The sequence below is a fragment of the Epithele typhae genome, assembly GCF_022376455.1.
Source record: "Epithele typhae strain CBS 203.58 chromosome Unknown BXZ73scaffold_61, whole genome shotgun sequence".
Classification (NCBI taxonomy): Eukaryota; Fungi; Basidiomycota; class Agaricomycetes; order Polyporales; family Epitheliaceae; genus Epithele; species Epithele typhae.
In genome coordinates this window covers 14,606-147,289 of record NW_025954252.1, presented here as the reverse complement: position 1 = coordinate 147,289, position 132,684 = coordinate 14,606, and the positions used below count along the sequence as shown (strand labels likewise).

General features: G+C 59.0%; 34 protein-coding genes and 3 non-coding genes across 37 annotated transcripts; 25 read left to right on the top strand and 12 right to left on the bottom strand.

Moving 5' to 3' along the window:
- Positions 1–233: 233 nt before the first annotated feature.
- On the bottom strand, positions 234–4,305 carry BXZ73DRAFT_92165 (ATP-citrate synthase; the record flags this gene model as incomplete). Its single annotated transcript, XM_048026265.1, has 8 exons — positions 234–652; positions 708–898; positions 950–1,744; positions 1,797–2,739; positions 2,792–3,053; positions 3,107–3,637; positions 3,922–4,232; positions 4,293–4,305. The coding sequence occupies 8 exons, from the start codon at positions 4,303–4,305 to the stop codon at positions 234–236; spliced, it is 3,465 nt and encodes a 1,154-aa protein (XP_047874030.1).
- Positions 4,306–5,215: 910 nt separating this feature from the next.
- BXZ73DRAFT_t172 lies at positions 5,216–5,294 on the top strand. The gene has a single exon. It is a non-coding gene; the product is annotated as a tRNA-Gln (tRNA).
- Positions 5,295–7,767: 2,473 nt separating this feature from the next.
- BXZ73DRAFT_52761 (NAD(P)-binding protein) lies at positions 7,768–8,984 on the top strand (the record flags this gene model as incomplete). The annotated part of the gene is made up of 4 exons (XM_048020868.1): positions 7,768–7,968; positions 8,047–8,564; positions 8,620–8,735; positions 8,794–8,984. The coding sequence occupies 4 exons, from the start codon at positions 7,768–7,770 to the stop codon at positions 8,982–8,984; spliced, it is 1,026 nt and encodes a 341-aa protein (XP_047874029.1).
- A 4,963-nt stretch (positions 8,985–13,947) lies between these two features.
- BXZ73DRAFT_52794 (uncharacterized protein) lies at positions 13,948–18,836 on the top strand (the record flags this gene model as incomplete). Its single annotated transcript, XM_048020873.1, has 7 exons — positions 13,948–14,185; positions 15,253–15,293; positions 15,855–16,444; positions 16,506–16,621; positions 16,677–17,241; positions 17,297–18,186; positions 18,247–18,836. 7 exons carry the CDS (start codon positions 13,948–13,950, stop codon positions 18,834–18,836), a joined length of 3,030 nt encoding a protein of 1,009 aa, XP_047874028.1.
- Positions 18,837–19,734: 898 nt separating this feature from the next.
- BXZ73DRAFT_105132 (uncharacterized protein) lies at positions 19,735–20,594 on the top strand (the record flags this gene model as incomplete). The annotated part of the gene is made up of 5 exons (XM_048016148.1): positions 19,735–19,860; positions 20,137–20,252; positions 20,311–20,374; positions 20,425–20,431; positions 20,509–20,594. The coding sequence occupies 5 exons, from the start codon at positions 19,735–19,737 to the stop codon at positions 20,592–20,594; spliced, it is 399 nt and encodes a 132-aa protein (XP_047874027.1).
- A 377-nt stretch (positions 20,595–20,971) lies between these two features.
- On the top strand, positions 20,972–22,292 carry BXZ73DRAFT_92162 (uncharacterized protein; the record flags this gene model as incomplete). The annotated part of the gene is made up of 3 exons (XM_048026264.1): positions 20,972–21,575; positions 21,629–22,166; positions 22,229–22,292. 3 exons carry the CDS (start codon positions 20,972–20,974, stop codon positions 22,290–22,292), a joined length of 1,206 nt encoding a protein of 401 aa, XP_047874026.1.
- A 1,779-nt stretch (positions 22,293–24,071) lies between these two features.
- BXZ73DRAFT_52777 (uncharacterized protein) lies at positions 24,072–24,532 on the top strand (the record flags this gene model as incomplete). The annotated part of the gene is made up of 2 exons (XM_048020870.1): positions 24,072–24,224; positions 24,278–24,532. Coding segments are annotated over 2 exons (408 nt in total), but the record flags the coding sequence as incomplete, so codon positions are not given.
- A 606-nt stretch (positions 24,533–25,138) lies between these two features.
- Positions 25,139–26,305, top strand: BXZ73DRAFT_52820 (uncharacterized protein; the record flags this gene model as incomplete). The annotated part of the gene is made up of 1 exon (XM_048020879.1): positions 25,139–26,305. A coding segment is annotated over one exon (1,167 nt), but the record flags the coding sequence as incomplete, so codon positions are not given.
- Positions 26,306–27,613: 1,308 nt separating this feature from the next.
- On the bottom strand, positions 27,614–28,312 carry BXZ73DRAFT_105129 (uncharacterized protein; the record flags this gene model as incomplete). The annotated part of the gene is made up of 1 exon (XM_048016147.1): positions 27,614–28,312. One exon carries the CDS (start codon positions 28,310–28,312, stop codon positions 27,614–27,616), a length of 699 nt encoding a protein of 232 aa, XP_047874023.1.
- Positions 28,313–31,710: 3,398 nt separating this feature from the next.
- Positions 31,711–32,517, top strand: BXZ73DRAFT_22463 (uncharacterized protein; the record flags this gene model as incomplete). Its single annotated transcript, XM_048017650.1, has 3 exons — positions 31,711–32,184; positions 32,214–32,236; positions 32,289–32,517. Coding segments are annotated over 3 exons (726 nt in total), but the record flags the coding sequence as incomplete, so codon positions are not given.
- A 16,277-nt stretch (positions 32,518–48,794) lies between these two features.
- BXZ73DRAFT_105126 (uncharacterized protein) lies at positions 48,795–50,483 on the top strand (the record flags this gene model as incomplete). The annotated part of the gene is made up of 11 exons (XM_048016146.1): positions 48,795–48,817; positions 48,871–48,963; positions 49,022–49,046; positions 49,096–49,177; positions 49,400–49,413; positions 49,471–49,579; positions 49,638–49,780; positions 49,830–49,887; positions 49,945–50,012; positions 50,070–50,258; positions 50,316–50,483. The coding sequence occupies 11 exons, from the start codon at positions 48,795–48,797 to the stop codon at positions 50,481–50,483; spliced, it is 972 nt and encodes a 323-aa protein (XP_047874021.1).
- A 1,582-nt stretch (positions 50,484–52,065) lies between these two features.
- On the top strand, positions 52,066–53,222 carry BXZ73DRAFT_52769 (uncharacterized protein; the record flags this gene model as incomplete). Its single annotated transcript, XM_048020869.1, has 3 exons — positions 52,066–52,277; positions 52,372–52,805; positions 52,981–53,222. 3 exons carry the CDS (start codon positions 52,066–52,068, stop codon positions 53,220–53,222), a joined length of 888 nt encoding a protein of 295 aa, XP_047874020.1.
- Positions 53,223–55,177: 1,955 nt separating this feature from the next.
- BXZ73DRAFT_80503 (uncharacterized protein) lies at positions 55,178–56,720 on the top strand (the record flags this gene model as incomplete). Its single annotated transcript, XM_048023298.1, has 4 exons — positions 55,178–55,229; positions 55,283–55,927; positions 55,990–56,518; positions 56,576–56,720. The coding sequence occupies 4 exons, from the start codon at positions 55,178–55,180 to the stop codon at positions 56,718–56,720; spliced, it is 1,371 nt and encodes a 456-aa protein (XP_047874019.1).
- A 1,642-nt stretch (positions 56,721–58,362) lies between these two features.
- On the top strand, positions 58,363–60,552 carry BXZ73DRAFT_92160 (glucose-6-phosphate isomerase; the record flags this gene model as incomplete). The annotated part of the gene is made up of 5 exons (XM_048026263.1): positions 58,363–58,384; positions 58,740–59,852; positions 59,911–60,297; positions 60,346–60,437; positions 60,508–60,552. The coding sequence occupies 5 exons, from the start codon at positions 58,363–58,365 to the stop codon at positions 60,550–60,552; spliced, it is 1,659 nt and encodes a 552-aa protein (XP_047874018.1).
- A 661-nt stretch (positions 60,553–61,213) lies between these two features.
- BXZ73DRAFT_105122 (copper amine oxidase) lies at positions 61,214–64,231 on the top strand (the record flags this gene model as incomplete). Its single annotated transcript, XM_048016145.1, has 13 exons — positions 61,214–61,306; positions 61,372–61,681; positions 61,871–61,899; positions 61,948–62,046; positions 62,103–62,150; positions 62,206–62,707; positions 62,741–62,969; positions 63,026–63,036; positions 63,091–63,128; positions 63,184–63,249; positions 63,304–63,363; positions 63,482–63,574; positions 63,629–64,231. The coding sequence occupies 13 exons, from the start codon at positions 61,214–61,216 to the stop codon at positions 64,229–64,231; spliced, it is 2,181 nt and encodes a 726-aa protein (XP_047874017.1).
- Positions 64,232–64,917: 686 nt separating this feature from the next.
- Positions 64,918–68,079, bottom strand: BXZ73DRAFT_105121 (uncharacterized protein; the record flags this gene model as incomplete). The annotated part of the gene is made up of 8 exons (XM_048016144.1): positions 64,918–65,240; positions 65,295–65,887; positions 66,467–66,550; positions 66,620–67,112; positions 67,176–67,327; positions 67,360–67,871; positions 67,942–67,977; positions 68,032–68,079. The coding sequence occupies 8 exons, from the start codon at positions 68,077–68,079 to the stop codon at positions 64,918–64,920; spliced, it is 2,241 nt and encodes a 746-aa protein (XP_047874016.1).
- Positions 68,080–69,018: 939 nt separating this feature from the next.
- On the top strand, positions 69,019–69,904 carry BXZ73DRAFT_92159 (ubiquitin-related domain-containing protein; the record flags this gene model as incomplete). Its single annotated transcript, XM_048026262.1, has 3 exons — positions 69,019–69,433; positions 69,571–69,657; positions 69,711–69,904. The coding sequence occupies 3 exons, from the start codon at positions 69,019–69,021 to the stop codon at positions 69,902–69,904; spliced, it is 696 nt and encodes a 231-aa protein (XP_047874015.1).
- Positions 69,905–70,666: 762 nt separating this feature from the next.
- On the bottom strand, positions 70,667–70,745 carry BXZ73DRAFT_t170. The gene has a single exon. It is a non-coding gene; the product is annotated as a tRNA-Gln (tRNA).
- Positions 70,746–72,064: 1,319 nt separating this feature from the next.
- On the bottom strand, positions 72,065–73,261 carry BXZ73DRAFT_105119 (translation initiation factor 3, RNA-binding subunit; the record flags this gene model as incomplete). Its single annotated transcript, XM_048016143.1, has 7 exons — positions 72,065–72,084; positions 72,133–72,525; positions 72,578–72,728; positions 72,779–72,949; positions 73,007–73,095; positions 73,150–73,190; positions 73,248–73,261. 7 exons carry the CDS (start codon positions 73,259–73,261, stop codon positions 72,065–72,067), a joined length of 879 nt encoding a protein of 292 aa, XP_047874014.1.
- Positions 73,262–73,455: 194 nt separating this feature from the next.
- On the top strand, positions 73,456–76,423 carry BXZ73DRAFT_105118 (Golgi complex component 7-domain-containing protein; the record flags this gene model as incomplete). The annotated part of the gene is made up of 3 exons (XM_048016142.1): positions 73,456–73,472; positions 73,533–75,484; positions 75,561–76,423. The coding sequence occupies 3 exons, from the start codon at positions 73,456–73,458 to the stop codon at positions 76,421–76,423; spliced, it is 2,832 nt and encodes a 943-aa protein (XP_047874013.1).
- Positions 76,424–77,151: 728 nt separating this feature from the next.
- BXZ73DRAFT_92156 (1,4-benzoquinone reductase) lies at positions 77,152–77,958 on the bottom strand (the record flags this gene model as incomplete). The annotated part of the gene is made up of 4 exons (XM_048026261.1): positions 77,152–77,279; positions 77,457–77,571; positions 77,601–77,881; positions 77,937–77,958. The coding sequence occupies 4 exons, from the start codon at positions 77,956–77,958 to the stop codon at positions 77,152–77,154; spliced, it is 546 nt and encodes a 181-aa protein (XP_047874012.1).
- A 1,097-nt stretch (positions 77,959–79,055) lies between these two features.
- Positions 79,056–79,899, bottom strand: BXZ73DRAFT_52754 (uncharacterized protein; the record flags this gene model as incomplete). Its single annotated transcript, XM_048020867.1, has 2 exons — positions 79,056–79,207; positions 79,269–79,899. The coding sequence occupies 2 exons, from the start codon at positions 79,897–79,899 to the stop codon at positions 79,056–79,058; spliced, it is 783 nt and encodes a 260-aa protein (XP_047874011.1).
- An 875-nt stretch (positions 79,900–80,774) lies between these two features.
- On the bottom strand, positions 80,775–80,856 carry BXZ73DRAFT_t169. Its single transcript has one exon. It is a non-coding gene; the product is annotated as a tRNA-His (tRNA).
- Positions 80,857–81,135: 279 nt separating this feature from the next.
- Positions 81,136–83,103, top strand: BXZ73DRAFT_92155 (amino acid transporter; the record flags this gene model as incomplete). The annotated part of the gene is made up of 12 exons (XM_048026260.1): positions 81,136–81,140; positions 81,222–81,363; positions 81,438–81,513; positions 81,578–81,685; positions 81,744–81,826; positions 81,875–82,046; positions 82,070–82,155; positions 82,210–82,235; positions 82,292–82,340; positions 82,389–82,549; positions 82,603–82,993; positions 83,050–83,103. 12 exons carry the CDS (start codon positions 81,136–81,138, stop codon positions 83,101–83,103), a joined length of 1,353 nt encoding a protein of 450 aa, XP_047874010.1.
- A 643-nt stretch (positions 83,104–83,746) lies between these two features.
- Positions 83,747–85,189, top strand: BXZ73DRAFT_105115 (uncharacterized protein; the record flags this gene model as incomplete). The annotated part of the gene is made up of 14 exons (XM_048016141.1): positions 83,747–83,821; positions 83,884–83,893; positions 83,956–83,975; positions 84,031–84,063; positions 84,132–84,228; positions 84,285–84,310; positions 84,369–84,399; positions 84,473–84,490; positions 84,544–84,629; positions 84,687–84,732; positions 84,786–84,884; positions 84,935–84,976; positions 85,028–85,090; positions 85,143–85,189. 14 exons carry the CDS (start codon positions 83,747–83,749, stop codon positions 85,187–85,189), a joined length of 693 nt encoding a protein of 230 aa, XP_047874009.1.
- Positions 85,190–86,211: 1,022 nt separating this feature from the next.
- Positions 86,212–86,693, top strand: BXZ73DRAFT_52806 (uncharacterized protein; the record flags this gene model as incomplete). Its single annotated transcript, XM_048020877.1, has 4 exons — positions 86,212–86,286; positions 86,341–86,391; positions 86,459–86,549; positions 86,611–86,693. 4 exons carry the CDS (start codon positions 86,212–86,214, stop codon positions 86,691–86,693), a joined length of 300 nt encoding a protein of 99 aa, XP_047874008.1.
- Positions 86,694–87,734: 1,041 nt separating this feature from the next.
- Positions 87,735–89,223, top strand: BXZ73DRAFT_92153 (pyridoxal phosphate-dependent transferase; the record flags this gene model as incomplete). Its single annotated transcript, XM_048026259.1, is given in 5 exon segments — positions 87,735–87,939; positions 88,020–88,115; positions 88,135–88,316; positions 88,373–88,594; positions 88,618–89,223. The coding sequence occupies 5 exon segments, from the start codon at positions 87,735–87,737 to the stop codon at positions 89,221–89,223; spliced, it is 1,311 nt and encodes a 436-aa protein (XP_047874007.1).
- Positions 89,224–90,355: 1,132 nt separating this feature from the next.
- On the top strand, positions 90,356–94,793 carry BXZ73DRAFT_105112 (uncharacterized protein; the record flags this gene model as incomplete). Its single annotated transcript, XM_048016140.1, has 33 exons — positions 90,356–90,403; positions 90,472–90,481; positions 90,535–90,554; positions 90,601–90,642; positions 90,693–90,789; positions 90,842–90,867; positions 90,921–90,951; positions 91,002–91,034; positions 91,086–91,171; positions 91,227–91,272; positions 91,329–91,427; positions 91,480–91,524; positions 91,585–91,632; positions 91,689–91,715; positions 91,768–91,808; positions 91,857–91,882; positions 91,944–91,953; positions 92,002–92,143; positions 93,026–93,051; positions 93,116–93,125; positions 93,179–93,198; positions 93,253–93,285; positions 93,355–93,451; positions 93,511–93,536; positions 93,590–93,620; positions 93,679–93,711; positions 93,771–93,856; positions 93,919–93,964; positions 94,170–94,214; positions 94,269–94,343; positions 94,402–94,442; positions 94,504–94,529; positions 94,589–94,793. The coding sequence occupies 33 exons, from the start codon at positions 90,356–90,358 to the stop codon at positions 94,791–94,793; spliced, it is 1,677 nt and encodes a 558-aa protein (XP_047874006.1).
- A 3,272-nt stretch (positions 94,794–98,065) lies between these two features.
- On the top strand, positions 98,066–99,144 carry BXZ73DRAFT_52815 (uncharacterized protein; the record flags this gene model as incomplete). Its single annotated transcript, XM_048020878.1, has 4 exons — positions 98,066–98,329; positions 98,381–98,563; positions 98,619–98,809; positions 98,859–99,144. The coding sequence occupies 4 exons, from the start codon at positions 98,066–98,068 to the stop codon at positions 99,142–99,144; spliced, it is 924 nt and encodes a 307-aa protein (XP_047874005.1).
- Positions 99,145–104,216: 5,072 nt separating this feature from the next.
- On the top strand, positions 104,217–106,451 carry BXZ73DRAFT_105110 (APC amino acid permease; the record flags this gene model as incomplete). The annotated part of the gene is made up of 12 exons (XM_048016139.1): positions 104,217–104,380; positions 104,433–104,487; positions 104,543–104,690; positions 104,772–104,895; positions 104,950–105,051; positions 105,104–105,195; positions 105,248–105,310; positions 105,363–105,553; positions 105,603–105,667; positions 105,726–105,747; positions 105,815–106,117; positions 106,179–106,451. The coding sequence occupies 12 exons, from the start codon at positions 104,217–104,219 to the stop codon at positions 106,449–106,451; spliced, it is 1,602 nt and encodes a 533-aa protein (XP_047874004.1).
- A 1,015-nt stretch (positions 106,452–107,466) lies between these two features.
- Positions 107,467–109,613, top strand: BXZ73DRAFT_80490 (APC amino acid permease; the record flags this gene model as incomplete). Its single annotated transcript, XM_048023297.1, has 13 exons — positions 107,467–107,666; positions 107,724–107,778; positions 107,831–107,978; positions 108,035–108,158; positions 108,213–108,314; positions 108,375–108,466; positions 108,511–108,579; positions 108,631–108,738; positions 108,791–108,873; positions 108,930–108,994; positions 109,053–109,074; positions 109,154–109,429; positions 109,482–109,613. 13 exons carry the CDS (start codon positions 107,467–107,469, stop codon positions 109,611–109,613), a joined length of 1,476 nt encoding a protein of 491 aa, XP_047874003.1.
- Positions 109,614–112,180: 2,567 nt separating this feature from the next.
- On the bottom strand, positions 112,181–114,158 carry BXZ73DRAFT_105108 (ammonium transporter; the record flags this gene model as incomplete). Its single annotated transcript, XM_048016138.1, has 10 exons — positions 112,181–112,198; positions 112,279–112,569; positions 112,676–112,758; positions 112,797–112,913; positions 112,972–113,460; positions 113,516–113,647; positions 113,706–113,755; positions 113,808–113,821; positions 113,871–114,073; positions 114,134–114,158. 10 exons carry the CDS (start codon positions 114,156–114,158, stop codon positions 112,181–112,183), a joined length of 1,422 nt encoding a protein of 473 aa, XP_047874002.1.
- Positions 114,159–117,528: 3,370 nt separating this feature from the next.
- Positions 117,529–118,821, bottom strand: BXZ73DRAFT_105107 (uncharacterized protein; the record flags this gene model as incomplete). The annotated part of the gene is made up of 4 exons (XM_048016137.1): positions 117,529–117,787; positions 118,260–118,423; positions 118,683–118,714; positions 118,782–118,821. The coding sequence occupies 4 exons, from the start codon at positions 118,819–118,821 to the stop codon at positions 117,529–117,531; spliced, it is 495 nt and encodes a 164-aa protein (XP_047874001.1).
- Positions 118,822–119,347: 526 nt separating this feature from the next.
- BXZ73DRAFT_80488 (uncharacterized protein) lies at positions 119,348–121,342 on the top strand (the record flags this gene model as incomplete). Its single annotated transcript, XM_048023296.1, has 3 exons — positions 119,348–119,512; positions 119,566–120,755; positions 120,784–121,342. The coding sequence occupies 3 exons, from the start codon at positions 119,348–119,350 to the stop codon at positions 121,340–121,342; spliced, it is 1,914 nt and encodes a 637-aa protein (XP_047874000.1).
- A 1,491-nt stretch (positions 121,343–122,833) lies between these two features.
- Positions 122,834–123,095, bottom strand: BXZ73DRAFT_105105 (uncharacterized protein; the record flags this gene model as incomplete). Its single annotated transcript, XM_048016136.1, has 3 exons — positions 122,834–122,862; positions 122,920–123,016; positions 123,072–123,095. The coding sequence occupies 3 exons, from the start codon at positions 123,093–123,095 to the stop codon at positions 122,834–122,836; spliced, it is 150 nt and encodes a 49-aa protein (XP_047873999.1).
- A 164-nt stretch (positions 123,096–123,259) lies between these two features.
- Positions 123,260–125,209, top strand: BXZ73DRAFT_80487 (uncharacterized protein; the record flags this gene model as incomplete). Its single annotated transcript, XM_048023295.1, has 7 exons — positions 123,260–123,371; positions 123,721–123,907; positions 123,946–123,967; positions 124,104–124,536; positions 124,595–124,643; positions 124,728–124,796; positions 125,041–125,209. The coding sequence occupies 7 exons, from the start codon at positions 123,260–123,262 to the stop codon at positions 125,207–125,209; spliced, it is 1,041 nt and encodes a 346-aa protein (XP_047873998.1).
- Positions 125,210–126,130: 921 nt separating this feature from the next.
- Positions 126,131–128,771, bottom strand: BXZ73DRAFT_105103 (uncharacterized protein; the record flags this gene model as incomplete). Its single annotated transcript, XM_048016135.1, has 14 exons — positions 126,131–126,971; positions 127,025–127,062; positions 127,121–127,129; positions 127,198–127,256; positions 127,416–127,517; positions 127,626–127,669; positions 127,788–127,824; positions 127,885–127,924; positions 128,006–128,103; positions 128,157–128,249; positions 128,318–128,360; positions 128,422–128,516; positions 128,582–128,616; positions 128,734–128,771. 14 exons carry the CDS (start codon positions 128,769–128,771, stop codon positions 126,131–126,133), a joined length of 1,572 nt encoding a protein of 523 aa, XP_047873997.1.
- Between the last annotated feature and the right edge of the window lie 3,913 nt (positions 128,772–132,684).

Genomic DNA, 132,684 nt, shown 5'->3' with positions numbered 1-132,684 from the left:
CAAGGTCCACCGCGATCAGAAGGCTCGCTCATTACATATGGCGCATGAGATCTTCTACCTCTGAAGACATACAACACTAAACGGATATATTCAGAGGTCAGGGAATCTATTGTTCTTATTATAATGGCACAAGTACAGTGAGACGCGTGAGTATGTTGTTGGTGCAATTGGTAAGGTCGTCACGAAATCCGAATATCGTTGCAAGGTTCCCTCAATCCGAAGAGCAAACCCGCTCATGCCATTTTGCCGAGCACGCGCGGCTGCGCGACGTCCGCCATGTTGATGAAGATGTCGTCGGCGGGGTGACGGTAAAGAGGGGCGCGGAGACGCTTCTGGTCCAAGTGGTGGCCGATGAAGCCGATGCTGCGACCAAGAACGAATAGACCGTTGAGTGTGCCGATCTTGATGTACTCATCCGCCTCATCTTGGGTGAAGGCTCCACTGTCACGGAGGAGGTCGACGAAGCAAACGGCAATGCAGCCGTCGACGTTAAGGATGAGGGTGTCCTTCTTCGACGTCGTGACCTTCTCGACCGCGAGGGCGTAGTCGAGGAGGGAGTGGCTAGGGAAGTTCTTGCGTACATACTCCTTGACCAGCTCGACGCGGAGATCAGGGTTATTGACGCTCTTAATCTTGTGGCCAATGCCGGAGACTACGGATACGCGTCATTGGAGAGTACTCGTGTTAGCAACAAGGCGGCGACTTACTGAGCTTGTTCTGCTTCCTGCACGTATCGACGAATTCGCGAGGAGTGAGACCAGTGTCGCGAGCGTTCGAGAACATCGATGCCGCCTCGTCAAGCGCACCACCAAAACGGGAGCCAATGGTGAGAAGACCCGATGCGAGAGAGGAGATGAGGTCTTTGCCCGCACGAGTGGCAACGATGGTGTTCATCGCACTGTAAAAGACATCAGCACCGTATAATGGGTCCACCGATCTAAGAACATACCCAGATACAGCGGGGCCATGGTCAGCCGTGAGCATGAGCACCATCTCGATGAACTTGGTGGCCCAAGGCGGGAGGCGACGCTTGAACCAGAGCAAGCTGACGACACCTCCGACACCGATGTCCTCCTTGAAGACGTCGGAGATGCGCATGCCAGCGTACAGAAGCTCCTGACCACGCTCGTCGGAGATCGTAGAGATAAAGGCGGCAGGCTTGCGGATAAGACCGAGCTCCTGCGCCCACTTGTAGTCCATCGGGATGACGGGAGGCTCGCGCTCAGGCTGAGGCTTGATGGTGCCGACGGAGACGAGACGCTCGTACGTCGCCTTGAGAACCTCGGGCAGCTCCTCGAAGGTCTCGGGCACAATGAAGCCTGCGGCACGCATCGCCGAGTTCTTTGCGTCCGCAGTCTCCATGTCGGAGTTCGCCATCGAGCCGGCGTGACCGAACTGCACCTCGGTGGCGAACATCTTCGCGCAAGTACCGATGGCCCAGGCGACGATGGGCTTCTTGATGACGCCCTTCTTCACGGCCTCGATGACGCGGTACTCTTCGATACCACCGACTTCGCCGAGAAGAACAAGCATCTTGCACTCGGGATCTTGCTCGTAGCGCAGGAGATGGTCGATGAAGGTCGACCCGGGGTAGCGGTCGCCGCCAATGGCGATACCCTCGTACGTGCCGTTGGTACTGATGGAGAGCATGTTGTTGAGTTCGTTCGACATACCGCCAGACTTGGAAACGTAACCGACAGAGCCCGCACGGTAGAGCTTCGACGCGATGATGTTGTCCATCATGCTATGAAGGCGTCAGTCAAGGAGCTCGACCGCGACGTGAGGTTGATACATACCCGCCGGAGTTTCCAATACGGAAGCAGCCAGGCTTGATACCGCCGACGGTGGCAGGGCCAATGATGAGGACACCCTTGTTCTGAGCAATGTCCAGGATCTCGCGTGCGTGCCTCTCAGGGACACCCTCGGCAATGAGGGCGATGCTCTTGATCTGAGAGAACTCGAAGATCTCCAGCGTGCTAGAGTAGACACTACGAGAGGAAGCGAAGTTGACGACGACGTCCACCTCAGGGTGCTTCTTGACGGCCTCCGCGACACTGGTGTAGACGGGAAGGAGGGTTTCCTTCGTTCCCCAGTAGAACTTCTGGATATGGTGGCCGCCGAAGGGGTAGATCATGGCAGCAACACTTGGGGTTTCGCGGCCGCACGAGTAGTCGAAGTCGAGCATGCCTTGGATAGCACGAGGCTGGAGGCCATACACGAAGGAGCGAGTCTGCGCATCGAAGGGGCGATACGCAGGGCGAGCATGAGGAGAGGTCTTCGTGTCGAAGGACACAATCTGGTCCTGAGGCTGAGTACGCTCGCCATCGGCGTGGATAGTGCCAACAGTAGCCTCGGGCTCGATGTCCTTTGCAGAGGGGGCCTTGGGGGAGGGCGGGCTGACGGGAGTCGCGGCGATGGAGTGAAGGCTGGTCTGCTTGCTGGCAACGCCCAGAGCGAGGGGAACGATAGCAGTAATATGGGTGTCCGGGCCATAGACCTTGATTGGGACACCGAGCGACTCTCCTAGAAGACGCATCGCCTTGAGGCCCTCCTGGTAGTTAGGACCACCGCGACGGACGTAAATCTTGACTTGGTGGGTAATCAGGGGGTTCTTGTACTCCTTCAGCGCGCGGATGATGCCCTTGAAAGTCGCCGCGACGTTGGTGAAGTTGGCGATACCACCACCAATGATGAGAATCTTGCCGTCGGAGCGAGGAGAGCCACGGGTCATGAGGTCAACTACGCATATACGTTAGCTAAGAAGATTAGGTCGCACGAAAATGACACGTACGGATAGTCTTCGCGTACTCGTAAGTCTGGCCCTCTGACGGAGCACCAGAGTACTCGCCGTAGTTGGCAAGCTCGTGCGCGAAACCGTGCGCGGCGATGGCATCTGAGTATACGACTGAAGCACCACCACCAGCAACCATCGTCCAGATGCGACCTTCGGCGTTGAGGACAGTGAGCTTCAGAGAGGCACCGGTAGAGGCATCGAGCTTCTGAATGTATGCTTCCTCCTTGGTTAAATCACGACCGAAGGGTGCTGGCCAGACCTAACGCGTATATGAATGAGCGCCGTGCACGGGACTATACCAAGAGAACATACCATAGGGGGGCCACGGTCGGCCGACACCGATTTTCCCTTCGTCGTCGTTGCCTGCGAGCCAGATTCATAGACGGACAGATCACGAGCGATGGCCCACTTGGGACCACAGATGGACTCCGCGGTCTGGTCAAGCTTGGCAGCCATGTCGAGGTAGTGGATAGTGGGCTGGCCTCCGTTGACGCCATCGAGAACAACGAGAGGGTTGATCTCGAGGTAAGCGAAGTGAAGGTCGACGTACACCGAGTAGAGGCGGATGAGAAAATCGACAAGAGTCTCCTTCTTCGCGGCGGGAACGTGCTTGAGGAGGGTGTCGGCAATGGTTTGGCGGGATGGGAATGAAGCGTTGACGGGGAGCTCGAGCTTCAGGGCCTTGGCATCGACATCGCCGATGTCTACACCACCCTCGTGCGTGAAGAGAATGTAGTCACCCTCGCGGGCGGAGTTGATACAGACGTAGTACTCGGCATCAGAGGGATGAGGAAGGAAAGGTTCGACGATGAAGTTGTTGAGCGTGCCGGTCACAGACTCGACCTGGGACAGTAGCAGTCAGTATGACGTTAATGAATCAATAGCAGGTTTAGGAAGATGAACGGAACGTGGTGCCACACCGTCACGTGGAAGCGCGAACGCGTTCTCGCTTGAGAGAACGACGCGTACCGCGACGCGTCGCGGAACACGAGGTATAGTGACAGCACGTATGCATTGAATAAGGACGGGGCGCCAGCGAGGTGTGGGTTGCTCGCGGTATCGATCGCGAAGGCCGCGATGAAGAGATAGAGCGCCCTAGGTCGAGAAGTCAAACAAGACGCGCTCACCTTTTGCGGCTTGCCTGCCCGCTCCTGAATCCACAACTTCGCTTCTTCCCAGCTCTTGTTCAGCGCAAGAAGACCGGCCTTGCCACGACGCTTGATGAGCTGATCGGGCTTGGCAACGAGCTTAGTGGTGAACACCCAGCTAGGGATCTGGGTGTCGGCCGTGATAGCGTTCGTCTCGGGATCCCAAGAGACTTGCGCAACCTTGGGCGAGGGGTAGACAAACTTGGTCGCGACTTGCGCGGAGGCGTCGACCGGGGCGGCACGCTCCAACCAGTACGCGAGGACGAGTTTCGCGTCGTATTCACGGATGGCTGATGCGCGCATACATTAGCGCGCAGGCTCGGCAAAGAAATGATAGCATATGCACAGACCTTTCGAAGACATTTTGGAAGGATATGCGGAGGGAGGGAGAGGAGGAGAAGGAGGAGGAGGATGAGGAGGGGAGAAGGATAGGGAGGAGCACAACAGCGCAAGGCCCCCAACGCGCCGCAAGGGTATTTAAGGGCGCGAGGAGGGTTAGCCGGCCTCGACCTGAGGGTCGCCTCACTTTCTAAAAAATCGAAGTGGGGGCATGCTCAGATCGCCTGCCATATGTGGCATGTTCCTCGCGTTATCCCCCAAGTTTCGCACGACTTCTGGGCCCATCTTGCCATTCTCATTGGCCGTACTCGATGCCTACTGCTCGTACGACAGACACTCCTGCGACCATCTTCAGTTGTTTCAGCCCAATGACGACCGCTCAGGCAGCTCTGTGTTGTCCGGTCTCGCCATTGCTCGTCCTCCACGACAGTCGGTCAGGTCGAGCGTCTGCTCGCGCTCATCGATATCACTCGTGCCAGACACATGTCGAAGTAGACGATTCGAAGCCTGTCGCGCGCGGGGCCGGATCCACGCACGGGTCCATGTAGCCGGTCTTCAGAACCCCTACTCTTCGACACGCAGCATGCGCATGTATACCCTCTGATCGCCTCATGCAATGCACATACACCACGACCGAAAGTATGTTCCTTTGGGTAGCCGCAATTTGCCCGCCACGGCACTATCATGCGCATCAGTTCATATCCACCTCTACAGCGCACTGTCTGCGCGCATATATACCGCGTTCACGTCCCTGATATCAATGTCCTCGATCCGGCATCCAAATCGTCCCAATGCTCGTCCGTCGCCTCTCCGGCTCCGGGGCATGGAGGACGCGGGTAGCCGCTATCATAGGCGCGATCATCCGGCTGCACATAGAGCTTATGAAACATGACCGCAAGAAATACACAATTACATAACAAGCCACATGGACTAAGGCGCTATAGTGTAGTGGTTATCACTTGGGATTCTGAACACATCTTCCCAAAACCCAGGTTCGAGCCCTGGTAGCGCCTGCGTTGTCTTTTTCTACTCTTTACAGCATATTGTTGGGAATCGTTGTCGACATTGAACGTTGACGTTCACGCGTTCACGTCGGATGTTCCGAGTCCACACCTCGTCCACTCCCGGCTTCGCCGGCTATCGCGATATCGTCCTATGCTTCAGGCGCTCAGCGTCCTCATCGTCCGAGTACGCCGCGCGTTCTCGCAACGCGCTCATCTATTCGTTCACTCCACTCTCTCTTTGTCTTCGCGCGCCGTTATAAGGCGTCTAGCATTACAAGACTTCATCAAAGACTTAAACCAAACTTAATCCCACAGAGCCACGAGACCCACTTCTGTCCGCAATGTAACTAACGATATGACACCGCTACGCAACTTAAGATACGAGATTCAGTCGACGCGGTCGCTTATATAACTAAGTGACCAGAGCCGTGTTACATAGCGTAGACTACTTGTAAATCTCTCTCTCCCTTCTCACTGCGTCCCACGGCGCGCGATGTATCCTCGACGCGAGGTTCTGGCAACTTGCAAGTGGGGCTACCATCGCCGGCATCAGTGACCGCCTGTTCGGGCACGAGCTTCAATACTCCGAGATTGGTGCTCAGACAAGTTAGCCGGCTCGACAAGCAGCCGTTGGGAGCGTGCAGCCGCGAAAGCTCATTCCGGAGCGCGACACAACGCGGTGAGGGTGTGCTAAGATGCTGAGGTCAGTACACCCTGACGGTCGGATGATGGGCCAGGTCGCAGGTAAAGAGAATTGTGCTGTTTTGTCACTGCAACAGACGCAAGACGCATAGCGAGCATGGCGTTCCAAATCTCAGGCTCAATCGCATTATGTATATCCGAGCTTGGAGCGCCCGTAGTCATCCCAACTCGCTGTCGACGCGAATTGGTGTGTGCATCACTATCTGAGTTGTGAGGCCCATACTCGAAGCTGGATTTTCTATGGGGGCCATATGATCATCTGGCAAGGCCGCCGGGCATATTCGCGCCAGCTTCAACCGTCGAGATTTCACAAACAATGGGGCTGAACAAGTTTGTGAGCCCGCTGAAGATTCAAAAAACTCACCAAGGCAGGGTGAAATGGTGGGACGGCACATTCAAAACGCATTTGAGTGCCACTGTCGTTCACTCCAATTAGCAGCGACCGCCACTCTCGCGGTTTGGCCGTGGTCCTCTCTTCCTTGACAAGTCGACGGCTTTGTTCTGACCCGTAGCTATATTTGGTGGGACTGCGTGGAGCAAGACTTGAAACTTGCCAAATGCACTCGCCCCCCTCCGAGAGTGACGAAGAAGTCAAGAGTGATCGCTACCATCGAACCGCGGTCTGTCCTCCATGAGGTGAACAAGCTGAAGCCCTGACTCGACAGAAGATTAATATGAGAAGATCGTTAGGAGTAGTAAGATGGAAGACAACGCACGGACGATCATGGTGCAACGCATCCTCCACCACTTCAAGCCGGAAATCAAGACGTAATTGCACAGTATGAGGCAATTAATAGCCGTGCCAACTCGTACACGATTTTCACTGCACCGCTGCGTGGACACTGGAGGCTCGCCGCTTACTGGTGAAAGTGGAAAACCGTCATTTGCCCAGTCCCCAAGCCGGGGTCCTATATGATGCCATTCTTACCCGCCGTTTGCAGCCACAGGGAAGTGTGTGCTGTACCATGTTGCACGTATCCTGAGAAGTCCGCACAGTGCAATAAGCGCTAAACAATGAGAAGCGCCCAAAAAGCACCCACAACTAGCGCAGAAATGTGCCAGAACTTGTATGGAAAGGCTTTGAGCTTCAGCGCGTAAACAGTAGAACAATGAAAACACCCGAGTCATAAATGATACACATACACGCCCAAGCTCTTTCGAGTCATCCGAATGTCGAATATGTTGTGAATGCGCGTTCCCAAAGAGAGAGAAAACCCTATGATTGGTTTGGAAGTGCTGATTCAGCGGGCGCACTACGCATCCGATCGGAGAGAGAAAGGTGCGAAGAGTCATGGTCTGGAAGAAGCAGAGGGCGTGGGACCGTGGGAAGCAAGAGCACCGATCGGGGCGCCAACAGACGTTGGTGGGCCGCGGCGGCTTGCGGCGAGGGTGACTATCGCCAGAGGCACTCCGAGTTCGTCCTCGCTAAGCTGCGCCTCAGTCTGTAGGATGACGCCGAGTTCTCTACTTCCCTTGAAGGCCTGAAGCTTGAAGGCCTGAGACCCCGACATGCTCTGCTCTTCTCGTGCTCACAACTGGCGACGATGCAGCAGTACATTGCTTGATTGAGTCCCACATTCGACGAGGACGACTTTGACGGGGCGTTATATTATTATCCGCAGGTTCTCAACGCTCTCGATATCTGCGATCTCCTTACTTACTCATCTAGCACGGGACGCTCTGTGGGTGAGATTCCTCCAATTACGCCTCTCCACTGACTATATAAGACAGTGGTCGCCCCTCCTGGTCACTCGCCATCCCATTCTCATACTCACTCAACATGCCCTCCCTCAACTCAGGAAAGGTGCTTGTTACAGGCGCAAACGGCTACATCGCGGTGTGGATCGTGAAAACCATGCTCGAAGCTGGTTTTTCTGTCCGCGGCACCGTCCGTTCGGCGAGCAAGGCTGACCACCTCCGCAATCTCTTCAAGTCCTTTGGAGACAAGTTCGAGGTTGTCGTCGTGCCAGACATTACCAACGTGAGTTTTCCGTCCCTACCCTCCTGCATTCTCCCCGCGTGTAGTCAAGAGTCGGATGCTCATATGCTTCACTCGCAGGCCGAGTCCTTCACCGAGTACGTCAAGGATGTAGACGCGATCGCCCACACTGCATCTCCCTTCCACATGAACGCCATTGAGCCTGACGAGCTCATCATCCCCGCCGTCGAGGGCACGCTCTCCGTCCTCAAGGCCGCCGAGGCGCACGGCCCGTCCGTCAAGCGCGTTATCGTGCTCTCATCGACCGCCGCGGTCCTCGGTCCGTACTCGGGGACTCCGCTCGACGAGTCGCACTGGAACCAGGACTCCATCGACGAGGTCAAGGCGAAGGGCCGCGACGCCGCCAACCACATGAAGTACCGGGCGAGCAAGACGCTTGCGGAGCGCGCTGCTTGGGAGTGGTACGAAGAGCGCAAGAGCAAGCTCGGTTGGGACCTCGTCGCGCTGAACCCGCCGTTTGTCTTTGGGCCGTTCCTGCACGAGGTAGCTTCGCCCGAGCAGCTCAACACGTCCGCGCACGACTGGTACTTCAACATCGTCAAGGGGAAGCTGAGCCCGGACGGATATGTCAACGGAGGGTACGTTCGCGCTCTTCCCCCGAGAAATCCTGTCCTCATCGTTTTTCGTTCGCAGCGCTTGCTGGGTGGATGTCCGTGACATCGCGACGGCGCACGCGCTCGCGCTCAAGACGGAGGCGGCGGCTGGGCGGTTCATCGTCGCTGCGGGTGCTTTCAAGTGGCAGGACTTCGGTGAGTCACTACTAGTGTAGCAGGTTGTCGTTCCCCTTTTTCATTCGCGCTATTTCAGCTACTCCCGCGCATGCAATCGACGCCAAAGTGCCCGAAGGTAATCCCTCCGCATACGACCCGTCAACAGTCCAGCACGGGGTTGTATACAACAGTACCAAGAGCAAATCTGTACTCGGACTCAAATACCACACGGTTGAGGAGACGACGAAGGACACCCTCCAGGATTTCGAAATTCGGGGGTGGTTGTAGGATTCACGTGTCCTCCACTGTATCGCCTGTACGTTTTCCGCTAAAATAAGAATGCCAAATCGTATGCATTACTCGGCGTGCGAGCAGCTGTTTCCCGAGCAAATAACCGAAAGAATCACGCTTTAACGAATCAAGGACCGCTCGTACTGCATATCGTCATGTCCTGCAGGTCTCCCGTCGCTTCGGTCTCAAAATTTCAATTCAGTGAATGTCTTCAGTTCACTCCCATTTCACCGGCTTCGTGACTTACCAATCCCGTCTCAGCATGCTTCTTGAACATAATCAAGAACAGTACTCGCTGTACCGTACGTCACTGTCGAACAACACTACACCGTTGGCCCACAGTGATTATTTCCGATCTGCACGACCTGAACACCATCCGCGAAGTGCTTGAGGACACGCCAGTACCCTTCTCGGTGCCGGCCCTCCTCCCGTATCTTGCCACCCTTCATTTTGACCTCCCTCTTCTGCGAAGCTAGATTGCCAGCTTTCGCCACTACACCGCGGTGAAACATTTATTGTCGAGTTGAAGTACGGAGTCTCCTCCTCTGTGCACTTGTTTCGGCTGCTCCATGCGTTTCTCATCCTTCACGAAGTTCACCCTGTACTTAGGTTCAGCGCCAAAACGCCCGCAAGCCGACGTAGATTTCATATCAACACCAGACTATTGTATATTCACACTCACGAAGGCAAAATTTCGAAATTGTTGAACCACGCAAATCAATCTCGTTGTTCAGATCGGCAACTCGCCGAACTCCCATTCGAATTGGACCCTCGACCGACTGCTTGGAATCTCTGGGATCTGTCTTCCGGGGCTTACCGTCTGCGCCCTCCCGTTGGGCCAGAGACCGCCCACGAGTCCATCAGCGACACCGAGCCGCTTCACGCCGGCGCCGCCTTTCGACGGAACGACAAAGATGACAGTGCCGAGATACCGTACCCAACCTACTCCTCCACCACCAGACTCTTAGTCGAATTTGCAGAGTTGGAGGACGGAACACGGGAGCATTCGGAAAAGGATTCCGTGTGGAAGCCCCTGTCGGCGGGCGGACGCCACGCCTTGTGAAGCATACCGGGCGCCCTCGGGAGCTCGTTCTGCATCGCAGACACGGGCCTCGAGATGCCCCAGACAGATTCGGCGTTTGTGTGGATCGGTGGTTCCACCCCGACATCAAGCGTGCCCGTATGCGCCTGACTGAGGACGACGAATCTCGGTGAGGTACTTGGTACATACTAGAGCCTGACGGATGGTCGCATGATGTACCGCCTGCGTGAGCCCAAAAGGAGCAGCACTAATATCTATTCCGCCTACGAGATGCGTAAGTTGGAGAGGCGCGCTCGCTCAATTGTTGGTGCTTAACAGCGATGAGACATCGACTAAGTAGCGCCGTCGCCCTACATGGGCCCTGCGCAAACTTGGACAAGGGCACCGTTCCAAAGATCGCGCATGACGGGGGTTATGAGAAACCGAGCAATCGTTAGAATCATGCCACAAAACACTTACCATCTGCCATCCAAGGGCCCGCCCACTGTACCTTTCGAGCTCTCGCGGAGCTGCCCAGCGCCCACTCGGCCGAGCCGCCCTAGCGCGGCGGGCCTCGCCTCCAGTTGTCATCGAGCACCATGCACGTCGGGGCGGGGCGTGGTCGTGGCATGCGCGACAGCAAACGCTACAGCGATGATGATGTCCAGTGCTAAGAAGATTCCAAATGTCTAGGAGCAGAACGACGTCGATAGATATGAGCAGTGCACGGTAGTGATGGGCGTCAAAGGATGCGTGCGTGGTAAGACGGAGAGACGATCGAATCGATATCTGTGGGGAAGTCGGGTGGTCAGCTCGAGCGCTGCGGCTCACATTGTCCGCAGGGGATGGTGGGAGCGACTGAGCGGGGAGGCAGTCAGGAGGCGTGCGCGGGACACCGGGCGGGAAGATGATGGCCTGGCTGGCGATCATGTAGGACGTCGTCATAACCGGCGTGCCTCAGTACGCCTGCGCCCGGCCGTCCGCCCGCTCGCTGCCCTGGCTGTCCTCCGCGCAGCACGGCAGGTGCGGTGGAGTGCCTGGGAAGAGCGGCGGGCGCGCAGAGGGTAGGGAACTAGAGCGGGAAGGGGACGGGACGGGGCGTCGGAGGGGCGAGAGGAGGAAGATCTACGATCTAGATCTGGTGAGCGGGGGATGAGACGAGACAAGCGGCGTGGTGTCCTCTTCCAACGCCCTGCGCACCCCTGCGCGTGTAAATACGGCCCTCCGCCCGTCCCCCGCCCCCGCGACCGCGACGAGGGCGGCGATGAGAGCGAGCTCGGCGGCAGCGAGGTGGCCCCTGCGCACGGGCGCTGGATGGGTGCGCGTGACTGTGTGAGTTTTGGGCCCTCTACCCTGGCGACAACCGCCGCCTCCCGCAGAGTGCGCGCAACCACCCGCGATACTGGGCTCGAGCGGACTCGGACGCACACAGGCCGCCAGCTCCTCCCCGGCGAACACTACGGATCCGCCCCTCCGCCTCCGACCCCCCGCCCGCGTCCCGGCCGCTCTTCTTTCCGGCCCCGCCTTCGCCCGATTTGTCCCCCCGACGTGTGCTCCTTCGAGCCCATCCCCCGCCCATCCACCGTCCCGATTCCACAGCCCGTGAGTGCTACGCCTTCCCCGCACTCACACGTGCCCCGTCCCCTCCCCATTTCCTCCATCCCTCCCTCCTCCGTCCCACTCCCGCCCGCTGACATGCCCCTCTCCTCAGGCGCCCTCTCCCGCCAACCCCCTTCGGAGTAACGTGATCCCCGAGCCTTTCAACGTGAGTTTCCATCCCTTCCTCCCTTCTCCCCCAGCTGGCCTATCCCTCTGTCCCCTCTCCCGTCCATTTTTCTCGCCTTCGTCGTGGTTCGCCGTCGCCGGCGCGACATTCTGGCGCGCTCCTTGGCTTACGTGGACATCGTCCTCGGCCAAGGCGCGCGTGTTTGCCCCACCCTTCACCTTCCGTCGCGCTCAGAGACTCGAGTTTGGTGTCCCGGGCATTAGGAGGGTTTGCAGGTCCGTGACAAACGGTTTCGCGTCTTTCATGCATCGCAAGTGGGGAGGGTGCGGTGGAGTTCGCGCATACAGTCGCACTTCCTCCGGTTTCCGTTCTCATCTCGCGCGCACCGTCTCTTCCATCGCCATGCCTTCGCGTCGCGGGGCGCATGCAGTTACCGTTTGGTGCGAATGTTCGGCGCGGCCCCAGCATTCTCGCGAAGACGCGTTTATTCGCGTCGAGACGTCGCGCTGGGTACCAACGCTTCTTCTCGGTGCTTGTGCCTAGAGTACGGACGAAAGGCTTCAATCCAGTCTCTGGGTTAGTGGTCGTGTCTTCTGTGCGCAGCCGACGGGGACTCCTTCCGCGCATTCGACCAGGACATCACCCATTCTCTCTCAATGTCCTCGTTGACCCGGTGTGCGCACAGTGTCTCTCTGCGCTATTGTCCACCCACATTACTTCGCGCTGTCGGGACAAACACTGATGTCTCACGCAGTCCTTACTCTTCGTCTTCAGGCGCGTTCCAAAGCTTCGTTGGAATCTCTGGTTCCCTAGGCGTGGCGCAAGGTACGTGACATCCGTTTTCGAGTGTTGGTTGCTGGGGCTCCAACCGCGGACAGAGAGCGTATAAGGGATGTGCATTCTTCCCCGTCGATTCTTTGTCTTTTTGGGGGCGCATCGCCTTCCCTGGCATGTCCACGATTGCAGTTTTGCACGACCGTTTGGAACGGACCCATTGGTGTCGCAGACATACTTTGATGCGACGAGTCGTCGCGTTCGTCTCTCTGCTATCCAATTCTGCCATTTTCCAGTTGATTCTCACCTGTTCGCAATTAGAACTAACCTCCCTGAGTAGACACTCACCGCTACGAAACGCAATCCGCGGAACTCCCACATCGTGAGTTTTGGTCCCTGTCATCCTGCGTTGTTCGTTCCTCCGTTCCTTCTGGCCCATTTCCTCATGCTGGCCACCACCGCCCAAGACCCCCCAAGGCTGCTCGGATAGTGCTTTAGACTAAGGTGCATGCATTGCATGGGCTGGAGTCACTTGCCCAGGTCTTGAGCTGAGGTTGCTGGTTTATGGCCTTCGTGCGCACCTCATTTATGCGTCGCATGGGTAGACATTGCGATAGCAGGGAGGATCCTAGTCTCCCTATGATCCTTTCCGGTGTCGCGTCCCTCGTATTGGCATGCCTTCGCTCCTCGTGGATGCATATGGTTACGTTTTGTGCCTCTGCGTCGGACGGTCTTATCACCTTCTCGGGGACGTTTTTGTTCCTGTCGAGTTGTCGCGCTCGGTGCACTCCTTTTCTATGTTGCTTTTGTGCTTCTATGCTTTAAGCTGACTTCCCTGTGTAGGAGTTCGCGTTTGACGAAGTCGCGACGTGCAGCAAACGGACGATTTATCTTGATTTCTCGACACTTACCGTGAGTTCTGTTTTTTATTTCATTCGCGGTTTGTCCCCCTTCCGGTTCGCTCTCGAGGACGATCGGCTCAGCCAATGCGACCCCAACTGTGTTGCTTTGTTCGCGGGGAATCTTTCTTCGGTCGAGGGGCGCGCGTTTATCCCGTTCTTCAACTTGCGGTTTGAATACGCCGTGGTGGAGTTCGGTGCTTCCTTCTCGTGCTGTGTCATTCATCCCATTGACCGCTACTTCATCGCCGTGATCAGGGCTGACTTTCTCTTGCAGAGACCCGTGCTTGACACCGTTACGACGCGCAACCAACGCACGACCCTCGCGTCCTCGCGCGTGGTTCCACCAACATGAACAATCCACAAGGGGACCTTTCCCAGGGCATCAACCCCGCTTTCCTCTCGGGTAGCGGCTTCAACAACTTTTCGCAAAGCTCGAACGGCACTCCTCAACCCGGTCTTACGCCCTCTCAGATCCAGCACATGCAAGCAATGCGCGGCATGAGCGCAGGCCAAGGAGGCATGAGCATGAACCCAGCGATGTTCCAGCAAGGCGGCGGCTCCCAAGGCCAAGGCATGGGCATGGGTAACGGTATGGGTGGAGCCATGGGAGGTGGCATGGGCGGAGGTATGAACCCGGCCGCGCTCATGAATGGGATGGGCGGTTTGGGCGGAGGCATGGGTGGCGGTATGGGCGGCATGAACGGCCGGATGGCGCAGTACCAGCAGATGCAAGCGCAAGCGCGAGCCCAGCAGATGAACATGATGGGCGGTGGCGGTGGCGGCGGGATGAACATGGGTATGAACCCCCTGCTCCTCCAGCAGCAGCAGCAGCAGCAGCAGATGAACATGGGTGGCATGGGAGGCGGGATGAACGGGATGGGTGGGATGAACCCCGGCGCACTCGGTGGAGGCCTGGGTGGCATGGGAGGCATGGGAGGCATGGGCGGGATGAATGTGATGAACATGACAGGTACGGGTGGCATGAACATGAGCATGAGCATGGGTGCGTTTCTGCGTCTTCGACTTTCATTGCTGACCGCCAATCCTCTGTACCCTTGCGCGCAGGTGGCGCGTCTTCAATGGGCTCCCCGACAAGCTCCTCCGCATCCCTCCCGAACGTATCCAACCACAGCATGTCGCAGCAGTCGCCGTCGACACCGAGCTCGGTGGGCGGTATGGGCATGGGTCATAACTTCGGCAACCTCAACCCGGCCCAGATGAAGGCGCTTCAAGCCCAACGGATGATGCAGCAGCAACAACAACAGCAGCAGCAGCAGCAAGGGATGGGCGGTGGAATGCAGGGGATGAACAACATGCAGGGGATGGGGATGAACATGGGCGGCATGGGCGGCATGAACCCGGTGCAACTCCAACAGATGCAAATGCTTCAGCAACAGCAGCAGCAACAGCAACAGCAGCAGCAGCAGCAGCAGCAGCAGCAGCAGCAGCAGCAGCAGCAACAACAACAACAGCAACAGCAACAGCAACAGCAACACCAGCACCAACAACAGCAGCAGCAAGCTCAACAGGGCATGCAGCGCCCGCCCTCGTCCGCCTCGTATGGCGGCCACCACCGGATGTCGAGCCAGCTCCAATCGTCACCCACACCGGGGTCTACTGGTGGCCCACACGCGCCTCAGCCTCAAGTCGGCGCGATGGGGCCTCCTACGTCCATTCCTCCTCGTCCCCCTACCGCTTCCTCGCACCACGGGATGCACCCACAGATGCAACAACCGTTGCAGCAGCAGCATGGCTTCCCTCACGGCGGCCCATTCCCTAGCCAGAGTCCGCGTCCTGGTGCGTCTGGCTCCCGTCCCGGCACTGCACAGGGCCAAGTGCAAGGACAAGGAGGCGGACCCGACGGACCAGCGCAGCCGATGCCAGTCATGCATGGGTCTATGCCCCCCAACGCGTCCGGACCATTCCAACGCCCTGGCACCAGCCAGTCGATGGGCGGAGGCGATCAGCAGTCGAAGCTCCCCAGCCGACCTCCGACCGCCACTGGTCACGGACCCCCTCAGACCCCTCGTCAACAGGCCCAGCAAATTCCCCAGCAGCAGCAACAAGCACGTCCTTCGCCGACGCAGCAGGGTTACCCGCCCATCGCCCCCGCCCCAGTCCAGCCCGGAACTCCGCAAGCCCCCAGCTCGCCCTTCGCCGCGCCCAAGCGGAGGACGTCCGCGACTCCCGTCCCGAAGCCCCCCACTCCTGTCGGCGGCATGCCCGCGCCCCCACAGATGCATCGCACCGTGAGCCAGCCGACGCCCAACTCGCTGGCGGGCGGCATGATGGCCCCTCCCGCGGTCCCTGGAGGTGCGAACGTGGGAATGCGCCCCGGACAGTCCCTAAGCCAGCTCAATGTCGGCACCAGCAATTTCGCGATGGGCACACAGAGCCCTGCCGTCCCTCGGAGCCCGGCAATGAGCGACCTCGCGAGGCCCCAGACGCCACCGCGCCAGGCGTCGCTGCCGCCTTCCGCAACCGCCGCCTCTCCTGTCGTCTCGGGAACCGTACCCGGCATGATTGCAGGCACTCCAGTCAAGGCCTCTAGCATTCCCCCATCGTCGACGACCGCCGTCAAGACGAGCTCGTCCCCCGCTCCACCGGCCTCGACGACCACCGCGCCGACGCCACAAGTGCAGACGAAGATCGTGCCTCAGCTGAACCCGCTGCCCGCGAACGTCACTCTGGAGCCGAAGGTGACGCGGGTGTCGGTCGTGCCGCTCGCAGACTCGGACGCGGTGATCCCGCCGCTCGAGGCGGACGAGATCACGCGGGTCCAGGCGTGGATGGCGATCGACAAGGAGTACGAGGGGCGGCACAAGGCCATGCAGGCGCGCATGACGGAGGAGATGCGGCGCACCGTGGGTGTCCCGCGCGCGTGGTGGGAGAAGGACTTCACGATGCAGGGTGGACTCGCGCCCGACGAGATGAGGAGGAGGCGGGACAAGTGGGTGCTTACGGGCCTGAAGAGCCACAAGGAGAAGGAGATTAAAGACCGGAAGAAGATGGGGAAGCGGGAGGGGCTTAGGCTGTGAGTCCTTTCGTCTCGCGTCAGTCTCGAGAGCGAAGGTGCTTACGTGTCGTCCCGACAGGCCGAGGAGGATACCAGACGAAGACGCGCAGCGGCCCGAGCAGCTCGTTCCCATTAGGCTCGAGTTCGACGTCGAACACCATAAGATGCGAGATACGTTCGTGTGGAACCTGAACGGTGAGCTGCCCTTGGCCCGATTTCCTCGCGAACGCACCCTGATCGGTCGTTGCAGACCCCATCGTGACCCCAGAGGTCTTTGCGCAGTCCGTGGTTGACGACTACGGGCTCAACTCGGGGTACCACGCGACGATCACCAAGTCTATCCAGGAGCAGCTGAGCGACTACAAGGCGCACTCGACCACGTTTGGCGAGGACGGCTCGATGCTCGACCTCGACGGCGAGCAGGAAGTGCTCAACGGCCAGATCGCAGGGGACGACGCCGCTTGGTGGCAAGCGTGGCGCAAGCGTGTGCGCTCCAAAGCGATATATCGGCTGCCCGACCCGCCCGCAGAGCCGGCGCGGACACGGAAGAGGCGCAAGGTCGTGAAGGAGGAGGTCGCTGAGCGCCCGGACGCGCTTGCCGCTCCTGGCGGGGAGGTGCCGATGGCGGTGGACGACTTCGAGGAGGACGAGAACTTGATGAACGAGGAGATGCGCATCCTCGTCAAAGTCGATATCATCGTCGGCTCGTACAAGCTCGAAGACCAGTTCGAGTGGGACCTCGAGAATGCGGACCCGACCCCAGAACAGTTCGCGGAGATCTACTGCACGGATCTTGGTTTGAGCGGCGAGTTCAAGTGAGCAGGCTCTGTCGTGAACGCAGGCCGGTCATCTGACTTTTTGTCTCAACAGGACGGCTATTGCACACTCAATACGCGAACAAGTGCAAATATACCAGAAGTCGCTATTCCTTGTCGGTCACCCCTCGGACGGTACTGCGGTCCAAGACGACGACCTCCGGATGTCCCTTCTCCCCTCGCTCACCTCCGGGGCGCGCTCGATGGAACAAGTCAGCGCGTTCACGCCCCAGCTCAACTACCTCTCCGAGTCGGAGCTCGAGAAGAACGAGAAGGACCGCGAGAAGGAGCTCGCGCGCCGGAAGCGCAAGACTACTCGCGGTCGCCGCGGCGTCGCCCTCCCCGACCGCGAGCCGCCGAAGACTTACCGCACACCCGCGATCGGTTTCCCCGAGATCTCGCCCGCTGCGCTCGCGCTGGCCGCCGCCGTCGCCGCACCCACCTCCCGCCGTGCCGCCGCCGCCGCCGCGCAGCTCACCATCGCGAATATGGTCGCGTCAGAGAACGGGACGGCAATGCCGCTGCCGCAGACGCTTCCTACAGCGCCAGTGGCGCCAGTGGCCCCGAGCGCGTCCAAGGAGAAGAAACCGCGCGGGTTGTTCAAGGCACCCTCGTACCCGCAGTCGGCGCTGCGTCCACGCGCTGGCGTCAAGGCGCCGATCGCGTCGACCGCGGCGGACGTGTCGACTCTGCCGCCCCCGCTGGAGAACGACCTTCCGGCGCCGAGCAGCAGCGGTTTCGACAGGCAGGGGTCGAAGGTGGTGCTCACGGCGAAGCGCGCAAAGGAGCTAGAGCGCGAGGCGAAGGAGAAGGAATACGCGGACGGACAGCATGCGAACATGATCGATGGCGTGTGGCACTGTTCGAACTGTGGTTGCCCGGAGAGCATCGCAGTCGGGCGGCGCAAGGGTCCTCTGGGAGACAAGTCGCAGTGTGGTACTTGTGGTGAGTATATGCGGGTTGAATGTGGTGGATGAGGATATGGAGCTGACGACTCACTTGCAGGCAAGTACTGGCACAGGCATCGTCGCCCGCGTCCAGTCACGTACAACTCCAGCCTCGAGCACCACCAGGGCATCATTCGAGCCGAGGAACAGTCGAAGTCAGCGGCGAAACGGAAGCGCCCTCAGGCGAGCGTGGTGGAGAAGGAGACCGTCACGGCAGACGACGACGCAGAGATGGACACGCCCGGGCCGTCGAAGCCCAAGTCACTCGCGGAGACTCCATCCGCAGGGGCAGACCATGGCGACATGCATCTGGACCGCGCAGTGTCCCCGGTTTCCACCGCGTCAAGCACGTCCGAGTCCCCGCTTGCGCATCGCGTCAAGATGAATGGCGGCGGCGGGCCGCACTCCAAGTCGGCCCCGCCGCCTCTGCCCGAGAACGCGATGGAGTTGGATCCGCCACCTCCCCCACAATCGCCGCCGCGCTCGGCCCCGCCCATCGTGCAGAACACCCCGGTAGGCCTCAATACCACTCGTCCCCCACATGAACAGCAGACTGACGACACTCCCCTCCCTGCCCGCGCCCCTGCAGATGGCGACGCCTCAATGGCTGACGGACTCGATCACGGGGATGAAGGCCAGGTACCCTGACGACGTCTTTGAGGCTGTCATCCGCAAGAACACGAACAGCGGGGTCTACGAGTTCCGGGTCAAGTGTTCGGACTGCCCTGGCAAAGTGCGTTATGCTTGTCGTTGTTCCGGCTCTACGCTGACATGTGCGCGAACCCACTCCAGCACTACACCCCCGGACCCGGAGAATCACTCCAGAACTTCGAGGTCCATCTCAAAAACCGCCAGCACCGGTCCAAGGTCAACGCGCGCCTGCACCCGCTCACGGACGCGCAAGCTTAGAGTTATTGAACCCCCTCGTCTCGAACGTCGTCAGATTGCTATCAGGACTGTGAATGCCATGTTGTGCTTGTGACTCGCTATTTACTACGCCCCATTTCCTGTTTGTATTGTACGCCTCTTACTATGTCTCTCCTCTCTCAGATATCAACTACGTAGCCGCCTGGCAATTCATCGGAATGTTTTATCGTTGCACGTTTGAACGAGGCAGATGGCGGGAGTCCTGACAGAACTTGGGAGGGTCACCCGTTGGATCATTAGACGCCGTCGGTCTGCAGGGTCTCGGGCTCGCGTGCGTCTCACAACCGTCGGCTGCGCGCTTTCTTGTCCCGTTCACCGCTCAACAGAAGCAAACAACCTCACAGCTTCCGCTCTCGTACAGACCGCTGCAACGATGGATCAGTACTACGGCTTGAACGACTCCCACATCCGACACGGACGACTTTGACGGGACTCTCTTTGTCGTCCGCAACCCTCAACGCTCCGAACTTCCTTGCCGTACGGCTCTCCACCAACTATATAAGACGGTGGTCATCCCTCCTGGTCACTCTCCATCCCATAATCATACCCCTCCATCAACCCAGGCAAAGCACCCGTGACAGGCGCAAACGGCTACATTGTGATGTGGATCGTGAAAACCATGCTCGAAGCTGGTTTTTCTGTCCGCGGCACCGTCCGTTCGGCGAGCAAGGCCGACCACTTCCGCAATCTCTTCAAGTCCCTTGGAGGAAAGTTCGAGGTCGTCGTCGTTCCAGATATTACCAACGTGAGTTTCCTGTCTCTGCCCTCCTGCGTTCTCCCCGCGCGTAGTCAAGAGCCAGATGCTCAGCCTCATATGCTTCACTCGCAGGTCGAATCTTTTGAGTAGCTCGAGGATGTTGCGATTGCCCGCACTGCCTCCACCTCCAAGTGAACGCCGTCGAGCCCGACGAACTCATCATGCCCGCCGTCCAAGGCACACTCTCCGTCCTCGGCCCGTCGTGTCTCGACCGCCGCGGTCCTCTGTCCGTAATCAGGGACTCCGCTCGAAGAGTGGAACCAGGACTCCATCGACGAGGCCAGCCACACGAAGGACCGTTCGAGCAAGACGCTTGCCTGGGAGTGGTACGAAGGGTGCAAGTGCAAGCTCGGTTGGGAACTCGTCGCGCTGAACCCGCCGTTCATCTTTCCTGCATGGGGTGCCTTCGCCCGAGCGGCTCAACACGTCCGCGCACAGCTGGTACTCGAACATCGCCAAGGAAAAGCTGAGCCCGGACGGATGCATCAATATTCAATGGAGGGTAGGTTCGCGCTGTCTTTGTGACATCGCGACGGTGCTTTCTGGTGGCAGGAGTCTGGTGAGTTATTATTTGTACGGCAGGTGTCCTTGCCTTTTTTCATTCGCGCTATTCCAGCTACTCCCACGCATGCAAAGTGCCCGAGTGTAGTCCCTTCGCATACGACCACCGAAAGGCTAAGCCCGGGGAGGTTGACAACAACAGCAAGAGTAACTTGGGCTAAAATTACAATCGGGAAGACGACGCAGGACACACTCCAGGATGTCGAGACTCTGGGTGACTGTAGGGCTCAAGCGTCGGTTGCTGTGTCATCGTCGCTTGTACGTTTTTCTTTGAGACAGGAATGTGAACACGTTTGAGTTACTTTGTGTTTGGGCAGCCGTTCCAGGAGCAAAGAGCCCTGCTTATGAACAATCGGGATCTTTCCGACGATGACAGCTGGTAAAGTCTCGATGGACAAAGACAAGCCGTGAAAGCAAGAAGCTAGATATAAGATGCAACATGGCGTCTCCCAACGCAGTCCTTCTTATTTGGTGAGCCGCTGGCTGAAGTCTCGTATGAGTCTGAGCTAATACCTGCATGTGCAGCCACTACGGAACCATGAGCTCGTTCCTACCCATCCTCTCGAACAGCCTCCTCTTCGGCCTAATACTCTCACATCTGACCCCCTCCACCCTGTGTCAATTGCTCCGAGTCGATCGTGGGGTGCATACGGCCGTCAAGTCCTGGTACTACGCCGCGTTCAGCATCAATTGCCGTCTCGCGCGCTTCTTCCACGACCCAACGGCTTTTCGCTCGCTGCAAGCCCGCACTGCGGCAGTCATTTCCGGCTCCTTCGCCCTGCAGTTCTTCGCGCGTACATACTACCCCGAAGCCGACTTGGACCTCTTCGTTCATCCCAACCGTGACATCCTAACGATCGGTAGCTTCCTCCAAGAAGAGCTGTATGTCTACGAACCATTGTCGTGGCAGCTCCCGGACTTCAAGGCGGAGGTGGAACGACTGTGCCGGCGTGTAGACTGCGAACTGGCGAGCATCGACGACGACAACGAGTTCGAGCAACTCTACTCAATGCTCAGCCTCCGCGCGGTGTACACGTTCCGCCGGGCGGCGAAGCGAGGGTGCGAGGATAGCGACGAGCGCAAGGTGCAGATCGTCGTCTCCCGCAGCTCCCCTCTAGCTTCGGTCCTAGACTTTCATTCTAGTGAGTGTCTTCGGTTCACGCCCATGTCACTGAGTTCGTGACTCCCGTCTCAGCATGCGTCATGAACATAATCACGTACAACGCCGCGTACTCGCTCTACCCGTACGCGACATTCGAACAACACGAAGCTGTCGTCATCAACAACGGGAGCCTCCAAGCCAAGGCAGCTTTGGTCAAGTACTCTGCCCGCGGCTGGCGCATCATCGCGAACCCGTCGCCCCTCATTCCCCTCCTCGACCGCCGCGCGTTCCACCCGAACGTCCCCCGCTGGGTCTGTGACGGGAAGACGTGGATGATCCCGCTGGATCTCGACGACATCGCCCTGCCGGAAGCCCCCAGCGCATCTTCCGCGCGGCTCACGGGGGACCCGGTGGCGGAGTGTGGGTGGATGCTGGAGGGGCGGGACACGGCGCTGGCGGTGTCGCTGCAAGTGCTGGCGTCGACAGTGCTGCTCTGGCGATACACGGTCGGATGCGGCGACTTGGGGCACTGGAGTGTTCTCATCGCGTTCTTGAAAGCTCAAGGGAAGCTGGAGCATATGAAGATTCCCAGCGGGAAGGTGAAGCAGGATGCCAGTGATGTTTGGACATGGTGCGTTTCGCCGTTTATGCTGCTGTGGACCCATTCGCAGACGGCCTCTCATATTTTTTCAGGTGGGACTCGGTGTTACCTCTGTTTCGCAAAAGGTTCATGGAGGAACACGGTTTGCTCACGTAGACCGCGATGTTTGTAATCAACGCTTCGTCCGTCGCACCGCGTGTAGTACTTGCTACTAGTAGCTCAGGGCATACCGATGTAGGACTATAAGCTTCCGCTGAATGTCGAAATTTACATACATGCATACGGTGTGATCTCGGGCGTGTGCATGCCCATCTCGTAGAAGAAACGGCTTCAGTCCAGATGCTTGGACGGAGGGGCTCATTTCCATCGAGCGCCCGCCAACAACTCGACAGCTTCGACCCGCTCGAGGCTGGCCGCCCGCTACACCCCACTTGTCATTCCCGGTGTTCTCTTCCAACAAGCACATCTTCTGCATCCTCGCATGCTCTCTTCTTCCCCAACGTGCCATGGCATGGTGACCTTCTGTGCAGTAGTCGCCCAGGTATGTTGAAATGTCCCAGCAGGACGTCCTGCTTCTGGTGTCCCACGAGGTCCTGTGCGCGTATCTGTCATCTGTGTGCTAAGATGGCCCACAGGTACATATATCAGATGGACGTCGACATTCTGGTTCGCTTGGTTCCCTTCGAGCTTGACCCGCATTCTCCAGGACTCTGAATATGGTTCGTAGCGCTTTCATCGTTCCAGGAACATCCACAATCCTCATCCTGGTTCTCTTAGGCGTCGGGCTCTGGATCAAGTTTGCATGGCGAAGATGAAGAAGCTTCTCCCTCCACCGACGACCTTGCACTATCGGCGAGCCAGGCCGCAGCAGCCTCACCTGCGATCGACACAACCCGTCGACCAAGTCCGGAGTCCCCACACGTCCTGGTTGGAGGTCCACCGGCCGCGGCGTTCCGGGCCACTTGGGTGCCCCGAGTGGCCGACGTCCCTTTCCCACCACGCAGAGATTCCACTCTGCCCCGTTGGAGATAGCGGATGATGACGACGAGGGTCTACTTGGGTTGGATGGACTGCGCGAGAGAACCGGTGCGTGTCAGTTTCGTAATTGTTCGCATCCACCTTTTCACCCTGGCCTGTACACTCGTCCCAACCTACTATACCCGACCACGGAAATGAAGACTACACCCCCTTTGTCGAGAACTCCCCACTCTCAGCCGGTGTCAGCTCACCAGCCGATGTTGCTCAGGCTACGCTTCAGCCAAGTCCTCGACAAGTTCTACTTCCTAACGCCCCCGTCGAGGGTATGCCGACTGAGTCTTCAGGCTGGGACACTTGGATCCCTTCACGAGCCTACACCCCGTCCCCTATTCCCACTCTTCCCCCGTCGTCCGAGATGGCTTGGAGAAACTGGTATCCTGGAGAGGCCGACCTACCGTCCCCTCCAGTTCGGCTTGCAACACCTGATATGTTCAGGTCTCGCGGCCAACCGGCAGTGGCGTCCTGGACCACTTGGCAACCCAATCCAGATTACCAGCCCTCCCCTCCGATTCCACCTTCTTCTCCCAGATATTTTGGCCCTGGCAGTCAGCCAGCCGCGACGCCCTGGGCGACTGGGCAATCCCACCCGGCCTCCCGTCATCCGCTGCAGCCTGTGGACCATTTCTTAGTCCCACCTGCGCCCTCTGCTGGATTATTCGGCCCTCGCAGCCCCCGCAGCCCTCGCAAGAGCGTTTACAGTGGCAGGGCGCATCAGCCGAAGAAAAAGCCATCAGTGGAACCTCTGGATCCTAAGCCCGTTCCACATCAATCTTTCATTCCCAAGGTACGCAGGATTCCATCGCTGCACGAGATTGTAGTGGCTCAATCTCTGCTGTAGCAAGGCACTCCACCGGTGCGACTATTTTATTGTGGCCTGATGAATTCTCATGAATATCTATGCAGCCAGATGCCGAGCCTGAAAGATATGATATCACGTCGGCACCCCTACCTGAGGTGGATATCTGGCCATTGTACCTAGAGCACTCCATTTCCCAAGACAAGGAGATGGTGCAAGGCTGGACCTCTGATCTAGATTCAATCCTCATCTTTGTAGGTCTTCTCCGACACTTGCTTCAGTGCATCCTTTGATACCGTTGCGCTAGGCTGCTCTATTCTCTGCAGTACTCACGACCTTGGCAGTCGAATCATTCTCTAGTCTGCAACCAGATCCTCAAGTAGAGATGCTACGTGCAGTACTCCAACAGATCCAACAGGGCAAGGACGATTTGCAGAATATCCCATCTCCTATCCCACCATTCACGCTTACCCGATCTGCTGTCCGCGTTAACATATATTGGCTCTCAAGCCTCATCATTAGCTTGTCGACCACCTTGTTGGCCATCTTGGCGAAACAGTGGATCAACTATCTGCGGGCTGATCTTTCTCCTGTACCATCTACGCAAGCTCGGCACAGGCAATATCGAATGGATGGCCTCCACAAGTGGCGGCTCCCAGCTATCATCGCTTTTCTGCCAGTTTTGCTCCACATCTCCCTTCTACTCTTCTTCGCTGGCCTTGCCGACTTTGTATGGGCGGTGAACGAGGACGTCGGTGCAGTGATTGTGGCCTTGGTTGTTGCAACATTCCTGGTCTATGCGACAACCAATGCACTCTCCTACCTCTATCCAGACTGTCCTTTCAAAACGTCTGTAACGATTTACATTGGATTAGGTCGTGAGAAGGCCAACCTGCTCCGTAAATGGATCTCCCATCTTCTCCGCACTGTAAGGAATCAAACGGATCGTGCCTTCAAGCACTTGTCACCATCTCGGTCCGCTTCCACCTTCGACCCTCCCAGACTGAATATAGGAGCCCTTCGTTCCCATGTACCGCGGCCTACTCCCCTGACCGAAGTTTTGGGCTCGTTCAAGCTCAGCACACTTTCGGCGTCTCATCTCCGGTACCACGACACGAAGTATATCACAGAAAACGCCCACATCGTCGACACCCAAGTCCATATCTGGATGATCCAACATGTTCACCGCCTAAAGGATTCGAAGACCCTTGGATATGCACTCATACAGTTCCCCCATTTGATTCGTCATCGACATCTCCTCATGCAGAAAGGTGCTATACCCTTCCTCGAGGGTCTCCTCAAGTCATGGTACACTGCTCCATGGTCGTTTCTCAATGACGACAATCGTCAAGGCGTGTTTTCCACAATTCGTGCTCTGGCATTGCTAGTATCCGAGTTCGAAGTGGACGGTGACGACAGCATGGCCTCCCGCGTCCGTGAAGGGGTAGCCTTGGATCATACACCATTCCTCCCCTTCAAGCGTGGCAAGGATTTTGGGCCCGTGACGTTCTCGTTGGATACGCACAAGATTCTGATATCTCTACTAGCCGCCGGCCCTGGCGAGGTCCCTCTTTCACTGGTCGGGTTTTGTCTTCGTCTTTCCACTCAGTTCAGCGAGATGGACCGTATCGGCCGGGGAGTCTACGGCCGTGTCGAAGAGTTCCTCTCTGATGTCGTCACCAACCCGCTCGCAGCAATGAAGACATTCGCCCAAGTCCTCGATACGGTCAACACTGTCCTCTTCCTCGCTTTCTTTGAAACCGCACATCCACTGGTGCATGTATCATCGCCCCTCCTCCGACCACGGAACACAAGATATTGGTTCACAATGCTTCTCAACGTCATGAAGCACGTGCCCATGGATAGTGAGGCCCTGCGACAGTTATGTTGGGGACTCTGTGCCTTATCCTGGGCAAGGTCACCGCAAGCTAACGGTGTTGTCATTCGGCCCATGATTCCACGACTTGACATGCGGCACAATGTTGCTCGTTCACTAGCAGAGCTCTTGTCGTGCGACCAGGATCCAGGGGTGCTCAAAGACGCCTTATCCGCGATTGAACACATTTTATGGCATCTGGAACCCTCGGCCGCGCCTTTACACCGGACACTTTGCAACGCTCTTCATTGGTCGTATCCACACTTCGTCGCCGAGGCATACAAGAGGTTCGTCAAACGACGCTTGCCGATGTCGATGATCGCGGACCTTATCGGCCCCATGACACGGATCTCCGCCTTCCTCTCCTTTTTCGACCGTGGTTCCAAAATGGCAAGCGGTCCTCGCAACTCCAGGATTCAGCTCACAAGTACCGTCCTCAGCATCATGCTCCACTTCATAGTGGAGACCTCCGGCGATGACCAACTCACAGACGACCAATCAGTTAACGCCGCTCGTCGTCGGTGGATGTGCCGAGCAGCGTGTCACATGTTCATCTTGTACTCTACAGGCCCCACGGAGCCACATTCGGCATATTTGGGGACAACCTTCCTGGAATTCCGGGATACTTATCCCGCCGAAACCACGCATGAACTAGCCTCCGACATCGCCAACGCAATTGCGGCCATCTCGAAGAGTCAAGACTGGTTGCCGGCGACTAATCCGTTCACCGTCGAGACGTTCTGCCGCATTGTCAAGACCATCTTTGGCCCAGGGCTCGTGTCCAGTGAGGACATCCGTCGTGTTGGAGGTTACAACAAGGACGTTGTTAATGCTATTTGCGAGGCGATCGGATCATCTAACATGATGGGCGGACTGCTCTCCTGCTCATCTCCTATCGTTCATGTCGAGCTCCTCGCGCCTGCAGTCCACTTCATATATGCCACCATCTTTGCTCGACCGGATGCCTCGACGTTGATCTCACCGCAGAACCTTGGGGAACGACATCAATGCGCTCGGTCCATGGCACGCACGTTGCGCGGACCCTTCCGTCCATTCCTGCTCCGCTTGACAGAAGACCTCACATTATATCATTACGCCAACGTACAGGAGATGCTAGTGGAGGCCATAGGCATTGCGGGATATCTCACGTTCTTCGATCGCCCCGACGAACTTCCACAGGCCAACATGATGCACACAATGGTCTCCTACCTCACCGCACTCTCCCGACCGAGATCCACAACTGGAGCATCTCCGAACGAACACGCCGCGGCGACAATGCGCCGCCACGCTCGAACCGTGCTCGCTCGTATGGCCACGCTATACATCATGCGCGCGGAGGACCTCCAGGGGAACGACTACCCTTCGCGCGTGTTCCGTGCAGACCTCGTGCCACCCTCAGACGGTTTCATCGCGCGCGGACTCCGAAACCTCCTCCTCATCTACGCAAGCCTGAGGATGGACGTCTCAAGCGAATCGGTCTTCCACTGTCAGTGGTGCATGCTAGATCTGGACGCGGCATCAGGAAAACCTTAACGAGCTAATTAGCTCTAGGCTAACTAGCACTAGCACTATCGACTTAGCTATTCACACTAGCACACTATGAACGGCTAGTCATACTATTTGACCACTATGTTTGAGCTCTCGCAACTATGTAGCTAGTCGTTCTGCTGCCACAGCTAGTGGATCTAAATCAAATCTATTTGTACCGGATCTGAACTAATGTCTAGCTACTCGTCGTGCGCCGGGGCGCCTCGGCGCCCAGCCAGGTCATGGTGCGCACCTCACGGCGAGTCCCACGGCAAACGTGCAGAGTGTGCCGGGCGTGTAGATGCGCTCGACGCCGTCACCCGCGCCGTCGGGTGCGATCGCGTGCTGGGGTTTCGCGCGGGCGTCCGCACGGTCCCGCTGTGCGGCGTGCTCGTGCTCGTGCTCGCGCTTGCGCTCGGGTTCGCAGAGACGGGGGCTGTCGTGATCACGGTGCTCGCGACGGTGCGCGCGCAGCCCTTGGAGCGCGCGGGGGTGCTCACGGTCGTAGTAGGCCTCGCGGTAGTAGCGCTCGAGGCGGCAGCGCGCGGCCTTGTCGCGGAGCGCGAGCGTGGCGGCGGGCGACGCGGATCCACCGGAGGAGGGCGCGGAGGTCGCTGAGCACCGGGAGGGCGACGAGGAGGCAGAGCGCGCCACCGAACTGGAGGGCGGAGAGGCTGGAGGCGCGAGCGGGGAGCGGGAGGCTGGGTGACGGCGCGAGGAGGGCGCAGCGAGAATGACGCGGACGAGATGGGCTAGGCGGGCGACGCTGATGCGGATGCGGGGGCGAGACAGGGTGAGGTGGAGAGGTGGGCAATGCGGGAACGAGGTGGGCGGCGCGATGAGATGGGCGAGATGGGCGATGCAGGTAAGCCGGGGCGACACGGGTGATGTGGGCGACGCGGGCGATATGGGCGATATGGGCGACGCGGGCGAGGTCATCGAGGTGGGGCGACGTGTGACACAGGCCAGGTGGGTGAGGTGGGGGCGAGATGGGCGACGCGGACGCGCGTGACGTGACCCGTGCGATGTGCGTGAAATGGGCGAAACAGGCGAGGTGAACCATGTGATCGTGAGACGGGCAGGGGAGGAGAGGATGTGCAGGAAAAAACGAGAGCTCACCGTAATAAACAACGACTTCATGGCCAGCGCCCTCGAAGACGTCCTTGAGGAGAGGAGGGAGGTGGGGAGCCAGTGGGTGAGTGCGACGGCGAATGCGTGCTTGTACGCATGGAGCGCGGGAGGCTGGCGTGGTCGGCATAGAAGAGGAGCAATTGGAAAGCAAGAAGGCGATGAGGACAATGGGGACGAGTGCCACACAACGGGAGACTCACCAAAACCTAGGGGCCCGCAACAGCTCATCGAGGAAGCGGCAGGTGAGGAGAGCGTTGGCTTGTTCATCGAGGATGTTGCGCCAGGAGGAAAAGACGGGGAGGATGTGGAGGACGGGAAGGACGAGGAGGACGGGGTACTAGTGGACGAAGGGAAAGACGCGCTGGCAGGTCCAGACACGTGGGAAACGATGCACGTCGCGTGGACTCCAGCGCTTGGCACTGCCAGCACTCTCGTTGTCGTCGTCCTCATCGTCCTCGTCGTCCTCTGGCCTCCCCTTGCCCGTCTCGTCATCGCCCGTCTCGCCCTCGCCCGTTCTGCTCTCTCCCTCCCCGCCACCTTACCCATGTCAATCCGCGTCATCCGCGTCGCCGACTTGAAGCTTTACCCGTCTCGCCTGCGCCCCACGCCTCGCCCGCCTTGTCCGTCTCGTCCACTTGTCCCGTCTCAACCCCCTGGGTCCTCGTCCATCTCACCTGTGTCGTCCACCTCGCTCGCGTCACCCCGGATCTCGCTCATCTTGCACGCGCTCGTCTCACCTGCCTCACCCATCTCGCCCACCTCTCGCCCACCTCTCTCTCACCCGTCCTGCCCTCGCCCGTCTTGCTCTCGCCCGTCCGCACCCGCGTTATCCACGTCGCCACGTCGCCCACTTCACCTGCCTCGCTCTCGTGTCGTACGTCACCCATCTCGCTCACCTCGCCCACGTCTACTGCCCCGCTCATTGCCCTCCTGCAGCCGAGGATGGTCGCCGCTTCGCCCATCTCCCGCGCGTCTCACGAACGTGGGCGTGACCCTGACCGTAACAGTAAGTGCCCCATGCATCCACTCTGCCATGCAATTCCTGACCCCTCCTCACACGCACGCGCACCACTGACGTTGGAATCCCCCATATTACCACCTCGCCCACGCCGTCGCCGCCTCTCGCCTGCGTCACCTACCCCGCTCGGCTGACCATCTGTGAGTACTACAACTCCGTCTCCGCTATCGCGCGCCCCACGCTGACGCTGACGCTGCCTCACGCTCCCACAGGCAAGTGCGATATCCACGCGCAGATGCGCTAGATGCGCTGCACGTACACGAAGGACAACGTCAGCCCTGAGGACGGTGCCCGATCACGACATGGAGGAAGACGCCGTCTGAACACGTGCGCAAGCTCCAGTGCCTCCATCACCCCCACGCTCGTCCAGGTAAGCAGCCCCCTCGCACACGTCAATCTCATCTCACCGTGCAGTCGCTCACACGCTTGTTTAAGCTCACGGCCAAACCGACGCCCGTTCGCCCACATCGCCTATGTCACCCACGTCCAAACCCGCATCTCCCGCCTCACCGTATCGCGCCCGGTTTGGGCATCTCCCGCACATCGCCCCGTTCGCTGCCGCATCACCTGCCTCTCATCCACATCGCCCACATCGTCCACCTCGCCCGCTTGCCCGGTTCGCTCTCGACTCGCCCACGTCACCTGTGCCGCCTGCCCCGCCCTTGTATCGCCCATGTCGTCCGCACTGGGCACATGTGGAGAGGCTGTATTCCTCCATAAGTAGTGCCCGTGTCGTTGCTTGTAGTCTACTTTGTACGTTGTAGCATGATAAATATAAATTTGTTTGACTCTCCTATACGCTTGTGTGACCAAACCTACAGTTGCTCTATCTGTCTATCTAACTTGCAGCTAGGCACTCTATTCAGCCGTCTACTTCAGAGCTAGGTGCTCTAATCACCCATCTACCCAGTAGATAATGGGGCTAGTGATCTAATTAGTTCAGGGGTAAAATAATTAGCACTAATGAACTATCCACATCTAGTCAGCTAATTAGCGCTATTTTAGATGACCTAGAGCTAATTAGCTGGTTAAGGTTTTCCTGATGGGAGGAGCTTTTGAGCGAGCGATACGGCCAGATGCTTTTGGTGGATCGGAGCACCCAGCACTCGCCTGCGGTCCTCGCGGAGGGCGCGCTCGAGATGATCTCGGACTTGTGGGACGCAACGGACCGGGAATCGACTGGTATACGCGATGGGCTGCTCCGTCATGACATTGGTAGACTTGTTCGGTTGTTAAGCGAAGATGCCGAGCTCGATATTTCCGCCATTGCTAGTGCTTTGTTACCGAGGATAGACATAGTTAGTAGCAGTGTAGACGCTGGCTTGGATCAGTCGGACTCAGAGGAGACTTAACTTGTAGATGTAATTGGAGCACATTTTTGTAAGCTACTACCATCATCTTCCCAAGTCTACTTCCAACTCTGCCTTCGCAGTCCCGCTTCCCTCAGTTGTCTCGCTGTGCAGGTGGCCGAACGATGGGTGTGCGAAGTTCAAACCTCACTATGTTTGGCGCTTGAAAGGGGTGCTCCGCAAATATCGGATCTGACGACGGTGCTTATATCAGCAGACAGCACCAGCCACCTGAGGGTGTTCGCCGCGCCAAGTGTTCACGCCCATGTCCTTTGCCAACTACGGACTGCGGACTCGTCTGGACTTTGGACTCGTGCGCCGTCATCGCCTCCCGCAGTCTCGTCTCCCTACTTGCGTGTGTCCGTGGGGCTTCGTACCGCGCCCTGGGTTTCTGTGCAGCGGCAGAGGGCTTCGTATCGCGCCCTCGGCCGTCTCGCTCGTCTCGTCTCATCTTGTCTCCCAACTTGCGCATGTCCTTGGGGCTTCGTATCGCGCCCCGAGGTCTTGTACAGCTGCAGAGGGCTTCGTATCGTGCCCTCGGCGGCCTCGCCTCGCCCCGTCTCCTTGATTGTGCGCCCCCTTTTTTTTGGGCCAATTTCTCGTGTAGTAGCTTCCGTGGGCTTCGCTTCGCGCCCCGACACTTATCTCCACGCTGTATGCGCTGCACCTCTCAGTCCATATCCTGTGTGGGGCGCCGCCGCCGCGAATGGCGCGGCCTGCGCGATTGCGCGGCCTGCTATGGGCCCCTGCCCTCTTCATTCTGGGGTGTGCAGACGCTGACGGGCCTGTCAGGGTCTCTCCTCCTACTTCGCTCCTCTCTTGAGGAGGTGACAAAGGCGAACGCGTGCCTCGCGCTGGCGACGACGCTCAGGGACCTTCCACCGCTCATCGTGCGCTCCCTATACTATGCCCACATTGACCATCACCTCATTGCAGGCGCTGCGCTCGACCCGGTTGCGCGGCCCAGTGACCTCGCGGAGCTCAATGCAGTCCTCCACACGTTCCTGTGCAGGACCCTCGGACTGTCCAACGTATCCCCGCTGGTGCCCCTGTTCGTGTCGACCGGAATCTTAATCGCGGCGCGTTTCCTCCGGTCAGTGGCGCTGGGCCCCGCAGTACTGCCCAAGTTGGCGTTGGACACCGCACGCGAGCTCGCGATTGCTGGCTCCCCCACCTGGTGGTCTGATTTCCTGTGGTCGTTGCATAGGCTGCCCACGGCGGTGAGTCCCGAGACGACTGAGCCTACTCCAGACAGAGCCTTGCATGCTCACGTGGCAATGACGAGCAGCGCGCGACTCCCCCTCTGCGGAACGGTGCGACGCGGTCGATGACGCAATCCAAGGCGCCCTCTGAACCCACCTGTACGTGCAACAAGGCGCCTCACTCTGTGGAGGCTTGTGCTCCTGCCGTCGTACAGGGACAACCCCCCACTCTCTGCCCTGTGCACCACCAAGCTGTACCTCTGTCTTCCCCGATCGCAGCGCATGACGATTCTGCGTCTGCTAACGGCATGCCACCCGTACATGGTAGAAAAGGGACGGCATAAGACGAAAAAGCGCCCGGACATCATCCCTTACCATAGTCGGGTCTGTAGGTTCTGTGCCGAGGGGTGGGTGGAAACAGAGCGCCATCTCTTACTGAGATGTGCGAATGAGGATCTGGTGGAGAGAAGGGAGGCTGTTTTGGAGGAGCTGCAGAGTGCGTACCCGGGTATCCATCACCTGTGGACAACATCGACGTCCTGGGAGGGCGACATGCGCTTCTTGGCGGCCTGGATCAAAGATCCTGACGCGGTAGCACTGCTGGCCGACTTGACTAGCACTGGGTGCCGTCCCTGTAGCCCAGGGATGCCACTCATATTTTTGACACTGTAGCCCGGGAATACCGCTCGGGTGGACTCATATGAGTGGGCGCTCTGTAGCCTGAATTCCCACTCATATGAGTGCACAGCCACCTGTATAAGCCGCCTTTCATTGCCTGTCTATAGTATTGTTACTATGTTACTACTATCACTGCTTTATTATCATGTAGTCTGGACTGCCACCTATATGAGCTTGTTGCTTGGGCTACCGCTCATATGAGCCTGTCACTTGGGCTGCCACTCATATGAGGCTGTTGCTTGGGCTACCACTCGTATGAGTCTGTCACTTGGGATGCTGCTCATATGAGTACGTTACCTAGGCTGCCACCCATATGAGTGCAGCGCTTATTCTATGTATTGCCACTGTAGCTACTAATTTATATATGCATTTAGCCTGCATTGTTAGTCATCTTGTCTGAGGTATACACCAGCCTGCACCTGCACACCTTTACGCATATATACTGAGCACCCATCCTCATGTATACACGCAGTATACAAACACGCTCTGTTATGGCCTGCTTCACCTGTCTGGTTACAAGCTTCAGCATGCACCTACTACAGACTCCGATCACCCGCCACTGTCACCTTTATATACTGTTCCCATACACACAAGTCTGAGCACTCATGTTTGATGGCTGTATACCCCCCAAGCACCTAACTTCCATGGGCAGATGCACTCTGAGCACCCAACTGCCTGGTGCCATGGGCATAGGCACTCCGAGCGCCCGCGTTTGATAGCTGTATACCCCGAGCGCCCGCGTTTGGTGGGCATAGGCACTCCGAGCGCGCGTGTTTGATGGGCATAGGCACTCCGAGCACGCGTGTTTGATGGGCATAGGCACTCCGAGCGCCCGCGTTTGATGGCTGTATGCTCTCCGAGCGCCCGCGTTTGATGGCTGTATACTCTCCGAGCGCCCGTTCTTGGTCGCGCATAGCACTCCGAGCCCGCACCCTCATTACCTTGCCCCCCTCCAAGTTCTCCGCCGTTCGACGTCATCTTGGGCTTGTTTTGTGCGCGTTTCTACCCTCTTTCCAACGAGCCGCCCCGTTTCACGACGCGACCCGTCGTCGTCCCGCTGCGCGTCGTCTTGTGCGACAGAAGATCGCCCCCCACATCACCTACTTGATGCTCCCGTCTCTTGACGGTTCAGAGCTCGGTTAGGTTCGTTCTCTTCCCCTCTTCAAGGCCGTTCCGATGCACCTTTGCGCGCGCTGGTACGCCTAGCCAATTGCCCATGACAGCTGCCGCATTGCCGCCTTTTCGCCCAATCTGCATCTTCCTCAACCCCCGCGATCTTGAGCACCACGGCCACATATCCCGTTCGTTCCGCACGCATTTTGGTATGCGTGCTCCCCTAATTACCACGCATATAACGCGCCCTCGACGCCGCGAAAACGCGCAGCCGTTCACCCGCAGCAACCACTTGCTCTCTCCACACCGCCTCCAGCCATCCTCAGGCTTGGACTCAATGCGCCGCTTTCCCAGTTTCGCTCCGATCGCGCTGAAAATCGGAGCTCATATTGCCCTCATTAATCCCTTTCAAACGCGCTCGCCTTCGTCTCGCCCGCCGCACTCGTTCGCCCGCTGTGCGCTGTGCAAGACCGCCTGCAATCAGCACTCCCTTCCTATCTTCCCAATCCTCGATCTCGCCCACTTCGCCACCTAAGAAGACGTGGATGAGTTCATTCGTCGCGCGTCATCAATCCCTTTCGATCGCGCGCTTGGATGCAGCAGTCGGAAGAGATTTGCGTCATGTATGGCAAGATATGTGTATGTTCAGCTTGCCTTGCCCCCTCCTCCTGCCTCCCCCAGTCTCGCCCTCACATCTTGCCCGTTCCATTTCCGTTTGGCGTGCGTTTTGGTGCATAGGTTAGCATACATCCCCTCGTTTTAACGCCACCTTACACATTGTGATCTGTGCCTTCCATGATGTTTATATTTTGGTGCTCAGCACCTGTTTGACCTGACCTATACTGTATACACTATCAACCCCCTCAGTCTCCCTCATTTTTCTTGGAATGAAACTTTACATCACATATGAATGCAGTGCTGCACACTGCAGCATATTGATATGAGTTGGTCTACCTGTACTGGACACCTTCTCCCTAGGAAGTCACCCCCCACAGCAGCATGTGTAGATGGTAATTCACCCAGATGTTTTCTGAATCAGAGAGTAGCATGAAAGAGCTGTTGGTTTGCAAATTTGGAAGGCAGTAGCTGCAAAATTGAGGGGATAATGTGGTATGATATTTTAAAATGACATACCACACACATACATGGGATGAGAGTGTATCACATTTCGGACGCCTAGATATATTCACATACAATATTCTGAATGCAATGCAGAAGAGAGCGCACAGAAATCAGGATACTTGGTGAAGATACAAGATATGTGTGGAAAGTGGAAGTTCTGAGAAAATACGACATGTATAAGTTCATGTGCAGACATGATATCAACGAGCTGTTTGCTGAATCACACCTGGATACTATTGAGGTGCTCAGATCGGAGTTTACACGCTTATCGGTGATGATATGCATGTGAGGGATCATATGTCATTATTTTATGACATACGGTATCCTGGGACGACATGTGCTCCGATTAGAATGCAAAAACATGGATTAGAACGGGGTACATCTTAGCTATCCAACGCAGAAGAGACCTTGAAAAACGGTTGAGAATCAGTGGACATGTGCAAGGTGGGCCAGAAGTGTGGTTGTAGTGAAAAGCGAGTGTAACCGCAGTGCCCCCGTGGGAGCGCCAAGGTAACAAGGTGATGGGAAAAGTCACGCAGAGGAAAGACAGGTTGCAGGACTGCTTTATCTCGAGAGCGTGCTGCCCACTCTACAACATGACTGCCAGACTATATAGGCGACGAGAGAGGTCCGTGCGCAACGCCACTACGGAGGAGGCTGGAGTCGTACGGACGGAACAGGTAGAGACAGTGTATGTGTGACATATCGGAATAATCAGAGTCAGTGGCCGTGACGGGAGGAACGCAATCGGAAACGGAAAGTAGGCAGACCCGACAGGTCCGCGCTACATACGCCCTCCGGATATCGCTGAACGCGCGATATCCTACTCCTGCTCCATAGCGTCAGGGTTGGACGTAGTCTTCTTCGACTTCTTCGACACCTTCGTGGTCGACCCCGAACCTGACGCAGCCGAAGCGCCCTCTACCGGCTCGTCCGGGTACTGCCACAGGTTGTCCGGCCCGCGCACAGCGCCAGGGTAAGGAGGTGGAGAGTCGCCGCGCGAGCCCTCGGGAGCGGGGGTATCGTCTACACGCTTGTAGTGCTTGTCGCGCTTCTCGGACTTAGCGCGCTTCCCGACTGGAGCGTCGCCCGAGCCCGTGACGTCCTCGCGCAGCTTCCGCTTCTCCGCGCGAGTGGTGATCCGTTCCGCGATGCGCTCTTTATCGCGCTGCGACCGCTTCGCCTGGTCCCAGAGCATGTCCTGGACCAGTCCCAAGCATTCGGAAGAGAGCTCGGTGGGTGCGGAGGGGGTAGCGGATGCGAATGGACACAGGAACTCGGGAGGGAGGTGGACGCCGAGGCACGTGACGGAGTTGTCGGTAGGCGATATGATGCAATACTTGTAGTCGGTGTCCGGGAGGGCGTTGAAGGCCGCCGCCCAGACGTGGTAGCCGAACGGAATGAGGTCTTTGTCGGCGTCGAAACCACGCCCGCGAAGAAGCTCGTCGAAGACGCTGAAAGTCCGCGCTTGGACTGCCGTGACCCGGTAGCGTTGGCCGGTCCCTTCGTCGGCGTTGAGGATGATGTCATCGCCTCCGTGAAGTCGACGAATGGCGCGGTGGAAGAAGCGTCCGGAGGTGTGCGTGGGGGCCATGGTGGAGAGGATGGGATGGAAATGCGAGAGGGAGTGAATGAGCGGGAGGGGAATAGTGATGAGAATTAGAAGCAGGAGCGCGAGATATGCGAGAAGCGGGGCAAGGAGCGCGCAAGGAGCTGCGCCGCCCGCCTTTTGTCCGCTCTCTTCCTCGCCCACTCCCACCATCCCCAAGTACACTTGAGGGTCATCCGACGGGGGCACCCCCTGACCGTCAGGCAGCTCCACAACAGAGGAGATACCCATAACGGTAAGGTAGTCCTTGAGTACCCCGAGATGTCCGATGGCTGACAGGGGCACCCATGTGCGGTCCCCCGACTTCCACAGCGTCTCAAACAATGCGTCGGTCCCGCGCCCCTTATGCGCCAAGATCCTCTCGATGGCCCACTCGCCCTCCGATTCCTCAAGATCGGCAACCTGACTGACGAGCCGGCCAGGGAAGAGCCGGTCGTCGTTGGGTTCATGCACCCGGAGCAGTGATGCGTGGAACACGTTGTGAATCCCTCGCTGTTTCAAGTCAGCTGGGAGGTCCACCCGATAGGAGTGATTCCCGAAGTCGGTGAGCACACGATACGGCCCTATGAACTTAGGGGCTAATTTCCGTGCGTACCCCTTCGGCAGCGAGATGTTCTTGGTGGAAACATACACCAGATCTCCTTCCGCGAACGGTGCGGGCCGCCTCTTGCGGTTCGCATCGCGCACTTGCTTTACCCGTGCCGCAATCAGGCTATCGTGCGCGGCCATGACTGCATTCTTCATGCGCTGGGCATATGCGCGCACTCCAGGGTATTCCGAACGAGACGGATCGTCCCAGATGAACGAGCGCGGCATGCGGCCAGTGTCCAGAAAGAAAGGTGCGTACCCAGTGGACTCCGAGCGCGCCGAGTTGATCGCAAACTCGATTCCAGGCAGCTTTGCCACCCAATCCTTCTGCGTCCGTCCTACGCACACCCGGAGCATCTGCCCCAGGGTACGGTTGGCCCGCTCCGCTGCGCCGTCAGACTCCGGATGATATGTGCTAGACATGCGAAGCTCCGTTCCGATCAATCGGTGCAGGTGAGTCCAGAATGCGCTAGTGAAGATCTTGTCTCGATCACTGACTATTACCTTCGGCAGCCCGTGCAACTTGTACACGTGCTCGAAGACCATTTCCGCGACGTCGGCGGCTGTATATTCAATCCGGCTAGGAACCAAGTGAACCCGGCCCGAGAAGAGGTCTATCACAGTGGTGATGCAGTTGAAGGAGCCGTCACGATTCGTCGACTCCGGCAGTGGACCCACAAAGTCCATAGCTATCGACTCCCAAGGTGAGCCAGGAACCTTCAACGGATGCAATAGCCCATACGGCTTCTGATTGCTTGGTTTACTCCGTTTGCAGGTGTCGCACGTCTGGCAGTACGCAGCGACGTCCAATGCCATTGTCTTCCACCAGACGTGGTCCCTCAAGTAGCTCAAGGTCTTGTGCGCACCCAGGTGCGCAAGCATGGAGTGCGCGTGCGAGATGGCTATCTCGCGAACACTTCGGCCACTCATCGTGATAGCTGGTAAGCACAGCCGGTCCTGTTCCTGTACTCGGATGTACAGTAGACCGCGATCCTCACGGAAGTTTTTGAAGTGTGACAGCTGTTCAAGCACCCCAGCGAAGAACTTGTCCTCACTATAACGGCCTCGGACAACCTCACGCAAGTCCAGTCCATCCAGCGCTTCAGAAACGTGCGCGATGAGACCGCTATCGGGGTCGGAGCCCTCGCCCTCGGGATTCGGTACTGGGAGATCGCCGGGAGCGTCCCGGCTTGCGCCCTCCCGTCCTTCATCACCCACATGGAGGACGATACGACGAATCCGCTTGGAGAACTCGCGTGCTGTCTCCGCGCGGCCAGACTCGGCCGGTTCAGGCGCCACGACAGCCCGCCTCGCGCCCTCGGGAACCCCAACAGGCCCCGACGGAGTGTCAGGAGCGGGAAGCGGTGCGGACACTGGCCCCGCGCCCTCCAGATCTGGTACACGCTTCGATGTCTGAGCCTGGCGCATGCGGGGCGCCTCCTTTGGAGCAGGGGGCAACGCGGCAATACGTGAAGATCGGCGCGGAGCCGCCAACGTCGACGCGCGGGCCTCCATCCCCACAAGCACAGGCATTGACACTGCATGAAGACCCAACGTCTCCGGCGATGGCACAGTGTTGTCGTGCGCAGCGTACTCCGACGGTGAGCGCACAGTGCCCGGCGCGTCGTTGGTGTAGACCCGCGACAGCCCGTCCGCAAGAACATTCTCCTTCCCTGGGATGTGCACAACCACGAAGTCGAACTCCTGGATCTTCTCCAGCCAACGCGCTTGACGGCCCGACAGCTTGCGCTGCGTCAGTAGGCGAGTGATCCCTTGATGATCCGTCACCCAAGTGAACTGACATCCAAGCAGAATATCGCGGTGCCGCATCATGGACTCAACCCCAGCCAGCAACTCGATCTCGTGGACCGGATAATTGGACTGCGCTGAAGAGAGCTTCGCGGAGTAGAATGCGGCGACGCGCGCCGTCTTGTACGACTCGCCCTGTGACACAACACCCGCGATACCACCCTGCGACCCATCGGTCACGAGCCAGATGCGCGGCGCGCCTGCCGAGTAGTCCAGGGGCTTACGCCGGTGCTCACGGTGAGACTCAACGAGACGCTTCACCTCGTCAAATGCACGCTGATGAGTGTGGTCCCAGATAAACGCGGCATCCACGCTAGTCAAGGACGAAAGGATCCCCATCGGAATCCGGATAGTGGCGATGTCGTCCGCGAGGTACCCCACTGACCCGAGGAAACCCCGCAACAAGTCCTTGTTGGTGGGGACTTTCCAGTTGGCCACTGAGTCGACCTTGTCCGGGTCCATGCGGACACCATCATCATCCACAATGCGCCCAAGCACCTTCATCTCACGGCAAAGGAACTTCAGCTTCGAGGCCGACAGGTAAAGTTTCTCCCTTCGAAGGATGTCGATCACTGTCTTACAGTCCGCGATATGATCCTGCAGTGTCGGCGACTGGATTACAATGTCATCCAGATATACGGACATACAGTTCCCGATCAGGGGCCCGAAGATATGGTTCATAAGGGACTGGTAAGTTGCGACCGCATTGCAATCTCCCTGCTGGAGCACTAGGCTAACCATATTTCCATCTGGGGTCGCCATAGCGGTACGCTCGACATGCTCCGGCACAATGCGAATCTGCTCATAAGCGTCCTTCCCGTCTATTAGGGAACGGTAGGGCATGCGTGCAAGATCCCTCAAAATGCCTTCCATATCCGGAAGTGGTGAGGTGAGCTTCTCCGTGTTCGCGTTCCGCTCGCGCAGATCACAAACCACCCGCAGTCGAGGCGGCACACCTTTGACACCCGTACCCGGCTTTGTCAGTAGAAGCATGGGCGAGGTGTTGCGCGCATTTGACATGCGCCAGCGCCCCGACTTCAAGTAGGCGTCGCGCTTCTCGCGCCAGCTCGCGCGGTGCGCATCAGGGCAGCGCGCTGGACGCCAAGTCAAGACCTTTGCCGGATCTTTCAACGGGATCGTGTGGTTGATTGCACGCATCGGCGGCAGTGGCGTATCGCTCGCCTCCGCGCAGATATCCTTTGCATACGCGCGGAGCTCCTCGCGCGCGGCCTCCAAGTCTTCTTCAAAGAGGTCCATTGCGCGGGAAGCCAGAGCGCGAACACCCTTCCCATTCATAGGCAGAGGTTCGTCCGAGCCCACCGCTACTGATGTAGGGTTGATTCCCAGTGTGACTCGATGCTGATACAAGAACGGCATCCCCAGGATGATGTCATAATTGAGCAAGTTGACGATATCAAAGTACCGGGTGTCCCGGATGCCCTGATAGGCCAACTCTGCTCGACAGCCCGTGTTGATCTTTGCACGTGAACCCTGGACTGCAAGATGCACAGGTAAGGGCTTTGCTAGCTCCTCGATGCGAATCCCCAGCTGATGTGCCAGCTTTGAGGACATGAAGTCCGCGCCTGAGCCAGTGTCAAGCAGCGCACGCGCTGGGTGCCCCGCGATATGAACCACCACCGTCGGAGACTCCGGAATCATGCGAGTGAAGTCACCCGGCCTTGCCGCATTCCGCTGAATAGCGGCGTAGGGGACGGCTGCGCAAAGCTCAAGGTACGCGCCGTCCGTGCATGCGTCCTCGAGCGGCTGAAAATCCAGCTCAGTTCCGGGATAGTAAGGCTCATCTGGGATGAGAGGCCCAAACTCTCGCTCATAGCGCGCCGCGAACCAGTCCGCCAGGTCGAACTTGCGTCGCTCAAGCAAGTAATTAGGGCATGCGCACCCGTAGCTTAGGTACGCATCTGCGATCCACACATCATCCTCTCGCTGGGTCGTACTGAATCGTGTGAACCCAGTCACGTCATCGACTGCATCACAACGGCAATACCCCGGAGTGCAGTCCTCGCAGGGCCACGGGAAGGAGTATGCCAGGATCGCACGTGCGCCCTCCGCTAGAGGGTACCCCATGCGGACACCCGGTGAGGTCGTCAAGCACGCGCCAAACTCCAGCTGAACCATGCTGCAGTACCATTCCACAGGGTCGAACACGGGGTTCCTTAGCTGGAGGATGCTGACCGAGGGAAGATCCTCAAAGTCGTCACCCCAGATCAGGTACCCGCCTTCACCATCCTCGGTGATGTGATACTGACAATCCGACGTGCCAGGGACATACGGCCCATGTGCCTCTAGGAGCGACACCGCCATCTTGGCATACAGGTCGCCTGGGAGAACGGGTTTCCCCATCATCCGCCGGTCGCCCGCAAACTCGGAGCGACGATCGGGCTCGCTAGCGCCCTCCACGGGACCGAAGAGGTCCTTCAGAGTACACTGGTCCAATCCGTCCTCCGTCTCCACCATCAGGCCCGTCCTCGCGTTACGCGCAAACCAGACGGCGATATCCAGAGATGGGTTAGTGAAGATGTGCAGCGGAGCCACCACACCCAATCGAAGGTACGCATCCTGCAGCTCCAAACCGTCCGCTGACTGCCATGCCACGAAGCGTGGGACCCGCTCGTCCGCCAGCTTGCGCGACCGTGCGTCCTCTGGGTAAGGCAGTGCCCGATTCAGTGAATCAGACACAAGCTGACCCACCGCTCCACAGAACGGTACACGTTCACCTGCAGCGAACACGCGGGAGAAGCCCAAAGGACGCCTGACACCAAATCTGGTTGCCAGCGGAGGGTCCGGGATATGCAGCTTCTCAAACGGTGTGTATTCGTCCTCGATGGCATCAAAGGTGTAGAAGCTAACATCCGAGTCTGCCAGCCCAGCTAGCGGGATCGTCAATTCCATGATGCCGGCCAGTGCACCCACAGACTCTTCATCAGAGGAAACATAGTAGCCCTCTCCTGAATCAGAGAGTGGCTCAAGCAGAGGTGGTCCCTCGCTCTCAACTTCAGAAGACCCAGAGGTGAGTGCCTCTTCGGAACGACTCGGTGTAGGTCTCTGGTCCTCAATGTCTTCCTCAGAGTCTGAGTCCTCCGATTCGGAAGGGGACTGCAACTCCGGCATCTCATCTTCGTCTGAACCTAGCCCAGGTGCCTCGGCGGCTGCAGGGGTCGAAGTCGCCGTCGCGCCGCCGTTCGGCCGTCGATATGCGCTCTGCAAGAAAGCTGCCGCATGGAGCGCTTCTCCCAGAGCGGAGTCCCGCTGCGTGCGGTGCGCCCTCCAGGCCGCAGGATCTGGTTCCACCCCACGGCTCTCGCGTGTGGGCGACGGAAGACCCGCTTCGCCCTCGTCCGCGATGTGTACCGCATTCAGACGGACCCCCACGTTGGACGACGTCGTCTCCGCAAGCGTGCGCTTACCCTCTGTAGCCGCGAAATCTACTCCCAACGCGAACGTCTGAACCCCTGGAGGCCTATTCTTTGAGCCTGAAGGTACGTTGTTCGCGCGGGGACAGTTCCGCTTGAAATGACCTATTTCATTACAGATGTGACACCGCAATGGGTCTCCACCGCCCGCGCCGCCTGGCCTGGAGCCACCGTTCCCTGTGCCTTGAGGCTTAGAGTTCGGACGGCCAGGTCCGGGCTTGCGCGACAGCTGGGACTGTGTCGTGCGCGGCTGCTGACTGCCACCGCTCGGCTGTCCGCTCCCCGTGGTAGGAGTTCTACCGGTGTTCTGACCCATGTTCTGACCTGCACCCTTCTCTGCAGGCTTGAAGAACGAAGTGCGGCGTGCATATGGCAGCCCCTCACGCGGTCCACTCGGCGTGGTACCGCTAGACACTGGAGGAGGGGCTCCTCGCGCGGCGCGCGATGCGGCGGTCACCGCACGACTGTTTGCGCGACCGCGCTCGAAATTAACAGCCTTATCCTTGATTTCATCCCAGGTAGCTGTTTCCAGGACGAGACCAGCGTCCCACAGTTTCTCCTGCAGGTACGGAGCAAGGCCAAGCCACAGGCGGCGAGCCTTCTGCTCGGAGGTATCCTCATGCAACATCCCCTGCGCGCGGCTGAGTGCGTGGACGAACTCTTTAACGGACATTGATCCTTGTTTCAGGTTCGCCAACTGCTCACGAAGCTGTTGCCGGTAGTCATCTGGGAAGCAGTAATCAAACAACTCTCGGAAGAAGTCCTCTAATTTCCATTTGCTAGGGTCGTTCCCTGCCTCGTACAAGTAGAATTCATATGCCTTATTTTTCAGGAAATTCGATGTCTCCAAAACCTTCTCATCGTCCGGAGTGCCGTATCCCCGATGATAAGCCTGTACTTCCTGCACGAAACGTTGGAATGCGACCAGGTCGTCACTGCCATTATACGGGGACGGTCGGTTCGGTTTCCGCGTTGGCAGCGGCCGCGCCGTCTCCGATGCTGGAGCAGCTGCAGCCGAAGGTGCTGTCGTGGTTGGGACCGCCGCCGTCAGCGCAGCAGATGCTGAGGGTACCGTCGGGCCCACGACCTGAGGGACTGGTGGTCCTGTGAACAACGTCGGGTTCGGCCCTCCGATACCAATCGCGACTGGCAAGACCTTAACTGCGGGCGCCACTGTGACAGCGGGCGACGCAGCCCTGCGGTGCAGACCCATCGCGCGTCCGAGGACCCCGTTGGGATCCATGCGCGCAGAGGGCGCCAGTGCGGGTGGGACAGTCCTGGTTTCAGGAGTGACCTTGGCCGTTGTGGTCGGTATCGTGAGCGGAACCGGAGCGAGCTGTGCCGCTCCTCCCTGGCTAACTAGTGCCGCTATCATAGCCTTCAACTCGCCGACCTCGTGTTCCAGAGCGTGCACGCGAGATGAGGTGACCGAGGAAGAGCGAATAGTGTGGATGTCGTCCGCCGGAGCGGGACCCGCAATTCCATTCCTGCTCTCCTGAGCCACCTTCGAGTGCTTCAGCAGCTCGAAGTCTCGAAACGCACGAATCTGCACTTCGGGATCGACCTCATACCATGGGGCATCCTCACCCGAGTCCTCATGACTGTCAGCCAGGTCTACACCCTTCCCTTTAGCAGCACGACGTGCCTCCCGTACCTCTGTGTCGGGTAGGCTGGATTCTCCATCCGAACTGGGTGCCTCATCGGCCTCGATGGCCAGCAACCCCATCATCCGGCGGGACACCCGCTCACGCTCGGTCTGAGTCATCAACTGCTCCGCAGCACGCGCGGCGCGCGCTAGCTCGGCAGCCAAAGTTTCGTGGGCAGCGACACTCTCGGGTGATGTACCCTCGTGTGCCTGCACCATTTCCTCACGAAAAGACTCCTCCGGGAAAGGAGTATGGTAAATCTCGCCCTGATCAATGTCGCCCGCAGGCTCGGCATGATCATATAGACGCGGGGAGTTACCGTGGTTCCCGCCCTCCAGGCGGAACGTGTCATCACGCGGCTCGTATTTGACGGAGCGCGCAGTAATGGCAAAAGGCGGACCTGCGGACGTCTCCGCAGGCGCAATGGCATTCGGAGTGTGTGTATGATACGACAAACCAATGCTAGTATCACTCCCAGCCCGAGGCCGAGAGCGAATCCTCCCGGGCCCGAGGCGTCGCGGAGTCGTAGCCGAACGGAAGAGGGGTAAGGGGAGACGAGAACATGTTGAAGGTCGTGTCAAGAGGTGATCAAACTCCGATTGTCGACCGGGATAGAGGGAAATCTATGGGATAGAAGCGGTCAAGTAGAATGGGTTGTCGACTGTCAAAAATATGTAACCGCAGTGCCCCCGTGGGAGCGCCAAGGTAACAAGGTGATGGGAAAAGTCACGCAGAGGAAAGACAGGTTGCAGGACTGCTTTATCTCGAGAGCGTGCTGCCCACTCTACAACATGACTGCCAGACTATATAGGCGACGAGAGAGGTCCGTGCGCAACGCCACTACGGAGGAGGCTGGAGTCGTACGGACGGAACAGGTAGAGACAGTGTATGTGTGACATATCGGAATAATCAGAGTCAGTGGCCGTGACGGGAGGAACGCAATCGGAAACGGAAAGTAGGCAGACCCGACAGGTCCGCGCTACAGCGAGGTCAGAGCACATTCAGCATAAACCACACTTCTGGCCCACCTTGCACATGTCCACTGATTCTCAACCGTTTTTCAAGGTCTCTTCTGCGTTGGATAGCTAAGATGTACCCCGTTCTAATCCATGTTTTTGCATTCTAATCGGAGCACATGTCGTCCCAGGATACCGTATGTCATAAAATAATGACATATGATCCCTCACATGCATATCATCACCGATAAGCGTGTAAACTCCGATCTGAGCACCTCAATAGTATCCAGGTGTGATTCAGCAAACAGCTCGTTGATATCATGTCTGCACATGAACTTATACATGTCGTATTTTCTCAGAACTTCCACTTTCCACACATATCTTGTATCTTCACCAAGTATCCTGATTTCTGTGCGCTCTCTTCTGCATTGCATTCAGAATATTGTATGTGAATATATCTAGGCGTCCGAAATGTGATACACTCTCATCCCATGTATGTGTGTGGTATGTCATTTTAAAATATCATACCACATTATCCCCTCAATTTTGCAGCTACTGCCTTCCAAATTTGCAAACCAACAGCTCTTTCATGCTACTCTCTGATTCAGAAAACATCTGGGTGAATTACCATCTACACATGCTGCTGTGGGGGGTGACTTCCTAGGGAGAAGGTGTCCAGTACAGGTAGACCAACTCATATCAATATGCTGCAGTGTGCAGCACTGCATTCATATGTGATGTAAAGTTTCATTCCAAGAAAAATGAGGGAGACTGAGGGGGTTGATAGTGTATACAGTATAGGTCAGGTCAAACAGGTGCTGAGCACCAAAATATAAACATCATGGAAGGCACAGATCACAATGTGTAAGGTGGCGTTAAAACGAGGGGATGTATGCTAACCTATGCACCAAAACGCACGCCAAACGGAAATGGAACGGGCAAGATGTGAGGGCGAGACTGGGGGAGGCAGGAGGAGGGGGCAAGGCAAGCTGAACATACACATATCTTGCCATACATGACGCAAATCTCTTCCGACTGCTGCATCCAAGCGCGCGATCGAAAGGGATTGATGACGCGCGACGAATGAACTCATCCACGTCTTCTTAGGTGGCGAAGTGGGCGAGATCGAGGATTGGGAAGATAGGAAGGGAGTGCTGATTGCAGGCGGTCTTGCACAGCGCACAGCGGGCGAACGAGTGCGGCGGGCGAGACGAAGGCGAGCGCGTTTGAAAGGGATTAATGAGGGCAATATGAGCTCCGATTTTCAGCGCGATCGGAGCGAAACTGGGAAAGCGGCGCATTGAGTCCAAGCCTGAGGATGGCTGGAGGCGGTGTGGAGAGAGCAAGTGGTTGCTGCGGGTGAACGGCTGCGCGTTTTCGCGGCGTCGAGGGCGCGTTATATGCGTGGTAATTAGGGGAGCACGCATACCAAAATGCGTGCGGAACGAACGGGATATGTGGCCGTGGTGCTCAAGATCGCGGGGGTTGAGGAAGATGCAGATTGGGCGAAAAGGCGGCAATGCGGCAGCTGTCATGGGCAATTGGCTAGGCGTACCAGCGCGCGCAAAGGTGCATCGGAACGGCCTTGAAGAGGGGAAGAGAACGAACCTAACCGAGCTCTGAACCGTCAAGAGACGGGAGCATCAAGTAGGTGATGTGGGGGGCGATCTTCTGTCGCACAAGACGACGCGCAGCGGGACGACGACGGGTCGCGTCGTGAAACGGGGCGGCTCGTTGGAAAGAGGGTAGAAACGCGCACAAAACAAGCCCAAGATGACGTCGAACGGCGGAGAACTTGGAGGGGGGCAAGGTAATGAGGGTGCGGGCTCGGAGTGCTATGCGCGACCAAGAACGGGCGCTCGGAGAGTATACAGCCATCAAACGCGGGCGCTCGGAGAGCATACAGCCATCAAACGCGGGCGCTCGGAGTGCCTATGCCCATCAAACACGCGTGCTCGGAGTGCCTATGCCCATCAAACACGCGCGCTCGGAGTGCCTATGCCCACCAAACGCGGGCGCTCGGGGGTATACAGCTATCAAACGCGGGCGCTCGGAGTGCCTATGCCCATGGCACCAGGCAGTTGGGTGCTCAGAGTGCATCTGCCCATGGAAGTTAGGTGCTTGGGGGGTATACAGCCATCAAACATGAGTGCTCAGACTTGTGTGTATGGGAACAGTATATAAAGGTGACAGTGGCGGGTGATCGGAGTCTGTAGTAGGTGCATGCTGAAGCTTGTAACCAGACAGGTGAAGCAGGCCATAACAGAGCGTGTTTGTATACTGCGTGTATACATGAGGATGGGTGCTCAGTATATATGCGTAAAGGTGTGCAGGTGCAGGCTGGTGTATACCTCAGACAAGATGACTAACAATGCAGGCTAAATGCATATATAAATTAGTAGCTACAGTGGCAATACATAGAATAAGCGCTGCACTCATATGGGTGGCAGCCTAGGTAACGTACTCATATGAGCAGCATCCCAAGTGACAGACTCATACGAGTGGTAGCCCAAGCAACAGCCTCATATGAGTGGCAGCCCAAGTGACAGGCTCATATGAGCGGTAGCCCAAGCAACAAGCTCATATAGGTGGCAGTCCAGACTACATGATAATAAAGCAGTGATAGTAGTAACATAGTAACAATACTATAGACAGGCAATGAAAGGCGGCTTATACAGGTGGCTGTGCACTCATATGAGCGGGAATTCAGGCTACAGAGCGCCCACTCATATGAGTCCACCCGAGCGGTATTCCCGGGCTACAGTGTCAAAAATATGAGTGGCATCCCTGGCTACAATAGTGGCATGCACTCTGACTAGGCACACTTTTCTGTTGTGTGATGACCCATCAGTATCCTAGTAGTATAGTAAGACATCACGTGTTTCTCTCTTTACATGTGCTCGTGCGGCCACCCGTCGGACGGCGGGACACCCACAGCATGAGTTCGGGCGCCGGCGCGCGACTGGGCTTGTCTAAGTGGGGTTCCGGGGTATCTCCCTTTAGGGGAGACGCCGAACCGCTCTCTCTCTCTCTCTCTCTCTCTCTCTTTCTTTGCAACAAGCCACGGTTCCTAAACCCCTCTCCTTTGCTTTTAGTCTCTGATGCGAAGGCGCTTGGTCATCACGAAGCGAATATAATGACCAGAGAATTTCTCGCCAGCTACTTCACATCACACGGACGTTCCAAGGGATAGATACCCTCCATCTCGCCAATTAAACCTGCAATAAGGTACAACCAGTCTTTTGCCGCTCGTGGTCATCTTCATTTTTTGAAATGGCGTCGTGGGGGACCACCAAACATCCGGAATAGTAAATTTTGTTGTGCCAGGCCTTGGTGCGTCCGCATTCCCGCGTCCCCTGGACGACTCGTGCGGTGAGCACATTCCTTGAAAACGGTGCGTTTGACCTTCCGTCGATCGTTCCGGGCGCGTGTCTCATACCCATCCCCAGCCGGCGTCTGTGGCTCCTGACTACGCCACCGTCTACCGTTCCCCGTTCCATCCCGAGGTCGTTATGACACTAGAAGCACGGCCGGGCTTTCTCATCTGCCGCGTCGCTCAGAGGATGCAACGCTGCGTGTGCCGTTAGAGGGCGTAAAAAGAGGGCACGAAGCTGGGTCCTTACGACCTTCCCCTCCCCGGTCTCGTCTCTCTCAGTTCACGTCCACAACCTCTATTCATCTGGCGGTCAAGCCGGACTTGCTGGTTAACTCGTCTACCTTCGTTGACGCCTTCTCCCAACCCGCACCGGAACCTGGAACCCTGAGCAGGATGACGAGTGCCGCACGGACGACGTGAGTCCTTCCTCAACTCTCGCAGCCGGACAGTCGCTCATCCGCCACTGCAGGTTTGGACCGTTCTTCATCGGGGTCTTCCTGGACATAGCATGCATGGGCATCCTGTCCGGGCAAGTGTTCCTATATTATTCGTCCTACAAGCAGTGCGTTGTGTCGTTGTCCAGGGTGGACTGTGAGCCTGACGTTCGCACTGAATGTCAGAGATCGGGTGTGGCTTAAGGCTGTGGTGAGTTCGCAATGCCTCCATTTACGGTCCGCATCTGAGAGCCGTGCAGGTCGTCGTCCTTTTCATGCTCGAAATTGCGGATACCACGTTCGACACGCTGGCGGCGTACGAGCCGCTCATCATCCACTTCGGTACGTCGTCTGTTTATCGGATACTGCACATTCGAAAGGAAAGCCAACGCTTCTCCCTCAGGTGAGCCAAGTGCGATAGCGATAACTACGTGGGGTACGTGTTCTTTGTCACCTGTGCGCTGCACCTTGTTGATATCTCTTCTAGAACTCCGCATGGGCGAGTATTGGCCCTCTTGGAACACCTGGTGAAGCATAGCTGATGGATCCCTGTTGCTCCAACAGACCCTCTGTTCAACGTGCGTCGCTCATAGACCGCCATTTGGCAATATACTGATATGATTGGTTACAAATAGGGCATCATAGCCGCCATCGTTCAAGCGTTCTACGCTTGGCGCATCAGGAAACTCACCCACAACACCTGGGTTGCCGCTCTCATCTTCATGATCTCCCTGGCATCATTAGGTGTGCATACGCCGTTTAGATCGACCTCTAGCAATCTTTGATCGTGACCACCTCCCAGCTGGTTCCGTCGCCACTTTTGTGTCAATGACACGCACACCGGCCTTCGACACCTTTAGGCAGTTCGAAACTGTTGTTATTCTTTGGCTTGTGTGCGGAGCCGTTGCGGATATCCTGATTACTATGGTGTCCGTGTGGCATCTCGTGAGTATCCGCAGCTATACCGCCTGGTAAGATGCTGACGATCTCTCAGAGGAGCAAGAAGACTGGGATGTCAGTCACCGACAACATCATCAACAGGATCACTCGCAGTGAGTTTTCTATAACCGCAGTGCACCTTAGAGGCTCTGCTGATCTCGCTCATCCAGTGTCCCTCGAAACCGGCCTGCTGACCTCGGTATGGGCGCTGACCGACCTGATTCTCTTCCTCGTCGTGGTACGTCCCCTGCTCCTACCTGTCGCGCCTTAGCTGACGCCCCTCCAATCACACCAGCCCCAGTCCATACACCTGACGTTAAACTTGACGCTCTCGAAGCTGTACACGATCTCTCTCCTCTCCTCCCTCATCTCCCGGCAAGCCCTGCACCGCGACGCCAGCAACGGACCGCGCTCAGGCTCAAACGGGTCCGGCGGCCTCCGCGCGCGCGGCGTGGCGTTCCTGCGGCGCGAGCCCAGCACGCGGGTGAGTGTCCGCACCAGCGCCCCGTCTTGCGTCCCTTCGCTCACGCGCGTCGCGCAGTCCGCGCCCGAGATCTTCGTCGACGTCGAGTCGCACGAGCGAGTGGACAATTTCGAGTACGGCAAGGACCATATATACGGCTTGGGAGGCGAGACGGCCAAGGGGTTGTCGAAGACCGACCTGTCGAGCGCGCGCACGCGAGATTCGAGCAAGTCGTCGCGCACGTGAGTGTGAGGTGACGGGCCGTATGTTATGGGCTCTCGTCTTGGATTGCGCAGTGCGCTTGTGGAATGTACGTACTGTACCATTTCGAATTGATCGAACCGCCGTTTGGGGCGTGACGGAAAGTTTGGTCCAGTGGATTCGAACTTTGACCGGGCCGTCCGTGACGGCCCGGAAATTTCGAACCCATCATCGACTTTTGGGTACTTCTACGCCCAAACTGAGCGGGCGCTGACAAGCGCCCGCGAGACGGTTTCGAACTTGGGCCTTGTGAGCTGTGACTACCCCCGAAATTTCGAACTTTTGGACCCCCCTGTGACGCGTGACGTTCGATTAATACGAAATGGTACAGTATACGATGTGCAGCAGCTAGCTTGATTACTGGATGACGTTCCGTAAGGAAATACGGAACTACGGACGCTCCGTAGTTCTCTAGACCGCTCGAAAGGGCAGTTCCGCCGAGATGCCGACGAGAAAGTGATACCCGAGGATCTCACTGTGGCTGCTGGAATAACAAGCGCACAAAAGTCTGTGGAGGGGTCGGCACCCCCCTCGCAGAGCAAACAAGCCTCCCGAAAAGCTGTAGAGGCCTCTTGAAGGCCTATTTCGGACGGGAGGTAGTGATGTGGACCATTATTGGCGCTGACAAATCGACGACTGGACCTCAACGGACCTCCATGAGGTCTGGCTAAGGTCTCCGCGCGGTGGAGGCACTCCGTTGACGCCAGAGATCCCTCTCGTCGCTTAGCCTCGCTTAAAGCTCCGGAATTGCATTTACGGGTCTAGTAAGAGCGGTCTGGCTTACGGACCGTCATCCACTATACCCCCGGGCATGGATATTGGGAGTTCCAAATCACTGTCGCTCCGTATGTACAGAATCAACATTGATGACACGCTTTGGGAAGTTCATCGATATCAACCGGAACATCGTTACTACGGTCAGCCTCCGCGGGCGCACTATGGAACCGGTGATGACGCACTTGAGACAGTCTCCGACCAGCCCGGATCCCGTATCGTAGGTCGGCACCGACTGCAGGTAATAGCCGTCTAGGTCGGCCTGGTGGGTATAGAAGGTGGACGAGCCAGCCGCCAAGATAATCGGGGCGAAGATCAGGGCGCTCTTTCCAGACTGCAGTTGGAGATCTTCGCGCCTGAACCCGATGGCCAAGTCGAGGGAGATTGGCACTTGCTCTGGCGCCCTCAGGGCGCGCGCGGTGATTCGCCGGTGCGCGCGGGAACGTGCATTCCCAAGAGCCCCGCGCGCGACGATGCACGCTGCGCCCGGAGGCTGGGCGCGGATTGAGCGGGGGGCGCGCGGGGAGGATTGGCTCGTGCGGGCTCGGCCGACGGCGGGAGGAGCAGGGCAGCGGGGATAGAGTGGCGGTGCCGAGAGCCTCCGGGCGGGAGGCCGGTGGCGAGCAACGGACGATGAGCTGCTGCCAAGGCTCGTCCAATACGATGGTTCCACTCAAAACCATCCTTCCATCCCTGTCCACCGCTCGCCCACCCCCCTCCCTCCGACCCCTCCCGGCCCCATCGCCGCCCTCCAGGCCTGCTACCTGCCCACCGACACCCACCGCCGCCCACCATGGCCTCCGACACTGCCGCGACACCAGAGAAGAGGGAGGAGGCGCTCCCTCAACCAGTCCTTGCCAGGGAGTCTCGCGACACCATCGTCGAGACCGCCCAACTATGGACCAGCCCTCGGACGGTCTTCTCCAAAGCGCACCTCATGGGCTCCGTTGACCCCGCCCAGTCCACATTCCCCCTGGCCGCATACTGCTTCATGACCGGTTTCATGTGAGTCTCTCCATTTTTCTTTGCCGGCCCACTATATGCGTGCAAGACTCTGGAATTACGTGGGCACAGAGCCGATGCTAACCCCTTCTTCTAGCGACTCGGTGTCCTTCACCGCCATCTTCGTCTGGTGCGGTTTCCAAACCGGCAACTTCGTCCAGCTCTCCCTCGCCCTCGCCCGCCTCTTCGGCGGCCCCCCAGGCGACCGCGACACCACCTTCCACCTCGCGGACCAGCAGGCGCTCTGCTCCATCCTCAGCTTCCTCCTCGGGGCCTCGCTCGGGCGCATCGGCGACAAGATGGGCGCAAAGACGCGCGCGTGGCTCTCGCTCGGCACTTTCATCCAGGCCCTTCTCACCATGGCCGCCGCGATCGCCGCGTGGCAGAGCGGGCAGGGGAGCGTCGCGGAGGTCCGCGGAGAGCCGGCGTGGACGAATGTGCTCACGTTCGTCGCGATCGGCTTCATGAGCGCGAGCCTCGGCCTGCAGGGGATCATGGGCAAGCGCGTGAACACGCAGTTCACGACGACGAGTGAGTCCTGGTTCCTGTCCCGATGTCGCTCCGTCTCCCGCTTGCCTTCCGTCCGCCCCTTCTCACAACCACCCACATCGTGCGAGGCGTCAAGCTGACGCCTCGTCGCGACTCCATCTCCCCTGCGCCTCCCACTGCGACTTGATCCCGCCGTACTCACACTCCCACTTCACAGTTGTGCTCACCACTGTCTGGTGCGAGCTCATGGCCGACCCGAAGCTGTTCGACTTCCGCCGCAAGATCATCTCCCGCGACCACAAGATCATCGCCATCCTCGCCCTCTTCCTCGGCGGCTTCACCGGCCGCGCGATCATCGACGTCGTCGGCGCCGCGTCCACGCTCGGCGTCGGGACCGGCATGCGCACGCTTATCGCGATCTGGTGGCTCTTCGTCCCGAGCAAGCCCGTCAAGGCGTAGTGTTTGGACCGTTGAGCACGGTCGTGGAGCAGGGGTGGGGATGATAGGTGAGCATCGAGGTCACTGTATGAGAGGGATGAGAGGTGGAGGGCATGGTAGATATGCGGACTATGCGATGGACGGCCGTACATACCTTCACATAGATCACGGAGCCGAGTCCATGTTCAGTCGTTTCCAAAGGCTACCTCTTCTCGCTGGGGCCAATCTACCACATTCGTTTTGCAATCCTGTCGCCAACGAAATATTCTCGCATACATACACCATAGAAGGTGTTCGCCTCCTCATACCTTTAGACTGTTGTCGCTCTTGGTTGTCGGTGTTGTCGTGCAAATATAATCTGTACTCTTTATGAGATCCGTTGGCACATTTCGTTTCCCACAACTTACAAGACGTACAAATTTAGTTTCCCCATGGCAGACCTTCCACACATAACAGTCCAAACCGATCCCGACCAGTCCATTGGTGACTAGGGCACGTATGGTGCTGCTGCAGCACACAGAGATGTTCTCAAAGAGACGATGGCGTTGTATTCCATGGTGCTACTACAAAAATTGTGCTACACTCGCAACTCTTTGGCGGGGCTACAGGGAAGCACCGGGACGACAAGGACAAGAAGGCCGGCAGAGAGCGGAATGGGGCAGAAGAGCCCGTACACGTCGTAGGGCGCAGGGGTATGCAGGAGAGGGGAGGAAGGAGGACGGAATGTCCCACCTCTGGTAAGGAAAAGCACGTCCTCGCCCGAAGACGTTCCCGAGGATGGCGTGCGCTCCAGCTAGAGGCGGGGGCGTTGCGGTCGCTCTGGGACCCGCGGTAGACTCCTGCGAGAAAAGGGCACGGTGAGGTGCGGTTCGGTCGCAGGGGGACAATAGTGCGAGTCCGGAATGAGTGAAGAAAAACCGGGCGGGCGCGGCGGCGCGGGTTTTGTAGGTCGGCGCCTCGTTTGGAGATCACGTGTGGGCTCTCTGCGCGCCTTCAATCAGGCCATCGGGTGGCATTCGTCTTCTGTTTCCTGACTTGTTGTTGTTCTAACCCAGTTGCTGCTGCTGCTCTGGAGACACATTCTGAGATGCGAAGAATGGAAGCAGCCTCCGGGAAAGCGTTAAAAGGCCGTCGCCTTGGAGCCAACTGTACTACTCCAAAGTAGACTCCTGACATCCAGGAGCGCATGGCGTTTTTCGCTGGTGTGTCTCGTCGCTCAGCCTCTGATAATACACGCTGACATACCCCCTTGTCATACCAGACTCAAATACCCCTGACAGACACCACTCCTGCTCGGAGGGCCGTACCTGGCAAAATTTAGCCTGCAACACCATTTCCTGCACCGCGCTCTCCTTCATCCACCTGACCCGTGCGCGCACCTTCGATATCGTCTCAGGCGTTTCGTCGATGACCCCATCGCGCTTGCCTACATGTCCACGTGATACTGGCAATGGGCCCCGATATGTAGGTGGGACGCAGAGCTACCGCAGCTACGAAAGGAGTTCCTGAACCCTGTGGAAGAAGAGTGCTTGGAAGAGTTCGAATATCCAGAAGACTCCGAAGGTCCAACCTCGAGCCCTTGAATAGTATGTTTACCGCAGCAGTCCTGTGGCTTAGCATGTGCTCACAGCACGGTCCATGGTAGCGTACTCATTCCATTGGGTCAAACAGAGATGGTCATCGGACTGCGAAGCTGCATTATTATGGAGTCTGGAACTACCAACGTGCGAATAGCGATATAACCGGGCGAAATGCAGGCGGCGATTCAGGAAACATCACACCGTTGAAGTGGACCCTGTCAAACACGTCATGCACAACTATCGACCTGTGCGTAAGTACGAAGGACCAGCAGCACTGGTCTAGAATCATATGGTATCTCCCACCAACGCCGAAAGTGGGCATCTTCTTTCTGATCGCCGCCGACGTCGCCCTATTTATCGCAGAGAGTCCGTCAGCGATGTTCCGACCTGACCCCCATGTCCAGATCTATGTCCACCAGACTCCCTTCGTACTTCGACATGCATCCCAGTACGTGAACAGACTCGACACGACTGATCCTCGCTGCTGACCGTCATTGCCAGAGCGGCAGCCGCCTCCGCGCCAGAGGCTCCCTTCCCTGGAGACGGTCGCACAGGTGTTCGGCCGTCCTCCCATATACGACGGCATCTTCGGTAGCTGCAGTGCGGCCTCTCTGCCGCGCCTGGCGGCCACCAGCCGCGACGTCCGCGCCGCATTCCACGACTTCGAGCGCCGCGCATTCAACGTCAACCGGCGGCTCAAACGCTTTGTCGACGACCCCGCCGCCTTCCGGACCTTGATGGGGCGCACGGGGATGATCATCTCTGGCTCGTTCGCGCTGCAATTCTTCGACCGCACGCTGTACGAGGAGTCGGACCTCGACTGCTACCTCTACAAGGACCGCAGCATCTTGCAGGTCGGGGCGCACCTCAAGGGGATCGGCTACGTCTACAAACCCAACCCCTCCGACAGCGGCGGTACAAGGGACTTCGAACGAGACGTCGACCGACTTTTGAGGTCCGACACCGATTCCGACATTGACGATGGCGATTGGTGTCCGGACTACGGCTCTCTCACGTCTCGCGAGCATCGGCGCATCTGTGCCGTATACTCGTTTGAGCGCAAGACGCGGCGCGGCAGCACTCGTCGCGTGCAGCTCGTGGTCTCGATGACCTCGCCGTTTGCTGTCGTCCTCAGCTTTCACTCCAGTGAGCACCGTTCGTGACGCACCTGCCCTCGAGACGAGACGCTCACATCCGGAACGCCGTAGCCTGCGTCATGAACGTGATCACCTACAACGTCGCGTACGCGCTGTATCCGCGTCCGACGTTCGAGTTCCGTCACGCCATCGGCCTGAAGGAGGAGGGCGCGGAGGACGCTCTCGCCAAGTACACCGAGCGCGGGTGGACGATATTCCCCGAAGGACGCGGAATTTCCGGTTCGGCATGGGATCTTTACTTCTTCTGCGCGGCGCGCTGGGTGTGCGACGACAACACGTGGAAAATCTCGCTCGACATGACTGGGGTCGCACAGCCGCCTCCCATGGCGTGCTCGAGGAAGGCCTTTCGATGGGACCCGACGTCCGAATGTGGATGGGAGCTAGACGGGCAGGGAACGAGCTTCAAGGACTTCGACTCGCCCGCTCTGCGCTGGAAGTACACCCTCCCAGGCGAGCACAGCCCATGGGAGTTCGAGGAGTTCATGGAGTCGCGGACGACGCTCAACAAGTCCAAGCTCGCGAAGGGATCTGTCCCCCCGGAAAACGTGAGGGACAGCTGTCGGCCACCGGGCTGGAAATGGTGAGCTCGGCACTCGCGTCATGACCGTCGTGTGGGTCGGCTGATATCATCTGATAGGTGGGATGCGCAGATGCCACTTTTGCGCAAGGCATACATGGTGCAAAGGGCACCCTGCGATTTCAAAAAGTTTTTCCGTCTGCCACAGCAGACTGAACCTCGCCGCAGAAGCAACAAATGTAGAAACAGATCCGTCCAACTCTGAATGTACTCGTAGTCGCATAAGGCAATGCCCGCTTCGTCCCTGCTTTGACATGCTCGCGACCAGATGCTCGTCGAGTGCAACACTTTCAGCGGGTCGACGCCGGGGAACGAGTCTTCGATGGGGCGCGTCGAGCTTGAGCCATCGCGTGCATTATCCGGGATGACTCGGACGTCGGCGCATTAAACACAAGGTGCTGGAGGGAGGGAGGACTCGACTCGCTTTGAAGATAGTACTTGGCCTTGAAGGATAAGGATAAATGGGCTGACCCGCGAGTCGCAACAGGATACATGTGTATCTGCGAGAATAGGGAAGTGGAATACGACAAAGGCGGTCGGCCAACTTGAACGTATGCCCCGGCTTCGAGGTAGTATCTAGATATACTTTCTGGAGTCGGATGCCATTTGATTGCTGACGCCGCTGCGTTGACATTTCGGACGCTTCCACTTATCACTGTGCCCCGAGGTCGGGATGTGGGTTGAGTAATAGAGTGAGCATTGAACAGCGTGGGCCAAATTTTCAAGACGATATACGGGCCATACCAGCTTTTTCACAGCTTTGATACGTCGGATCCACATATGGCTTAAACCTCGCGAAAGAGTTCAGATAACTACGAGTCACTGAACCCGGTCTCATCTGGACCCCATCTCAATCCACCAGAGGTGCGTAGTGCCAATCCTTGACAGAAGAGAGTGCCAAATGTCAGTTCGTCGTATGCATGCAAAAATGAATAGTCGCAGGGACTGAGAGAGACTGAGAGATGCCGGGAGTTTGATCAAGAGATACGGCATGCCACAATCAAATTAGATAGACGCTGCGCAGCTACTATTTCAGCGTTGTTACTGCGACACGTTTAACACACGCTTGTTACGGCTTTGAGCTTTCTGTGCGCCTCTACCCGTGTTTTCCTCTCCCTCCCTTTGCTAGACCGGTAATGCGACAGTCAGCGGTCACAAGCACGCTTTCCCCTGCCCACTTGTCTGACATTTGTCAATGAAACAGCCAGCTGCGCCTTCATGTCATCATCATCGACGAGACGGTCGCAATCTGCAATTGAAGGCCAACCGGGCCCCGGCACCGCACGCAGCTCCTGGTCGACGCAACAACAGAAGTTCCCCTCCTCCCACGCAACCATCCGCACATTCGCACTGCGCGGCTGCGAAGAATGCGCCGGTCCGCGCACCATCCCGCCGACGCGCGGCGGTCCGTGGAGCCAAGCGCACGTTCTTAGGGAACCATCTGTAAGTGCAGTCACGCCCCTGCTTCCGTGAGCGGTACCTTACTGGCTCGTCCGGTCCCGCCCCCCTCGCGCCGTCGCACCATCGCGACCCCGCGCGAACATCAGTAAACGTCCCGTCCAATGCCGTCCTCGCGTCCCGGAACGACAGGACGCATTGGGCACTGAACCCCGCGCTCTGCTCGCTACGTGCGTCCGGCGTTGGGAGGATGGGTGGGTAATGGGGAGGGGATGGACCGGAGAGCGTGTCCGTCGGGATGCCGGACGGGCGGTTCGGGCGATCGCGATAGGATCACGGTACGCGATGACGCGCGCGACGAGCCCGCTATAAGCCTCCGCCCCGCCCCTCGCCGACCATCTCCCTCCTCCACCCCACCCCATCTTTTCGTCTTCTTGCTTAAGCACACCATGAGCGGCAAGCTTGCTAGCGGTGAGTCTTCCTTGCTATCCCTCGGCTCGTGCGCTCGATTGCGGGTGTGGGAGGAATGTCGTCATAGATGGATAGCGGACGCTGGGAGGGCTTCATGGGGAGACTCGGCGTCCCGGGGGCTTGTGGTCTCGCTACATGCGCGGAGGCGAACGTGACATATACCAGTGTTCTGCGGGCACGGTACAAGGGCGTGCCTCCTCCTGCATCTCGCAAGCGACCCCCTATGTCCATCTATCGAGAACTCCGTGCGGTGACCAATGGCGTTGGCTTAAAGCGAAACTGTACTCAGGGTTCTCCCTCGTACAATCGTCGGTGCTTCCGACAATGACCAATAGATACTGACGCGACTTTCTAGAGTACCCCGCTTGGAAGAAGCTTCAGGAGATCTACAACAGCGAGCATGGCAAGCTCGTTCTCAAGGACCTCTTCGCTCAGGACCCGGAGCGGTTCGCAAAGTTCAGCCGCGAGTACACCGCGGAGGACCCATCCGTGACCTTCCTCCTCGACTTCTCGAAGAACCTGATCACCGAGCCCATCCTCGCCACCCTCCTCGACCTCGTCCGTGAGGCCCAGCTCGAGTCCTTCCGCGACAAGATGTTTGCGGGCGAGCACATCAACACCTCCGAGGACCGCGCGGTGTTGCACGTCGCGCTGCGCAACTTCGATGACTTCAAGATTCAGGAGGCCGGTGCCGACGAGGTCGCGAAGGTGCTCGCGCACATGAAGGAATTCACGGTGGCGGTCCGCAGCGGTGCGTGGAAGGGGTACACGGGCAAGACCATCAACACGATCGTCAACATCGGTATCGGCGGCTCGGACCTTGGCCCGGTCATGGTCACCGAGGCGCTCAAGCCGTACGCGAAGCGCGACCTGACCGCCCACTTCGTCTCGAACATCGACGGCACGCACCTTGCGGAGACGGTCCGCGAATGTGACCCGGAAACGACGCTCTTCATCATCGCGAGCAAGACGTTCACGACCCAGGAGACGATCACGAACGCCGAGTCCGCCCGCGACTGGTTCCTCGCCACCGCGAAAGACAAGGCGCACGTCGCGAAGCACTTCGTAGCGCTCAGCACGAACACGAAGGCCGTCACCTCGTTCGGCATCGCGGAGGCAAACATGTTCCAGTTCTGGGACTGGGTCGGCGGCCGCTACTCGCTCTGGTCCGCCATCGGTCTCTCAATCGCGCTCGTCATCGGCTACGACAACTTTGAGCAGCTGCTCAAGGGTGCGCACGGCATGGACAAGCACTTCACGACCGCACCGCTCGAGAAGAACCTGCCGGTGCTGATGGCAGTCATGGGCCTCTGGTACAATGACTTCTACGGCGCGCAGACCCATGCGCTCCTGCCGTACGACCAGTACCTCCACAAGTTCGCGGACTACTTCCAGCAGGGCGACATGGAGTCCAACGGCAAGTCGATCACCAAGGGGGGCCAGCGTGTTGACTACCAGACCGGCGTACGTCACCCTGTTTTTACCTCGCCTCCCGCTCCAGTTGACTGATCTGTTCGTTTGCTTAGCCCATATCTGGGGCGCGGCGGGCACGAACGGCCAGCACTCGTTCTACCAGCTCGTGCACCAGGGCACGAAGATCATCCCCGCCGACTTCCTCGCGCCCGCAACGACGCACAACCCCATCGCGAACTCGAAGCACCACCGCATCCTGCTCTCGAACTTCTTCGCGCAACCCGAGGCGCTCGCGTTTGGCAAGACGGAGGAGCAGGTGCGCGCGGAGCTCGGCTCCGGCGCGTCCGATGCGCTCGTCAAGTCCAAGATCTTCGAGGGCAACCGGCCGAGCAACTCCATCATGTTCCCTCTCCTCACGCCCGCGACGCTCGGCGCGCTCATCGCCCTCTACGAGCACAAGATCTTCACCCAGGGTGTTGTCTGGGGCATCAACTCGTTCGGTGAGTGGTTTCCACCATGGCTCGGCTGGTGTGCTCACGTCGCTTCAGACCAGATGGGCGTCGAGCTCGGCAAGGTTCTGGCGAAGAACATCCTCGGCCAACTCGGCAAGCCAGAGGACGTCACCGGCCACGACAGCTCGGTGAGTAGGCCACCCCGTGCCCTAGCGGCGATCAAGCCGGCGTGCATGCTGATGAGTGCCGGGCGTCTAGACCACCGGCCTTATACACTACTATCAGAAGTGGAGGAAGGAGTGAGCGATTTGTCCGAACGTCGCGCTCATCAGCGAGGACGATTGCGGCTTGGATTGCACGCACCACGACTTCAAGGAGGAAGGACACAGCAGTGTATCGTCAAGTGTAACAATTTATCTTGCGGCTTCTTCTCGGTGCTCCGAGTGTGAGGCGTTGGATGTTATTGTGACGGGACTGCGCCGCAGAGCCTGTCGGCTGCATCGCGGAGGACTCGACGGGCATACGCGGGACGCGACGCGCGAGTCACATCCGCGCACGCCCGGGTGTCTACCAGGAATCGTGAAATCAGCGATTCTGTGTTCGAAATGCAATCGGCCGTAAGTTACATGCCGTTGTGCTGGGGGCTCAGGAGCTTGGGTCTGCGCCGAAGAGCCATGTTACGATAGCATCGCATGGTCGGGTACCTGGCCCAACACTAGCAGGGAGCACGTTCCAGGCTGCGACGTGAGTGGTGCACGCAGCGGTGGCCATCGGCGTTGCACTCGGGGTGATATCTAGGCGCCTGGGAGACGGGCCACGGGCTCCCCGGCCAGGGGAGTCATTCACGCTATCTCTGCGCTCTCACAGCTTATTCAGAGCGTAATAGATCAAAACCCACCGCCCTCAAAGAATCCGCACATAGGCTCCTACGCCCATCTCGACAACCATCCACAGGGAGATCGCCATGGCTCCTGCGGGCTACCAGCCGCTCAAGACCGACCCCGGCTCGACAGCGCCCTCGGCTCTCCACCGCGCCGCGATCCACCCGATCCCGCCGGTTCCTCTTCAGCACCGTCGCACTCCTCGGCGTCGTCGGCGTCTCCCTCTCTACTCACTTGCAAGGCCTTCCCCGCCCCCGCGCGATATGCCTCCGAGGGCGCCGGCCCGGCAGAGCCGCTGCAAAAGTGCCCCGCGGGCGCACCCCCGGCCGCGCGCCCGCCAGCGGCAACGAACCCCTTCGCGTCGCTGACCGTGGCGGAGACGACGGCGATCCACGGGTGGCTGCACGCGCCCGTGCGGGGCCTGAACCTCACCGCGGGCGACAAGGCGTGGATGTCGGACAACTGGGTGTACGGGATCGAGGCGCACCGGCCGGCGAAGGCGGACGCGGTCGCGTATCTGGACGGCGCGCGGGCGCGACGGCGCCGCCGCGGTACGCGCGGGTCGTGATCCACCACGGCGGCGTGCGGAGCCGTTCGTGCAGAACTACTTGGTGGGGCCGCTCCCGGTCGGCGCGGGGACGACGATGCGGAAGCTGACGGAGATCTATCACGTCGACCCGATCCCGTACAACGCGCGCGGGTTCTCGATGGCCACTGAGCTTTCGCCGCTGATCCTGAAGTACATGCCGCGATCGTGGAGGCCACGGAGGTGAGCGATGCCGCTGGTTATGTGCGCCAACTAACACGCTCCGGTCAGACTCTCTTTGGCGGCTCCGTGCGCGGACTTCCGAACGACACGCTTGTTGGCAATGCCGTCGCGCCCTTCAGCTTTGACGGAAGCTTCCGGCGCGGCTGGGTCTCGTGGAAGAAAACCTCCCCGGCCCATGGCTACACCCCGTCAACTTCTTCCAGTACGTCGACTTCAGCGGCACGGACCCCGAGACCTGGAAAGTGCTCAAGGTCCGTCATCCCGCGCACGCCCGCCGCACCGCGCTCTAACCTAAACGACGTCAAGGTGGTCTACAACCACCAAGTGTTCGACACGATCGATGAGTTCATGGCCGCCTTCAAGAACGGCACGCTCAAGCGCCTCCCCGAGCGCCCCGACCAGGACGCGGACGCGGGCGAGTGGAGCACGCGCAAGCGGCCGCAGGTGCCCGCGCAGCGCGACCTCGACCACCTCCCCGGGCCGCGCTCGGTGTCGTTCGGCGGGCTGCGCTTCCGGGTGGACCGCGCGACGCAGTACGTGAGCTGGCTGGGCTGGGGGCTCTACCTCGGCTTCGATCGCGACATGGGCATGAGCCTCTGGGACATCCGCTTCCGGGGCGAAGGATCATCTACGAGGTGCGTCGACGGCTGGCTGGGTCGTGCTGCGAAGAACGCTGATCCCGGGCTGGCGCGTGGTGCAGCTGTCGCCCAGGAGGCCATCGCGCAGTACGCGGGGAACGACCCGATGCAGACCACGACGGCGTGGCTCGACCGGTACTTCGGCATGGTGAGCCTCTCACGCGGCAGTGGTGATGCACGTCGGAGCTGACTGGGGCCGGTAGGGAGGCTCGGTGCGCGACATGATGCCGGGCTACGACTGCCCCACGAAGCGGTCTACCTCCCGGCGACGACGCACAACTTCGAAGGGAGCATCACGCGCGAGCGCGCGGTCTGCGTCTTCGAGCACGACTCCGCGCGGCCGATCACGCGGCACACCGGGTACATGAAGGGCGAGTTCGGCGCGACGAAGGGCTACCAGCTCGTCGTGCGGAGCATCTCGACTGTTGGAAAGTGAGTCCTCTCGCGCCCCGATTATATGTTGCTGGAGACGCTGACTGTCTTCGAAGCTATGACTACTGTGCGTTGGCTTTGTGAGCCATCCGTTGCGGTCAGCGCCCTGACGCCTTCGTAGTGTTCGACTACATCTTCCAGCTCGATGGCACCATCGAAGTTCGCCTTTCGGCCTCCGGCTACTGCAGGTGGGTACTGGGAGCCTGCGCAAGAGGGCTATGGCACCGCGATCCGCGAGACCACCATGGGTTCCCTCCACGACCATGTCATCAACTACAAGGTATTCGTCTTATGACGTTATCGTTTATCGACACAGCTAATCTTCGGCTTCCAGGTTGACCTCGATGTCGCTGGACAGGACAATTCGCTCGTCTACACGCACACCGACACCGAAGTGAAGACTAAGCCGTGGTTCTGGACGACTGGGGGCAGGAGGTAATCCAGCAGAAGATCACAAAGGAGTACATCGAGACCGAGGACGATGCGCTCCTCAAGTACCCCACAACTTCCAGGGTGGATACTCCCTCGTGAACAAGGAAGCCAGCAACCGTTGGGGCATCCCTCGCGGATACGCCATCCACCCTGGAATCTCACCCGTCCACAACGTACGTTCCTGCGATCTTCATCCGAGCGATGCCCAGCGCTGACCGCGTCCACAGACCGTCGTCGGCTCCAAGCGGCTGCTGAACAACGCCAACTGGGCGCGCTACAACCTCGCGGTCTCGAAGCGCAAGGACACCGAGCCGTGCTCGTCCGCGCAGTGGAACATGAACCTCCCCGGCGCGCCCCCCGTCGACTTCCACCGGTTCTTCGACGGCGAGAACCTCACCCAGACCGACCTCGTCGCCTGGGTGAACGTCGGGATGCACCACCTGCCCCAGGCGGAGGACGCGCCGAACACGCGCACGAACCTCGCCGCGTCCTCCTTCTTCGTCACCCCGCTCAACTACTTCGACTACGACGTCTCGATCGAGAGCACGAACGCGATCCTGCTCACCGAGCCCGCGACGCCGGGCGCGCCGTGGGCGTTCGACGACTACGGCGTCGCGCCCGCGCACTGCGTCCCCGACGCCGTCCCGCCGTTCGAGTACGTCGGCGTGCGGACGTTCGGGCTCGACGGCAAGGCGGCGCCGCCCAAGACTGCGGAGGAGATGCGGAAGAGCGCGGAGCTGTTCCATCGGATCAAGGTCGAGCTTTGGGCGGAAATGCTTCACGGGTGGAGGACGGTCGGAAAAACATCGAGGGTGTTGGAGGGATTATGACCGCTGTTCGAGTACGATTCTTTCGAGACATTCGCACTTACATACCAAGGGACGGGATCCGCTTGCATTCTTGCGGGAAGCCAATTGGGGCGATAGTGAAGGTTTGAGTATCGCAGGCACTAGTACATCAAGGGAGGCTTCTGTCATCATCTCACAATCCTACTTGGTTGAATCGGGAAGACATCACCAGAATTCAGGTTCGTCCCAAGAACCCCAGCTACAGCCATTGTCCCAATTACCCAGGTTAAAGGGATCATTATAATCAGACCCTTCAGCAAAATCACGTAGTAACCTCCTCAGCATGGGCATCTGCGAATCCCACCTATGACGACGGGTGAGCAATTGGGATGATGCGCTGAGAGTGACTGACCACTTCCACTGACGGGAATTCAGAGGATAGTCTCGTTTGTTTTTATTCCTGCAGGCCTCCGTGTCCACGAACGAGGGGCTCTTTGGCGTAGTTGGCCGCGCTGCGCGTGAGGACACGAAATGCTCTATGGCGTTCGCATGGTCCATACTCGGCACGGTGTATTCCCAGCGTAACGCACCCAGGTTGAGATTTTCGAAAGAGCAGAAAACGATCCCGTCGTATTCTAGTGAATCCAGTTTCCATCCACATTCAGACGTCGGGTCCCATCGAATGGCCGTCTTCGACCGCGACATAGCGGGCGGCGGGACGACGTCGGTCATGTCGAAGCGAACTTCCAAGACTTCTCGTCGCATACCCATCGGTTCGTGTCGAGGGAGTATCCTTGCGTATGACTGGTCGGAGTGTGCTTCCGGGGGTCCACCCAAGCGTGATATGGCACCGGGTCGAGCCGATTCATGACATTCGGAAGGATCTTCCACCCCCGCTCAGCGTACTTAGCTAAGGCTTGGCGCGTGGCCGGTGATTCGTTTGTATACGGGCCTTCCTTTGTAGCGAGCTCGACAGCGTGACGGTGTTCGAAGGTGGCAACCGGATACAGTGCGTACGCCACGTTGTAGGTGATCACGTTCATCACGCAGGCTTGGCGCAGGAATCAGTGACCGAGAAATCCACACAAAAAAGCAGAGTGCTCACTGGAGTGAAAGCCGAGGATGGCCTCGAACGGCGCGTTTCGTGAGATCACGATCTGCACCTTGCGTGTCGCGCCGTTTCCCGTCCGTCGCTCAAACGTGTACGTGCCGACCGTGCCATCTCCATATTCGCATTCGTCGATATCCTGGGGCAGTCTGTGACCCTTCGGCCGAACGCCGTTGGGCCACTGTGGGACATCGCTGGGATCGAACCTGATATAGTTGGCCAAAAATCTCGCAGCAACGTCTTCTTCGAACGCCTGGTCCTCCACCTGGTGCTTGCTCGGCTTGTAGACGTATCCGATCCCCATGAGGTAGGCTCCAACTTGGAAGATGCTCCGATCGAAGTAGACGTAGCAGTCCAGGTCCGACTCCTCGTACAGCGTCCGGTCGAAGAACTGCAGCGCGAACGATCCGGAGATGATCATGCCCGTGCGCGCCATGAGGGATCGGAAGGCAGCGGGGTCGTCCACGAAGCGTTTGAGACGCTTGTTGATGTTGAACGCGCGACGGCCGTAATCGGAGGATGCATCGCGCGCGTCGCTTCCGGTGGACGCAAGGCGCGCGAGCGAGACTGCGGTGCAGTGGGCGAAGATGCTGTCGTAGATGGGGGGCGACCGAAGACCTGAGCGACAGCTTCGCGAGAAGGGGGTCTGGGTTCTTGTGATGCGAGAAATTAACAGAGATCGCGAAGTATATCAAGAAGGGGATGCTCACCGGAAGTCTCGTGAGGAGACTCTATAATATTCGAGGCCATTTGAGGGCTGATGATTGCAACGCACGGATTTTGGATGCTGGGAATCAGGATTATCGAAGGACCGTTGATCTTCAGGGGAACTCACCACGTTCCTTGTGAGCGACTGGATTAGGGACGTCCATGTAGCTGGACTTCGTACTCGCTGGGGATGAGGAAGATATATAGAAAGGCGGCTAAGAGCTGCGGTAGGACTTCCAGCCACTTGCCTTTGAAGTTCGTGTGACTGACCCCCGGCTCTCCCACACCATCAGCTCAGGGGCGCATGATGACGTAGCAGAAGTTCATTCAAGGCCTGTGTTACACACGATAGAATGTGTATGCTACGAACTTTATTGCAAACATGCTTAGTCATAACGAGTCGCTGCGGTTGAACGACACGTACCGACACGTACCGCAGACATCTAGTCCAGTCTACGAACTCTTCTGATTCCTCCATGTCAGAATAGCTTTCCTCCACCGGGTCCAAGAACCTCTCCCGCAGCCGCGGAAGCTCCTTGTCCCACCTGGAGTCAATTGTCACTGTCAGCATCGCAAAGCATCCGGTACTCAAGACGACACCACGCAAAACTCACCGCGTCGATGCACGGTTGCCACCGTGCCTGTGTTCCCAGCCCGACCGACACCATGGACCTCCACCACCCCTTTCTATCAACTCTTCCACAAGTTCGCAGTGGTCCCCGTTCGGGGACGTGTATTGCCAGCGGAAGATGGGCGCCTTGACCGCCGTGAACCGACACCGGATCTCCGCGAATCCCGACTCAAGCTCCCACCCGCACTCCGCGGTGGCGTCCCAGCTGATCGGGTCGGCGAAGGGGATCGTCCACGACTTCGCGTCGCACACAAAGCGGGGGGCGTCCACGAAGAAAGGGGCGTAGGCGTCTTCAACCTTGCGATGGGTGTCCCTCGGGTTGGTGAGAATGCGCCAGCCGCGGCGGGAGTACTTGCTGAAGGCTTCCACTTGTTTGGAGGTGCGCTCGCCAAGGTCCAAGGCGCTACGAGCTTCCAGCGTTGCGTACGGGTACAGGCAGTACGCCGCGTTGTGGGTGATCACGTTCATGACGCAGGCTGCAGAAGGGGATGCCGGTGAGCGCGACGTCGTGTCCGGCGATGCTGTATAGGTGGGCTTACTGCAGTGGAACTTCAAGATCGACGCGAAAGGAGAGAAGCGAGAAAGTATGAGCTGCACCTTCCGCGCGTCGTCGCCCGTTCCCCGTTCAAACGTGTACACGGCGCGGACCCAGCGGATGCCGTACGGCCCCACGGCCGAAGCGAACCCTTCGCTGTCCCGGCTGGACTCTTGCATGAGGCACACCAGGTCTTCTCGTGCTCGCTCTCCAAAAAGTCTTCCGGTTCGCAGGATTCCTTCATATTTTCCACGATATCTTCCACGAGAGCCTTGATGTTGACCCGGAAGTCTTTGCTCTGCAGCCGGCCCGGACAGAACCGGTATCCCGCGCGGATGAGGAACGCGCCGACCTCGGCGGCGTCGTAGTCCACGGTGAGGTAGCAGTCGAGGTCGGACTCGGGCCAGAAGTTCCTGTCGAAGAACTGGAGCGCGAACGACCCGGAGAGGATCATGCCCGTGCGTGCCATAAGCGCGCGGAACGCGACGGGGTCGCCGACGAAGCGCTTGAGACGCTTGTTGATGTCGAACGCGCGCCGCTGAAAGTCGAGGGACGCCGTGCGTGTGAGGCGGGTGGTGCAGCGAGACGAATGAGGGAGAGTGCGGTACAGTAGGCAAAGATAGAGTCGTATATGGGCGGGCGGGCGAAACTTGCCAGGCGAGGGCTTCAGAATCAGCGGGAAGAGTGGCGTTCGTTGAGGCTGAAGAGAATGAGGCCCGGGTCAGCAGAGGTTTAGAGACGGCGATGCGACTAGGTCTTGCGAGACATACATGCAACCATCGGACGCTGAGACTGCCACGTCGGGCCTGCCAGTGTTGTAAGTGGGGATGTTGGACTCAGAGTGGACCTTTATGACCGACTTTTGTAGGTGAGTGGGTGGCGTGGACAAGCTGACGCTGGCGCGGCATTGAAGGCCACATCACCACATGGCTGCAAGCGACAAGGGGCTAACAAAGATTAAACAAAAGTGCCATTCGCCTCATTGAAGGGCCATTCGACAATGGTTTGTAGCTTGAAAGTCCGCGTGTGCGAGAGAAGTTCGTCTAGATTGTTTTGTAGAAACGCGACGCTTCCGTCGCCGACGCACTGTCCGAGATTGGCTGGTCGAAAATGTGGTCGGCGGTTCGGAAGGGCTAGTGGAGGAGGGGAACAGTCCTCATTGGGCATCTTGACGTGGTCGATACAATTATGTAAGCATGCAAGCATGGGACAGCGCCGTCGCGGAGGCAAGTAGATTCCGAGAGGCCCAGACCAGCAGGATGGGAATAGCGGAGGACGCAGAGGACTCGACGGGCGAGGCCCACTTGGGCACACCAGAGCCGGCCTCGACCGCAGACCTCTGGGCGCTTCACGATCGAGGAGAGCGGGGAAGGGCGTCTGCGCCCCTTGTGCCGCCCCCTCCGTCCGTGCAATGTTCTCTTTGGGCCGCCGTGCTCGCCCGTCCCGGTTTACTTATAAGCCGCCCTCCCGCCTGCGCCTCGCCCGACTCCGAGTCCTCCCTCTCCGTCGTCCCCGCCATCGTCATCGCGTACTGCCCCGGCTAAATTGCCGACGCGCGCCAGCCAGGTCACACGAACACCCATCGACATCCCAGATTCCCCGCTCTGTCCAGCCAGCTCTCGCTCTCCGCCTCTTCCCCACTCCCCGCCCATCTGACCCGCGGCCCATCCAGCCCGCCCGCCGTGCCTTCGCCGCCTTCTCCCACTCTCAACCTCTCTTCTCACTGATCGGCGCGCGCCCACCCATCCACCCGAACCTCCCACGTTCTCGTTTACTCCTCCGTCCATATATACCGCCCCTTGCGCCCTTCACGCCCCTTCCCCGTCACCCACGCCGCCCTCGCCTCCATGAGCGACCCGCGGCCACCATCCCCGACAAGAAATCCCCCTGCCCCTGCCACCCCAAACCCTGACCCGCTCCAGCCACCTCACCCCCACGTCCCGTCTCCGGCGACGCTAGAGCACGCGCTCCACGCCCGCATCGATCCCTTCTCTCCCCTCTGCCCTTCCGCCCGCACCTCCTACACCCGCGTCGACTTCACCGGCGGCACCGGTGCAAACACCCCTCGCCCCGACTTCACCGGAGATATCGACGGAGACATGGAGGAAGAGCCCCAACCCGTCACCGAGGACTCTATCCCACAGATGCCTCAGGTGTCCATCACCTTCCTCCTCGTCTCGGGGCGGAGACGAACGATGTCTTTCGAGCCGGGGACCACAGTAGGGAGGGTCAAGGAGCTCGTATGGAATGCATGGCCCAACGGTGAGCGCTCCGCCCTTCCCTGCCCTCTCCTGTAGCGCAGTCACCGCGGCTCCAGACGGCTCCAATGACTCTCCCGCCTGAGACAAAATTCCATCCGAGACAAACTTGAGACAGAGACTTACGCGATGTTGTTACAGATTGGCAGGATGAACGCCCGCCTGCTCCGTCATACCTCCGGATACTGTACCTCGGGAAGATTCTCCAAGACGAGGACTCGCTAGACAGTGAGCACGCGCGCATATACCAGGTTTTGTGCATCTCTCACGCGGATTCGCAGAGTTGTCGTTCCCAACACAACTTCCATCGGCGACCCAGGCGTCCACCATCGTCCACCTCTCGATCCGCGCATACGCTCCGCCCTCGGAAGAGGCTCCGAAGAAGAAGAGACGAGCCGGGCAGGCGTCCTCGGGCACCCCCGGCGAGCCCGCGGAGGAACACGCAGGAGGCTGCTGTGCCTGCGTCATCTGCTGAGATGCCACACTGAGGTGAGCGCACAACTGCGTTTCAATGGCCCGCGCCCCCGGACCACCGTCACTCACCTCGCGCACGCGACCACGCAGACGCACGTCCTTCTCTCCATTGCCTGAGGACTTGCTGCCCCTTTCGCCCCGCGGTGCCCTTCTCTGCGTCTTCCGCAAATCTGCCGCCGACTCGCTTCTCTCACCGACCGCCGCCGCCGGGCTCTCTTCCCCTCGCGGGCGGGCGTCGCGGCGTGTCCAGACCGCCCCGCCCCCTCCTACCCGTCCCCACCGTCCCCTGACGTCTACCGTGTACACTATACCCTACGGCTTCATCCCGCACGACGGCGCACAGTGCTCACTCCCGCCCGCCGACCTAATCCATGCATTCCCTCCTTCCTCGGTCGCGTTGCTTCCGCAGCGCCGCCGCGCGAGCGCCTACACATGGCACGCCTGCGCCCGTGAAGCTCCTTCCATGCACGCCCGTCGTCTCTTAACCCTCCCAGTCTTGGGTCGTGCTGCACAACCTTATGTCGCCCGCCTTACTCATGCACTTATCGCTCATTGCCCATGACCTGCTCTTGCGCTTTATTGCACTTTGTTGGGCGCCGACTTCAGCTCCCGTCACACTTGCAAGCTTTTCACGCATCTACCTCGCAACTGTACCATAATTCATCGCACTCGTCGCACATCGTTAGTGATTGTGTGGAAAGGTTGTGGGCGTGTGGCAAGCCCGGCGTACATTGCGCCAAAATTATGCCGCACAACTAATTTAAGGCGCTACCAGGGCTCGAACCTGGGTTTTGGGAAGATATGTTCAGAATCCCAAGTGATAACCACTACACTATAGCGCCATGTAGTGAATGTTTATTTGATTATAATGATCACAACGTCCAATGTTGCCAGATCTCAAACTCAACGCATTTTGAGCACCGGAATAGGACAAATTTTCAAGGGAGACTCGCGGGCAGGCCGCCAGACCAACCCGTACACAAGGAGCCGGGTTACTATTGCATTAGTATAGAACCGCCAAACCCAGCTCGGAGCCGCCCTCCTACCCGCTGGAGCCCCGAGTCCGTCTCCATCGACTTCCGCCTTCTCTGGACATCGAAAGGGGTTGCGGTTGGGCCGGTAGTTCCCTGTCGGGTGCAGCTTCCTCCGCTAGAGCGTTGGAGACCGTATAGGGGAGCGCGACGATGGCCGCCGCGCCGGTGTGAGTACAGCATCTCCGCGTCCCACACGGCCTGGTGTGTGTCTCGGTAGTGACGCGTCCGATCCTGCCGAACAGTCCTGGTTCACCATGAACGTCAACTCCCCCAAATACGCGTGTGTGTCCACCCCACCCCGCCCATAAGGATGGTGGTGGTACAGTAGATAAAAAGAAACCTGTCCGCACGTCTAGAACTGGATTAGCAACCACGCAATGCTATTGTACAGAGCCGGCTTGCGAGTCAGCCAATCAGCGGAACTAGACACTCACCGAACAGGACCACATTGAATGCCCGGACGTGTACGCGCGAGGACGGGAACCCCTATCCTGCGATCGTGGCTTGTCGGTCTGAGGACGGTGCACCGATTACCGCAGCGATCTCAGTCGATACATGCATAGATCGGCAGAGGAGAATCGAGACTAACTTCGTTTCAATGACTGGAAATCACGGCAGATAGTTCTACCAAAAGGGCGCCTGGAGGCACCGTCAGAACCAACGTTCAACAAGAATTCGGTACGAGCTCACCTCAGAAATTGCAATCTCGTAGTCACGATCGACTTATGACTCCACTCAGGAGGTACGCCATATTGCGAAGCCTCGGCTGGCTGAGCTAATGGGGATCAAGTACCGTCTAAGCATCCTACTCACAGCCTGTGCGGAGGTTGTGGATGCTCGCACAACCTCTGCGGTCGGAGGCTCCTTCCAATTGGCACAGAGCGCTTGACTAATCACTAAACTTTGTCAAGAGATCCCGCATACGCCTAAGCCATGCGATGAGCAGATAATGCACAATCGGCCTGATTCTTCTTGAGCACCAGCTCTCTCGGTTTGGTGGCGTCAGTCCTTTCGCGATTGAAACGAAGCGGGTTGATCGCAGAGCAGATAGTCCAAGTCAACGTACACACGACCGCGAGACGTATTGATACAGCATACAAGAGCCTGTCGACACGTAAAACGAAGCATCACCGCTGCTCTCTCGGTTCTGATGAAATAATGAGTGACATGCTGCAGCTTCAAGGAATGCACTTACGTGACCACTGGATGTTCAAGATGAGGTTATCGTAGCCGCGGCCGTGCAGCTTCTCCATCGCGCGCTGAGCGACGGCCTTCTCCTCGAAGCTGACGAACGCGAAGCCTTTGCCCGCTCCTGTCTCGCGGTCACGACCAACGTAGACACGAGCCACGCGCCCGAAGGTCCCAAAGAGATCGCGAAGGTCGTTCTCTTGGGTGTCCTCAGAGATGTTGGTGACGCGAAGCGTAGGTAGATCGTCGCGGTTTCCACCTGGGCGTCCCATAGATTCTCCCGGGCCACGGACACCTCCGCGCATGGACGGGGGGACATATTTGCCACCAGTCGAAGCAGCAGGGGCGGCCGCGGATTCGGCTGGGGGTGCGTTCTCGTCCAGTCCAAATGGTGGGGTCTCTGAAGCTAGCTCAAAAATGTCACATGTAGGAAGGATCGAGCGTATACTCACCGGTGCCCTCCAGACCAGGAAGCGAATCCTTGTAGGGACACTTCGCCGTAAAGTGATCGCCCTTACACAACCTACACACGACCTTCCCGGCACCACTCTTCGCCAAGGTCGCTTTCACCGTCTGCTCCGGGGTCTGTTCTTGCGCTGCAGCCTATTCGAGTGCTGAGGGAATGGGGCCACGGAGAAATTCGGACTACGCACCTTGTTCCCTGGACTCAGCTTGAGCAAAAGCTCCTCGCCAACGGTAGTGGTAGCCCGATCAGGACCAGGTTTGTTCCCCTTCTCCTGCCCAAACTTCGACCACATCTTCCGCTCAGCAACCGAGTGATCCACCACAGCCTTCTGCAAGACGCGCTTGGTTTTACGGGTGACCTGGATTGCGCATGTTCTTGCTCAATGCACGTTGAGTTTGAAGGACTCTATACTCACCTTCACCTTCTTGCCCTCATCATTGATGACATACTCAATTGTTGTGCGAACACCATTCTCATCCACAAAGTCCTCGACTTTAGGTTGCTCTACACGTAGGTGTGTTAAACCATGGATGAATTCACGATCTAGAATGAGCTCACCAAGTTCATCGACATCGTCCGCCCAGGACGTTTTGGGGGCACTGTGAGCGGATCAACTATGCGCCAGACCTGCAGTGAGAGCAAATGAGATGGCGTACGTGGCACTGGCCATGATAGATGGGGAAGGTGGAGGAAGAGGAAGGATTGGTTGGCTCAGTAAACCTCATAGTCCCCAAAATCTTAGCGAGTCACTTCAGCGTGACTTGCACCAGGCTGTCACAGGCGGGCCGGAGCTGGCAGCCTTGTCCGATACACTCACTCCCATCATCCTCTCTGACACCACACCTCTCTTCACACATCTTGTGGATGGACACGGGCGCACAGTGAGAAAAAGGTTGTTATCACGATGCTTCGTTATTGATTTCCTGATCGTCTCCCTCCAGGAAACACCGGCCTCCCGCGAACCTCGAAGTCAGCGATGCCTCTCCCACTCTTGCATCGTCTTCAGAGCTCCTCAGTGGCCTAGAAGAACATGAAGATGTGGTTTCGTGGATCAACACTGTTCTTGACATATATGAAGAGCCTAGTGACGCGGAACGCTCTGCTGCGCTAACGGAACTGGACCGACGCGTCTCCCATTTGGTGGGGACCCTTGAAATCGCCTCGGAAGACACCTCCGCCCACGTCGACCGACTCATCGAGGACATTTCCCGCGGCGCGTCAAGGCTCACGTACGACCTTCATTTCATGCGCGAGAGCGCGCTCTCCCTCCAGACCATCCTCCACAATGTCGAGGCCAAGTCCAGCCCGTCCATGGGTGCAGAAACGGATGCCGCACTGGAGAATCTGCATCACCTCGACACCATTAAACGCAACGTGGAAGCAACTCGGGAGGTTTTGCGGGAGGCGGAGAGTTGGAGTACGCTGGAGAGCGACGTGACGTCTTTGCTTGGGGAGAAGAACTACGAGAAAGCCGCGGAACGGCTTTCGGAGGCGTCGAAGAGTATGGTTGTCTTCGAAAACACACCGGAGTACGACAGCCGTCGCACCCTCATGGTCAGTCTGCAAAATCAGCTCGAAGCGTCCCTCAGCTCCGCACTTGTCGCCGCAGTCAACTCGCAAGACGTTGCTGTGTGTCGAAACTACTTCTCCATCTTCTCCAACATCCAACGCGAGTCCGAGTTCCGCAACTACTACTATGGCTCGCGTCGCGGTCCTCTGGTAGAAGAGTGGCAGCTCGCGAGACTCCGTGACTGTGAAACCACCTCCCCCATCGACCAATCATCCCTGGCATTCTCCGCCTTCCTTACCACCTTCTATGATTCCTTTGTAGCCATCCTGCAGACGGAGAGAACCTCTGTGCCTGCCATCTTCCCCGATCCCCGACCTACGCTCTCTGCCCTCATCACATCCACCCTTTCTGCCTTGCAACCGTCGTTCTCCCAGCGTCTGGAAGCGCTCTCGACGCATTACGGTGCCCAGGCTCTCCTCCAGCTCATTTCGACGTATCGGGCGACCGAAGACTTCGCTGTTACCACTGACAAGATCATGGAGAAGGTCAGCTATGCTGCACCCATCACCTCCGAAGACCAGCGACCCTCTGCACACTCTCGCCGCCGTTCAACAAACCGGATGTCGTTGTCCATGTCACGACGGAATCGCCCGTCTATCAGCGGCACAGGCGTCCTGATCCCTCCAACTCTCGGCTGGGACACCGAACTCTTCGAACCCTTCGTCGACTTTCAAGTGGAGTACGCGGCGCTGGAGACCCGTTTTGTCGAGGATGCGCTGAAGACGGTATTGGCTGCCGAGTCGAAAGGACGTATCGACCATGCACGCGTGCTTCGAGAGCGCGCTGTGGATGTTTTCGGTATCGCAGAGGATGCCATTGCACGGTGTACGGCTTTCACGCACGGATACGGCGTCCTTGGCCTTGTTCAGTCTGTCGATCGCCTGTTCTCTGCCTTCGCTGAGGCTTCAACTTCGGAGATCTCCGCGCGTCGAAGTGGTCAAGGCGGTTCCTCAATGACGGCATCTGCCTCTGGGGAAGACCTCTCCGACCTGGATTACACTGCGGATGATTGGGTAGACATCCAAGCACTCCTCCATTTCCTCGAGGCCGTCCGCACACTGCTCGACCGCATGGTCATGTTCGAATCAAAGCTTCGTGCGAGCTTGGTCCAGGTTTCCGCGTCGATGCGCCAGTCACGTAATGACCCAGCGGCGATCTTCATGTCTGGCGCAAGCCGCGGCAAGCTCCAGCTACTCATGCAGTCCAATTTGAACTCGGCGGAGCTGCAGGAGCTGCTCAATAAGGTCGATCCGGAGGCGCCTCCTCCACAGAGTGCAACCCCAGGCAGCACCTTCCTGACTCCTACTCCCCCGACACCGGGACGTTCCCCCCACATCCCATTCGCCGTTCCTCACTTCATCGCTGCCCGCCTACACCCTACTCGTCAATGCCCGTACAGCGATCTCTGAACTCGCACGGACGACCCAGCAAGCCCTCCAAGACACGATCCTCTCCCCGCTGTACAAGTACCTTTCCACCTACGCTTCCTCCTCCCTGTGGGCCGCTCCGCCCGACCCGCAGACCCGACGCGTGCAAGGCACTGGCGGCGGCAACGCGCTCTCCGAGGTCTCCGTGCCCACCTTCTCGCTCTCCCCGAGCAGCACGATGCAGCACGTCACCGAAGGCCTCCTCAACCTCCCGCGCCTCTTCGAGGTCTACGCCGACGACGACGCGCTCGCCTTCTCGCTCAACACCCTCCCCTTCCTCTCGCCCGACACCCTCCGCGCGCTCTCCGAGCCCGCGCCCCCCGCGCCGACCGACGCCCACGCCGCAGCCGGCGGCATCACGCACACGCGGCGCGCCCCGTCCCTCGCGCTCGCGCACGCGCCGGCGTCCCCCGCGCTCGCGCTCGCGCCCGCGCCGCTGCCCCCGGAGGCGGTCGCGGCCGCGTGGCTCGCCGCGCTCGGGCGCGCGCTTACGACGCACCTCACCGACGCCGTCCTCCCGCGGATCGCGCGCCTCTCGCCCGCGGGCGCGGCGCAGCTCGCGAGCGACCTCGGCTACCTCGCGAACATCGTCGCCGCGCTCAACGTCGACGCGCCCGCGCTCGAGCGGTGGCGCGCCGCCGCCGCGCTCGACGACGTCGAGGGGCGCAGGCGCGTGCGGGAAGATAGGGCCAGGCCAAAGGGGGTGGGCGAGGGGGGCGAAGCGGAGGCGCTGGACGGGAACGGGAACGGGCACGGGGAGGCGAAGGACGCGGCGGAGTTGGAGCTGGACGCGGCGGTGCTGGCGGCGGTCGCGAAGCTTCGTGGGTGGGCGTGAGGCTCCGTGGACATGGAGGGTGGAGGACGGACGCCGACGGGCGACGCGAGTGTGGGATGCGTGGATTCCGGTGCGAAAGACCCTTGTTCTTGTGTTGATCGCCGTACGTGTCGTTACACGCAGTGGTGTGATGCAGCGGAAGCCTCGACTTTTGTGGCCTTGCCGATGCCGGTCGAAGCGCGATATCAGTCCATATGCGAGGGCTGCAATCTCATGCAGGCCGCAACGTGCACGTAAGTACGAGCGACCGAACTCACAAGGTCACATACCTCGTCGCTGAGCGGTGGGGTCCATTTATGTAAATTACGGCTTCACCGAGTTCGAGCGCCAGGAAACAGCTTCCACTTCCGAGTATGTGTCGTTACTCGGTGGATGAGAATGTCTAGTAGAGGAAGAGATGCATATGTGAGTGGGAGAAAACTGAGTACTGAGTACTGAAGCTTGCTGCTAGAAGCGCTCCGGCCGCACGGTTCCGAAGGGAGACGCGCCTGGGGCGCGAGTGAGAACGAATTGCGAAGCCAGGAAAATGACAGTCGGTCCCGAGATACCATCAACGAGAGCGACCAGAGGGAACAGATGAACGCGATGTCTTTCTCATCGTACTCGGATCACGAGTAACAAGTGAGGTTTTACCGGTAATATGCATTCAGACTAGTGTACAAGACTGTATTCTCTACGCGGACGACGACACAGCGTGCAGAAGCCATCCCCAGTGCTTCTGTCGCCGTTTAGAACTTGACTTTGCTGACGGTCTCCCAGAAGTGCTTGCCCTGGATCTCCGCGATCTCCATCTCCAGAGCAGTGGGCTGGCGCGAGCCGTCCCCGGCCGAGAAGGTGCCCGCGCCCCATGGGGAACCTAAATCGCCACTCCGTCAGTGTCGCGCTCGAAGACTGAAAGGACCGGCACCGCACGGAGACCGTTGGCCTGCCGTGCAGCAGACACACACGGCCTCCGTACGCGCGTGGCTGGGAGGGAGGGCGGCGCCGGCGGCAGATGCGGCCCGCGCGGCGAGAAAGGGGCGACGGGACGTACCGCCGTGGACCTCCTCGAGGTTGGTCAGCTGGGCGAAGGCCTTGCCGTAGCCGAGGGGGACGAAGATGATGCCGTGGTGGGCGAGGGTGGACATGTGCGCGATGACGGTGCTCTCCTGGCCGCCGCCGAGGCCGAGGTGCTCACGAACACGGACGCGTACTTGCCCATGAGCGCGCCGGTCATCCACAGCTGGCCGGTGGCGTCCCAGAAGGCCTTCCACTGGGCGGGGAAGTTGCCGTAGCGGGTGGGGACGCCGAAGATGAAGGCGTCGAACGCGGCGAGCTCGGCGGGGGTGATGACCGGGTACGCAGACTTGGGGGGCGCGTGCATCTTTGTGAGCACGTCCTCCGGGAGGGTCTCGGGGATTTGGTAGATGGTGGCGGAGCCTCCGCCGGTCTCAACGCCCTTCTTGACGCTCTCGGCCACTGCAGATTGCATCAGGATTTGGGTTAGAGATGATGAGGACGAGGAGGAACGCACTCTTGGCGGTGTGGCCGTACATGGAGTAGATGATGATGGCGACTTGGGGGACATGGTGGGTGCGGGGGCGGTGGAGGAAGCGGGGCGGGTTTGGGGGCGGGCTCGTCGATGTGGTTGGCTTAAGTCTGCGACCAGGGAAGCACATATGATGCTGAGGGTCTGACAGGGAGGGACCTCTATAGGGATTTATACGTCGTCCATCGCGCGTCTGGCTCAACTCTTCCGTGAGACGTTCTGCCCCCGAGCGGACGCTTCCTCGCCGCTCCCCGCGCAGCTAGCCGTCTTCTGCCCTCCCGCTCCCACGGCGGGCGCATCACGGCGACCGGCCGGCGTGTCGCGCGCGGGACTGGACGAAGAGATCGACGAAGAGGAGGATCAGAGGCCAGGCGCTGCCACCAATTTGACAGGCCCGCGCGCGTGCCCTGCGTACGTCATGGAGATAAGATAGACGCCTGCGTAGCAGCACCAGGTTCCTTTTCCAGACATCTTTTCGCAACCTCTACCTTTGTAAGTGCGACATCTCAGATCTCAGGAGCAAGCTCCTTCATCGCCAAGTGGAGCTCTCAGAGGCAGGTGGCAAGCCCACCAGATGTGCCTTCGATTCTAACTCAGTAAAACATGAGCACCATAGGACGAAGCAAGCAGCTCCGCTGCGCGCTCAATCTGCGATGGCCCCTCCTTCTGGCGCAGAATCGACATCCAGCTGTCGTCCCACCCGCGCCTGTCTTCCTTGTCAGCGTTCGGATGGGCGAAAACATAGGTTCATACGCACGCGACAGACGGCATCTTGCCAGCCTCCTTCCACCGCATCACAACCGCCTTGACCTCGTCCAACCGCCGCCTTATCCCGTCCTCGTTCCTCTCCGGCACGGTGTACCTGCGCTCCAGCACCTGCGACTCCAGCACCTCGAAGCGGCACACGAACCTCCCTTCGTCCGTCTCGAGCTCCCACCCGCACCCCGCGCCGCGTCCCACCGCTCCCCGCCGAGTCGCACGGCGCGAACGGGACCACCCACGCCGCCCCGTCCGCGGCCCATCGCGTCCGGCCGAGCGCGTACGTGCGGCTGAACCCGGCGCGCTCGGCGCGGTGAGCGTGTGGAGGAGGGGGGAAGCCCTCGATCAACGCCAGCCGCGCCCGGCGTACTTGGCGAGCGCGCGGACGGTCGCGTACCGCATGTTGTCGCTGAGGTCGAGCGCGTGCCGCTCGACGAACGTCGCGCGCGGGTAGAGCGCGTACGCGGCCGCGTGCGAGACCACGTTCATCACGCACGCTGTGCGGAGAGGGCGTGATCAGCGGGCGTGCTAGATACGCGGGCGCGGGGAGGGACGTACTGGAGTGGAAGGACAGGATCGTGGCCATCGGGGTCTTGGTTGCGACCACGAGCTGCACCTCGCGCGCGTCGTCCGTGGAGGCCCGCGCCGTCTTCGCGCGTTTGAACCGGAACACGACGCCAACGTGCCGCATCCCGTAGTGCTTTTCGTCCGTGGCGAGCCGGGTGTCTGCTGTCGGCCACCCGTTGCGGAAGTGGCCGGCGTCGGTCGCGAAGTCTGGTGCTTGCCCTTCGGTGGGGCAGTACGTGTACCCCTCGCGGACGAGGTGCGCGGCGATGTCGACCACTTTCCCGTCGGCGTACACATAGCAGTCTAGGTCTGCGGAGGGGTATATCGTCCGGTCGAAGAGTTGAAGCGCGAAGGAGCCGGAGACGAGCATCCCAGTGCGCGCCATGAGCGCGCGGAAGGCGCGCGGGTCCGCGAAGAAGCGGCGGAGGCGCTTGTCGACATTGAACGCACGTTGGCGGTGCTCGACCACTGCGGCGCGGATCTCGCAGCTGGTTGCGCTGAGGCGAACGAGCGAGAGGGTGGTGCAGCAAGAGAAGATGCCGTCGTATACCGGCGGGCGCCCGAACGTTTGCGCGACCGCCTCGGCGTGACGATCTACCGGTAGGCCGTTCCAGCGATACATCTGTGACTGAGATGAGGCAGACGGGGTAGTACGAGGGGGCGGGAGCAGGGCCGTTTGAAGGAGAGATCGAGTCTATGTTGTACTTGAATCGCTCGGAGACCGGTTCAAACTCAGCTTGCATGGGATATGAGATCACTGTTCAGCCTGAATCGAGACGAAACGCCAGGCACAGCTTCCGCTCAAAGCTGTCTCTAAGGGTCTTTCAGCGATTGTCGAAGGTGTGGGGAGCCCGTACTGTCCCATTTCGACCAAAAGTTCATCGATTTTCGGCGTGACCAAAATTTCGATCTTCAAATGAGCACAAGAAATCGTTTGCAATACTTGGACCAAATGTTCACGCCCCTCCGTGACGCGTGACACGAACATTCGGTCGATTAATGTCGTTCGGACTGAGCGCGAGGCACGAGCGCTCGGCCGAACTGGTGCACTAAGCGTGGACGCCGGTGAGGGCGCGCGCAGCGCGTCGAGGCCGCCCCCCCCCCCGCGACACGCGCACCGCCCCCCCCCCTCCCAGCGCGGAGAGGGCGCGGAGCTGCAGCCCTCGGCCTCGCGCTCAGCGGACCGTCCGGGACGCGACCTCCGATCGCGTCGTGCCTAGCTTCGGCACGATACCCTCCGGCGAGCGCTCCGCTTTCCCATCCCACGATCTAGCATGTGACATGTGGAATCTCCATATTCCCACGAGGCTCATGTGACCTATCTACTCCCTAAGGCCTAGTCCTCTAGGCAAGACACGCGATTAGGAAGCTGGGATAGTATTGAGCCCATGGGAGGGTAGGAAACAAAACACCTAATGGCGCCCATAGCATTCAATGCGCACGTAATGCTCACAGAGCCATCCAATCAAAAAAAAAGGCACCACCCGATAAATATACTGTCCCTAGCCGGATTCGAGCCGGCGTCTTCACGGAATTGCGTTGCCACAACGTGATGATCTAACCACTAATCGATAGGGACCGGAAGAAGGAGGTTCATTTAAATATATGGCCAGTAAAAGTTACAAGATCCACCGTAAACAGACTCCGATGGAGTGATGCTCGCTAAGTGTAACTAGCTCATAGGAGCCCTCCATATTGTCGACTTTTCGATGCCGTCCTTCCCGACCCCATCCGCCTGGTGTCTTCCATGTCAATACCCAATCATCGGACGTCGCGTGGGTGCATCCCTTTAGTACCCGTCAAATGCCTATCTCAAGGGGGACCCAGCTGATGTGTTTGTCTTCTCAGGCCTCAAGCGATGGAGTATTTCAAACGTGCCCCCGCATACAATAAGAACGCAACCCCGACTCTTCCACCTTGACTCCAGTCCACGATGTCAGTTAGCAAAAAATCGCACTCGAAGGAGGCGCAAGTCACCGCAATTGCGGACGACACACCGATTTCTGTGGAGTCGAAACGACTCGTCGCGGACGTCTTCGGCGACGAAGATGGCCACGACATCAAGTACAAGACTCTGAGTTGGCAGGTCAGATTGAACTCGTTGGCATCGGCGTCGTTCGATTCTTGAGGAGTGCGTTGCTGACGAAACAAACTTTGCAGCTCGTCGCCGCACTTATGATAACGGAGATTGTGAGCAACGGCATGCTCACCCTCCCAAATGCCATGGCGGCCGTGGGTACGGTTACTATCTCCCGCCAATGCGCTTGGACAACGATCTCACATGCTTTCCGCGTGTTCAGGAATCGTCCCTTCTCTAGTTCTCACGATTTTTCTCGGCGTCTTCGCTCTGTTCACGGCTAAACTGTTGGTCGATTTCAAGCTCAATCATCCTGAAGTGCACAATATGGGTGGGCGTTATACGGCCGACCTGGCAGATGTCATAGAACTGATGTCATACCACTTTAGGAGACGCGGGTTACATCATGTTTGGGCCCATAGGCCGAGAGGTCCTCTCCCTGGGATCCATCATCTTCGCGGTCTTCGCGGTCGTACGTTTTCGCTTCCTATATCCCATATGATGCTGACATACCGTTTAGGGGGCCCTGGTCTTGACAGGCCAACAGGCACTCACAGTCTTAACAAACAACGCACTGTGCGCGTCCATCTTCCTCGTCATTGTAACAGTCGCTGTCTTTCTACTCTCCTTACCTCGCACCCTACAACGGCTGAGCTGGTTGGGGTTATGTAGTGCGGTCTTCATCGGTCTCTGTGGCATTCTGGCATGATTGGAGCCGGAACCAATCCCATTCCTGGGCGCACTGTAGTCGCAACTGTACCAACAAACTTTTATCAAGCATTTCTAGCCATTACAGGACCGGTACGTCTGTTCTCTTACGCAATCGGAACTCGCAAGAAGCTGAGATATATCAAGGTATTTGCTTACGCAGGTCACTTTGTGTGAGTCTAGACACCCCCGAAACGTCGGACGAGTTAACATGCCGAAACATGAACAGGTTCTTCATCCTCATCTCAGAGATGCGCCGTCCCGAGGATGCCATGAAAGTGGGTGCAATCAACTGCTCTTATTCACCCGTGCTCATTCGAATACAGGCCGCCTGGGTCCTCCAAGGGTTCGCTACGACATTCTATGCCGTCTTCAGCGTCGTGGTATACGTCTATATCGGAAGCACTGTGGAGTCTCCCGCGCTCTTCTCCCTGTCTCCGATCTGGGTCAAGATCACCTTCGCATTCGGACTCGTCAACTTCCTCATGTATGCGTTTTTCACTCTAGCCCTAATCGTTACCTGACCTCGTGCGCCCACAGCACCGGCGCGCTCTATACCCACACCGCCGCCAAGCTCGCCTTCGTCCGCCTCTTCCGCGGCACGTCGCACCTGCACACGCACACCGCGCGCGGCTGGGCTGCCTGGCTCGCGCTCTGTCTCGCCGCCAGCGCGAGCGCGTGCGTGCTCGCCGCCGCCGTGCCTATCTTCGCGGACCTCGTCGGCATCACCGCGTCCCTCTTCGCGTCCTGGTACACGTACGGCATCGCCGGGTTCTTCTGGCTCTTCGACGCGTACCACGGCATCGGCAAGCGTGCGCGTGGGAGGGGATTGGCAGCGTGGCAGAGACGGTGGGGGATGGCGGCGCTGGCGGGCGCGACGGTGCTCGCGGGGGCGTTCATGTGCGTCGCGGGAACCTATGTGTCCGTTAAGGTGTGTATGGTGTAGGGGCGGTGAGGATCTCGCGCGCTGATTTGATGGACTTGCAGCTCATCGTCGACGCTTATCGCGAAGGGCTAGTGGGGAAACCGTTCACATGCTAAGACTTAAGCGCGAATGCACCTGGTTATGTGCGTTCACTGACACTCATGCCGGACATGCGTATGCTTGAATACGAGCGGATCAGGATACTATCAAGGCCCATTGTGTTGGTACTTACTTACTGAGCATTGCTGGAACAGTCCGTGCTTGTTGCCAGCCTGCACTCAGTACTTACTTTTAAGGCTAAACCTGGTCAATCACGCAACCAGGTCCGGTCCGCCATGGTTTTTCTCCAAGGCAGTCAGAAAAAGCATTTCCATGGGCTTCTATGGGTGATAGGAAACCTTTCACTTGTCTTTCTCTCGGAGTCAATGTGGCAAGTACTACTGTAGAAAGACGGCCGCCCCAGCGTGCCACCATCGCCCCTGACAAGCAATTAATCCCTTTCTTGTCTAATCGTCCACGTGCGCCTAGCTCGGGCTGATCAGCTCACGACCCTTCACGACCCTGCGTGCCATTAATGGGATCATGAGATCTGTCGCAGCTGTCCGCCAGTCTCCTGGACACCTGAACCTCAGCCATGTAACCGCGCCGCGCCGCGCCGCGCAACGTTGCCTCTCCTCTCCTCTGTTCCCCGACCTCAAGTTCCCCCCGCATGAAGGACGGCCCCGGGCGGCGGTACATTCGACGCGCAGGAGAGAGCTGATGGCGGCCGTCACGGTTGTAGGCACGCCCGCGGCGGAGCTGACGGCGATCGCGTTCCAGTCGTGGTTGATCAAGGTGAGCGTTTGTTTCTCGGCCATGGCAGCTGGACTGCGCGTACTCACTGCATCTGTTCACAGGTGATGGGTGGTGAGTGTGGATTGACACGGGATCACCTGTTGACGAGAACTCTGAATGATTGGTGCGGGCAGTCGCCTCGGCGACCTTTTTCGTATGTCGTCATCTCGCCTCACTTTCTATGTCGGCTCACAGAGTTCGACTTCCAGGCGCTAGAGGTGATCAGTACAATGTCAGACGAGGTGAGTGATCATTTTTTCGCGCATATATCCACCCTCAACTGCATTGCGCACAACCCAACCCAAACCAGATCCGATTCGTATGGCCGACAGCATGGAGTATAACTAAGATCATATACTTTCTGAATCGCTATTCCCCCATCGCCAACTTTGCAATGAGCTCGAACAGTGTGTTTTTAGTCGTCAATCCTTCGCTGCTAGATGCTGATTAAGATCAACGGCAGTGTTCTTCAGTGCCCATACTCCCGAAGTAGGCATTCCCGTACTGCACATATCAGTGGGAAGTTACAACCCCATTTCTGCCACAGACGTGCTTGTCCAACTACGTTCCTTCCTTATGTGCGCTTTGTACCACTCTGCTACTCGTGCTGACGTGCTGACATATTCGTTCCTATAGATTTTTACGCTATAGGCACATTCTTGTCCGAAGGTTCGTTCCCAAACCAATCGACGTCGAATAGCGATCCCGACGTCGACCTTTAGCCGTCCTCGCGATCCGCACCTTTGCACTGTGGGACTTCAACCTGTTCGTCGTCGGCTTCTTGTCATTCCTTACACTCTGTCTGGTCGTGCGTTACAGTCCGTCTCTTTCGCGAGCATTGAAAGCTTACATGTGTACTTTGGAGGTCGTTGGTTTAGTTGTCCTGCAGGAATTGCAACGTCATGTTGTCGGTGAGCGTCCCGTCCTGGTAGATGACAATGACGAGCTTCATAATACCACGCAGCCCCGGATCAGGCAACGATCGATCTCATCGGGTGCATACCTTATAGTCAGGACACAATGGGATGGTCCCTCGTCGCCAGCATCCTTGTTGGCCAGACAGGTGGATGATATCTTTTTTGATTACCTGCGGTGCATCGCTGACATTCGTAGCCGTCGTCGTTCTCACTATTTACAAGAACTACAACTTTCCAGGTTTGCACAGAGTCAAAGCCCACCAATGTCTCCTAATAATGCCTACAACAGTCTTCAAACGCACGCGAAATCGTGCGAATGCATCCGGCCTACTCTACACGCTGATATTGGACGGTGCGTTTCTACATGTGTTCCACGCGCCACTTGATCTCATCTTCAGCAACAGGCATACTGCACTACTTGATTATGCTGGGTAGCCCATCCGCCCAGTGACTGTTCGCGACTCTGCTGGCTAACACGTTATGTACAGCGACGACTCTCGCCACGCTATGTATAACCCTACTGGCACCCGTGCGTATCCTACTCAACCCCATCGTCGTTTCTCTGATCTCGCGCCACAGAAAGCGCTCTCACCTCTGCTCCAAATGCACGTACCTGACGCTAGATCCCCCGTCCTTTGTCCTGACATTCGTCCCCAGGCCGCTTCGAACCGTCCACAGCACGCTCTGCTCACGCGTGCTGCTGAACCTCCGGAGCGCCGCTGCTCGTCTGTCCGCACAAGAGCGCACTGAGGTGTCTGCACTCCCGGGATGGAACCGCGATGAGCTTCGGCTGTGTGAGGGAGAGGGGGCAGTGGCGCTAGATGAGCGGGTGCCGGACGAGAGGCCACAGCCCAAGGAGAGGTTGGAGGATGGGATCGGTGCTGGTGCGCGCGAGTAGGTGTGTGGTTGTGCCATCACGTTTGCGTTCGTCTAATTCCTTTGGCATAAGCACGTAGACGCTGTACACAACAGACACTGGATGCAGAGTGCGTACGCGACCGCTGTTTGATCATGACCATAGGGTGTTAGCCGTGCAAGAGGAATCGAGAGTGGAGCAGGGCTTCAGCGCCCCGCTTCGCAGTCGAGGCGGCATAGCTCGCCGTGACCAGACCAGGGCGACTAGAGGGAAATAGAAGACCGCGGGTGATGGGCTGGCCGAGACGAACTGAATTCTGGGGGCGCTGCGGGGACGGCACGTGACATGACGTGGGTCTATGGAGAGCCAGGTTGGGCGGGAACGTTGGGACGGGCGACGTCCTCCTGACGAGGTCATCTGGCCCCGCCCCCCGCCACCCTCCTGCCCCGGCTCTCGCCTGTTCGCGCACGATCCCCTATATAGCCCTTGGACGCCGCTCTCACCCCTTTCCTCCATTCACCCACCCACCCCCGCATCCACTTGGCCCGCGGCGACTCGCTCTGTAGACCTGTAGACGTCCGCTCCCCCTCCTCCAGCACCCCCACCGCGCACCAGACATGGCTGACACCGAGTCCGCGCCCGCGCCCATCGAGATCAACGACGCCTACTTCTGCCAGCATCTCAAGGAGGTCGTAAGTGCCCGCGCCCGCTCTTCGTCAGAGGGATCCCGCTGAGACCGTGGGCAGTGCACCGTGTGCTCGTACGACGGGCGGGAAGAGAACGACGCGTTCTTCGGGGTGCGTCGCCTCCGCCCTCCGCTGCGGTGGTCGCCCGCGTGAGACTGACCGGCGGTCGTGCGAGCAGTTCGACCCCATCAGCCGCGAAGGGCTCGAGGCGCCCGCGTCCAGCCAGAACAAGGAGGGCGTGTACCAGTGCAAGAAGCACGGCTCTACTGGTGCGTCTCCTTTCGTGCGCGCGGTTGGGTTGTTGACGAACGTCTGGACGGCGCGTTGCAGGGTGCTCGCAGTGCTACGGCTGGAAGAAGCAGATCAGCCGGGCGCGCATCGCCGCCAAGAAGGAGGCGAAGAGGAAGGCTTGAGTGTACTCGCCGTCCAGTGCTCGCGAGTGCGGAACGATGCCGGGGACGTGCTGAAGGAGCAGTGGAACACTGCGTGTAGTAAATAAGCTGTTCGACGATCACATGTACAACGATAACTAGTAGCAACAAACCACATCTGCCGCCATGTTCGGAGTGCGTGCGAGCACCCATGGCGTTCGCGTGCGGGGCAATGGCGAATCCATCGATCAGAATGCACGGGACGTGCGCGTGGGAGTTGGGCTCGAGGCCAGGGTCGTGGAAGTCGTCGGGCTTACCGAAGGTCGGTGTGCTGACTGGTTGAAGCCTAAATCTTATGTTATCTACCTTGCCCTCATCCGACTCAACCTGTGCTTCTTGTGCGCCCCAACTCATCGCTCCTGGTGCCTGATGCGCACGCAAGCCTCAAACGTGCCGGACGATCCCCGATAGACATTTCCTCGGCGTCGGCGCTGCCATGGCACCTTGCCCATGTGGTCTTTCTGAGAGCCAAGGTCCGGTTCCAGCGAGCCCTCACGAGCCCGAGATCAGCATCCTTCGCGTTCTCCAGATCAACATGCCCGCGGCGCGCCCAGCACAAGCCCACGTTCCGTCTCGGCAAGGCGCGCGGAGGGAGCACTGAAGCAAACGCGGAGAGCAGATGACAAGCATCTGTCACGCAGGGTCCGAGTCGGAGCAAGCGAGCGACAGAGTGAGTGCTGTAGACGGCAGCGGAGGTCGAGGACAGAGAGCCGGGTCATTTGTCAGCACGCCCTCTCGTCTCCGATCTCGTCATGCTGCCGCAACCTCGCCTCCCTCTGTCGCCCCACCTCTGCGTTTTCTTATAAGGCCGCGTCCTCCCCTTCGGCTCCCTCCACCACTCCCCGACTCCTTCCACCCACTCCCGGAATCCCTCCTTGACCCCTCGGCCGTTCTCTATCCTTATTATCCGTCTCTTCTGCTGCTTTCAGGCTCATCGCTGCCCTTAGTAGATCCGGCATTGCCCTACTACTTTTGCCGATACCCTAAATCTTCCCTCTGTCCTCTCTGAAGATGTCCCCAGCAATGCTCAATGTCGACCAGGCTGCTACCAACGGCCACGCGAACTCCGAGACGATCCCAATTCTCAAGGAGCACGCCTCACTGGACGGCTTTGGCACGCGCGCCATCCATGTTGGTTCCGAGCCGTCCGAGGAAACGGGCGCAGTCATACCCTCCATTTCGCTCAGCACGACGTACAAACAGCACGGTGTGGGCAACCACAAGGTACGTACTCGTTATCTCCTTCACTCAACTCGCATCCTTATGTCTGCTCTTCCATCCCTCTCCCTCTACTCGTGCTCTATGCAGGGCTTCGAGTACTCGCGCTCGGCAACCCCAACCGGAACGCGCTCGAGGCGACCCTCGCGGCACTCGAGACCGGGGGCGCGCATGCGCTGCCTTCGCGTCGGGTCCGCAACGACAGCGACGGTGCTCCAGGCGCTCGGGCCCGACGCGCACATCGTGAGCGTGAACGACGTCTATGGTGGCACGTTCCGGTACATGACGCGCGTCGCGGCGGAGAACCAAGGCGTCGAGACCACGTTCGTCGACCTCGAGAATGCGTCGAACGACGAGATCCTCGATGCGTTCCGCCCAAATACAAAGGTGCGTCTCCGTTTCTCACTGTGCGCGTGACAAACAATCCCTGACGCGGCCCGCAGCTCATTTGGATCGAGACCCCCACGAACCCAACGTTGCGCGTGGTCGACATTGCGCGCATCGCGGCCCTCGCGCGCTCACATCCTGCCAACCCACTCGTACTCGTTGATAACACCTTCCTCTCGCCCTACTACGCCTCACCGCTCGCGCTCGGCGCCGACATCGTCATGCACTCGCTCACCAAATACGTCAACGGCCACTCGGACGTCGTCATGGGCGCGCTCGTCTCCCCGCGCACCGCGGCGAGCTCCACGCCAAGCTGCGCTTCCTGCAGAACGCGATCGGCGCCGTGCCCTCCGCGCACGACTGCTGGCTCGCCCAGCGCGGCGCGAAGACGCTGCACCTGCGCATGAAGGCGCACGGCGCGAACGCGCTCGCCGTCGCGCGCGCGCTCGAGCGCAGCCCGCACGTGCTCAAGGTCGTCTACCCCGGCCTGCCCTCGCACCCGCACCACGCGCTCGCGCGCCGGCAGCTCTCCGCGCACGCGGCGCGGTTCGTGGGCGCGCACGCGCGGCTCGACGCCGCCGCCGCCGACGGCGGGTTCCCGTACGGGGGCATGATCTCGTTCCGGGTGCGCGGCGGGGCGCGCGCGGCGGAGGCGTTCCTCACGGGCGCGCGGCTCTTCACGCTCGCGGAGTCGCTCGGGGGCGTGGAGAGCCTCGCGGAGCTGCCGGCGGCGATGACGCACGGGAGCATCCCCCCGGCGGAGCGGGCGGCGCTCGGGATCACGGACGACCTCATCCGGCTGTCGGTGGGGGTGGAGGAGGAGGAGGACCTGGTCGCGGACGTCGAGCAGGCGTTGGAGAAGGCGATGAAGGCCGCGGCGGAGGCGGAGGTGGAGGTGGGGGCGTGAACTTGGAGACTATGTGCGAACGTGTGCTTGGACCTTTGTATTCATAGAGCCGTGTCTGCACGTAGAAGCTGTAGAGTAATCATGCACTGTTCCAGACAGTAGAAATATCAGCTGTAGACTACGCGATTTCTTGACATACGGTTCTTGCCAGATCGCAAATAGCGGGGACAGCCTGCCGGGGGACTTGGCCGGAGTCGAGCAAACATTGGAAGAAAGCTCGCTTGCATATATCCGTATGTAGAGCAGACCCTGTATGTCCGGACGTCGTTTCGAAATGTCGTCCACCTTCTAAGTCTCCCACTGCATCTGGCGGCAGCCGCTGACTCAGCGGCTGTTCAATTTCAGCAGCTCGCGCGCCTGTGCTGCCACCACTGATACTCCTGCTCATAGCGCTCATACTCAAACCTCGTTCAGCTCGGATCATGATTGCTCTGGTCAGCTTCCTGGTGGAGGCGATGAACTATGGCCACCGGATGCACTGGACTGACCTTCTGCACCGGACTTCGGACTTAGCGCAGAACTTCCGTTCATGATGCTGGCGCGTCGCGCCACCAACTGCGCCAACAAGTTCAGGCTGCCAAGCCGCCGGCGAACAACGGACTCGGACTCGTGCTTGACGTTAATCTTGGACATTGGCACACCTTCCCTTCTAGCGGCCGAAATCACGCGGTAGACTCCAGCGGTAACGTCGTCGACGGTCGTGCACGACGTCGAACCCTCCACCATTGGCATCACGGCCGCTGGCAACTCATTGCCGGGGAAACCGGCCACCGCAGCCAAGCGCAGCGAGCGCACCACTCTTGCAGTATGCACGTCAACGCATTCCCAGAGCTAGAAGGCCCACGGGGGCCCGGTTGCCCTTTCCTGGTCGCCTTCGATATGCATCAAGTCCCCTTCGAGGCCGTGGGTTCTCACTGGTTTCTCCCAGCCGTGCTCATTCCTCGTGTCTGGTTCATCGGGGAAAAGACATTCGCTGTCTCCGAAGCAATGGACCACACCCGCGGAGCTGATCTTCGCACATCTCGCGGATGCTTCCAGCTCGCCGTGAAAATTGGGCAATCCTTTGGTCGGCCAGAGCCTTCAGTGTCCCAACCCTCCCGCGACCGCTCCGAGTGTCGTCTCGCTGCCTCCAATGTCTCCCCAGCTCTCCTCTCCATCATATTCGACATACATCACGAAGGTGAATACCCAGTTCTTTTCGCCCCTTCTAGAGCTAACCTGCGATGAGTGACCCAATCTTCTATGCAGTGCTCGAAAGGTACGCTCATACCGCTGTCGCACATCCAGCTAGACGTACTCAGCTACGACAAGTTGCATCCATCACGTTCTCGGTTGGTGTTTGTTTGGCTCTCATGCGTTGCCGTTCATGTTCACCAGAAGTTCCAGCTACTTGAAATGCTGGACACGTTACCCGATGAGGTATGATCTGTGTATCCTTATGCCTTTGCTCTAATAACGTCTCTTTCAAGGTCGCTCTAGTGTGGTCAGCGAAGTTCAGCACCATGAAGGTTATATTTCTCATCAACAAGTACTCGCCACTTGTTGACACGCTACTGGGGATTTGTCGTACGTCCTCCCGTTGTTACTAAAGGTCATCTTTCCACTCACGGTGTCTTAGTCGATCTGGTCGCCACAGACCCAAAGGTAACGCACTCAATCTTCCAGACGGATCTTTTGCTCACGCACATTCACTCCAGTGGTGCAATATCGAATTCCAGGTTCTCGCATGTGGGTGTTGAGATCAATGTCCACGCGTCTGCTAACTAGTCGTTCCACAGACTGCTACATTGTCGGGGTAGTGATATCGGAATGTGCGCGTCATCCGATGCCTCAAAAACTATGTCTCTAACAGAATTTTGCAGGCATCTTGATCGCAAGAACAATGGCATTGTGGGAGTTCAACAGACTAGTCGGTGTGCTTCTGCTCGGAGCAGGCACGGAGTTGTTGGTGCGTGCCATGCGCATCTTCGTTATGTTATCGAGCTGAGGCGATACTGCGACAGCTTTTCGCATTATACTCGGCTCAGCAGACGATCACACATGTCACATGTCAGTGCTGGTCGCAAACACTTTGGACGGTGTTTGACGTGCGCATTGCCAAACAGACCCCTCGCCTGAAGTCTCTAGACTGTATGGATGTGCCCCTGGAGGTCAAGATCGGGACGTATGGCCAGCGTACATGTGTATGCTGCTTGCGGAGACAGGTGAGTCGCTTCCATCATCATCATGCATGACAACCTTCCCCACCATTCGTAGGTATTATCGTGCTCACCCTGAAAAAGCGTTGGCTGGACCCTGTTGGTGCGTTCGTTCACGGTCATGTGCTCCAGCCGTTGATCTGGATGTTTATTCATCGTCCAGTCGATACCCCCAAGTCTGGAGAGCTATTTCGGACTATGTATCGAGACGGTGAGCTCTCAAGTGGTCCTTCTTTGGTGTGCACATACTGATCACGGCTATTATAGGGACTTTCTTTTACCTGATCGTCTTTTGTATGCGCGATCTTATTTGCCATGAAGAGGATTGTTGACCACGCGTGTTTAGTTGTCTCCTTGCTCAATCTCGTCGTCATGATTTCCACCTCGGTACGTCACGTCCCTCACCTTTAGACATCTCGCTCATGCATGGCGCAGGATGGACTTGTCTCGTCGCTGCAAATGTGTGTCTAAGTTTTGCGACTTCCGCCACTGCACATCCTCACTGCCTCCTTGATCTCGTAGGCCCCTGAGGGTGATTCACAGCGCGCTCTGTACACGCGTCTTGCTCAACTTACGCAAGGCTGCGATGCTGTCGTCAAAGCGCCAGCTGGACGACTTCTCCAGGAATACGGCGCTGGCGTTCGAGAATATCGACCTCCCGACCCTTCAGGAGTCGACCTCGATCAGTGCACGCACGACCTGCAGGAGACTGGATATTACGCGTGAGTCAGGGTCTCACTTTACGTAAGTCTAGCTGCTGTTCTACGCAAGTTGATGACTGACCTTTTCGCAGCACTTAATCCACAGCCTGACCCAGCCCATTCACATTTTTGTTGAAGTCTCCCCGCTATATCTCACCATTAAAACCCTTCCCTGCCGTTCTCGTCCTGTGCTCAGCTTATCTTCCATGCATCGTCGCGGAGATGAAAGCTTCGGAGTCCGGATACAATCATCTCCGTCAATTTGTATTGATAACCAGTAATCGGCCCCACGGGAGAGTCGGCGAACCCGACGAGCCGCGGCGAAAGCATCGGCGAAAATGTGGCCCCGCGAGAACCGGAGATTCAAGTTGCATTTCGGGACTCGCGCCTAATCAGTTCGGCTGGCCACATACAAGTCCACCTCTTCGCCTTCACTTCAAGCCTGGATCACACGTCAGATGGGCGCGATGGGCGGACGCGGTCGAAACCGGGGTGTGATGACCGTGCTCCGTGCTCTCGGTCACCTGCGCACTGGTGAGTTTGCCATCCATTCTTCGGGAGCTGTACTGACGAACACTGCTTGGTAGATGCTGCGTGCTTCCGCCCTATCGCCGCGCTCAGCGAGAGCGTATCTTCACCCCGACCCGGAAGTTACGTATCACGATGCGCCTTCAATTCGCAGCGGGAGCTCAGCCCGGAGTGCTGCCCGATCCGACCTCCACCGTCCTGGCTGCCATCTACCTGTCCGCTCAAGAACGACGGGGGACGACTCTTCGCTTCCTGTGAACGATTTGCGGTGGCTCACAGCCCATGGACTGTTACAAATGAGACTCCATAAAGGTTGGCGGTGTGTGCTGCTGCCTTCGAAAATCTCGGCCATGTCGTCTAACATATCAATACCAGACGCTTCCTACTTTTATGCCAACAAGGTACGTTTTTGCTTTGCTGAGGTGCCGCGCAATTAAAATTCTCACTGCTGTGCCGTACCAACAGTGCACGAGAGGTAAATCATCCCGGAGCTCTCGTTCGAGCTCGGAGCTGACTGAACGACGGTAGTCGCTTCGATCACATTCTGGGTTAGTGGAGGACCAGTTTGATCGCCCATACCCGCTCACTTACATCTCGTTCAGTTGCTTGAAGTACTCGATACCCTTCCTGATGAGGTACGCCTTGAGACTCTCAAGCGCGTCGTCTCTCGATGACATTGTTACATTCCATGCCCCTCCCCATAGGTCGCGCTGGTGTGGTCTGCGAAGTTCAGTATCATGAAAGTGATTTACTTCGTCAACAAGTATGCGCTGGTCATAGACACCACACTCGGGATTACCGGTGCGCACGCTCCGTCTCGGATGGTGTTCAGATCGCCTGCTGATAGAGGAATGGCTCAGTCAACTTCGCCATTACAGACACGGTGGTACGCTTGTCAACACAGGCATTGAACACACATCTGATCAATCGTCTGCGCAGGCGTGTCACGCCCAATTTCAAGCACTCTTCTGTGAGTGACGGCTCCGGATGGTCAGGCGATAGCAGCTGACGCCACGCCCGCCCTCCAGATTGTTATAATGTCGGAATACTGTTCTCAGAGAGTATGCTCGATCAGATCTCTAGGGGTAACCGGTAACACTCATCTAAAGCCCTATTCCAGTGATTCTCATGGCGAGGACCATGGCCCTTTGGGAGTTCAACAAGCTCGTTGTGTATTTTCTCGTCGGTGCATCAGTAGAACTGGTCGTACGTGATAAACTCCATGACGGTGCATATCCCTTTTCTGAATTATGCGTTGATGCCAACAGGGGTTTTCGATATATGCGTCGCAGCAACTCGTCAACCATGTCATATGTAAGTCGCCCGTAGACTCGCTTGGGGATCCATGTTCGCTCAACGTAGGCACACATCAGATCGCTCTCCAGACGAAGCGAGACTATATGGATGCGTTTCAGGGGATCAAGACAGGGATGCCTGGCCGTCGTATCTGTTCATGCTCATTGCAGAAACAGGCGAGTAACCCTGCGGTTTTGTATTACTAGCGCTGACAGTGTTCCAGGGTTTATTGGCCTTACTCTGATGAAGCGTTGGCTTCAACCAGTCGGTTGGTGTATTTTGAACTCGGCGTTGTTAAAAGACTCAAACTGAGTCTCTAAAGATGACCACCCGAAAGCCGGAGCACTGTTTCGAACCATCTATCGAGACGGAACTTTCTTCTACATCATCATCTTCTGTACGTTCAAGTCGAACGATCACATGCGCTACCCTCGTTGACCCTTGTACCCCCCCAGTCGCGTCGATGCTGAACCTCCTAGTGATAATATTGGCACCGGTTCGTCGTCGTCGAACCCCCCAAATCCGCGCACCCACAGAATTGCTGACTGTAGTTCTAGGGCCAGCTCGTATTCACCATCCAGATGTCCGTGAGGTCACCTCAACTTCGCATGGTCGTTCGCTCACAATCGGTTCTCCGCGCAGGCCGCTCCGCGTTATACACAGTGCGCTCTGCTCAAGGGTCCTCCTCAACCTGCGCAAAGCGGCGGCGCTGTCCTCGAGAGCCAGCCTGCACGACTTCTCCCGCATCACGGCCATCGCGCTCGAGAACGTGGACCTGCCGACTCTCCAGGAGATCGGGCTCGACCAGTGTTCGCACGAGCTGCAGGAGACGGGGTACTACGCATGATATTTGTGTCTCTTGCGACGAACAAATGGACGTCCGATCCACCGAGTATGACGTTGATGCCCGTGCCGTGGCGCGGGATCAGACTTGGAAGCCACTCGAACGCCACCCGGCGGTGTCGCCAATCATCTACGTTCGTGCGGAGCGCCTCGCCGAGTTCCAACGGCGGCGGTGTCCCTCCTCTTAATGGTTAATGCCACTGATTGCCACAATGCATGTAATTATTCTCGCGGAGGCGGCACTTCTCGTAGTCCCTGGAATACGCAGCCGGAGAGGTGTATGAACTGGACTACGAGTGGAGACTTCCCTTCTTATCATCAATGAACCGCGCGCGGTGGGAACCAGTGTGGTGAGCCCCGGCGGGGAGAAAGTCCGGGTGATTTTACTGGGTGTCACGGACGCGGCGACTCACGTCGGCCATGCTCGCCGTGCGCGGTCCACAAGTAATGCGAAAGGGGGCGCGCGAGCAGACGTGGATGGCACACAGCTTTTCCCAGTCTTCAAGCTTCAAATGTAGCGCAGACGCCGTACATAGATGGTCGCGCGGTTCCCCGGTATGCAGCGTCCCACGTACCGTGCACTCGACGGGGCTCTCTGGTGCGACCGGTTGTCCGAAGGGACTTGATCCACGCACGCACGCCACCGCGCACGAGCGCTGCGGAACGCTGTCTGGCAGCGCAGTTTTCCGAAGGAACGCACCCGGCGCGTTCGAGCCAATGCAGGGAAGGACTGCCGGGCGGCCCGCGAGGGGTGCCCGGCTATGAAAGGATATAGTGGTGACTGTGAACGTGGGCCCCGTCGACAAAGCCGGGTGGGACGGGGTTGGACCGTGGCTTCACGGAGATCGAGCACGCTGTCGTCGCGGGTTGAGTCGAGCCCTCGGACGTCTTCGGGGTCTATTCCGGGACTCCGTCAACCATGGGCCCAGAGATCGACGAGACCGTCTGGCCGCGGCGAGGCGTGGAGTGCGCCCGGGGGCCGGTGTAGATGGCGGCAGTGAGGCGCTCCGAATCCGCTGCAGGGCGAGCGATGGGAGACTAGTGAGCGGCGAGGCCGGGCCGGGGCCGGGGTTTTTTTATGTGTCTGGAGGAGTTCGCCATCTTCCGTCTTCGGTTTCTGTCATTGCGCAGAAGTACCAATCCCGATGGATATGGTTGTCGACCTCACAGTGTGCAGGAGCGTGGCGGCACGCTGTGTCGTCAGATCACGCCACTCGTCGCGGCTTGAGTACTGGATGTAGTCAAGTGAGAATCCTGTGAGCCTTACCGCCGCGAGGGGCAAGTACTCGCATCGTTCAGGCTGCGGTCACGGCGCTGCTCGGACAACCTGCCGAGAGGTATATGGATGCAAAGAAAGCATTGTCGGGCAATCCATCCATAATTCATCCTCGAGTCAAGTCTGCAAAATATTTCCGGAACGGCCTGGTGGCTCAGTGGCGTGCGATGCCCCAATATGTCAAGATGAAAGGGACCTCTGTGGCACGAGTCTCGAAAAAAAAACCCTTCATTTCGCATGTCCACCTGGTCAGGGAGCTGATTGCTTCTCATGCTGTTGTGTGCAGCATCCAAAGCGGCTGCTTCGGGCGCCCGTCCTCCAAGCACGGGTCCAGCGAGCTGTGCCAGACCGTCGTCTCCTGACACAGCAGATGAACCATCGATGCTCGAGATCCGCCCACTAGTTTCCAGAGGAGCGAAGGACAGATGCCTCCTGACCCAGTAGATGCCTTTCGAGCATGTGCATGCGGAGAGTACGCGTGCACAGGAGCCCCCGAGACGGGCTGACTCGAGTTGAGTGCGATGATGCGACGGCGCTCTTGGCGGTCGATCTGCCCCAGACTGCCCCGCACAGGAGGGGGCAAATGGTGGCCGATCGGAGCGTCGGAGGGAGGTTCGAGCGGAGCGCAGTGATGTGGACGTCGATGCGGCGGGGGAGCGGACCAGTGCGCACCATTCTTGCGCATGGTGGTGCGAAGGACTCCGAGAGACATTTGGCTATAGGCTTGGTGCGACCAATGACGTGCTTGAATGTCGACAGAAGCATCCTAGGGCGTATGGCGCATGCCGCAATGATGGTGAGAACCTCGACTGTATTACGTGCTAGGTAGCGGAGTCCGTGGTACCAATGAGGACAGAGCGGGGAAGGTGGACACGAACGTGGTTGAATCGGTGCCGCGCTCCTCCTGTCCTCGAATATTGGTCGCCACCTGGACAGCGGTCGGATCAAATGAAACAGGACCGCAGGCGACAGGCGAGATGGGCGGAGGTGGTGGTCACGAGCGTCGCTGGAACAAGACGGGAGCGCGCTATAACGGATGTTTAGAACGTGCGATGTTGCGCTGGCTTCGCCATCGCGCACGATCGTCGAGCCCGGAAAACGTGCCAGGCCCGCGACGGACAAGAGGAGACAAGAGGGGGCAAGCCGAGGAGAACGTGTGGACGCGGAAGGGTGGCGAAGGTCAGCAGTGGACGGCGAGAGAGAGGCGGCGAGCCAGGGGAGCGGAGCCAAAGGCAAATGCGTGAAGGGACGCTGGGCGGTGCCGGTGCCGGTGAGGTGTCCCATGACCGGAAAGGTGTCATCGCAGGCAAGAGCCGGGCACGCGCTGGCGGCCCAAAGAGACGAGTACTAGTATTGTCCCCCCAGCCCCAGCGAAAGCGACCCTGCCCGCCCCCTCCTCTTCCTCTCCCCCACCCCTCCCCCGCTGACACCCTCCGCCCACAGGTAGGCCCCAGCGGCAGCAAAGGCGTCCGAGACAGACCGAAACCGAGAGAGGATGAGCAGCATGGACCAGGTGGGTTCCTTGGCGAGGCGGATCTCGTGGAGAGGCCGGGCACTGGGCGCTAAATGGGGACGCGTGCACGCCGTGGCCGACGATGAGGGCGCGGCGAGGCCTCCTGCAGACGCGGGAGTGGGGGACGACGAGTGGGAGGCCGAGAGCGACACAGAGACGATGGTGGAACGGGAAGAAGAAGGTGAGTAGCCTCGTTTTCTGCGGGAAGGGGCTCGAGATAAGGAGATAAGGCCGGAGCGCTGTGCACGTCGCCCAGCCCGCCCTCACTCTCGGGGCGTGGCTGCCGGCGACGGGCGGCGAGCGGCGCGGGGACTCGCGCGTCCGAGAGCTTCGTCGCGGCCGTCATCTGCGCGAGTGCCATAGATGGCCCCTCTCGATCCCTCCCCTGCCCCGCCCCGAGTCTCTCTTCAGGGCCCCGCGTCAATCCCTCTCCCTCCCTCTGCCCCCCATGGTCGACTCCTCGCCCCCGCCCCCTGCCGCCTCCACCATGTCTGACCCGGAGCCGTCTTCCTCCCCAGCCTCCCCAGCCTCTTCCTCCAGCCCCCGCTCAGTCTCCCGTGGACGCGAAGCCTTCGTACGTCCTCCCTGCTTTCCTCCACCCATCTTCGCGCTCACTCCTCCCCAGTCCTCTGGTCGCGGCGGAGTCGGTAACATCCGCAAGCCCTCCAAGGATGTCGATCCCACTGCCGTCCAGCCCGATGAGCCTCTCTCCCCTGTCCGCGGTCGCGAAGCCGCTATCCAAGGCGAGCGCGTGCGTGCCCCGCTCTCCATCCATACACGCCCGCCACTGACCCCTCCACAGGCCAAGTCCTCCGGCCGCGGAGGCATGGGCAACATCCGTTCCGGTTCCAAGGCGCGCGCTATCTACCAAGTCTCAGAGAACCATCCCCAGACCGCTGCTCTCGTTGCGACGTACAGCAACAGTATGGCCGATTACGAGCGCAGCGTCGTGCAGCACAGTCAGGACACCGCCAACGCTCGCGCGGTAAGCCTCTCCTCTCCGGCATTCTCTCCTCGCACTCATCCACCCCCCTCTCCAGCACTCGTCCGGCCGTGGCGGGGTCGGCAACATCACATCCAAGTCCAAGTCTGACTCCGAGTCTCGGTCCCGCTCGCGCGTCGCCGGCCGTGGCGGAGCAGGAAATCTGCATGCCGGCGCGAGTGTTGACCCAGAACACCTAGCGCGCCTCGAACAGCAGGAACGCCTTATGTATGCGCACATGCAGGGCTCGTATGTGTTGTCCATCTTCCGCTCGCCACTCCAGCTGACAGAGACCTAGTCACTCCACCGGTCGTGGAGGTCGCGCAAACATCACCAACCTTCCCGAACCTTCCTCCCCTCATTCTCATGATTTCGAGGCCACAGATCGAGGCGGGGTTGGTAATATCACCCAGGCACGCTCCCCGTCCCGCGAGCCGCGCAGCCGCAGCGCTTCAGGCATCGGGTCGAGGGATCGCTCCAGTAGCCTTGCGCGTATTTTGAACAAGGTTGGCCTGCACAGTGCGCGGGACGAGAACCCGGAGCACGACAGAACCGCTTTGACAGAGGACGACCCTCACGAATGACTCGCTGCGAGGCATGCGGAAAACACGTCGCGGCCCAGGCGCCTCTTCCTTTCTTCCAAGCTGAAAGCCAGGAAACGCCAGCAAGCCATCCTCCTCGCGACCTTCACGCAGGCCTCCCACTCCTCTAGCGCCGACACGGACTCTCTGCCATATTCCCCTGCTCCCTCTGCGATCCAATTTGTTCCCGCTTCCCCGACAATTTCTTCGAATTCTTCCATTTCGTCCATCTCTCTCCTCCCACCCGCCTCCTGTTCCACCTCTATCACCGGGCCACCCTCTACCTGCGACTGCTACGATTGCACCACAGCTAGACCATCGTCCTCGATCTCGTCATCGTCGAGCAGTCCCCCATCGTCGCCTCGGCAGAACATACGCCGACTCTCCACGATTACCCTTGCCTCCGATCCCTGGTCCTACAAATCTGCGAAGACACTAGCGGTTCAACGCGCCGCTCAAATGTCAGCGCAGACGCTTCCCACGGTGGACGAAGACTCAGAGTATGTATCTTTTCTCGATTTCTGACCTTTTCCCATTCTTTTGCTTTCCGCTTGCCCTTGTGCTCTGCTGCTTTCGCGTTTGTTTCCCCATGTACGATTTTCAATTGGCTCCTGCTCCTTCCGGGCCCGCACGCGCTTAGCTGCGGCTTCTTTGCCCGCGCTCGCGCTCCACACGCTCCCTTGGTATCGACCATGCCCACTGTCCTCGGATGTCCTTCTGAGCTCCCCGTCCCTTCCTTCCCATCCCTTTCCATGTAGAACAGTCTCTTTACCGCCATATCATCCCCCCTCGATAAATTGACACAGGGGCAGTACACACCGTATCTTACCGCCTGCACCGCCGACTTCTCCTCGTCCACACATGACACCCTTCCCCAACACCCTTCCCCGACAGACAGGCATCTGTTGTGCTTCTTGCGCGCTAGCTTTGCGTCAATCAAGGACCAAGCGGCGTGTCGAGGTGCGGCGATGCCTACAAACCATCCACATTCATGTTACATGCGATACCACGATACATTGCGGTGCATAGCCGGTGCGCCGCTTCTGCATCTCTCCTACCTCCTTCCCGTCCCCTTCTACCGGCTCGAGAGCCCTTCTCACCCCCCGTGTCCATGATCCCCACGCGCACCTCCGTACGAACCGCTTGCTTACTCTATGACCTCATCGGATTCGTCCCCGCACCTAGTCCCCCCATCACAACGGCATGTTTGGCAGATCGCATACCCCTCATCGTACTGTAGACTGAGCTTCGCTTACCTTACATCCGCGACCGCGCGCACGCTCCGGTCTGCGGTGACACGTACCGCCCCTGGCCCTGCACGTCTTGCACACCCTCCCCTCATGACCCACCCTCGAGGCCCACGCCGTCGCCCACAGCGGTGGATCTGGACCGGCGGCACGATGGACACCGTGTCCACAGCACCCCGATCCCGGAGACCCTGGAGGCGCCGCCTAGCTTCCGCGTTATCGGGGCGCGAGGCGCGTGCCCCTCCTGCGCTCGCGCTCGCATTCCCGGGCTAGCGCGTGCGGCGTGGGTCGCGGTCTCACCGCACCTCGCGCTCGCTGTGCACGGACGGGACCGCGGAGCGCGACAGGTCCTCGAGAGCAGGGTCCCGGGAGAAGGGTGCGCGCGGCGCGCATTGTGCGGCTCGCGCGGGGGAGCGGCCGCGCACACGCCCCGAGCCGCGGACGCTTCCTTCCCATCTTCTTTTCATTCTCCCTCTGATCGGCCCTCGCCCGCGCGGGGTCGGTCGTTATGCCTCTTTCTCCCCCCTCCTTTGCCCCGTGCTTTTCGCTCTTTTCCGAGCCCGCTCCCACCCGATTGCAGTCGCGCTGACGTCCGCTCGTCCCACAGGTGCCCGGCCGCGCGCGCGCGCAGGACCGGCCGTCGCCGCCTCCAGAGCTTCCTGCCGTCCCACGCTCCCCGGATCCGTCGTGCGCAGGGCCTCGGTGTCCGTTCGGGCAGGGAAGACCCCGCGCCTCGCCTTCGCAGTCGACGGCCCAGCCTCCCCCGCATGCATCTGTCAAGTCGGGTTCAAATTCAAAGTCGAGGGCTGAACGGACGGAGGACGGGTCCCGCACCGCCGCGGCCCTGAGACCGGTACCCGGGAAATTAAAACGCGGTGCCTCCCGCCCGGCCGTCGACGTCGGACAGGGCGACCGTCCGCCGGCGGCGGTCGCGGATGACGTCGGCGGCGATTGCTCGCGGGACGTTGGCGGACTGCACGGGAGCTCGGCGGCGGCGGCGGATGGCGGACGGGGAGCAGGACATCAAAAAGGCTCGATCCACGACGGCCGCGGATCCCAGCCACGACGTTGGCGTCACCAGGCGCCGGACACGACCACGACAGCGGACACTGGACACTCACCGCAACCCACCGCTCACACGAACAGCGCATTGAACTGTAACACTACCATCTCTCGTCAGCACCGTCTCCCCGTCGCGAACTGTACTCCAATATGCACATGCACTCACCAGTCTCCGTCTTCCCGTTACGTCTCGAGTTACGTGTTCGAATCTGTTTCTGTATAGTACGTTACGATACCTTACCCACCTTCGCCGGAGCCCCCGCCTTTCGCAGAGGGCGGGGGTCCCCGGAGCGGCTCTGGCAGAGACCGCGCAATCCAAGTCGACGCTGGAGGGGCGGGAGCGGAAGTCCGCCCACCCTTCAAATTTAAACTTCTAACCCGTCTTGAAGTTCTTCTGGCCAGTCTGCCCCGGCCGCCCACCCGCGCCCGCCACCGATAAGAGCGGCGCCTGCTCCGATATCTGCTCGTGCCACCGCTCGCGTTCACGCTCGAATGTTTTCTTTCTTTCTTTCTTTTTCTTTTTTTCTTTCTTTCTTTCCAGCGCGGGCAGCAGGTTGAAACGTTCTGCCGCGCGGGGCACATGGTACGGAGTCGAGCGTGGAACGGGAAGGGGTCGAAGTGGGGAAACGGCATGTGCACTTCTTAGCTGGGCCCTGGCCGCCACACTAGCCGGCGGGGACCGCCGCGAGCGAGCGGGACGGATGGACCATCAGTGCGCGGCAGAAGTGGAAGGAGTGCCAGTCACCCTGGTGATGGACGTGCGCGGGTGCGATTTCTCGGGGAGCACTCGCCACTGCACTCCGTCTTGTTGAACGGTTGGATGAGGAGCTCGGACTGGATGGGTGCCGCCTTGAAGTGTGGTGCGTGTGCGGTCGATGTTGAACCCACAGCTTGTTTCGTGAATCGTCGAGGACCCATACTCCCACCGGTTTCAATTACTTCCCCAGTTCCCGTAGTATCAAAAAGCTCCGGATCTTTCAAATATCGACAGAACCCGAGTCCGTGGCCTCAGATACCCGCCAGGACGTTATTCGACAGGGAACCAGTCTAACTTGTTGGGTCGGATGACATCACAGAGAAGGTCCTTGCCGAGCGAGCCACGATGGGTGACAGGCCGACCTGGGCATAAAGCCATTCTGCTAGTACACGCGCGATTACGACGCACACAGTAAGTAGCGTACGTGCTCTTCGATCAGCATGGCCGTTCTCCAGACAACCGATGCGAAGCAACGGCTCCGCGGCTCGACAGCACGGTGGGGAGGAGGAATGTCGAAATCCAGACGAGACGGTGCGTCCCGCACCGCGCTTCTGGCCCCGATGGCCTGACGTGCGGCGCGCGCAGGATCAGCCCGCGCGAGGCGCAGTGAAGGGGGCGTCGCCGCGTCGAATCGCGGAATGCGCGGGGAGCGGTAAACGCGTCGACGGGGACTGGGTTCCGCGCGTATATGGCTGCGCTTCGAATTTGTCGGTGCACTGAGTGCAGGGCGGTGCGGGTACGGCATCCGAGCGGGTCTGGCAAGCTTTGCGCCTCTGAAGGTTCTCTTGCTATCAGGTTGTCGGCACCACCTGTTGGAGAGGTTGGGAGCTCCGACGGGGCGGCGATGTCGCGATGGGCGCCATGATCGTCTGTTGATCATCTAGCAGGTGGACACCGCGGTGAGAGAAGAAAAGCGTGATTGAGAGCTTCTGACGGTCGAGGTTGGGTCAAGGTGGTTTCTGTTCTGGTCTGTTCTGTTCTATCCCGTTCTATTCTGGTCTGGTCTGTTCTGTTCTGTTCTGTTCCGCCTGTCACTGTGGTGTGAAATGCATAGGTGTACAGCAGAGCGGTTTGATCCCATATCGACAGCCCTTGAGAATGAGAAGGTAACAGGAGGACGGCTGTGGCGAGCGCAGAGGAGCTCGTGGTGTGCAACCGCTGTTGCGGAACCAGAACAGCCGGAGCCTTGTGAAGACACGGGGGTAACGGTGCCGACCACCAGGCAATTCCATGTGCCGTACAAAGTACATCCGGTCCAGGGACGGTACCTGCAGGTGAAGACATCAGCGCCAGACCCCGATATCTCCAGAGACTCGCTAAAACATTGAAAGCCCTTGTAGTACAGGGCACGCTTACAAAGCTGCAGAGAGTCCGGCGAACTAAGGTTGATAATAGATACCAGGTCGACCGATTACCGGTCGCCGACGATCGCAACGTCGTCCGTGCACGAGGGTGAGATAAGACCAGGAGACCCGAGGGCTTGGTGGACTAACGGTACGGGAGGGTACGGGTACCGCACGTTTTGCGCGCAGAGGGCGATGCGCAACATGTGTCGGAGCCGTCGGGGTGCGGATAGTCATGCGATTGAGCCTGAGACTACGCAGGGCAGCGACAACCAATAACATCCTTGCGAGTCCTGTGGGATTTTTGAGTCCTTCGGAGCGGATAGTGCGAAAGCAGAAGAGGATGGGCGCCTGAGCCCACGCCCCGTCTCATGCACCAGTTCCGTCATTCTCCCACGCGAAGCCGACCCCGCGCGCGTGCCGGCGTCAACGGGAGTCCGTCTCGCAATCACACTCCATGACCGTCGCAAGGATAACTCAAGTACGTTGACCCGGGAAGTAATGCTGATTGAACGATGCAGTTCAGCGGATGTAGGCTTTTGCTTATCTTCGGGCTGCACCAGGGACCATAACCACAAAGCCGCCAGCGATAAGCTGCCGCAGCTGCAGGGCATATAGGTGCACTTCGTACGTGACCTCCCTCGATGTTCCTGGACGTCTTTTGCCATGAGCACCCCCAAGGAAAAGCAGGACGTCCAAGTCCGTGACAAGGCAAGCGATAACGACGCGCTCGCGGCACTGGGATACAAGCAAGAGTTCAAGAGGGCGTTCCATCCAGTCGAAGTCTTCGGACTAGGCTTCAGCATCATTGGACTCTTCCCTTCCATTTCGTCAGTCATCCTACCGGATCGCTAATGTTATGCTAACCCACACCCCCCTCAGCTCTGTCCTGGTGTTCGCGCTCCCGTATGGCGGGCCCGTCGCTTTGGTTTGGGGCGTAAGCTCACAGTCTCATTATCACCGGTATTGTGGGGCGTTGATCACATCTGCAGTGGGGGATCTGCTCCTGCTTCCTCTTCCTCGTCGCCTGCGCACTCGCCGAGCTCGGTTCCGCCGCACCCACCTCGGGTGGACTTTACTACTGGACGTGGATGTACGCGACCCCACGCTGGCGCAAGGTTCTCTCCTGGCTTGTCGGCTGTGCGTCGCTTGTTGTTTCCAGCTCTCACTCCGCTGATCTCTGTTGGGGCGGGGTGATATCTTTGTATGACTTTACGACAGACATGAACTCCGTGGGTCTCATCGCGGGCCTCGCGTCGATCGACTGGGGCTGCGCCGTCCAGCTGCTCGCCGCGGTGTCGATCGGGAGTGATGAGACGTTTGTGCCTACCGTCGCCCAGACATAGTATGCGTCACTCTTCTCTCGGGTGAAAGTATCCGTCGCTGACCTCTGTGACAGCGGGGTGTACGCCGCGTTGCTCATATGCCATGCCGTCGTTGCCTCTTTGGCGACCTCCATCATTGCTCGGCTGCAAGGCGTGTACATCGCGCTCAACCTCCTGTTTGTGTGCTTTCTTCCCTCCGTCTATCTCCCTGACTTACTACACATTCAGGCTTTGTTTGGCAGTGATCATCGCTCTGCCGGTCGCCACCCCAAAGGAGTTTAGAAACGATGCGTCCTTCGCCTTCGGCGGATTCATGAACTGTGCGTGCCTCTACATCGTCTGACAGGTCTTTAATGATGAAATCCGCTACAGTCCAAGGTTGGCCCAACGGGTTCTCATTCGTTCTCAGCTTCCTCGCCCCCCTGTGGACGATCGGTATGTCTTTGAACTTCTGATTTTGCTCCTCTCTCTCACAGAGATCGTCGAGGCGGATTCGATGCGCCTGTGCACATCAGCGAAGAGGCGTCGAATGCCCGTACCGCGGTTCCCTGGGCTATAGTTTGCGGTGTGGGCATAGCTGGCCTGCTTGGCTTCATCCTCAACATCGTTATCTCGCTGTTCATGGGCACCGACATAGAGAATATCCTCTCTAACCCCATCGGGCAGCCAATGGCGACGGTGAGCGGTTTCTCACCCAATAAAGATCCAGCCCTCACGAGTAGGTTAGATTCTTTTCAACAGCCTCGGAAAGCGCGGTGCGCTGGGGATATGGTCAATCGTCGTCTTTGTTCAGTACGTCTTAGGCTCACGCTTTTTGGACGAAGATGTGTGCTGACTCGCGCTCGACTAGATTCCTGATGGGCTCTGCCATCGTGAGTCTACGATTGCCGACGTTGCCTCCCCTCGCGCTCAACACTCCTCTCGGCCCTCTTCGCACAGCTCACCGCGGCGTCGCGCCAAATGTTCGCGTTCGCACGTGACGGCGCCCTGCCCTTCTCCGGAGTCATCTACCGCGTATATCCGCGCACGCAAACCCCAGTCGTCGCCGTCGTCACCTGCGCCGGCGTCGCGCTCGCGCTCGGCCTGATCTCCTTCGCGGGCACCGTCGCCGACAGCGCGCTCTTCTCGCTCGCGATCGTGGGCCAGTACACCGCGTTCGCGATCCCGATCGCCAGCCGCTTCCTCGGCGGGGCCTCCGCGCGGGGGGTGTGGGTCCCCGGGCCCTTCACTCTGGGGCGCCTGGTGCGTCATGCGTGACACGATTCCCCCCGTGATGAATGCGAGCTGACGGCGTCGCGCACAGGGCGCCCCGGTCGCGGCGGTCGCGGTCGCGTGGATGACGTTCTCGATAGTCATCCTCGCGTTCCCCACGGCGCCGGGCCCGGAGGCGTCGAGCATGAACTACATGGTCGTTGTGTGGCTCGGGGTCGTCGCGCTCTCGCTGTTCTACTACAACTTCCCGCGCTACGGCGGGAAGCACTGGTTCAAAGGCCCGCAGGTCACGCTCGATGCCGACAGCGTGGCGGGTTCGATAGAAGGGAGCGGGGAAGGGGTAGAGGAGAAGCATATGGAGTGAGGGCGTGTCGATGCGCCACTTTTGGCTTCGTTCTACGCGCTGTGGCTATTGAAGGGGGGCCGTCCTGAAGGCAAACAAATTCCTGTCACTAGTACGTATTCGATGCATGTGGTGAACGAGCGATGATTTCCGTCTGGCATTGCCGATTCTCAGACAAAGAGTATTCATGAATTGAGGTGCGTCTCCTTATTTCCTACCTATCTGAGTTGGCATTTCGGCCTCATTTGAGCGCTGTTTCAGACGGAGATCCCGATTCTTCTGGTCATTCGATCGCAGTTCCATGCCGTGGAGCGGAAGAAGCACACATCAACGCAACGACGACCGATTCGCCATCTACGTCTACCACCAAGTCATCGCAGGTTTGTGCAAGACTACCTACAGACCTTCGAACGCCGAGCACAGTTGGTGGCTGGGATAGTCAGTATCTTGCGATGTGCATGTCTTCATCACCTCACGCCCGGTCATAACCCAGGCCGGAGAGGATGGAAGCGCTTCCGCAGGTTTGCCCTTGGGCGTCTCAGGGTTGTCTTCCCACCATGACAAGTCTTCAGGCCGCAAGTTTCTTCTAGGCCATGAAACTTCTGCAACCGCCCGCCCCGACCACTCAGCCCATCAGAGCGAAGGTCAACATCGGGTGCTATTCGCGCCATGGTTTAAAATGCCCTATCACTTTACTGCAGTGGCGTCGAACTTGCAACCCTGAGGCGGATGCAATATCGGAGGTACGGATAAGCTTCCTTTAATCGTACTGTCAGGTGTTCTCCTAACAATAACACCGCAGTACTCATAATGGTGACTGAACGGCCAAAGCGTGCTTGAAAGCAGAACTTGCTTCTCACGACGTCTCCGATTTGAGCGGGAAAGTGCGTCGTGAGATAACGTTCGTCCACCCAACCTTCTCCATTTGCCTCGTGCAGAGAAGCGCAGATTGGAGAAACGCGATAAGCCGCCGCGCGACGTGAGGAACATGAGCACTCTTTTCCTCCAACCAGCTTGCACTTCGCCTCGACCCACCATGGCCATACGGTTCAAGAGCGGGGAACAAGAGGTCCTCCATCTCCAAGGAATCAGCGAAGTTGCCGACGACGAGAGCATTTCAAGCGACAATGCTGCGCTCGCCACGTTGGGGTACAGGCAGGAGTTCAAGCGGTCCTTCACCGCCTTCGAAGTCTTTGCGATCGGATTCAGCGTCATTGGCCTCTTCCCGTCCATGTCGTGCGTCTTTGTTTTCCACCGAAGATCCAAACGACAGCGTACTCACCCGCCTGCCAGATCCGTGCTTACTTTCGCCATCCCGTATGGAGGGCCTGTCGCGCTCGTCTGGGGTGTAAGCATGCTCGCCTAGATTGCGCTCACACACAGACTAAAGACTACAACAGTGGGGCATATGCTCCTTTTTCCTCATGTTCATAGCGCTCGCACTCGCCGAGCTGGGTTCCGCTGCTCCCACCTCCGGCGGGCTCTACTACTGGACATGGTCCTACGCAAGCCCGAGGTGGCGTAATCTGTTATCTTGGATCGTCGGATGTGCGTGGTTCCTGCTACCTCCCGCGTTGCCGAGGTTGACTCGAGGTTTCTCGCAGACTCGAATTCCATCGGGCTCATAGGCGGCGTTGCGTCCGTTGACTGGGGGTGTGCCGTCCAGATCCTTGCCGCGGTCTCTATCGGGCGCGATGAGCAATTCACTCCCACAACCCCGATGATCTAGTGAGTGGACCTATCCTGCGTCCGTCTTCAATTCTTCACTCGTTCTCCTCATAGTGGAGTCTTCGCCGCGATTGTGCTGTCCCACGCCTTCATCGCTTCTCTCGCCACTCCTGTCATCGCGAGGCTGCAAGGGGTATACGTCCTGCTCAACCTCTTGTGAGTGCCCGCGCTCTATCGACTGCGCGTCGAGGTGCTGAAGCAGACTCTGCATCACAGACTTTGCGCCATTATCATCATCGCCCTCCCCATTGCGACGCCCAAAGAGTTCAGAAATTCGGCATCCTTTGCGTTCGGAGGGTTCACCAATCGTGCGTCTACAGTACCGAAGGCTTGCGCTCTGTGGTTTACACAGATGCAGTGGTGGGATGGTCAAACGGGTTCGCGTTCATCTTGAGCTTCCTCGCGCCGCTGTGGACTATCGGTGAGGTCTCCTTAGGAAGATGAAACGACAGAACCGAACCATCTTTGATAGGCGGGTTCGACGCTCCCGTCCACATTAGCGAAGAAGCCACCAACGCCAAAGTCGCGGTCCCTTGGGGCATCATCAGTGGGGTTGGAATCGCTGGAATCGTTGGTTTCGGTGCGCGCCGAGAGTGTTTTAGGGTTCTCATATGCTGAAAGTCTGATGGTAGTGATCAACATCGTCCTCGCCTTCTGTATGGGCACGGATATGTCAAGCATCGTGGGCAACCCCATCGAACAGCCGATGGCGACGGTGCGTGTATCTGTTCTTTATGGCGTCGTCGAGCTCATTCTACACGACCTCGCCAGATTCTTTTCAATAGCCTCGGGAAGAATGGTACGTTGGGTGTCTGGTCGATCGTCGTGTTCGTCCAGTGAGCCTATCCATCCGAGCCATAAACTCGTACGGGTCTAACTTCAGCCCGCGCGCAGATATCTCATGGGATCCGCCACAGTAAGCCTTCGTACATCTCCACGCGGCCCCGTACCGATTCTTCCCGCCGCCTCCGAAGCTCGTCACGGCCTCGCGCCAGGTGTTCGCCTTCGCGCGCGACGGCGCGCTCCCGTTCTCGCGCAGCCTCTACCGCGTCAGCCCGCTCACGCAGACGCCCATAACCGCGGTCCTCGCGTGCGCGACCGTCGCGCTCCTCCTCGCGCTCCTCGCGTTCGCGGGCGACGCCGCCGACAGCGCGCTCTTCTCGCTCTCGATCGTCAGCCAGTACACCGCGTACTGCGTCCCGATCCTCTCCCGCTTCCTCGGCCGCGGCGAGCGGCGGTTCGTGCCCGGGCCGTTCTCGCTCGGGCGTGCGGTGCGTACCAATGCTACCCTTTCGCGCCTCGCTTCTGCCCCTTTACACGTAGTCTGGCACCGCTGACGCGCGCGCGCGGGTGCAGGGCGCGCCCGTCGCCGCGGTCGCGGTCGCTTGGATGGCGTTCTCGATCACGATCCTCGCGTTCCCTGCGCTGCCGGGGAACCCGGGCGCAGGGGGATGAACTACATGGTCGCCGTCTGGGGCGGCTGGCTGGCCTCTGCGTCGCCTACTACGCGTCCCCAAATATGGGGGCCGGCACTGGTTCGTCGGGCCGCAGAACACGCTTGGGACGCAGGAGAGCGCGGGGTCGGTGGAGAAGATCGAGGAGAGTCCGAAGGTCTGAGGGGAGTCCGGGTCGGAAGAGCCCGGGCCGGGTGGAATGGCGCTGCGCGTCAGCGATGCAACATGTACTTGTCCTCCTCTACATAGGTTCTCATCTTGGAAGTGCACAGCTCCCTGTTTGTCTCTGTCGCTCTCTTCTACAGAGGTTTAAATGCTCAGCGGCGATGTCAGACTCCTCGAGCGAAGCCTGGACACCGAATTTGAAGCTTTCGATTTACAACCTACGCTGTGGTGGCGTCCAAGAATTACGCGCTGGATGCAATAGAGGTGCGTATGCGTACTTGACTACCAACGAAAACTGTACACGCGCAAGACACCATCTGAACTGGGGCATCTGCGTCCCTCTCACCTTGTCAAAGTGGTTCGTGGAGAGAAGCGTGAGCTGGAGTGCGACCCAACGACAATCTACCATGCATGCATCACCAAGCGCCGTTCTGCATGGGAACGGACATGGAGATAATCATGAACACCCGATGGCAACGGGGTGAGAGTGTCGGAGTGTTGAGGGTTTTGAGCGAGATCCTGTTCAACAGCCTCAGGAAGAACGAAACGCTTGGTATCTGGTCTAGGCTTGTCGTCTTCGTCGAGTGCACCTCTCCAAACGAAAAACGAACTGACTGCCCTGCCTGCCAGATACCTCATGGGCGCCGAATGTGTGCGCACGTCTTCCCATCTGCCTCGCACGCGCGATCCCTACCTCACCCACGTCAACGTACTCACCCTCCCCTCTTCTTTCTCTTGCGCGCCCAGTCTTCCCGACCGCGCAGTCCCTTTCTCTCAAGGCATCGACCCGCGCACCCAGCCCTGTCTGGAGGAGCGCGCCGGGTGCGCCCGCGCGCTCCTCCCGTCCGCAGGCGACGCCGCAGACGTCCCACCCTTCTCGCTCACCTACCATCGCCGCGCAATACGCACATAGTACTAGTACTACTCTGGCCCATCCCCGCGCGCTTCCTCGACGCCGGCCGCGGAGGAAGCAGTCCGTGCCCGGGCCGTTCTCGCTCGGTCGCGGTGCGTCTTCTCTCCGTCTTTCCCTTCCTCTCTCTCCCTTTCTATCACATGAGCACGGGTATGACGCGGGTGTCAAGACGGGCCTTCCCGAAGTGCGACGGCCGGCACTGGTTTGTGTGGGATCGCGCTCGTGGGCTTGGGCGGGCTTGGGTGGGAAGAACGGGCGCGCCCGGGGCGGGGAGCCAGAGAATCGGACGGAGAAGACCTCCCCGGCCGAACGCGCGGTCTGACAATCTGGCGTGTGGATGCGTTGAATTCTGCACTGGGATCGAAGGTGCGCGCCGGGACGGGGCGCTGGCGGGAAGCCTCCGAAGGCAGATGGGCGCAGGGCGGTGGCTCGTTCGCTACACCGCCGACGCAGTCTCTGCTTGCGCCCACTGAGTACTGAGAGACCACTTGCTCACTTGTTCACCCGCGCTTGGCCGCTGTCGTATATTGAACCTTCGACCGCACGACGCTCGCCGTGAAACGAGGGGCCGACCGTCGCACCGCCTCCACCATCCGCGAGTGGACCTTCTGAGTCCAACGCTAGACCTCCCCCATCATACATTTCACACTTCCGAATCCGCAAGCGGCGTCATACCACCCGCCAAGCAGCGCAGCGCGCGCACGCTGACCTAGTGCCCCTCCTTGCCTGCCCCACACGGACACGCAGTCTCGCCGTCCAAGCAGTGCCATCCCGTCTCCTGACTCTCCTCGCCGCATCGAAGTGGTCCGCCACCCCCGTCCGGCGTCGGCGAATGACAAACGACGAACGCAGCTCGCTGTGGGGCCCTGGGCCCGTCTCGAGTTCGGAGTCCCCGTGCCAAGTACGCAGCACGGCGCATGTGCCAGCCCACCGTCCCTCGTCCCTCGACGTGCCACACGGCCCCGGGAGCTTCTTCACGCCACCGCTCCCGCCCCCGCTCACACGACTTCCATATCGATCGATCAAGACCCGCGTTCCCCGTCGACCGTCTCGACGGCGCTGCGCGTGCGCGATGCCAAACTGCCTCCGTCGTCCTGCCAGCGGTCGGCTCACCTGAGCCAAGAAGGATCCCTCGCCCGCCCCGGACCCGTTTGAATGCGACCACCGGCGCGTACGTACGCGACGCTGGGTGCGCACGTCGCGGCGCGCGGCGCGTCGAGGCTTGACGGCATTCCGACCGCACTGTGTCCACTGCAGCCGCTGCCAAGGCGAACTCGCCGGAGATGCGCGAACGCTAGTCAGGCCATCAGGCACAGAAGAGACAGCCATGGGAGAACGGTGTACGCGGGCGGTCGCACGGGGCGAGGGGGCGGACGAGTCCAACGCGCCACCGCCTAGTCTCAGAGCAGCAAGCGGGCAAGGGTTGTCTAGGCGTGAAGAGACGTGGATAGAGGGCACGAGAGAGATAATATACGTAGCACAGCAGACCATTAGGCTGGATAGAACATCTATACAACGACCAGTATTCGTATGGGCAGGCAGACACATACCGTCCCCGCTCCCCTCGAGCCCACTCAGACGCGCGGACGGAGACGAAGGGGGAGCTCATGACGCCGAGGCGGCCGGCTCCGACACCTTCTCGCCCTCCTCCGAGCTCGACTTCGGGCGTGATGCGGGGCTCGCGGCCACCCGCGGTGAGCGCGCCCACGCCGTGCGAGTGCGTGTCGTCGTGGAAGTCGTGCCCGTGGCCGAGGTCGATGCCGACGTAGTCGTACGCGAACTCGCCCATCTCGGCGTCGTCGATGCCGAGGATCTCGGCCTCCTCCGTCGCACGGAGGCGGAGGCCGGGGATGAAGTGCATGATCCAGAGGATGATCGTCTGCGCGGAGAGCGAATGGATCAGCGTCAACGTGCCTGCAAACCGCATACATGGGCACTCACGGTCATGACGAAAGAGTAAGAGAGCCCGCGACGGAGTCAGCGACCTGGTAGCCGAGCTGGATGTAGTGGTGGTCGAGCCAGCCACCGGCGATGGGCGCGAGGCCACCGTCGAAGCTAGCCACGACGCCTGTGCGAAGAGACCGGTGAGGATGTTGCCGATGATACCGCCAACGGCGTGCGACGCGAAGATGTCAAGGCAGTCGTCATAGCCAAAGACGAACTTGAGCTGCGTCGCGAAGTTGCAGAGCGTGCCGGCAAGCACGCCGAAGAGGACGGCAGCGGCTGTATGCGGGATCACTCATAAGTTGGGATGGCAAACGAAGCCACTGAGTGCACGTACGGGAGCCGACGAAACCAGATCCGGGGGTAATGGCGACGAGACCGGCGATGGCACCAGAGCAGAAGCCGACGGCGGACCACTTGCGCTCGAGACGGTAGTCCCAGAGCATCCAAGTAAGGCCACCGACGGAAGCAGCGAGGTTGGTGACAATGCAGGCCTGGACGGCGCGCATGTTGGCAGCGAGGGCCGAACCACCGTTGAACCCGAACCAACCGAACCAGAGGAAGACCGTGCCGAGGACAACGTAGGTGGTGTTGTGGGGCTTGTAGGCAAGGCGTTCAGTACCATAGCCACGGCGCTTGCCGAGGTAGATGGAGATGGCAAGGGCGGCGGTACCGGACGAGATGTGGACGGGCGTTCCGCCGGCGAAGTCGAGTCCACCGAGGAGGAAAGACCAGCCGTTGGAGTTCCAGGTCCAGCAGGCAATGGGGTCGTAGACGATGGTGGACCAAACGAAGACGAAAACCATGATGGGCCGAGGCGGCCACGCTCAGCAATGGCACCAATTGCAAGCATGGGACTGAAGGCGGGAGGAGTTGACGACGGAACGATGTGAATGATTGAAGGACGTACGTGATGGCAGCGAACATGAGCTGGAAGACGCAGAAGGCAATGGCGGGGATACGCGCGCTGCCGATCGAGGGCTGATCGAGAACGCCCTTGAGACCGAAGTACTCTGAAGATCGCCAGATCGGTTGGAAGGGAAGATGTGGTAGCAGGAGCGGAGTACTCACTGAGGTTACCGATGTATGCGTTCGCGGTGTCACTGAAGGCTAGCGAGTAACTGAAGGACTGTCAATGCCTGCGCACACGAGCGCAAAGAGCGGAAGGCTCACCCCCAAAAGAACCACTAGGAGCAGAGTGAGACGCGCGGAAAGGAGAGAAGAGATGAGGCATACCTGGAAGGAGACAACGGCGAGAGTCATCATGGATGCCCAAATCATCGACAACGCGTTTTTCCTCCGGAGCAGGCCCGAGTAGAAGAAACCGACGCCGGGGATCATGAGCCAGACCAGGGCAGTGGAGGCGAGGACCCAGGCGATGTCTCCGGCGTCGTAGAGCGCGGTAGTACCATCGGGAAGGGTGGCGATGGTGGAGCCGGCTGGAGGAGACGAGAGAGGTCAGTCGCGTGCATGGAATGCGGGGATGAGAGGGAGCGCACAGTCGTCGTAGGTGATGTTGACCATGGTGGACTCTGCTCGTGTGGGCGCACAGCTGAGCTGGTCGGTGTCGGTGGTCTGGAGGACGTCCGGGGGCGGCAGAGGAGCGTTCAGAAGGGAAGCGAGGCAAGAAGCCCATTAATTATAGGGCCCGCCCCGTCCCGCCCAGCGCCCGGCCCAGGGCTATCGGCCAATGGGAGGTGCGAAGTATATCTCTCCTCCCCTCGCCCGCCCTCCACGATCCCAATCTCGCAGATCTCCTCGCCTTCCGCCAAGCACACTCTTCCCGCCCTCCGTCGCCCCGCCAGATGCCTCCAGCGGCGGCACGGACGCCCCCAGCACGCGCGGCAGCGGCGCAGCGACCTCTGCCCGCCGCCACACCAGCAGAGAGAGGAGAAGATAAGGGTGGGCTCAAACGGCAGCTGGCGTTCTGCGTTGCAGCCGGCGGAGTGCCTGATGAGAGAACCCTTGGCCGCATCTGGAACAGCCAGATCCCCTCCCGATCCTCCGCACTCATCCCGCCCCACCTCCAGCTACAGATACTTAAGTAGTCTTGCCCATCTCGCTCTCGCCCTCTGCTAGGCCTCTGCCACCACCCAACCGCTGTCACCCGTCTGCGGCACAGTACTACGCCGCTCCCAACCTACGCCGCCGTACTCCCCACCATCTGTCATCGCGCCCGTGCCTGCCTGGTTCTAGTCTCACGGCAGAACGAATTGCTCTCCCTCCCCGTGGGTGTCTTATCCACGGAACAGGTATTTCCTCCTCCGCAACACCGCGCCCCAACGCGCCCCGCCACTCCCACAGCTGTCCTCCTCGCACTTCTCTGTCACCGAACTGAGATCCTGTCGTTCCGCCGCGCAGCGTTTTGCAAGAACTCTCGACGAAAGTCCTCCCGAGCGATCCCTGTGCAAGTCTCGTCGCGATCGGTTGTCGGGCCATCGATCGACGTCAGCGCACACCGTCATCCTCGACCCCTCTCGGCGAACAAACACGAGCTCGCGTGCCCGTTATCGCGCTCTCTCCTGTGGCGCGAAGGCCCTTCGTCGTTCGACCCCTGCGTCGGCCCTCTCAGCGCCGGTGCCCCCCAGTCAAGACTGGTTTGAGGTCAACAAATCTTCGCCGCATCGGCTACGGCTCATTGCTTCCCCACGTCACTCGACGGTCCCAGCCACGCCTCGAACTCAACGCCTCCGGCCCTCCGTGAGACGGCATCCCGAACGCGGCGTTTCACCTCTCCGCCGCCTGCTGCGCGACGCCCGCTTCCCTCTCTCTCCCTCACTTTCTCTCAGTCTCCCCGTCGACGACCCAGCGTGGCACGGACGGGGAAACCGGGTCACACGCCCCCACCACCTCCACGAGGGCACGCACTGTAACAGGCTGTCAACCACGTCCCGCTTCCGTTCCGCACGTATTGCCACAATCGCCCTCAGGCTGCCCACAATGCACCTCCCCCCCTGTCTGGCGTCTCACACGTGTGCACGTTCGACCCTCACCAGCACTGATTTTCCCCAGGTTTCGCAAGACGAACGTCATCTCCAACCCCGGCCCGGCGCCGTCCGCCCCGAACCAAAGGAGCGCCCGACTCCAGATCCTTGCTCGGTCCCGACGGGGCGCATCAATCGAGCAGTCTCACGCATCCGGGTTCCCGGCCCGGCGTCGAAACCGTGACGTTCAACGACGTCAGTATGCGGCGTCCCGCACATACGAGGCGGGGCTCGAAATGTGCGTGCAAACAGGCGCGGCGGAGCAGAGCGTAGGTTTAGCGACCCTGGCGAGTTCCACCGCGTATGTACGAGAAGCCGACGTCTCTATCGATTTGGCACCAGCTGTAATAGCCATCCAATGCATCATGCACATGGCTCGCTCCCTCCGTGCTTCACTCTCCGTGTCCCTGATACGGCGTTGCAATAATTGCATCATGAAGCATTAGACAGAGCATATAGTACGTACATGCGAAACCTCGGAGTTACAGGAATGCTGGCGCCTCGCGAGTTCCGGACTCCCACTCCGTGAGCGCAAAAAATTTGGCCAAAATCTGGTCACCTATAATGAACGACAGAGACCGACTCCCAGAGGACTGGGTGCTCGGAAGCGGGGGTTTAGTGGGTATAAGGAAGGCGAGCGGATGGTCCTCGGACTAGATGATGCACGCTGGAATGAGTCCCACACTTTGTGCGTAATAGCATTCCATCGCGGTGACTAGGCAAGAGCGGAGTTTTCTAACTTCCTCTGTTCAAGCCTATACGAAAAAGCGAGCCGGTTGTTTCATTACAACTCAGACTGTCCCGGATCCCCAAGGGGTGAAACGATGGTCTACGGTATTTGCTCCACCAAAAAAAAGGGAATGCTGGCGCCTGCAACATCCATATCCGTGCATACGAGTCTCCCTACTTCTGCATCAGCTCGTCATGTGGGCCCTCCTCTACGATCACCGAGTCGTCCATATACCTGCGCTGAACGTAAGCAGCTGCTCGCCCAAGACAACGTCAACACTGATAAGATCACATTCGCGTGCGCTTCAGACTTCCGAACCTGTGCAACGAAAACACCATCATCTTATTCCCCCGCAGCTCCCTCAGCCTCCCAGCGACGCGCTCGGCTCGTCGAACAGCGTTAACAGCCCCGCGCGCCCGCGCGCATGAACGTCCGCGCGACCGCGAGGCGCTGCATCTGCCCGCCGCTGAGCGCCGCCCCGCCTTGGCGCGCGGCCATACCCCCTGCGCTGCGCACGCCCGAGCAGTCGATCGGACGGCCGAAGAGCAAAGTCGCGCGCCGCCGAGCTCGAGCGCGGTGGGGACGCGCTCGTCGTTGCGGAAGTTCGTGGGGTCGCCGAGGGCTACGTTATCGCGTCGGATCGCACGCGACGCCGGCGAGAGAAATGCGGAAGAGGGCTGATGATGATGATGATGATGATGTCTTGCCAGGGCCCTAAGTACCTTACATAGTGCTAAGTATGTCTAATACAATCAGGGACGGCGGTTATCCCGCGTTCGGTTGTCGACATTTGGTCACGGGGCCACAGCCTGAGCTAGTAGTGGGGGGTGCAGGCCCTGCAGGCGGCCGCGTTCTGAACACCGGAGCGCGAGTCGAGGAAAGAGTCCGTAACAGAGTCCCCGAACGTCCAAAGAGCGCATCTCAAGGCCACAAACTCTCACCGTTCAACCCAACCGGGTGCTCTTCTTGGTCGCCTATGAGGGATTCACGGGCCGGCTTGAGGATGGGACGGGGCCCCAACCGGCGCTGTTGAGGCGCGCGGAGCCCTAGCCTTGCGAGGAGAGGAGGCGCCCGCACGCCCACGAGGGAGCGCGCAGGCACCTGCGGCCGCACCGAGGCGGACGCGAGGGTGGAGGAGCCCCAGCCATGAGGCCAGGGCGTGGTGGTGGTGCCGCAGGCGCTAGGCCGTGCGGGTGCCCGCGGGGTGCAGGCTGGGGTGACCGAGAAGAGCCCAGGCCGTGGAGCCCAGGCGGAGGGTGGGAGGCCGCATGCGAGGGAAGTCGTGCGGTGAGGGTGGGGGCAGCTCTTGGTGGGCGGCGAGCGGCGACGCGGGGGGCCAGCGTGCGCCCGGCGGAAGGCCAAGAGGGGGTGGTGGAGAGCCCGGGTGGGCGAGCGAGGACGGCGTAGGCGACCTGGCGTGGTGTGGTGGCAGGAGCTCACTGGGAGCCCCGGATGAGCGAGAGGATGGGCCCGTCGAGGGCCCGGTGGTGCGGTGTCGGCTGAGGCAAGGGCCGACGTCGGGACCACCACCGTCGGGAAAGGACAGTGGGGGGAGGGCGATAGGCAGTCCGGGGGAATGCGATGGGGAGGGGGTGTACCTGGTCTGCAGTGAATGGGGCGAGATGGTGGTGGTCGAGGGGAGAGAGAGGCCTGATGCGGAAGAGGGCGTCGCCGTCGACGGTGCGGGTGTCGATCGTAGTTTGGAGCTAGACAGTGTGGCACTGGGTCGGCTCATCCGCGTCTTGATACGCTTGTGATGAAGGAGACGGTGTGCGGATGCGTGGATGGGAAGGTGCGCTTGATGCAGGAGTCAGCAATGGCATTGGAAGGCTGGAGAGAGGAGGGACGTACGATGTGTATGAGCGGCCCAGAGCTGAGTGCGCGAATGGAGTGCAACCCAAGCGGGCTCACCATAGGGCGGCGGCGGGAATGAGGGAGTGGAGGACCTCGGCGGTGAGGATGATCCGGCAGCTCCGGATGGCGATGTGCACGAGGTATGGCAGGCACTCGTCCGCCTCAATCGTCCTCTCGAGCCATGACGAGCCGGGGACGTGGTCGAGCGCGGGGCTCGTCTCCTCGCACAGATCTCAGATGCCGATGCGGGTGTGCTTGACGCGGGTGGTGTCTGCGGGTCGAGGAGGCCCTCGCGGTTGCTGCGCGGGCGGCCCAGCGACGACCTCTTGCCATCCTGCGCGGGGGAGGAGACAAAAGAGCAGAGGAGTGGGGGCGCGCGAGGGCGTCGTGGCAGAAGAAAAGCAGGCCGGCCGGAGCAGGACAGATGCGGCAACCTCACATCCCCGCCTGCCTGCCCTATTGGGGAACTGAAGTACTGACCGTCGCGCACACGGTGTTCAATTGCTGAGAACCTATGCGGCAAACGAGATGTGTTGTTGTCAGACACATTTGAAGTAGAGGCAGCATCATCCAATTCACAGTTGCGAAGGTGATCTCGTATGGGCAGAGTGGCGTACATCAGGAAAAAAACGAGAGAGCAGTTCGAGTGCGGCGGGACAAGTCCCCTTCTCTCGGATCTTGTCATTCATACTTTCCATCTGTGCGGTGACTTCTCACTGCTTCAATAGACCTGTGTCTTTCGTACATAGTATATTACAGTACACACTATATGTGCTCGTGCGGCCACTTGTCGGACGGCGGGGCGTCTACAGGACAGTGCGGGAGTCGGCGTGCTGCCGTGCTTATCTAAGTAGCGTTCCGGGATCGCCTCCGGTAGAGGAGGTGATTGAACTGCCCTCTCTCTCTCTCTCTCTCTCGAGGCGCGCGAGCTTGGCAGGGCGCCTCGCGTGCGCTCAGGAGGCACAGCCGCCAGCTCGGCGAGCACTCCACCTCCTCCACCACAGGAGCCTGTTGCCCCACCCTTCGAATCCGCGGTTCTTGACCTCAACTCCTCACGACAAAAATGAGGGGTTGATTCTTACCAGCTGGAAATCATCGGGCCAGACGGGTCAACCACAGATTTACGTGACATCTACAAGAACAGTATGCAGACCATCCATCGTGCTATGCAAGAGCTTCGGTTTGAGGAGATGAAGGAGAGGTTCTTCCCCGGCCCTGATCCTCCCGAAAATATCGAGAGCGAGTTCGACTACATGCACATCAGTTGGCTCGCCACCCCGAAATCAGAGCAGGAAGTCAACGTTCAAATTGTATGTTCGCCACCGCGGCGTCCTTCCCTTCATACACTAAACCACATTTTCAGGCCAAAATTGCGTCATCGGTTTTCAGGGAAGCCGTGAAGGAGCGTGCCCCAGGCCTGGTACCACTTGTGGCCTTGGATACCTCGACGAAGTTCTTGCCAGACGGCAAAGGTCCGAGGGCCGTGTATCAGCGCACCTGTCCCGATGTCTCAATCTACTTCAACGACAAACGCACTCGTGAGCTGCTTGTAGCCGACACTGACAAACGTGGCGACTCGATCTCGGACATCGAAGGAGACGAGATGGAACCGGTGGCAGAGGAAGAAGATGACGACGAAGACGACGACGACAACAATGAAGACAACAATGAAGACGACGAAGACGAAGACAACAACAGCAGCAGCAACAGCAACAGCAACAGCAACAGCGAAGAAAGTGACGAAGAACTCTCAGAGGACGGTGCCAATGCGTCCGAAGAACGTGGTGTTGTGCCTGAAGAACTTCGTGACGAGGAGTATCATGCCATTAGACCCGAAGACTACGCCACGCCGGACCGGCGTGATGGTGTCGTTCCCGTCGCACCTTTGACCCGTGCTCAGGCCATGAAAGGCTTCGACGGTAGGACATCCTATGCCGATATCATCATTCCTGTAGAAGTCAAGATCAACTCGACGAAGTCGGCGTTCAAGTTCGACCTGTCTGAATCTCCTGGGGCGAAATCCCCGACACTACCGCGGGCGGTGACCAAAAAGCGCGCCAAGAATGCTTCAGATTCCGAAGAAGAGCACGGTGTGGTGGCGGTAGGACTGGCGCCATCTTCTGGTCAGATGGATTCCCTGGGCCAGATCACCGAATACTGCGCCGCCATTCTAGGACGACAACATCGCACCCATCTCTTTGCGGTGTATGTGCTTCGCAACCAGGCCCGTATCCTCGTCGTCACACGTGGTGGCAGCTTCCTCTCAGCCGCTTTCAGATACGGCACGGTAGAAGACAAGACCCTGCACCGCTTCTTCTGGCGTGTAGCCCATATGTCTAGAGAGGCCCTCGGCTTTGATCCATCCGTAGTTCGGGCCACAAGCACTGATGAAGAGAAGCTGCTCAACTTCGCTAAACGTACTATGAACTCGGGCGATCCTCGACGAGCTCTCCTTCTGCACACACTCGGTCGCAACCCGAGGGCGCGCGTCCAGCCGTACGAGGCCACCATCACGCAGTGGCCATTACATCGCACGACAATCGGAGGCAACGCGTTTGTGATTGGACGCCCCGTTGTTCAGACCTCCGCACTTTACGGACCCGCACCTCGCGTTTTTCATGCTTTCCGCTTGGTCGAGTCCGCACAACAATATGCGCAACATGATCCAGTCACATTACGCCGTCTGTATTCGCCACCCGGGAAACAACGTCTACCACGGTGTACGGCAGAAGTTCACGAACATGCGCCTAGGTGCCAGCGACCCCTGGGTCTACCCTGTCGACAATACAGACATGGACGCCGTACTCGAGAATATCGCCAAGCTCACTTACGACCACTTGTCTCCGATCGATTTGAAGATATACAAGCGCATCTACACGAAGGCCACTGATGTGCCTGTCGAACCTCTAGAGGAGCCAGGCCCGCTCGCAGAATACGAACCATTGAGGAAGATCTTCGAGCGCTATTCAGACAAGAAGAACTGGAAAAAGAAGAACTGGAAGAAGACTACCGACTTGTTCACGAGGGCGCGACTCATCACCATGCACGAGAACAACTACGTGAGTTGTGTCGTCCACGCACCGGAAGAGAAGCCTTCCAACAAGTCGGGGCCAGCGAAGAAGAAGCAGAAGAGAGCGTAATACCACGAGTGGGATGAGCTTTGTATAGAACTGAATGCGTGTAGTTGGTTTTACTATCGGGAAAACTTGGCTCGGAAACTCTCCACTTGTTTGCGGAATCATTGTGCATAGTACGGATTGATACTATATAAAACAAGCTGTGCCGTGAACACAGGGTAGTTTGCGTGCAACTCCAGTAGGTACAACACTGATCGCCCTCCCACTCTAGTCAGGGACGAAGGCGTGGCGGAGAGCATGGCACAGGGACCCTAGGGGACCACGGAGAGTGCGTGACAGGAATCTGACTCACGGTATTACAATCTGCGCCTTTTTGAAGAAGTCGCAAGCCTCCTTGTCCGCCGCGCCATCATCGGAACTCCAGTTCCGGACGTCCGCATGGTGTCGGAAGACGGCCTTGAGCGGCCCGTGGGTTGCCAGCGGCCTCGCTTCCTGGAGATGTTGGAGCGGAATCGTGGATTGGTCGGAGGGCGCACCGTACGTCGTACATCACACCGTACTCGTTCAAGGAGACCTGAGCATGATGCTTGTAGCCGATCCCAGAGTTTTGTTGGTATGGACTCGGACCCATGATCTCCGCCGTTCGAAGCCGTCGAACTTGTCTGATCCGCCCCCGTAGACTTCGTCGTCTGCGAGATCATGGGATGGGCCGAAAACTTCTTCGACTTTGGTTCGTAGACGATCAAGGGAGGTCATACCGTCCGTGAGGCGTGTGGTCGAACCGTAAAACTAGGTAGCAGAGGACGTGTATGAACGACTCGATGTCGTCCGATAGATGGCTGGAAATGAGATATTAGCATATGTTTGAATGGTCGGATGCCCGACGAGGTACGTCTCGCCGGTTATCTCCATGTGGTGAAGGGGTGATCGCTTACTGACCTTCCGGGACCATCTAGGCATCTTGGACTTATGGAATAAAAGGTGGCGGAGCAGAGTGCGTGGAGGATCGGCAGTCGGCAATACCTTGGCATAGGCGAGCAGTCGCTTCTCGTCTTCGCTGGTCGCCGGTCGCTGGTCGCCGAAACAACTGGCTCCCGGTCGAAACCGAGAGTGACCTGGGAGATGTGCGCGACGCGCCAGAAGAAATGAAGCATTCGGTTTTCGCGTGTGCCGTAGAGGAAAGGGTAGTGATGAGAAACTCTCGGCGATCAACGAGGAGGAGTTGGGCCTCGTTGCAGAAGATGTAGACTGCGAGGAGGAGAGTACGCGGACGTATATATGTTTCAGAAGACGGGAGAGAGTGCAGACACGATGAGCACGTACAATCTCGACTTTCGCCTCTTGTTCCTTGCACACGCCACAGAGGCCAGTCGGGGCTGTATAGTAGAACTTGTCTCTGTCGTGCGATGCCGTCGGAGGGATCGTTGCCGGGAACGAACCTCTGCCAGGGCTCCTCGAACGGATGCGATAGTCTACAGCGCACTGATGGCGAAAGGTAATGTTGATGGTACAACTCGCATGGGCTCACATGCGCAACTTCTTCTCCATGTCAGCTTAGATACCCAGTGACTGGCTCATCTCCTCTGCCAAGGCAATTGTCGATCAGACAAGATGTAGATAAGGTGTAGCAATGGACTCACCTGGTGTCATGAAGCCGGTGCATTCGAGCGTCTCGTCGCGGCCCATGAGGATGTTGAGGTGGAGGTTGGATTGGGGGAATATGGGCATATGGGCATTCTAGGAAGGGAGCGTTGAAGCGAGGGTGGACAGAGACAAAATCGAAAGAACAAACCTGGCTCACAATCTTGCGCTCCATGAGGAGGCGCGTGAAGACCGAAGATCTGGCGCTGCATCTGAAGCTTGAGGTTGTCTGACAATATCCTGGGTCACCTCCCACTGAGAGAAGCTGAGCGAAGAGCACGACAGGAGCAGTGAAGTAGAACGCACGTTCGCAAGACCGTCCTTGACATTACTTGTGGCATGAACCTCCGCGGCGAGACTCCGGGGACCGTACTTGAGAGTGCCGTGAAGAACGAAGTTGTTGGAGGTGTCCTGCACGGAAGCATACGCCGTGCTCAGGGACTAAGCGGAGGTCTATAACGAGGTGAGATGACACCTCTGCGAAGTATGACTTCAAGTGCTCGCCACGGCGAATGAGGAGGAAAAAAGAGGAGAGTAGCGAACACCGTGTGCGCGAAGCGTCAGTCCCCCCAATGCGGGCGGGCGGGGATGTGAGGCTGTCGTGTCTGTCCTGCTCCGCCCCGCCTGCTTTTCTTCTGCCACGACGCCCTCGCACACCCCCACTCCTCTGCTCTTTTTTCTCCTCCCCCGCGCAGGATGGCAAGAGGTTGTCGCTGGGGTCGCTCGCGCAGCCAACCGCGAGAGCCTCCTCAACCCCGCAGACACCACCCGCGTCAAGCACACCCGCATCGGCATCTGAGATCTGTACGAGGAGACGAACCCCGCGCTCGACCACGTCCCCGGCTCGTCATGGCTCGAGAAGACGGTTGAGGCGGACGAGTGCCTGCCGTACCTCGTGCGCATCGCCATCCGGAGCTGCTGGACCATCCTCATCTCGTATGCCACTGCCGAGGTCCTCCACTCCCTCATTCCCGCCGCCGCCCTATGGTGAGCCCGCTTGGGTTGCACTCCATTCGCGCACTCAGCTCTGGGCAGCTCATACACATCGTACGTCCCTCCTCTCTCCAGCCTTCCGATGCCATTGCCGACTCCTGCATCAAGCGCACCTTCCCATCCACGCATCCGCACACCGTCTCCTGTGTATCAAGACGCAGATGAGCCGACCCAGTGCTTCACTGTCTAGCTCCAAACTACGATCGACACCCGCACCGTCGACGGCGACGCCCTCTTCCGCATTTCTCTCGCCGGCCGTCGCCCGCCGCGTCCTCAGCCCCAGATCCGCGATAACGTAGCCCTCGGCGACCCCACGAACTTCCGCAACGACGATCGCGTCCCTACCGCGCTAGAGCTCCGCGGCGCGCGACTGCTTCGCGGGCATGCCTTAGGGCGCGACTTTGCTCTTCGGCCGTCCGATCGACTGCTCGGGCGTGCGCAGCGCAGGGGGTATGGCGGCGCGCCAGGGCGGGGCGGCGCTCAGCGGCGGGCAGATGCAGCACCTCGCGGTCGCGCGGACGTTCATGCGCGCGGTCGTCGCCGAGGATGGGCGCGGGCGCGCGGGGGGCTGTTAACGCTGTTGGACGAGCCGAGCGCGTCGCCGGACCCGACGGCGGAGCATGGTGCGTGACTCTTGTATGTCAGAAGGATGGAAGCGGGGCTGACGTTGAGGTTCCGCAGATCTGTTCGGGAGGCTGAGGGAGCTGCGGGGGAACAAGACGTCGCACAGGTTCGGACGTCTGAAGCGCACGCGGATCTGATCTTGTCAGTATTGATGTTGTCTTGGGCGAGCAGCTGCTTACGTTCAGCGCAGGTATATGAACGACTCGGTGATCGTGGAGGAGGGCACACATGACGAGCCGATGCAGAAGCGGGGAGCCTTGTATGCAGAAGCAGGGAGACTCGTATGCGCGGATATGGATGTTGCAGGCGCAAGAACTTCTGCAATGCTCAACGAGCGCTTGCCAACAGAAACTTAAACCAATGCACATACATACAACAGTCCTTGTATGCGGCTCGAACTACTAACGGACACGCACCGACTGAACTCCACCTCATCCCCGCCAGCTACCCTCGCAATTCGCGCACCGCTGCTCAAAACATGAAACGTCCCGATCCGCTCACAGGTACCGCCGGCTCTCGGCGGAGCGGATCGTCTTCACGAGCCTCGCGGAACATCTCTCGAATGGAAGCGATCAAGACACCGGTGCGGTTGGGCCCCAGCTGGTCAGAACGTTCGCCCCCGAAGAGCTCGGCCGTATGCGTGTTCCGGGAGGGCTCACGGGGTGGATCTGATCGCCGATCGAGCCCAGTGAGACCGACCGATTGAGCTGCTTTGTGGCTGTGAAGCACGTTCACCGCAAGCGTAGCGCTTGCCCCCACCCCTTGCACGATCCATGGACTCGTGCGACCTTTGTTCGCGGTCTGTACGGCTCGAATGAGCGCGTTTTCAGGGCCCACACCTCTCGAGCGAGTATCCCGTTTACTCTTCAAGGCTATTCGCCAGTCGACGACCGCCACGCGAGCCTCGACGCATCGTAGTACACTCCATTCACGACGGTGTCGACCGCTAATTTGGTTTGACCCCCCACTTCCACGAAAGCTTTCCGACCTCGCCCTCATCCCGCATAGTCCTCCGTGTCGGCATTGATCCATTTATGGGAGCACCCGGCGAATCGCCACGCGCAGAATGGGACCAAGGACCTCTTGTCTCTGCATGGAGTCGCGAGGGTGGATGTCGGAGTGAGCAGAGAAAAATAACCATGCCCTAGAGCAGCATTTTTACGGGCATCGTCGAATGCGCGGCATCCACGCACACTCCACGCCCAGCGCAGGGGAGTACACGAGATACTGCGCGCTCAGTAGAACTCGACAAACCCGATCGATCTTCAGCGGGCGAGCGACAGCAGCAAACGCGTGTATTCGACTACAATATGGCAGTAAGATAGTAGCGGCGGCGTGGCGCACGCCCAAAACGAACGGTCACCAGTACTATTTTCGGCGGTGGCTGGCGCACCACCCAATGTACTCCTGCACGCGGCACGCGCGGCCGGCTCGCTCGGAGCCTCCAAAGCTCCAAGGCAGCAGACGCGGACTCAGGCGGGCCCAGGCTCGGCACTGCGCGAGCTCTCCGCCCGTCCGTGCCGCAAGGTATATACAGACACGCACATCCGTGCAGTCCGGAGATCGCAGCGGGGACCGTGCAGCTGGCTACCGCTAACCGTCCGCGCCCCCGCGCCGCCCCGCAGAGTCCCTGCTGATCCGCCACGACGGCGGCGCGAACCACGGCGGCCGGCTCTCCCCCGGGCTGCCCGGGCCCGCGCGGACGCCCGGGCCCGGCGGCGGCGCGTCGACGACGACCTCCTCCGTCACCTGCACGACCATCTGCGCGGGGAGCGAGCGCGTCTGGAGCGCGTCGACCTCGCGCTCGAGCCGCCGCTCCGCGCGCGACTTGGCGGCGGTCGGGGGCCGCGCCTTGGAGAGGCGCGCCTTGCGCGGCGGGGAGAACGTGAGCGACGACGCGTCCGAGGACGCGGACGTCTGGCGGTGGAGCGTCGAGGCCCCGGTGCCGGCGCTGCTCGGGCGGAGGCCGCCGTCGGCCGAGTGCGTGTGCGCGTGCGCGCGCGGCGGGAAGAGCGGCGCGGCGGAGTGCGGGGTGTGCGGCGGGGAGGAGACGGGGGGATACGAGTGCGGGGAGCGCGGGGAGGCCGCGGTCGCGGGCACGGTCTCGTACGCGTCCTTGTCGTCGTGCGGGTGGATCTGCGAGGACGTGTCGTCGTCCGCCGGGCCGTAGTGGTCGTCGTCGTCCGAGGCGCGCTCGAAGGTCATCACCGGGGCACCGAGGTTGCCGACCATGAGGGTGTCGAACGCCTCCCATCCGGTCTCGATCTCGCTACGAGTGGCGGGCTGTATCACGCGTTTGGAGTAGATGGTGGACCGATCGGCCTCGGAGAGGCGGTAGTGATCGCCGGAGACGTGCGAGGCGATAACGGGACCGCGCCTGAGCACTTCTGATCGGAGGTTGAGCATGAGTCGGGAGACCATGAGACTCGTGATCCTGACAGGGTGAAGATGAGCAGAAGGGAGATAAGCGGCAGATGGAATGCATACAGAGTACTGAAGGAAGCATTGATGACTTTGAGATCGGGCTGTCAGATTCGGTTGAGCACAGCGATCATACCCACCAAAGGCAGCAAACAGATGTACCGTAGCAAGCTGGAAAAATAAGCACGTTTCCATCAGTATTCTCTTCACCCGAAGTAAAGGACATTATAGAGACGTACCACGAAGATCAACACGGTGACCAGATTGCTCACAAAGATGGCAGCAAAGTACATAACACCTATGGCGGCCGCATCAGCATCACGATCGCCGAAGGTCCTTGGTTTGCGCTGCGGCCAGATCCATCGCAGTTGAGACAACCCAGTCGCTCAATGCAGAAAGCCATATGGGACGCCAAGACGACACTGCTGCGCAGAGCAACAAAGTAAACCACACTCACCATCGCGCATGATGACCGTGATAAGCGATTGCGCCTCTCCGATCATGGTGCGCCTGTAGAGCTGGATCGTGCGATACAGCGTCGCGAAGAACACACACGAGTCTGAGAGCGTGGAGAGGGTTTCATGTGCCGTGCGAGTACCATGGGAAGAAACGGCCGAGGGGCTTGTAAGCGTACTTCCATACGAAGATAGAGCGCGAGAAGACGCACCAAAGACTAGTTCAGCGACCCAGGTGTAAATAAGCCTATCGCCTCTGTGGGAGCACACCGAGACATGTGAGCACGAGTAGAGACGGGAGCGTCGATCTCGCGGCGGCCGATTCAAGGTGCGCCGGGAACGGTTGCAGGGGAAGGGGGCACGGCAAGACTCACGGCGCCGATTTCCCAGTGAGGATGCATCCGACAAATCCTAGCGCACAAAAAAATCAGCCGCCATGGAAGGGTTGGATGCGGAGTCAACGAGACTCACCTGGTGGAAGCTGGAGCATGGTGCCATCGGTGAAAGCCCACTGTGACAGCGAACCGTTATGGCGTCAGCAACGGAACGCGACCAAACAAGTGCCGTGACTTCAACGGAAAGGAAGACATACGATCTTAATGGCTAGCTCTGTCGCTAGGAGCATCGTGAAGCTGTATAGCACGACCTTGCTCTTGGAGTATATGGAGTATAACCGTAGAATAAAGATGACTGTCAAATACAGTCAACAACGTAGAAAATGGAAGGGATTGGCCACAACGTACTTCCGATGGTAGCTGAGATAAAAATCTTCAGCACCTCGGGGTAAAGTATATAGCGTTCGCATGCAGGCTTGCCCCAGTCGGGATCCTGGAACGCTATGTTGAAACCCATATCAGTCAACAAACGCCGGTGACGGTTGATTCCGACGGCGGCGGCTACGCACAGACGATGATCACGATGTAACCAAGAGGAGAAAGGTAGCGGTTCTAACGGAGTATGGGGTCAGCGCGTCGTGCGCAGCACAAAGTCGAGGGAGCGGTCACTCACGAGAAACCACAAGACCGTGGCCCCTGTGAACCGCTGCTTCCATATCTTCTCCACTTCGTCTCCGAACGTGATTGCAATGTCGTAAAACAGCATGACTGGGAGGCATGGAAGGCGCCGTTAGTCGACGGCTCCACCGAGACTATAGATGGATCCGACGCACCACACGACGCGAGTGAATACATCTTCGCGGCGAGCCTGCAGAGGTGTCCATGTCGGTCCCAGTCAGCACACGACATCCCCGTCGAGGCAAGCGAGGACCCTAGCAGTGCGCGGGGAGGAGCCGCATGGCTCGGGGAGAGCGGGTGCACTTACAGATGGTCTGCAGCCGTGGCGAACTGCTCCGGGGTCATCTTGGCGGTATGAGGGTCACGCGCGTCGGGCACGCCTGGGGAGGCGGGCTTGGGGGAGACGGCGGACGGCGAGGAGAGCGGGCGGCGTCAGGTGGAGGGATGGGTATAAATGAACGGGAGGGAAGACGGCCGCGGGATGGACGGAGGAGAAGAGGAAGGGGAAGAGCGAAAGGTCCGCGACACTTCGCGGGAAAATAGTGGACGATTCGCGCATCGCCGAGCGATCTGAAAACGAGCCCGGGGCGCGGGCGCACGTGTGGATGCAGTGGGAGGCTGGCGTCGGTTTGAGACCAATGGGAGGTGCTTCGCGACGACACGGCGCCCGCTAAGCCTTGTCGAAGCTGGCACATCTTCGAAGGGTGTCACTGACGCTGTACCGCCGCGGCCATGATTGATTGACGCACCCTTGCATGACGTTCGAGGAGCCTCTGCGTTTGTGCGGCCTTTGCGGCCCGCGCTTCGACATAGATATGTTGTGAAACTCCCTTCGCGCCTTCGAGCCTTCGTTCATGTCCGCCTAACAGCGCTGTGATAGACGGTAGCCGGCACCTGTGTACCAATCAATGTATCAATTTAGCAATTACGATTCCAGGTCGTAGTAGAGACCAGGTCACCGGCTGATCTCGCGGGTGTTGCTCCCAGCGCTCCATCCCGGCACCGGCGCGGTTCCACATCCACCGATCTGTCAATTCTGCCCTCTTGCCGCCACTCCACCCGACACACGGTGAGTTACATGTTACGCCACGGACAGGAGCTTGGGAGCAACGCAACAAACCACTTCAGTCTTCCCAAAACATGTGTCGGCCCCACTCCCCCGCGACACGTCAGCAACTTTTGATCGCCAGCGGCGCATGCCCTTCGCGTGTGACTCGTGCCAGGCACCGTAGTAACAGCGCGCACACCCAGTACGTGAACCTGCTCGACAACCCCACTCGTTGCAGCCCTTTGCAGCCGCGCTACGACGACGAACAGATATCCATGCGTGCGAGGGGTGGTCGATCAGGCACCCCACGGTGTGCTCGCCGCTCGGGGCCGTCTTGAGGTCATCCTTCATTGCATCACGAACAGACGCGTCGCGCAGCACTGGACCTAATTGGAGGATTAGACACCGGAGTCTATCAAGAATCGAAAGTCCAACGCACTAGACAATGCCCCTCATGATACCCGATTCTGGGCTTAGTCGCCGAGTGATATGTTCTTGGTTCCTTATGAAGCCTCTATAGGTCTCCTGCGCCGAACAACAATGGGTGGGCCTATGCCGACCACCGCCGTTCTCGAGGGGCAAGTTTTTTGAATGAATAGAAGATCCCGGAGATTGAACGACAATCCGGCCCTTGCAGCAGTCGTGGGCCTTATGTATACCTGCTCCGAGCGCGTTATGAGTTCTTCTACGTTTTGATCTGCCTTTGCCGGCGCGCACTGCGGATATGTCAACACTAGAGGCACGTACCTCTCGCGTCCCTTCCACATTTTGTTCACTCGCCTATCACGTGTGTGCATCCATCTTGCCCAATCCATACTTCATGAAACTTCCCTGCCGGAACATCAATCCTTGCGCCAGGCCCAATTTCTCCTTTTTGCTGCGGTCGTCTTCGGGGTAACGAACCGTGAAGCTACCCGACAGAATGAGGTGCGTCGTCAAGCCGTCGTGACGGTGCGGCGGGTAATGCGTGTTCCTGCAGACACGGGAGCGCAGTTAGCATCACCGAAAAGCCACTATAATCGCGGAAAAGGCTAAGCGGGTTCTGCGCATCTCAACAACGCGGCGGCCCCCGCGTCAAAACATGGTGGAAGCGACGGCTCTCTAGCTTTCCGGTCGAATGCACAGCGCGAAGGACTCAGGAAACAGAGAGGGGCGACACCAGACAAGTACCACGGGGGTCGGTCCATGTGTAAACTGTGGAAAAGCCCCACGAACGCACTTGCGGCTCTGCGTCTTGGCGGGAAATGAACAGTCCATGAGTAGGTGATGGGCAGCTAGGGTCGATGAGTGACAATGACAGATGTCGTGAGACGATGAGCCGGTGATTGGAGGATTTACGCGTACGTGTGAGCTCCACAACGCGTGGGCTGCTGTCTCGACTAGGTATGGGCTCGGGAGCTCCTAAAGTGGAGGCCCCGAATTCCGGAGGCTGCGAACCATTTGGTCATTTGACGAACATCGGCTTCAAAGCTTCGACGGTGCAGCAATTTGAAGGCCTACTTGCTGTCATGTATGCTACCAGTAACCGGTTGGAGCCCAGTACTTGGTGGCGCAAGTCCGAAGTCTTTTGTCGATCGCGACCGCGTAAGCATTTCGGAGAAATCAGCAAGCAGCTTGGGACAAGACAAGCATAGAGATCAAGTGAAGCAAGTCCGTGAGCGAAGGTAGCTTGCATTGTGCAACAAGGCGTGAGCGGCCGGCGCACAGTCGCCACAGGGCCTATGTCACCCTGTCACCCCTGGGTACTCGGTCACACATTCCGCCGCAAGACTGCAAGCGTGTACAAGCATATGTACATCTCACACTTGCCACCATCTTGCCACGCAATTCCCCAACATCATTGGTCTTCCTGGCAGAAAGTCAAACAACGCAGTCAACTTCTTGCCTACACGAACGTCAATGCTGCTTTCATTTGTCCCACTGATGTGTACAGTATCGCAACGCATGTGCAAATCTCCCGCCCATGCTAAGACGGTTTCCCTTGTGACCAACACCTCTCTCAAATCCGAGCGTACGTCCGTCGCCTCGGACGAACGTTTCGGCGTCTCCGCCGGCTCTTCCATGCCCTTCTCTCGGTGAGTGTCCGCACCGGTATTCATAGGGCTAGGCGTGCGGAAGCTTTTCGGAGGTTTTGCTCTGCGGAACAGGAGGAAGAGAAGGCCGGATGGAGTGCGGCCGGGCCATATCACATCTTCAACCAGGAGAATACAGAGCGCGGCTCGAGAAGCGGTACGAAATGGCTTGGCTTGTGAGCGCGGTTACGCTGGCTCCTCACAGCTTCGGATCGTTCATTGTGCGGTCCACATACTCAAAGGTCCGGAGTCAAGTCATCTAATGTCGCCTTACCTCCCTCACGTTCCTCGCGACGCACATTCCAAAATCCCAATTCTGCCGATGATCCTCGTCTATTATTCATGCACCTTGGGTCGCTCTTTCCTTCGAGAAAACCCAGCGCCGCTTTTGCTGTTCATGCGTGCCGTGCAGCCTGGTCATTTCCAATGCCACCAGACTGAGGATTTCCGTCGCTTCCGGTCTAATCCTGGAACGCCACTGCCAGGGGACGCCACGCGCAATTCGGACAGGTGATGTATTCGTCGCCAGCCGGACTTTCAAGAGAGCGTTCGCGGACGCCCTACTTCGATGCTAGTGTGGTCAACATACTGGACGAGAGGTTCACACTGGTCTGCTGATGCTCCCCCGTTTCCGGCTTTTCGAGGGGGTGACAAGCTTGGCTCTTGGGTAGGTAGGCCTGGCATACTCAGTGTAGGCTGCGGTGCGGGTACTTATTACGCGGTCATAAGTCTGCTTCTGCTATTCGGTATCCCATGCCACCGTCGATCCTCCGCATCCCACTCGGACGGTGAAATTCGTTCTGGAGCGCTCTGAGTCAAAGGAGGTTCGCAAGGTGCGTCAAGCGACTTCGTCCTTGTGCGTATGCTCGACCAAATTTTGCCGATTTCGGAAAGAAGATACAGAAGATACCATACAAACTTGCGGGATAAAGCGGAGGATGTACGGAGTTCAGATCCTCGCCTGTCACTTGTCCGTCCAGGGTAGAGTATCTACGTTTGCGCATCATGGCGAAGGTACGAGCGATTATTGCGCCGTTGCTATTGCCTCTCATTTACGATCCGCAGAGCAAACGTGGACGGCCATGCCGCATGGCTGTCACGACAGATGTGTAAACTCAACTAAATACAGTGTGATGTG